Genomic DNA, 144,179 nt, shown 5'->3' with positions numbered 1-144,179 from the left:
TTGATGTGTTTTAGAGTTTCATCATATAAGCATCATAAAAGCAGCATTTCTTATCGTCATTGCAAATATGCATTAGAATTCATGGAACGGAGGAAGGTTCTAAAGAAATACTATCTAGGGGAATTTTAAAATGCTAGCCAAAATTAAATATGTTGTGTTAAATATGTGTTAGCCTAATGAAGTGGTGTTGGTGTGTAGGTCCATTCCCCGGCAGTCTCACAGTTCAGTTCTTTTCCCCCTTAGGATTTAAATCACTTTGTTTCTGCAGCCCTCGTCTCAGCTTCTCTGGCTGTGAATTCACCATTCCTTTCACAAAGAGATACCTGGATACAGCATCTGAATTACCCAATCATTGACACTCAATGCCTCTTTCCAGTAGAAAGGTTCCAGATCGCACAGATTCTACTGGTTGGAGATGCTTTTGAGCGGTTGTTGTTCTCAAAGAAAACAAATATATAAATATTTTGATAGTCCCCTCAAAAGATGAAATTACATAAATAATTGCATCACTTTTGTACTACACAACCTTTCAAATTACAGTGTAATACACTTCAGGCCTATAACAGCAGCACTGAAAGTTATATTACAGTCAGTGCTGCTACTGTTAGAAAACCGTTACATGGGACCCACCTTGATGTTCTGTAACAATCTATAACAAGATCATCACATGTTATTGTGGCTCTTTGATCTAACTCAAAACTGATCTCAACGTAGCCTATATGTCAAATTAAGGAATCGCATTTTCCTTATTTTTATTGCTATAAGGTTTTAAAGTAGACTATCTTTGGAGAGTTTTTTTTCTCTTTGGACTCTTTGTGCCCTCACATCAAAATAATCAACTTCTATTTTGTACATTCCCTACCCATTCTGCTATTGTATCTTATACCATGGCCAGATAATTCTTGGGACTCGGCCATTGGTGAAAGTAGTTGTCTTGCACTGAGTATTTTAGAATCAATTATGTCTATCAAATGCTCCCAACAGTCAGGGGTCTGACAACTAAAAACTGGATTTAAGGGGGCGTTGCTTACCGCTCTGCGCGAACGGACGCATGTGAGATTAGCTCCGTTCTGTTTTGGCCTATAAAGTGAAGAATCTAGCGACTGTGACCAGCACAAAAACCCTCAACTCACCCTCCAGCATGGCTCAAAGCAAGGGGAAGAGGATCCCTGAAAAAAACAACAAAAGTGTGTTTTTCTCCACCCGCAATCAGCCACCCAAGACTCCGAGCACAGGAGAGCAGAATCAAGATGGCGACGACACGCTGCCGCTGCAGGACTCCCCAGGGTGCAGAGACTTGCCGGTCACACAGGATATACTCCAGGCTTGCCTGGGAGAAATGTGTGACAAACTGCTGCACAACCTCAATAAGTCAATTTCAGACCTGAGAAAGGACGTGCAGGAGCTGCATGACAGGACAGCCCGTATGGAAAACCGCATGGGCGAATACGTGGACGCGCATAATGACATGGCTGATCATGTCCATCACCTGGAACAAGCGTTAGAATCCTGCCAACATAAAGTTATGGACCTGGAGGACAGGTCGAGGAGGCAGAACATAAGGGTCAGGGGGATCCCTGAGACAGTGAAGCAGCCTGAAATAGTGGCGTACCTCACGGCTTACTTCAAAACTTTAGCAACAGACCTCCCAGCGGACATCTTGCTCATGGACAGGGCACACTGAGTTGCGAAGCCAAGTTTCCTCCCAGCAGTAGCCCCGAGAGATGTATTGACCCACCTCCATTACTATCACGCCAAGGAAGCACTGATGAAGGCTTCCAGGCACCGAAGAGACCTTCCAGCCCAATACAACACCATCCAACTCTATACTGACCTCTCTGCCCAAACCTTAAAAAAACGAAAGGAATACAAAGAAATAATGGACGCACTCCGGCACCATGAGGTGCCTTACCGCTGGGGTCACCCAGTTCGTCTCTTAATACACAAAAACGGAGTCATGAATGTCATCACCTCCCTAGCAGATGGACGGAAGCTCCTACAGAAGTGGGGCATACAGCCCCAAACCCAGGCGAGAAATGGCAGCGACCCAACACCGAGCAAGCTTCCAACTGAATGGAAAAGAGCCCGCAACTAACATCGGAGTCCTGAGGCCTAGACGGAGGGGTAACGTACTCTGGGACTTAACAAGCAGCTGAAATGGCGTGTGATGCCATATGATAACCGCAACACCCACTAAACTGGATAATGCTTGGGAAACAAAGAACTGGACTGCTTAAGTGCCGGGAGAACGGTCTACTGGTCTCAAGGAAGGTGACTATATTCTAACCACCCCTTACGCTGCCCTTGCAACCCCGGCAGTAATCCCTATATATATAAATCACTCTCACTCACGCCTTGCCCGCGGTAATCACACTGGGGACAAGCGGCACACCACGCACGCCAACCACTGGGACGGTAATGAGGTACAAACTAACCTACGGCTACAACACGTACCCACACCGCACCTTGGCCTGGGCAGATGCGATTGCGGGTGACGCCTGGCGGGGGACAATCAGCTTTGTCATATATTGGTATGCACACTCAGTGGCTGCAGAGAACATCCAGGGGCAGACGCACTGCCGCCCTGGCTAAGCCGATGCGTCCAGGGTAGTCTGGGAGGAGGTATCAAAGGGAAACCAATGTAATTGTAATGTACTGTAATGTGTTGTTAAGATAACTGTAACAATGTATAAGGAATCTTTTCCTAATCCAGCACCTGCAGGAATATGATAGGCCCCCTTACAACAACCCCATCCTTCCATAAGATCCCCGGGGAGACATATAGAGATTGTGGTCTAGGACCGGACTAAACCAACCCCAACTACATACCATAACAATCATGAGCCACCAATATAGCCTCCCACATGCCTCAGATAATTGGACCTGCATGCCACACCGGGCTGTGCCCACCGCCATGTCCTGTGCCTCATAGAGAGTCCTTAATAGGAACCTCAATCCCAGGGAATTACACCGTCTTCCAGCATTATGGGAAGGTATATAGTAGGCACACTGCCTCGGCAGCAAATGGAGAACACCTGAGACTCCCATGCAGCAACCCAAAGAATAGATAGGAGACAATAGATATACTGTAGGGACACAAAGAAGAAAAAGGGGCAATGTATATAATACATATATTTTCCGTATGTTCTTCGATGTTCCTGTTGTATAGTTGTTGCATAATACTCCCAGTTGCGGGTTGCGAGCTCCCCATGTTATATTACTATATTGTAAGCAAGTTGAACTCATAGGGACCACAGCAGGCCAGTGTAACCGCTGCCCACTACCCCACCGCAGGGCCGACAACTGCTGGAAGGGCCACTCCAGGATAACTACTGGTCAAACCGAATTGACAACGGCCAATGCCACCACTGTTAATTGATCAGAATACCCACGTTCTCAATGGTATCGATATTCGGAACCAAGGCCCACGAATGGGCTATAGTTCTTCCACTTTTATTGTTCATACACTCACAGTATGTCCCTACCGAAACCCCCTACCGCACTCCCCATCCCATGTTATCCAGAGAGACAGTTGCGCCCAAGGTGGGCACCCGAAACACCCACCTGAACAATGCACCGATTTCGAGATCCATCAACCGCCACGGGTGGAATGACCACCGAGCAAACTGCTCTTGCCAAAGTCGTTGCCCAACCATGTACAGACAGGGTTACCATAATACCGACTACAGGCCAAACCCACCTCACACATAGATCGCACGAACTGACTCTAGAGACCCAAGACACTGCCCCACAATATGAAAATACAAAGCTATAATGTACGTGGGTTGAATACCCCATATAAGCGGCATTGTCTTTTCAGGGACCTCAAGAGGGACCAGCCTGACGTCATATGTCTCCAGGAAACACATTTTAAACTGCCTCCAACCTTAAAACCGTCCTTATACCCACACCAATTCCATGCCACGTCAGGGAAGAAAACTAAAGGGACGTCAATCTTGATCAATAACGCAGTATCCTTCCAGCATCACCATTCACATATAGACAATGAGGGCAGATACATAATCATAATATGCACAATTAATAACACTAAATACACTATAGCAAATGTGTATGCCCCTAACTCAAACCAAAGAGATTTTCTATACAAAATACTATCCATTTTGCGACCAATACAGGAGGGAATACTGATCCTCTGCGGAGATTTTAATCATATCATAGACCCCACCAGCGACACGACGTCCCAGGCTGCTAGAGCGGTACAGACGAGACAACGTAAAACGTGTGCACCATATCTTAAATTATTAGACGACAACAAACTGTATGATGTATGGAGAGTCCTCCACCCTCAAGAGAAGGACTATACGTACCACTCAACCACACATAACACATACACCAGGATAGATAGATTTCATATGGAAAGCCAACACTTAGACCAGGTTCTGGATTGCTCCATCGGCCAAATTACGTGGTCGGACCATGCCCCGCTCACGCTAACCCTTAAAGACAACTACGACTATAAACATAAAAGCCCATGGAGACTTAATGAATCTCTATTGACAGACATGGCCTTCTCCAGCCAAATAGAAGAAGCCATCACAGAATTTTTCACACTCAATGACACAGGTGATACGTCAGCTTGCACATTATGGCAAGCACACAAAGTGGCGATTAGAGGCCTCTTACTGAAGCGCGCATCACACTTGAAACAAACTAACCAAGCGCAATGGGTGGAATGGAACAAACAACTAATAGACCTCACAAACAAAAATAAACTGCAACCAACAGAAGCAACACAAAAAAATATAACAGAAGTAGCAGACAAAATAAGATTACACACTTTACAACGAGTAGGTTTTAACATACGCAAACTCAAAGCCACATACTACGCACAGGGAAACAAAGCAAGTAAATTACTAGCAGCACGCCTGAAACGAGCTGAAACAAATGCTAAAATACCACACTATAATAAACTCTACAACCTGGCGCAATCCGACCAGGTACTTAACCCAACAGACTGTGATATACAGTCCTACCTGCACAACATCCCCCTACCCACACTCACTCAGGACCAAATCACCTTACTGCAACAACCAGTCGCCCCCGGGGAGGTAGAGGAAGCAATACAAACTCTACCCAAACATAAGGCACTGAGCCCGGACGGCTTCACAAACTTGTATTATAAGAGATTTGCGACCACTCTAGCACCACACTTGGCAACCGTCTTCAACATGGCCACCCAAACAAAATCGCTACCAGAAGATCTATTGCTAGCCCACATCATAACACTACCAAAACCAGGAAAACCCCTGACCCACTGCCCAAAGTTCAGACCAATCTCCCTCCTCAACTCGGATGCTAAACTGTATGCTAAAATTTATGCCGACGACTGGGTTCTCTGCTCCCAACCCTAATTCACAACGACCAAGTGGGATTCGTAGGGGGGAGACAAGGAACTGACAACACCTGGAAAGTTTTAGACCTGATACACAGCATAAGGATAAAGGGAATAAGTAGCCTTCTAGTATCCCTAGATGCGGAGAAGGCCTTTGATAGGCTTAATTGGCGCTTCCTAAAAGCTGTTTTGGAAAAATTCGTCTTTCCCTCCCACTTCACAGATACTGTAGCAGCTCTATATAGCTGCCCCACGGCTAAAGTCATAAACGCAGGATTCTGCTCTGACAAATTTAAAATCTCCAACGGCTCCTGCCAGGGGTGTCCACTATCCCCTCTGCTCTAAGTTTTAGCACTAGAGCCACTGGCTGCCAAGATCAGGGCAGACTCAGCAATCCATGGGGTAACGCTGCACCAGAAACAATATAAATTAAGTCTTTTCGCTGCCGACATATTTCTTACTCTCACCCAACCACACATCTCTCTGCCTAATCTCATGCATCACATCACGGAATATGGACGAGTTTCTTACTACAAACTGAATATCACCAAAACACAGGCACTAAGCCTCAACCTTCCCGAAACACAAAGGGCTACCCTTAAGAGCTCGTTCCCTCTAGACTGGAGAGACGATTACCTCACATTCCTAGGAACCAAAATTACAAAAAAAAACATGTCCCTATATAAGATGAACTACCAGCCATTATTATCAACCTTCAAGACCCTATTAGACTCCTGGGAGGGAAAATATTTGTCTTGGGTGGGGCGAATAGCGGCCATAAAAATGTCACTATTACCCAAACTCCAATACCTTTACAGAACCCTACAGATCCCATTACTGAACGAGTATACCAAATTGCTCACAAAATTGCTAACAAACTTCTCATGGCAGAACAAAAAAACGAGAGTAGCGGCAACCCTGCTACAAAGACCAATCACCCAGGGTGGCTTAGGTCTCTCAGACCTAAAGGCATACCACAAGGCGGCAGCACTGATGTTGGTGCCACAATTTCGACAACACCCCACAGCACCCCAATGGCTGGAAATAGAAAACAGCTGGGCTTGCCCACTAACGCTCCAATCACTTATATGGACTCCTAAATCACATAGGACGGACACCAGTCACCTCCTACCCACGACCCAACATATCCAACATAACTGGGACTCCGCCAAAGGTCTGATGGTGCGGTCCCTACCAATGCCATTAGCAGCCCCACTGACCACATTACAATACGTAATTCCAACCCTGAACACACAACCATGGCTACAAGAAGGAATCCATGAGATAGGGCAGTTATACAATGACAAAGGTTTAAAACTGTTCCCAGACCTACAACGAGAATTTAAACTACCACACAGGCTAGTCTTTGCCTACTTGCAAATGAAATCCTAACTAGCCACAAACAGGCCTAGCATGCTAGCTGATACAGGCACAAGGCCGATGACCGAATTTGAATTAATACGCTCCCATAAAAAGCAACCAAAAAAATTGATCTCTATTTGCTACAAAGCGCTGATCCAGTCACCAGATCAAAGCTGTGAAACCCACATCCAATCTTGGCACAGAGAACTAGGCAAAATTATACCAAAGGCAGCCTGGGCCAAGGCATACTCCTCACACAAAGGGGTCTCGTCATGCGCTTCTCACATAGAGATACAGCGAAAACTGCTATATCGTTGGTACCTAGTACCTACTAGGATACACCAGATATGGCCACAGTCCTCCGACCTCTGTTGGAGATGTGGCCAAAATAGGGGCACCATGTTACACATCTGGTGGACGTGTCCGATTCTCGCACCTTACTGGCAGGAGGTTCACTCTATTATAACTAACATTATCAAGACGCAAATCTCCTTATCGCTAGAACTGTGGATATTGTTCATCCCACCAGACTCACTCACCAAAGACAAGTAGGCAGCAACGTACCATGTCCTTGTCTCTGCAGTTATGTGCATTGCTCGGCGGTGGAAGCAGACAACAGCTCCACCACGAGAAGCCCTCATAAACCAAATTACATTAAACTGGGCCTACGAAAGAGTATATGCACGCCAATATGGCGAACAGAGGCATATGAACCTAGCACACACTAGGTGGACCGACTTCTTAAAGCGGCCCACCGCAACCAGATGGAACTCACAGACCGGCCTGAGTAGCGCGGACTAGTCTCTCTTAACAAGTTCCCCCCCACCCCTATCCTTTCATGTCTAAATCCTTGTTCCCCCTCATAATTAAAAGAGGTACGATGCTTAAAAGTACAGAGACGGTCACATACACGACCTTTGACTACCCGGAGATAGGAAGCCACTACTGTATCGCAATTCGTCACATGCTCCTGGATAGCCCACCATCTCCCGAATTCTGGGGGAAGATGGGAAGAATAGGGACTAATCATTGACCCACTGACTATATACAATAATATGATATGTAATAACGAATTGTAATGTCAAATGTAAACTACACCGAATTGTTACAGTCTATACTTACTGCATTGTACAATAAAAATTGTCAAATTAAAAAAAAAAAATAACTGGATTTAAAAGTGTTCCTATTTAAATGAATTCCATTTGGATATACAGTTTAACATTGACTTCCTTTTTTTTTTATTTTGTTGGGAAAATGTATTTACCCAAGTGGAAGGAAGCAGGTGCATTATGTAGTAACTATTCTATCAGACCAAAAAGTCTGAGAAGGTTTTTGGTCCCTTTAGTTGCTTTTGTGTTTGCTAATATTTTTTTTTTAAAATTAGAATCTAGTCCCTACTCAACAGAGTTATATATTTAATTTAAAAATGTTTGTTTTTTGTAAAAAATAAAAAGGTGTCTCTTGCTTATTCTTTAGATCGAAATTAATAATTAAATGCACACATCACTGTTCTGCAAAATATATCTAAATATCTGATGCATCCCCCGTGACTTTTAAAATTTGACATTGCTACAGTATGAAGAGTTTTTGTCACACAACGTACACCTTTAGTGCATTAATTATACATCTAAACGTAGATGTCCAGGAGTTATAGAATTAGGTTTGTTTTTTTTTTGCATTATTTATAAACCTTCACTTTATAAAATGGAGTTGTATCCTAATTTGATTGAATGACAGCATAATTACTTCTATGCTAGAAAACAACATGTCAACCACTTTAATTAGTTCTAACATATTGCCTCTCAGGAGAACATTTCAAAAGTTTGCTTCAATTACAGTTTGCTGTGTTTTCAAAGCATGTTTTTTTTTTTTCCTGACAAGGTACAGTATGCAAATTGAGGCTTCCTAGTGGCATTATAAAACAGTGTATAGAATAGTTATGTGAACCCGTGTACAAATGTAACAGACTGTGACTTGCAGACAGGGTTATCCACTAAATGATTATTTATGAGAATTGAAAGTAAATTTCAAATGAAAGTCAAAGCTCTGGAGACAGTTACTTGGAGAATGTTTCCTGATTGAACTATTTTGGCCTCAAATTTTAAATTCTCTTTAAATAAACTTTGGGTTTTTGATAATTCTCACTTTAGTCAGTGGCTTTCTTAATGCATGCTTTGATAGCTCATGTATCTCCTATCAGTATGCTCTTCCCAAAGCACTGATTTTATTTGCATTGGTGATATGGACTCTTAGCTGGGAATTATGTAATTCTGAGACCTTTAGGCCAATGTAACTAATCGCGTTGCACAACAAAGTTTACGAAATACAACTTCTCATTCAAAAATGTGAAGTATTTGCATATGACCATAACAAAAGCAAATGTGGGTCCCAGCAGATCTATTGAGTATGGCTTATGTTTATACTAAAGATATTTTGTTAAAAAAAGTGATAACTTGATAAATAAAAAGGGATCAGCAGGTAGCTGAAATAGTGATAAATAAACAATTAACAGAGAAGCCTGTGACTGGGGAAAAACAGAATATATCTGGATCTTTCTCCCTTTCTAGGGGCAAAAACCCTACTTGAACCCAAGATCTCCTCCCTCTTGATTATCTTTACAATACAACACACAATAGCAAGGGATGTTTACAGGACAAAAGTGAATTACTATTTGTCATATAAATGTGATGCCAGTTGTCTTCTGATTTCGAGAAGAATTAGGCAATAAATACAACAACAATAAAATACAACGACAACGGCAAATGCATGGAAAAACCTTCAGCAGAGATGATAGTCTAAAGAATGGAGACTATAACAAGGTCTCGGCATGAAACAAATGCAAGAAAAACAAAATAATTCACCTCTTTCATATTAAATGCACCCCCCTTATTATATATAATTTTATTCAGGGGAAACAGGGCTTTCATTTAACATCAAATATGTAGGTATGGAACATAATTTAATATAACAAGTCTTTTTTAGTAGCCATTTGGTCACAAACACTGGCCAAAGTTAGCGTTAGTATTTGTTTGTGTGTGAAAAATGCAAAAAAACGCCAATTTTGGCAAGTGTTTGTGACTAAGTGGCTACTAAAAAAGACTGGACATACCCCATTTGCAATACCTTGGGTTGTCTACTATTGCAAATAGTATGCCATCATAGGGTTAATTTTCATTCTTGGGCTACCATAGGGTCATAAAGGCAACGTAAGCAATCTGGCGAATTTTAATGTGAAAAAAATGAAACACAAGCCTTATATTTGACGCTGTAATTTTTGAAAACACCATAAAACCTGTACATGAATGGTACTGTTGTACTCGGGAGACTTCGCTGAACACAATATTTGTGTTTCAAGACAGTAAAAAGTATTGCAGCAATAATATAGTCCGTGTAAGTGCTGTTTGTGCGTGAAAAATGCAGACAACGTCACTTTTACTGGCGATATCATCGTTGTAATACATTTTACTGTTTTGAAACACTAATATTTGTGTTCAGCGAAGTCTCCCGAGTAAAACAGTACCCCCCATGTACAGGTTTTATGGTGTCTTGGAAAGTTATAGGATTAAATATAGTGCTAGCAAATTAAATTCCCTATACTTTCGGCATGGGTTGTCAGGCAGGTCCCGCTAATTGTAATTAATTAGGATACCTAATTATGTAAAATTATTACATAAATATATGTGTAGAATTAATATATGTATATATATATACATATGTGTATATATACGTGTATATATATATATATATACATTTTTTAAAATATTTGTATTTATATATAGGTATATATATATATAGTGATATATACGTATATATTTATGCATATAGATATATATATTATTTCGTTCTACGTGTATTTTGATATAAATATATATATATATATATATATATATATATATATATATATATATTAATATCACAATACAGTTAGAACGAAATAAAACACATCTATATATTTTTTTATATTTTATTTTTAATAATTTTTTTAATTTGATTTTTTTACGTATTTACATATTTTTGTTATATTATATATAAATATATATATATAACAATAATTATATATATATTTAATCAGTATCAGTCTACATGTAATTTGATATTAATATATATATATATATAAAATTATATATATTAATATTAAAACACACCTAGACAGTGTATGTGTGTGTGTATGTATATGTGTATATATATATGATCTAAGTATGTATTTTTTTTTTACACTTATTTTAATTATTTTTATTTTATTTCCAGCCAGTCATTACAGTTAGTCATTGTCATTACAGTTAGTCCCCCTGCTGGCATTGCTGCAGCCAGCTATCCCGGCCATGTGATTGTGAGGTCCTCGCAAGGACCTCACTCTCACATGGCCCGGGGGGCTGAAGAGGACGGAGGTGCCGCGGGGGGCTCCCTGGGAGTCCCCCCAACCGCGATCGCCGGCGTGGGAAAAAAACGGAGGGCGTACTATTACACCCTGCGGCGTTTAGAGCCGCTTTAAAAAGGACGTAATAGTATGCCTTCCGGTCTTAAAGGGTTAATATCTGTGAACTATAGATACACTGTATGTTAGTTTAATATGGAGATGATCATTCCAGGCAGAAGATACCACTGGGCAATGTGTTTCTGCACAACTGCAAAGTACGATGTTCCTTCAATGCCGTAACATTCGAAGGCTGCTTTTTATAATGTAAAATGAAATGAATGCTTTCGCATGTGGATTTAGTCTCCTACAGTTCATGATTTGATGATTATATGTTACACAGTTTCATATTTTTCTAGGTTGAAAAAAGACTCGAGTCCATCAAGTTCAGCCCTGAAGCCCATTATTTTATGCTATTTAAACATGTTTACTGGAACTGTAGAGGGGTCATTCCCCCCACACTGCGTGCATAACCTACTCCCATCCTTTAACTTCAGGGCAGAATAAAGTGACTGCTCAGACATTTGGCTGATGTTCCTTGAATTAGTGATACATGACAAACAAGAACTTTTATGGACATCATACCAAGTAGACCTACAGCATTTAAATTATCAAGTAGTTCATAAGAGGATTTTCTTTATAGGTTTAAAACTTATTTTTTTGCTTGGATCTGTCATGCTCTGCAATATGGTAGCTATGCATCATTTTGAAAATTATTAGATTTTAGGTATGGATTCTCCTATGGACGATGGTTGCAGTTGCTGCATGAGTTTGCCATTATATTCTTTATATAACTGTAAAGCATTGTGGAATGCTTTGATACTAGAAAATGCTAATAATAAAGTGACAATCTGTGACTCACACCACTATCCACAGAAAAAAGAAACGGTGGTGCCAGCTCCAGTTTATCTGGTTCAGTGAGAGCATAGAGGCAAGATGTTTCTCATTGTACCATATCATTTTTACCATGTTTTATCTGTTGACTCGATATTTGTAGCTGGGTCCTCTTATAATGTTACTTGTAAACACAGACCTGTATCTGTATGGTTGTTAATTGACTCTAAAGCAGAACTCTTTGTCGTATTGCTTGCAATGTTAGCACTGGCTATGGTTTCTCATAGAAATGCCATAAAGTGAGTCGTCATCACAATGCATTTTATTTTCTGTGCAATTGGTAACAATATTTTGTTACTTGTTGTTAATTGGTTGGTTTTATTATACATATTTGAATTTCAGTTTTGTTTTTTAATATAATCTTTTTATTGCATGTACAGGGAGTGCAGAATTATTAGGCAAGTTGTATTTTTGAGGATTAATTTTATTATTGAACAACAACCATGTTCTCAATGAACCCAAAAAACTCATTAATATCAAAGCTGAATATTTTTGGAAGTAGTTTTTAGTTTGTTTTTAGTTTTAGCTATTTTAGGGGGATATCTGTGTGTGCAGGTGACTATTACTGTGCATAATTATTAGGCAACTTAACAAAAAACAAATATATACCCATTTCAATTATTTATTTTTACCAGTGAAACCAATCTAACATCTCAACATTCACAACTATACATTTCTGACATTCAAAAACAAAACAAAAACAAATCAGTGACCAATATAGCCACCTTTCTTTGCAAGGACACTCAAAAGCCTGCCATCCATGGATTCTGTCAGTGTTTTGATCAACATTGCGTGCAGAAGCAACCACAGCCTCCCAGACACTGTTCAGAGAGGTGTACTGTTTTCCCTCCTTGTAAATCTCACATTTGATGATGGACCACAGGTTTTCAATGGGGTTCAGATCAGGTGAACAAGGAGGCCATGTCATTAGATTTTCTTCTTTTATACCCTTTCTTGTCAGCCACGCTGTGGAGTACTTGGACGCGTGTGATGGAGCATTGTCCTGCATGAAAATCATGTTTTCTTGAAGGATGCAGACTTCTTCCTGTACCACTGCTTGAAGAAGGTGTCTTCCAGAAACTGGCAGTAAGACTGGGAGTTGAGCTTGACTCCATCCTCAACCCGAAAAGGCCCCACAAGCTCATCTTTGATGATACCAGCCCAAACCAGTACTCCACCTCCACCTTGCTGGCGTCTGAGTCGGACTGGAGCTCTCTGCCCTTTACCAACCCAGCCACGGGCCCATCCATCTGGCCCATCAAGACTCACTCTCATTTCATCAGTCCATAAAACCTTAGAAAAATCAGTCTTGAGATATTTCTTGGCCCAGTCTTGACGTTTCAGCTTGTGTGTCTTGTTCAGTGGTGGTCGTCTTTCAGCCTTTCTTACCTTGGCCATGTCTCTGAGTATTGCACACCTTTTGGGCACTCCAGTGATGTTGCAGCTCTGAAATATGGCCAAACTGGTGGCAAGTGGCATCTTGGCAGCTGCACGCTTGACTTTTCTCAGTTCATGGGCAGTTATTTTGCGCCTTGATTTCTCCACACGCTTCTTGCGACCCTGTTGATTATTTTGAATGAAACGCTTGATTGTTCGATGATCACGCTTCAGAAGCTTTGCAATTTTAAGAGTGCTGCATCCCTCTGCAAGATATCTCACTATTTTTGACTTTTCTGAGCCTGTCAAGTCCTTCTTTTGACCCATTTTGCCAAAGGAAAGGAAGTTGCCTAATAATTATGCACACCTGATATAGGGTGTTGATATCATTAGACCACACCCCTTCTCATTACAGAGATGCACATCACCTAATATGCTTAATTGGTAGTAGGCTTTCGAGCCTATACAGCTTGGAGTAAGACAACATGCATAAAGAGGATGATGTGGTCAAAATACTCATTTGCCTAATAATTCTGCACTCCCTGTATTTGGGACTCTGCAATGGAGTATGTAGTATCATTTCAGAATGTGCAGGTGCATTGTAATAATGCTGGTTACATGCTTGTAGTTACACATTTTTGCATTTTAGTGATGCACTCCTTAGATGTAGATGCATTTCTATAAAGCTTTCATTGCCAACGTTGACATTTCAGTAATGCTTGTGTTGTAAGCATTGATATTTCAATAATGATTTCATTGAATACAGTTTACATTTTTAAGCGAAGTTGTCACTTGTAAAAAGTTAGCTATAGATTATGGTTTTGTTTTCTTTTTTTTTTTACATGGCTTGCCAGCTGTCTTGGTATAGCTTATAAAGTAAATTAAAGTGAACCTCTCATGACAGATATAGGTTTGCAGTTTTCTAGCCATCTGCCTTGACTCATGGTACTTTGTTATCGCTCTTCATTCTCAGATTACCAGTTCAAAGCTACTGCTGTAAATCGTTCTGGCTGTTTCTCTCCTCTTTCTGTGGTGCTGCTGCTCTCACACATAGTCTGCCCCTCCTCATACTTCCCATTGAAGGCATTGATTTCTCTTAGGCTAATTTCCTGCAGGAGAGATACCCAGAGGAGAGTTTTCCTGATAACAAAAATGCAACGTACAGACTTATTCTCTCTGTGCTGATCAGCACTGGTTTGGTACAGACTGAACTGTCTGAAAGAAGCGGTAAATGTCTGTTTTTTAATCTCTGATTTTAGAGAAATATCGACATTTGCTAGCAATTCTGCTACCACAATATATAGATTAATTTGGCTTTTCTATCATTTAAGATTAAGTTGTGTTTGTCAGGGATCCTTTCAGCCCTGGGGTTCTGTACATCCCAGGGTATGTATGGGTGTGTGCTTATAATGCATTTCACTGTAAATACCTAAGCCCTTGTGCACATGTATGCATCAAGACAAACTCTTTCTGATAACTCTATTAGAAAAACACAAGGGGGAAGCTAAGAGATGCACAAGGGGTAAGGATGGGATTAAGAGACAAACAATGGGAAATGGGAGTTTAAGTGAAAGACAAGGTAGCTACAAAACATATGAAGCATGAGGGGAGAGCGGTTAAGGGACACACATGGAATAAATGGGAGATTAAAAGCACTGGACTAGTGCATGTGATATATGCATGTTATATACATTTGTATTTTAGTGTTGCTGTCGTTATATTTTAGAATTTAATTAATTTCAAAATCTGTCTCATTTTCACAGTTTTTAAAATCTTATTTGAACACATACACGATGATGACAGGCATAATTTAGCTTCTGTTTATCTGACTCTGCGTCTGTCTTCACATTCTATTAATTTCTATTGTAACCGAATTGCTCAATTCTTACATTGACAAAAAAAGTCATTGATTTCATAGATAATAGTGTTTGTAACTATTAAAATGTTGCCACTACAAGTGAACTTTGTTTAAGCAGAAAGGCTGTGTTGACGCAAAAGGTAAAGCCAGACTTGATTGAAATACACTTATTAAAAAATCCTCAGGGCTGTTTTGGATAGGTATAAATCAAATATTCCCCAAATAAAGCTCTATAGTATGCATTATTTAAACACATGTCTTATTAACTGCTCTCTGGAATGGTGTTGACAGCAGATAAAACTGCATGAGTTAAACAGGTAGAAGCATTTGATGACACACTATGTTAAATTAATCATTGGTATATCAACAGTACCTTCACCCTAAAGAGTTATTCACTAAAGTGTGAATGGTCACAGATTCAAATAAAATTCAAAGGGAATTTTTATTTTAGTCCCAAGTAGCTGAACAGAAGATATAGTTGACTTGAAGAATTCTCCAAAATCAGTCATTTTGCCATACAATTCTAAATTCACTTTCTATGAATCTGAGTAATAAAAATATTTAACTGTATAACCATGGGGTTTTGTTGCTTATTTTGTGTATTTTGTTTCCACTAACTAAATGCATTGAATATATTGTTAATAAAATCATAAGCATGATTTATGAAACCTCTAATTTCTTAGCAACTCTTCTGCGCATTTTTTTTTTGCTTTTAATTAATAGATGTATTTTTTTAGAACTTGCAAATGGTTTATTCCTTTTTATAGAATAAATATCATATTTTTGGGGATTTATCTTCTGAGGAGTTAGAAGTGTGAGATTTACCTACCTGGGAATTAAATCACTAAAGAATTAGTTTTACTGATTAAACATATACATTGACTACTAGGGGAAAAACTATATATATTTTCCAACATGGCAATTCTTCCCTAAATTTCCAAATCTTACGTTTTTGACATGTAGGATATAATATCACTGCATGAAACAGGTCAAATATTTGAGTACCATAGACTCTCTGGTGGGTTTCAAATTTTGCCAAATGGTTTTTGAGCATTTTCTTTTTTTTTTGCTTTTATGTCTTTGGGGCACCGTTGGGATTTTGGACAATGAATTCACTAGTCATAAAACATTGCACAGCGAATGCCGTAGAAATAAGCAGCCATCTGCTTAGTCTGGTATTCTTTTTTTACTGGTATTTACATAATATAACCTAATGCACAACTCAGAAAATCTTTGATATTTGCTTTCTCCTGTTTTATACATTCTGATCTGTTTCTCTGCTCCCTTAAAAGGATTTTTTTGCTGATATTCAAAATGATTAGTTGTATCTACCTTTGTGCACTCATCACATGCAAAGCAATACATCTTTTTTATTTAAAGGGAAACTGTAAACATTATTACTGCTTAATCTCCTTAAATTGGTTATGGTACTTAAAGTCCCCTAACACTAAATAAGGCTCTCTGGCCACCCACAGCCCATCCCCCAATGGAGGTAAGGTTCAAAACAGAGATTATACACTTCCTCCTAGCAATACCAATTCAAACCAGCAATGGGTCCTGCTATAGACTGTAAGTGAAAAGCTTATACTAAGCCAACCACAACTTCCCATTGCTTCTTATGCTATTGCGTCCTCATTAGCAAAAGTAGAACAGAGAGAATGGGTTTGTGAGGACTCCCATTTAGCATTAAAATGTTAAGAATGTTTTAATGTTAAATGGAAGGATGGTGCCAGGGGACTTCAAAAAATAAAACCATTTCAATGAGATTAAGCAATTTTAGTGCCTACAGTGTCCCTCTGACTGCCATTTTGTCAAGTTGTCAAAAAACAAGATTCATGGAAGACCCTTTGAAATCTAGCCTAACGTTATATGTCACTTTTTATTTATGGTCAGTTCATTTCCAGAAGAATAACGTTTGCTGAAATATACTGTTCTGAGATTTACTTTTGAAAAGTGCTGAATTGGTTACCAGATCACTAACAACCGTTGCTTGAAATGATGTAGTATTGTAAAAATGTCTACCCGATTTAAGCTTTGTTGATGGGTATTTAATGGAAACATTCACCATTATTTACATTCATTTTTTCTATTCATATGTTTGATTACCATTATATACACATTCCTCTACCTCAATTCAGTTGTTGATTTGTCTATTTGTGACTGTACCATTTCCCATTTTATCCCATTTTCTTATCAGTCTAATTTTATTGACTCTCTTTTTTCATTCATTACTCCTTTTTCATGTTCCATACTCTTTTTATCTCTGTATATCCACTGAAATGAAAATATATAAATTTACCAAAAAGGTATTTAATACCTGCTTAAAATTGGAGTGGTTAATATATGTAGACTGACAATTCTAGGTGTATAAATAAATGCAGTAGGTTCTAAAGCATTGCTCATTGCTCATGATTTTTAAAAGCTGCCTATTATTACATGACTGGAAATAGAAGACAAAATAACTGAGTGTTGAGAATGAAAAGAGAAACATTTAGCATTGTGAGTTGAAGTTGTTGGATTAGGCTTTGTTTGGTGACCTCTCCTCACTCTCTTTTAACTATTGGTTTTTGTTTTTTTTTAATCCTAATTATTAATTTGTTCAATATGAAATACAATGTTTTTTTCCTAGGTGAGGTGTTTTTAAATGAAACTATTACATTCTGTGAGACTTGAAATTGCTGTTTAGTGGATGAGCGTGTGTGCTGGATCTTGTATGTTGTATGAATTGGCCCCAGCAGCACCCTATAATGAATGCATGTTCAGGTGAGTACAGCCTCTTTGTATATATTTGGGAGTCCAGGCCAACTTCACAGCTTTGCACCCCTCCCTGTCACAGATGCCTCACTTAAGGGCCCTATTAAACTTTGACCTGCAGAGAGTACCAGGAGGAAGCTTTTTCCAAGTGGATTTATCTCATAAGAGCAAGTGTTAGGTGCTAACGTAGGCCTACCAAGAATGCGGTACATTGACGTTGTGGCAGGCTTATGCAATGTATCATCATATACTGTAACTAAACCCCCATTATTTTTGCCTAGGTGAGGTGTTTTTAAATAAAACATTCTGTGAGACTTGCTGTTTAGTGAATGAGTGAGTGCGCTGGATCTTGTATGCTGCATGTGGCATTGTCATGTCCAGTCCTGACCATGTTTGGTGACAGTTCCTTCCAGAAACTATAAATATATTCATGTGCACTGCATTTATAACATTGGCATTCTATGATACCTCAATACACTTCACTTGCTGTGGAGCTCCATAACGCATGCACATTACACATTATGGCAATGGAGCTCTGTGATACATTCATACACATTGAATATTACTTTGGGTTTAATTGAAGTTAAGCACTCAGATACAATTATACACACTGAATATTACTGCGAGTTTTATTTCAGTTGAGCTCTAAGATTAATATAAATACACATATAGAACAATTTGTAATGCACAAAAACATATCTCGCATTGTACAAAAAGCGAATTAGATGTGCTCCTGTAGCAGGTTCATGAGACACATCCGGTGGCTCTTATTTTATGTATTATAGAACGTGTTTGTCACATTAAGATCTCACGTGATCAAGAAGTGAACAGAGTAATGAATTCAGGAGTCTTGTGAATTTTTATTGGCTCTATATTTCTCCTTTCTACTACTAGCTCATACTATCTAAAGTCAATTTAGATTATCTAACATTCGAAAAGTGGAGGTCTTTAATCCATATCCAACAATCAATTAGTTGATATATCCACCAGATTGTTATAAAACAACAGATAGTCTATACGGAAGAATAGGCAAGAACATTCAATCCTTTGCAAATTTAGCTTCCAGATTGAGATCTTCACATAGGATTAACATTGATTTCCTTTTACTCGTCAAGTTAAACACCAGATGCAAACTGCTTTAGCTGTTAAAAAATGTATCAATAAATATCTGAACGTCCATGTCACTGATATTTCACTCCTTCTGATATACATTGCCACTAACAGCGGCTGAGATACAATATTTCTACATAAGTGTTTCTAATTATTTAATATTTTTGGATAAACTTAAAAAAAAAAAAAAAAATTATTAAATATTAAACTATGCCATATAAAAAATACATTGTATTATATCAATGTATTAAAATATTAGCACATTCACTTGAGTAATATTCACTTGTATTCACTTGAAATACCCTGGGATGTCTTCTTTAAGAAATGGTATGGCTTTATGAGGCCTTTGGATTATATAGCCTGGTAAAAAACTTTAAAATGGGACATGGGCACAGCATAAAAATGTAAAGTTTGAAAATAACTGGAATGGCTGTGTCCCAAATGTGCCCCTCCGATGTCCACATATACCTGGCAAAGGTACATACGGAGGTATTGCTGTACTCAGACGACATAGCTGAGCAACATATGAAGTATTATACAGTCGTAGCACACATAAGGTTTGCAAAATATACTGTGCAAACTCACTTTGTGTGTCAAAAAGCCAGAAAAAAAATGCTTATTACCACTACACTTGGTACAAGCTAGCGGAAAAAAATTATCCCACGCTAAGGTTCAAAATATGCCTTTTGAAATACCCTGGGATGTCTACTTTAAGAAATGGTATGCCTTTATGGTGTAGTTGTAATATGTAGCCTTCTCAAGTGCTCCAAAGTGGGACACGGATGCATCAAACCCCTCCATGAAAATTCACACTTAAAAACCTGAACTTGTCACGTCTCTTTTACAGCACTGTAACTTCACAAAATAGTGTCTTGGTCATACATTGGGCATATCGTTTTACTCAGAAGGTGTAACTGAGTATAACTTGGGGATTTTTATGACAGTGTTACATATTAAGTGTAAGAAAAACTCAGCAAAAATGCAACACAAAAATGCAATTTTTACCCCCCCCCCACCACAAACATTGACATAAATTGGTGTAACAATGGTGACAAGTTAAGGCACAATATACACCATATAAGATACCCTGGGGTGTCTGCTTTATCAAATGAAAGCCCTTTGTGGGGTTATTTGAACAGTCACACTGCTAGAATACCCTAAAATGAGATATAGGCCCGTAAAATCCATCTACGAAAATTCTAACTATAGAAACTGAAATAGCCTTGTCTCTTATATGGCACTGTAGCTTTACAGAAAAGTACCAAAGGCAAAGGCAAACAATGGGGGTATCGTTATACTCAGCAGATGTAGCTGAACACAATATGAGGTTCTGTGCAGGAATCGCACACACCAGCTTTACGAAATGCACATTACAAAAACTTTGTTATATGTGTATATGCCAAAATAAAGAAAAAAACACAATTTTACTCCAATATTTAGCAGAGATTGGCGATGAAATGGCTAAGTAAAAAGAGTAACTAACCTTGGGTAAATAGCCTGTGATGTCTACTTTATATAAATATATACTTTTGTGTGGCAATTTTGTTTTCTGTGATGGCTACTAAACCTGCAAGACAGATATACCAAATTCTAAAATTGTTGCAAATTGAAATTTTATTTTAGTCCTTGTATTTTTTGACCTGTAACTTTCAAAATAAGCTGAAATCATATACATATGATGTACTCTATAAATCAAGACACATACATGAATTTATTTTTAATTACTTTTTCTAAGCTGGACATATTATGCACACGCTATTATTGCCAAAACGGTGAAAAAAAAATTATATTCTTTTCACTTTTTTGGCATTTTTATATAATTAATGAGAATGTGTCTATATATATATGTGACATCAAATTAAAGCCCTGTTTGCCCTCTAAAAAAACGATGTATAATATGTGTTGGTGCAATAAATGACGGAAATGCAAATTGCATTTGAATACAAACAGCAGAAAAATGCAGAAATGGCCTTTGTCCTTAAAGGGACACTCCAGGCACCCAGACCACTTCTGCCCATTGGAGTGGTCTGGGTGCCAACTCCCACTACCCTTAACTCTACAACTGTAATTATTGCAGTTTTCATAAACTGCAATAATTACATTGCAGGGTTAACTCCTCCTACTAGACAGCTACTAGAGGGCACTTCCTGATTCATAGCACAGGTTTTCTGTGCTAGAGCATCGCTGGACGTCCTCATGCTGTGTGAGGACCTGCAGCGTCGCTCAATTCCCAAGTGTCGCTCAATTCCCAATAGGAAAGCATTAAAAAGCATTTTCAATGCTTTCCTATGGAGAGCTCTAATGCGCGTGTGCGGCATTGCCGCGCATGCACATAGGGTCTCCTCAGCCGGCAGGCGGGATCAGTCTCCCCCGCCGACTGACGTGATGAAGGGGAGGAGTAGCAGCGACCCGAAACCACCGCCGAGGGACATCGGCGGGGGTCTCAGGTAAGTCACTGAAGGGGTTTTCACCCCTTCAGCAACCGGGGATGGGTGGTGGGAGGGAGAGGGGACCTGCAGTGCCAGGAAAACTGATTGTTTTCTTGGCACTGGAGAGTCCCTTTAAGTGTAAGACAAACTTATGAAGCTGTGTCCTTAAGGGGTTAAATTAATACATACATGTTTATGTTAATGCATACATGTATTATATCTCATGTCTCACATCCTATGAAGGTAATATTTCCCATCATGAACTTGGCATCTTGTTTCTCATTGGCTACTCAGTTTCAATCTGTATTTATCTATACATTTTACAAAAAGCAGGAAATATATATATATATATATATATATATTTTTTTTTAGATGAAATTTCAAAATGTCTTAAAACCAGTTAAATTATCCAACGATCGGTTGCGGTGCCACATGGGAAATTGATGAACTACAACGCGTTGTAATTGTACATCACCACAAAAAAACTCCCAGATATCACTATTATTGCAAAAAAGCATCATGGCACAATGAAGTGTAGCTGTGAAATGTGCTCAGAGAATTATTGGATTGTATGCACAGCATCTAACAAATGATACACCTATGGTGGCTAGCGAAATCTATTGGTGCTACACAAATAAGATGTAATCATAATAATTGCCATTTTTACTGGTTTCTCTTTTCAGCATAATACGATGCTATATTAAAAGAGGAGGGCGTGATTTACAAGCACTGAGCATCTTTGGAAGTAGGAGCGCTGTGTCAGTGTTTCACCTTCAAAACGACAGAGAATGTTAACGTAGTATAAGAGGTACGCAACATGACAGATGCACTTTTATGTATTCCTGTCACAGGAACAGCTTTCTCACAGCAACAATGAGTTTGGAGAGCAAAGCAGTATCTTTTTTTTTTTTTCCCAGCAACAGACGAGAAACAGAATATTAACTCGACACCACTATTATCATTTTGTGTTCGCAAAAGAAAACCGTTTGCTGTAGGCTTACATCAGCTTTCTGCATTGTCTTGTGACTACGCCACGTATGGATGGGGATAAGATAAGAATGCAATTTTGTACCACTCGTGGAATACAGATTAGTCTTGTGTTTCTCTAGCCAGTTAACAATAGCCTGTCAATACAATGTCACTGGGTAATCTCTGAAAGGCCAGCTTGTCTTTACCGTGATACATTGTGGCATTGTTGTTTTATTTAACTTGTAACAGCAGTGTTGCTATACCCTTGTTATATTCAAAGGTTAAATAGAGGTATTGCCAGCTCTAGCTGTCGATGGTACATTAGTAGCAGTTTAAGCTACTTAGGACTGATATCTCATGTAATTAGAGGATGTGTTTATTTAAGTAACACCGAGTACTGATAGGTGTATAATAGCAAACACAAGGCATATAGCCATGCAATCTACATACATTGTCAGCAGACTACACAAACTGCAGAGGTCAATGACTTTCAGCAGGAGAGAAGAATATTGTATTTCCAGTGAATTCCATGTTTTGTTGTATTTTTTATTTGTTTGCCTGATTTCGTTTCCTTGATCCGCGGTAAGTGATGGTAGCTTCAGGTGGATGTCAACAAGTCATCCGCAAAGTTTTCAGCCACACAATTGTAACCGCGACTGGTTCCCTTATTTTCCACTATAATATCTTTAAGCATAGAACTTAGCAGGGCTAACCATACAGATATATTAGCCGTAATTTTACATAGTTAGTATGAGATCCTCTATTTAACATATATAAATAATTGAGAATACAATATAAAATAAGGATTGTCTTGGAAGCAATAAAGTTTTGTCTTTTTAGATATATATTTATTATATAAAAATATAAATATAGACATATAAAATCCATTACAATAATTTATAGCAGAGTTTATAAGATTAAACTAAATGCTTGCAAATATCATTATTAGGTTAACATACCCTCCTGGACATGTCATCTTGTCAGCCTCTCAGTCATTTTAAGATGGAGCAGCATCTGTCTCCCAGTCTCTCCTCTGTCCCTTAACAACTATTTATACCTTAGGTGTCTTCATTTTAGGGTCACCGTAGTTCATATATGAAAAAGTAACACTTCTTTTACTTTATTCATTTTAGGACCTCCCTTAACTTGGCAAAACTACAAGGCCATAAAAACTTAAGGGTGCACACGTCATGGGGAAGTTCCCTAACTTGAGACAAGATGGCATCTTAAAGTCTGAACATCCTTATCTACTTAGGGTTATCACAGTATATTCTGTACTGAAAGAGTCGTAGCGTAGCCTTGAAGCTTGTTTATGCATTATTGTTATTGTATTTCGTCTGGGACAAAATGGCGTAAACATATTATGCACTGAAGGTAATAAGGGGTTATTGCTTAGAGAAACATGTATGAAAAACAATATGTTCCATTGCAATAGCTCTTAAAGACAAAGTACACAGTTTAAGAAATACAGCAGTTCATTCTAAAACTTCTATTATTTGCATTTGCCCATAACTCAATGTCACACAACACACATTGAACTATTTGTACACACATTTTAAAGTGAAAATTGTTAAGATGGGAATCTTATTTGAAGTACTGTGAAAACCAGCAGATAATGTCTACTAATAGAAACATAGAAACATAGAAACATAGAATGTGACGGCAGATAATACTAAACACAGTATCCTCTTCACTTCTTTACAGCATGTTAAAGTTCACTGCCATTTTCTAACACATTCAGAACATAATCTAATTGTTTTATTTCCTTATATTTTAATGTCACATGGATTTGAAGAATAATACCCTATTATTCTGGAAAAATTCAGAAGAGGATTTATTAACCCCTTAACGCCATTACGACATACCATGCCGTCCCGCATTAAATGGGCTTTAAAGCCGTTGCGGCGGCATGGTACGTCGTAACGGCTTTAAGCCCCTGTTGGAGAGGTGTACTCACCTCCGCCGCGATCCTCTTCTGGGGGGCTGCCTGACAGCCCAGGCAGCCCCTCTCCGGCAAATGAGGCCCCCGGGGGCCATGTGATCGCTCTTTGAGATCGCTATGGATCTGCCAGCAGGGGGACTGTATATATGTAACGTCATACAAAGTGTATTTTAATATTAATATAAGTATATATATTAATATTAAAATACACTTAGAATGACGTTACATATATATAATATGTATATATTATATAAATAATAGATGTACATATATATTATATATAAATACGTATAATTAAAATAATAAATAAATAGAATAATAAAATAAATAAATAAAATATTGAAACGAAATTTAATATAAATTATATATGCATATGTAATTTCATTCTAACTGTATTTTATTATTAATATATATATATATCGGTAACAAAATACACTTAGAATGACAATCTATATATATCTATCTATATATAAAATACAAATAACCGCAAATATATATATATATATATACAGATAAATACATAAAATTACATAAAAGATTACATTAGTATACACGTAGAATTTAAATACCTATAAATGCATATATATTAAAATTCTACGTGTATATTTAACCCCTTAAGGACACATGACGTGTGTGACATGTCATGATTCCCTTTTATTCCAGAAGTTTGGTCCTTAAGGGGTTAAATAATCTTTTAACGTAATTATGTGATTTGATTAATTAAAATTTGATTGACATGCCTGACAACACAGGGAGAAAGTGCAGAGAATTTAATTCTCAAGCACTATATTTGACCCTGTAACTCTCCAAGACACCATACAACCTGTACATAGGGGGTACTGTTTTACTCGGGAGACTTCGCTGAACTCAAATATTAGTGTTTTTAAACTGGTAAATTGTATTACAACGATGATATTTTAAGTAAACTTTTTTTGCATTTTTTACAAGCAAACGGCAATTTTATGGTCTATATTATTGTTGTAATATTTTTTTACTGTTTTAAAACACTAATAGTTGTGTTTAGTGAAGTCTCCCATGTACAGGTTTTATGGTGTTTTGGAAAGTTAGAGAGTCACATATAAGGCTTGCATTTCATTTTTTTCACATTGAAATTTGCCAGATTGGTTATGTTGCCTTTGAGAGCGTATGGTAGCCCAGGAATGAGAATTACCCCCATGATGGCATACCATTTGCAAAAGTAGACAACCCGAGGTATTGCAAGTGGGGTATGTCCAGTCTTTCTTAGTAGCCACTTAGTCACAAACACTGGCCAAATATTCGTTTTTTTGCTTTTTTCACACAAAAACAAATATGAACGCTAACTTTGGCCAGTGTTTGTGACTATGTGGCTACTAAAAAAGACTAAACATACCCCACTTTCAATACCTTGGCTTGTCTACTTTTTCAAATGCTATGCCATTATGGGGGTAATTCTCATTCCTGGCTACCACACCGCCTCAAAGGTAACATTACTAATCTGGAAAATTTCAATTTGAAAATGGAATGTTCTATATTTGACCCTGTAACTTTCCAAAACAACATAAAACCTGTTAATGGGGGATACTGTAGTACTCGTGACACATCGCTGATTACAAATATGTGCATTTTTTGCAGTAAAACCTAACAGTATTATGACAATCACAGTTAAAATATCAGACGGAAATGCAAATTTTTAAAAAAAATCTTATTTTCTCACATTTTTTTTAAATTTTATTCATAATAAATTATGTTCCATATATGAATAGTTAATGATAAATTAAAGCCCTGTTTCTCCTGAACAAAATGATATATAATAAGTGTGGGTGCATATAATTTGAAAGAGGGGAACTACGGGTGAACAGACATATAGCGCAAATTCCAGTTTTTGTTTACATTTTGTTTTGATCAGAACGTACACTATTGACTCCGTCCTGAAGGGGTTAAGTTGTAGTTTAGTCTATAATAAAGTAATTGACCAATAGTAAATACTTTTTTTTATATGAGTCTTAATTAGACACTACAATTAATTAGGTCTTGAAATGTGAGAAGTGGCTAATCACTCCACAAATTTCAAAGCTACACATTAATCTGTTTATTTTTTCATTCACTATGTCACTAAAACATTCAATATATGTTTTCTAATTAGTCTTTGAGGGCTAAGAATTTAATAGCATGCTTCATAATACAGGTTATAGGTCTGATTATTGCTTTGTTCTTGATTTCACGTTTGCATAGCTGTTAAATTCAGCATGCGTAAAATGTAAAAAATATATTCACATATGAGGATGTGCCAACATACTTTGTGCACCCAGATGACCTGAAGTGCTAAGTGCCACAAACCTAGTAAAACAAATGTATATACATGTTTTTCAAAGTTTATTAGCAGACACACGCTGAACTGACCTATCAGCATCTATTATTTCATGTGTATCGGAGAATCACGGTGTCAAAGTTAGACATTCCAACACGCAAACAGTGAGGCAAGCTCTGTCTTATATAACACAGAAGTATTACCTGGCCTTAGGGTGGCTTGGTTTAATGTAATAATGTAAGGTTAGAAACAAGCCGAGCTCAGGATAGGAGACAGATGGATAAACAAGTATGCCAAGGGTCAAGAATATCAGAAATCAAAAGGAATATTGTCTGTGCACCAATATACAGGACTTTAGAAACTACCTGGAGATCGTGTTTATTATGTTTAAATGAGTTTCATACTTTTTATTTACATTATCTTAGAAAATAGAACCTTTTTTCCAATTATACACGTTTGCTATACAAAAGAACCCAACCCTTTCTGGTGAATATAAGTGGGAATTTGTCTCACACTCTACTATGACAACTTCACAAGCAGAGATAAAAAGCAATATTTCCAATAACTGGAATAAATTGGTGATGCCTTTTACCAGTGCCATTTATATCTGTTGTATTAAATTTAGTTTGCTCTAACTGTATTTTGTGCTGAAGTTGGAAAAAAAAATGTTATCAGTTTCAACAATTATAGCTATACTTAATTATAACCAAATGGAATGCTTTAAAGAATGTCGATTTTTTTTTTTGAATCAGCACATTTGCTAATTTGCAAATCCTCTGATAATTTCACTCATTTTAATTGTATTGCAAAATCACAGCATTTCAGAAGGATTCTATCAAAATGCTAGGGATCTGCTAATTTAGCCAAAATGTTCACAGATAATAGTTTTAAAATCTTAACTAGAAAAAAAAAAATAATTTCTTTCCTTGTGTTTCATGATACAAATATGTTTAACCCTTTCATATGCAGCTACAGGTTGATATGATTTTTTTTTTTTTAATTATTACTGACAAATTGAGCAATATATTATAAGTAGAACATTTAATGATGCATTTAGCATCAAACTGATCGTGATTTGTCTGAATTTGGGGCGTGTATCAATTCACCTGAATTCTGCAACTCTGGACAAATCATGAAACAAACAACATGGGCAATGGACACGTTGTTTTGTTTGTATCATAACTCAGAGCTCCATCTGTGATACCATAAAAAAGATGATTGAGGGTATAAAACAGGATTGATGGGACAATGTTGATTGTATTCCCAGATCAAGTGGGGAGTAATTAACAGTACGAAAAAAAGGAGGAGCTGTAAAATAATAAAAAAAATATTATATATTTAATAAATATTTAATAAACATATAATATATAAATCTAAAAATATAGATGTTTATTTTTTTACTGCCCCTTACTTTTTCTCCCTATTGGCTACTTCTTCTCACATGATGTGTGAATTATTAAATGGCAAGAAAATGTCCTTATTGGTGTACTGCCAAATATATACATAATATTAATTTTATATTTTCTGGATGATCTGCACTTGAGGGTTAAATAATCCACATGTATGGTGTTTAGTCCTGCAGGAATTACAGAAAATAACAGAGAATAACACTCTAATTTATTCTTTATAATCACAAATGAACTTTTATTGATGGTCACCATTTTAGTTTTTAAAATATATATTTTTTTTAAATAAAATGCCACATGGATAAAACTCAAATCACCTGATTAAATTGTTGTCAGGATTTTTTTTTTTTTGACAAATTGATTCAGAAGAACTGAATTTTTTTTTGGCCATGCACAAATCTAATAACAACAATGTGACATCAATCAACCTCATAGTGATTAATGTTGTTGCAGGAAATATTAAATGAATAGCTCTTTCCACTGAATCCCGCTTTTGGTTAAGTCTTGGGATTTAATTGTTTATGATGTGCCTAAATATTGTCAAACTTGATGAGCATTTTATTTTTTTGAAATGTTTATTCAGTGTGAGCTCGATCACTAGAGGCCTCATTACAAAATCCCCACCTCATTGTATATCCAGAAGTACAACATGTAATCTTGCTTAGCCTAAAAAACAGTGTAGTTTTAATTAAAAAAAAGAAAAATATTCTACTAAAAGGGATATATGACACTTTAAAATAACTAATCCCAATGATGTTTAAAAAAAAAAAAAAAAAAAAATATTAGTGAATAATAATTTATTTTGTATGACTCTTTTTAACAACATTAGCACTCACTGATTATTAAATGGTACTTATAATTAAATGACAGAAAATGTAATATTGAATATCAAAGCTATGGATTGGTTTTGAGATACAAAATATGAGTGTCCTACTGGATTTGGCTTAGTGATGTAAGAAATTAGATATTATATGGAACCTATGATTGAAGATCAAGTGAATGACAAGTTATTGGGAAATATACACTTTTAAGTTGACTTCCATTTTCCTTACCATTATGTGTTAGGAAGCCCCAAATTCCATGAGTGGCATACCACAATTATTTTTAGTGTTTGCTTCTGTTGTATGACTGGTGACTGGGCAGTTGCACCTGTAACCTCTTACATCAACTGTCCGTTTTAACTGCAAAATAACTTTATGACTATACCAGTGGCGTACACACAATCCATGGGACCCCGGTGCGAAACTGATCCCCCTCCCCTCCCTCTCTTCCCCGATCCATGCCCCCCCGACATATACATACAGACACAGACATACATACAGACACACACAGACACACATACAGAGACAAATACACACAGACAGACACACCCCCACCCCGACAGACACATGCATACATACATACACACATACATACATACATACACACACACATACACAGACACACACACATACAGACACAAAGAGACACACAGACATGCAGACACACACACACACATACACACACAGACACACACACACACATAGAGACACACAGACATATAGACACACACATACACACACACCCGACAGACATACTCGTACACACACACACAGACACACACATACACACATACATACAGAGACACACACATAGAGACACTTACATACAGAGACACATACACACACACATACACATATACAAAATGTTTCCTAACGTTTGCAGGAGGGTGACTTTCCCTGGGGTCTAGTGGGGGCTCAGCCTGATGGGAGTCAGAGTTCCCACTCTGACTCCCTCCTCTTTTCTCCTGCATGGCTCACTGATAGCTGGGAGCTTTAACAGCACTGACCGCTCCCCTGGAAATCCATACCCATCGGGTGGCTCTCACAGCATGGGCCACCCGATAGGCCCCTTGAACGTGCAGCCCCATGGCGGTGGATACCTGGTCGCAGGGGTCCGCAGGGCGGCTGGGCCCCCTGGAGTGATAGACCCGGTCGCAGCTGCGACCCCTGCGACCGCGGTATGTACGCCACTGGACAATACATCATATAGTAACTTGGTTAGTAAAATACATAAATAATTATGTTTTTGCTATAAAGTGAAGACAGTTGGCAAAAGAGAGAACTTTCATTTCCACTTATTGGATATTCTTTACATCTGCACATCATATGTTTGATATCTGTGGGATAGCCACTCGAAATGTTAAAGGGACACTATAGTCACCAAAACAACTTCAGTTTAATGAAGCAGGTTTGGTGTAATGATCTACAGTCTCACTGCTCAATTCTTAGCCATTTAGCAGTTAAATCACTTTTGTTTCAGTTCATGCAGCCCTAACCACACATCCCCTGCCTGGGACCCACACAGCCTGCTTGAAAACAAAAATGATTTCAATTTCAGTCAGATGTTATTTACCTTAAAAGTTTTTTTTTAATCTCCTGCTCTGTAAATTGAACTTCAATTACTTACATGAGGCTCCCGCAGGGTCTAGCAAGCTATTAACAGAGCAGGAGATAAGGAATCCTAAATTAAACAGAATTTACAATAAAGACAGTTTAAACATTAGATTTCATTTATATTTACAGGAAGTGTTCAGGCTGTGTAAGTCACATGCAGGGAGGCATTACTAGGGATGTATACGCAAAGTGATTTAACTCCTAAATATTTAATATTTACACCCGATTGGCTGCTGTTAATGCAAGATATTTAAATGTAAATGTCTACAAAAATACATAAAGCTGCCTCCAAATGCAACTGTTCTCTTGCTTGTACATGGTTTTTAGAAACTGACATTAAACATTTGGGGAAATGTCATGATAAATGCAGTAAACTTTAACAAATGAACGAGGGGAGCATGTGAAAGATAAGAGATGTTTCTTAAAATACCTTCTCTCTAACTCTTCTCCATTAGTTATAACCTTTTTATTTCCTGACATTCGTTCTATGATGGGTATCATATCATTAAGAAAGGGATAGAAAGTAGAGGAAGGATGGAGGACCCTGTCAGAAATAATCGTTTTAGTGAAAATGCAAAAAGATTAATATCTAGATTTCCTTACTTTTACCATTCTTTCAGCTTGCGATAAGTGCTTAAAGGAACACTCAAATTGTAACCATTTAGTAGATATACCTGATAGGATAAAATAGTGTAATCAAGCTTATACATATACATTATTTAATATTTTTGGCTTTTAAAATTTTTTTTTTTTAAATATCACTATATAATTATATTAAAATGTTAACTAGTAAATGGGGAAAAAATGCCCCTGGTGCCTCTGGCACTAAAGGTGTACCAGTTCAGGCCTGCTATCATCCATCGGTTTCTTTGCCTAACCAACACCCCTAACTGCTCAACTAAGCCATGAGTTTACTTTTTTTTTGTTAGCAGACTCACCAGCAACCCTTCCAGAAATATAGATATGTTCTATGACACCCGTAGAGTATGGACATCTCCCATGGAATATATAAAGATGAAAAAATAACCCAATAGTTAAATTCAATAAAACACTCACAATTTGGGAATAGACACAAATAATATACACTCACAAGTGAAGAGCTTCCGATTCAGCTCTTAGTAAAGGCATGAAGCGGGATAATACCCGCTCATGGATATTGCTGGAATAGAGTCTTCTTCCATATTTCACAGTGTGGTAAACATATGGTGTAAAACAACCGTCATGGTTGCCATTCCCTGATGGCAGCCCTGCTCACACATTGAGAGTTATAAATTATGCTTTACTTGTTAATAACCATGTGGGATGGGAGACCCAAGCCCTAACTAATGGTTGTAAAATAGGTTAAACTAATTATCCCAAGAAGTCCTTTGTTCTTATCACATGACACAATAATCTTGGGCATTCAATGGGAAAGGCTAGTTCTCCCACATTCTCCTGTGTTAATTAAAGCTTCAAACAAAAGTTGTGTATACATCATCAGACCTAGTGTCTCCTAACACATGTTAAATTGCCATCATTCCCTGGATCTTTCTTAGGGCATACAATGCAGCTTAGACTATAGGTAATGTTCCAAAATAACACGTTACATAAGCCATTCCATTTTGTCATATATCCAAAAATATTAAATTGTGGCCATATAAAGAGACCAGGTTCTAACTGCTGAAAAAGACTAAGGGTCTTTATTATATCATAAATTGTCTATTACACATAGTTTATCAACAACAATTTATATATTTTCCTTTGCTTAACAGGAGAATAACGTTTCTTTACATATATAACAAAGGTATTTAGTGATTTGCAGCACACTCAAAGCAATAGAATGTAAGTGGACTAAATCATCAGGTATACAATGAAGTTTTTATCACTAGAGCACACAGAGTATTTCATGGTAATAACTAAAGAGACAGGTGCTTTGAGCATTTCTGAAAAAGGTCTTTGAAAAGACATATCTGTACTATAGAGCATAAACAGCATTTATGTGATGAACATAATGCGATTCTCATAATATTCTGGAAATAATTTAAAGGTCAATTTCATCAAAAGAATAATATAACTTGTTAAAAAAAATATAAAGATATAATGATCTTTTCAAAATATTAACAATTTACAACGTAAATATACTTTGTCATGTGCTGTCAGAATGACAAAGGTGTGGGTGTTACACTAATCTTACACAGACATGGCTCCCAATGAGCTCCTGCATTGGGAGTGACCCTCACACGTCTCCAAGCAGTGCAATCCTTCCCCATGATGTCATGATGCCCATACTGGCTCAACGGAGCTACAGAGTAAATCTTGCAATAGAGAGAAGTACGATTAAATTCAAGGACTTAACTATTACCATGACGTAAAGTCATGATTTTATTAATGACACGGAGGCGAGTATTATGCTGCACTCTTTCTTTATTTCCCTCAGCAGCAAAGAAAAAAAACTTTATAAACATAACCAATAATAACATTAACAGTCTCAGGTGTATTCTTCCCAGCAACAGGAAACAGCCAATCAGGTTCCACTTCTCCAGCATAATAGGCTCTGTCAACCAATCCTGATCCTCTTTATTTGCAGTCCCGAAGAAGTAAAATTATCCAAACAAACATTGAACCGGTTATAAAGGGAATGTCCCACTCGCTGTGAGGTAGATTAGACTGTAAGAGAGGAAAAATATGGTAATACCTTAGCAGAATACTGGGTGTATGCATAAATCATATGTATCCGAGGTATGGTTTGGTTAGTGTTCTTGCCAAATGGAATATGTAGTTTAACCTATAAATTGGGTGACTGTAAAGGCTTAGATTATCGGAACTAGTGGCTTACATGGTTCCACCGTCGTCGGGTGGGAGGGAGGGATAATACTCGCCTCCGTGTCATTAATAAAATCATGACTTTACGTCATGGTAATAGTAAAATCCTTGAATTTTATTAAGACACGGAGGCTCCTATTGTGCTGGTTTAAAGCTGAGAAACTACTGTTCCTGCGAAGTGGTGTATTGGCTTGAAATAAAAGTCACGGAAGGTAGATTCCGAGGACCAATCGGCTGCTTTTAAAATGTCTTCCAGACGACAACCTATCGAAGAGGCTTTGGAAGCCATCGCTCCCCGTATGGAGTGGGGTGAAAATATGGATGTGTCGATTCCTGCTGTAGCCATAATCCATTTGACCCAGCGAGCCAGGGTCGGGGTAGACACCGGTAGGTGTGGTTTTTGGAAGGATATGAAGAGTTCATGTTTAGTTGGGTCCCGAAATGCCATGGTGCAAAGTTCGTAGGATTGTAGGCATTTAGGATGGGTATGTCACTCTCTTTGTTGAGGTTTTCATCTCCGGGTTATATCGAAAGTGACCCCTTCTGGAATATAGGACCGTGCGGTGACATCTTAGGCCCTGACGTCAGAGACCCTTTTGCAGGATTCGAGGCAGAGGAGCATAGCCAGTTTTGCTGACAATTGTTTCAGAGATAATGTTGCATTATCTGGCCAAGATTCGAGGAAGTTGAGGATAATGGAGACATCCCATAGTACTGAATAGCGTGGCAGCGGGGGTCGTGCGAATCTGATGCCGCGTAGGAGTCGGCATACCAGCAGGTGGCATCCTATCGGTGTTCCCTCGATGCCTTGGTGTACGGCGGAAATGGCCGATCTGTAAAGGTTCACTGTGCGGTATGCTTTGCCGCTTTCAAAGGATGAGGTTAAGAATTGAAGGATCGACGTCAGAGGAGCCGATATGGGATCCAAGTCCCGTTCCATGCATCAATCGCGCCATTTGCTCCAAGCAGATTTATAAGCTCGTCTCGTGCCGGGTGCCCATGCGCTCTCGAGAAGTTGGGAGTTGATTCCGAAATTCCCTCGACTGGGTAGAGTTCCCTGAAACCAGCCATGCTGTGAGGTGAATTAAACCTTGTTGAATCAGGGGATGGGGGGACCCGTCCGAGTCCCGAAGTAGATAGTCGAAGTGTGGGAGGATGCGGGGTATGTCTATCGCCATCTCCAACAGGGAAGGAAACCATGATTTGGCCAGCCATAATGGTGCCACGATCACTACAGTTCCCGTCTGTCGCCGTAGTTGCAGTAGGCAACGGGAAATCAATGCAAATGGAGGAAAAGCGTAGTTCTTTGTGGAGGACTAGTCCTGGGTAAAGGCATCTGTTGACAGTGCCGCTGGGTCCGGTTTCCAACTGAAAAATCTGGGAAGTTGTGTGTTCAAGAGGGAAGCGAACAAGTCCTTGTCCAGAGGGCCCCACAGGGACTGGATGTGTTGGAATCGCTGGAATCCCTGAGATGTCTTGAGCACCAGTCCGCCGTTGTGTTGCAGAGGCCTGGGATGTACTCTGCTGTGACCGAAATGCCTTGTGCCAGGCAAAACTGCCAAAAGTCCCATGCCAAATTCGCCAGGACCTTCGATTTCGTGCCTCCCAAGTGATTTATATACCGGACTGCCGATATATTGTCCATTTTCAGAAGGATGGCACATCGGGCTTGAGTTGGAGAACAACTGCAGATAACAAAGGAACCGGCCAGGAGTTCCAGGCAATTGATGTGAAGTGCTGATTCCACTTCGGACCATCTGCCACCTGTAGATACATTGCCACAGCGTGCCCCCCAACCATGTAAGCTTGCATCGAATTCTATTATTATGTCTGGTGCGGTGCCGAAAATGGCTCGGCCATTCCAGGCTTCCATATGGGAGAGCCACCATTTGAGTTCTGTTTTCGCCTCTTTGTTCAGAGTGATCATGTCCACGTATGAGGTCCCGTCTCTGAAATAGGAGGCTTGTAGGCGCTGTAGCGCTCGGTAGTGCAGAGGGCCTGGGAAGATGGCCTGTATGGAGGCCGCCAAGAGACCAATCATTCTCGCCAATTGTTTTAGGGAGATCTGTGAGGTCGCCAGAGTGCGTCTGATCTCCTTCTTTATGTTGGTTAATTTTGTCGCCGGTAAGTGTAGGGTCTGGAGTGTAGATTCCACGATGAGACCCAAAAACTCTATGTGCTGTGTCAGAGTTAGGATGGATTTTTTAAAATTGATGATGAAACCTAAATTCTGCAATAGAGTCTGAGTCCACGTCAGATGGGTCTCGGTAATTTGCGTGGACTGACCCATGATGAGGATGTCGTCTAGATAGATTATGAGACGAACCCCTCGACTTCGTAGTAGCGCCATCCCGGGCTTCATGAGTTTGGTGAAGCACCATGGGGCTGAGGATAGTCCGAATGGGAGACAGGTGAATCTCCATTTCCTTCCTTGCCATGTGAATTGTAGGAAATCTTGGTGGTGTCGTGCAATTGATATTGTGAGATAGGCGTCCTGTAGGTCTAACTTGACCATCCAGTCCGACGGTTGGAGAAGATCTCTGAGGCAGTGTATGCCTTCCATTTTGAAATGGTTGTAGGCAACGTAAGTGTTGAGTTGTTTCAAGTTGATCACTGGGCGGACGCCGCCGCCTTTCTTGGCAACTAAGAATAGGTTGCTCACATAGCCTGGGGTAGTCATAGGGATCTCTAAGATGGCTCGGGAGGCGTCTTGCTGGGAAAACAGAATTTCCCGTGGTGGGGAGAGTTGTACTGGAAGGTACAGGAACTCTAAGGTATACCCTCTCACCGTGTTTAATATCCAGGCATCTGAGGAGATGTGTGACCATGCATGGAAAAAATGTCGGAGTCTGCCCCCCACTGCCCATAGGGAAGAAGGAAATATGAGAGGACTTACCATAAGGTCGTCTGCTTGGACGGTTGCCTCGTGATCCACGAGCAGTCCATGGCCGCCCACGTTGTGGGAAGAAGGCCGGGGTGTTGCGGTGCTCCGTGAAGGAGGATTGTCCAGTGTAGGAGCCTCGGTTCTGTCGGAATGAAGCCCTGTTAACACGGCTGGACAGACGGCTCCTGGCTCTTCCGGCCCCACCAAAAACCTTAGGGTGGAAAACTTTGCGCATATTCGATTGCGCCTTGTCTAGGGCAGTAAAAGTATGTACAAAAGAGCCCAGCTCTTTGACAAAATTGTCTCCGAACAGGAGACCATGGGCCTGGGTGCCCGGCTCGGTTATAGCCATGTTCACTAATTTTGATTCTATTTTCAGTAAAATCGCTTTGCGACGTTCTGTGGCCATTGCGCAGTTGGCATTGCCAATCAGACAAATTACTCTTTGTATCCAACCACTTATGACGGAACGATCCAACTCCTGGTCGTTTTCGACCATATCAAACAATTTGGTTGCTGGGCCCAGTATATCTAAAATCTTATCCTGGCAGTTGCGCAGGGAGAAATCTAGGCCTTTATTAGGCTTCCAACCTGTCTTGCCCAGGAATTGAATGATTTTCGGGTCCACTGCAGGTGTTCTGCAGGCCTCGTCAGGGATAGTGGGACGTGGGCATTCTGCCCTTAGTTTATTACGCGTTGCCTTATTTAAAGGCTTGCGAATTCTCGATGCTATGTATTTGGCCACATGGGCCGAAGGGGACCATTCCGCCGACCTTGGATGACGCAGGTCATCGGGGTCGAACAGAGGTTCCCCATAAGGGTCTGAGAGTTTGCTTGCATCGTCTGGGGCCTTAAGCTCCATGTCATACGAGTCTGATTGAGGCGTATTGTGCTCTCTGGGGTCATGGTCTTCGACCATGCCATCTGACTCGGGATCTGATGGATCATCCGTATCCATGCAGGTTTCTTCTTCAATCTCGCTGAGATCCGACTCAGAGTCTAGTTGGGCTTTTGCCCTTTTCCATAATCTAGCCGATTTTGCCCGGCTAGTGGCTCTTTTGCGCGGTGTTACATTAGGCGCGCCATCTGTGACAGGTGTATAGCTGTCCATCTTTGAGACTGAAGCGTGTTTAATTTTAGCCATGGCCTTGTGGCCAGTGTGAGGCTGTGTTGGGGTTATAACAGGCAAAGCCTGGGTAACGGTCGGCTGAGCCGATTTCTGTGCTTTAAGCAAAGCATGTGTAAGAGTCTGTGAAATTGACTCAGACATCAGTCCCATGGTCGACGTGAGGGCCTTAGTCATGACATGTGACATAGAGTTGTCAATCAATAACTGCATATCTGCAGCAGGATCAAATTCAGCGGGGATAGCCGCTGCAATATCAGATACCCCTGCTGGTGTTTTAACACTCCCTAAAATGGTGTTATTAGACCCTGAAGGAGTGGGTACATCATTGTTACCAGGCATATTGGGGTGTATTTATTACTGTCACCAATATAAAAGTTGTGATAGAAAGATAAACCTAAATGGAGGGTTGATTAACCCAGAGGAGAGAAAGGGGTAATAGGTCTTTAAGGGAGGAGTACTCACAGAAAAACATATGCATATACGCTAGGAAGGAATAAGGAGCCGTCCGACCGCCACAGTAGCTGAAACCCAACTCCAAGGTCCGGTCGTTGGGGGTGGAGCTGCGTGCTGAGCACGAGAACAAAGAAAATGGCCGCCGCAAGCGGCGGTGATAAGAGGAGAGCCAGGCTGTAAAGCCGGTTAAGCGGTGCTCGCGCAAAATTGTAATCACTGTGATGTGATTACATTTGTGAGCAGCGAGCCGCGAGCCGTGACCGGGGAGCCGGTCGCACGGTTCTGCTCAATGTAGTGGCGGTCGTCCCCGGCGGGAAGGGAAAAAAGGCGCAAAGCGCCGTAACAGGGTATTAGCAGCTCCAGCCGACGTCCCCGAGCCCGGCAAAATTAGGCTGTGAGAGTTATGCTGTGTTAGGGAGACCCAAAAGGGGAAGCAAATAGGAAATCGTAAAGAATATAAATACTAATCCAAAGTCATCAATGGCAATTGAAACCATGTAAAACACAACATATACCATGATGTTATAAAATTAACAATAGCAACATAAATATCATTAATACTAATAATAATATTAATAATAACATTAATAATATGAATAAAATTACTAGCAATACAAATTATTACAATAAACAGTAATCCCACAGTTAAGGAGCCTGAGGGATCAGATATACTTAACTGAGGGAGCAGCAAAGAAAGAGGAACAGGATTGGTTGACAGAACCTATTATGCTGGAGAAGTGGAACCTGATTGGCTGTTTCCTGTTGCTGGGAAGAATACACCTGAGACTGTTAATGTTATTATTGGTTATGTTTATAACGTTTTTTTTCTTTGCTGCTGAGGGAAATAAAGAAAGAGTGCAGCATAATAGGAGCCTCCGTGTCTTAATAAAATTGTGAATTCTTCTGAGACTTGGTGATCTAATCTGAAAAATATAGCTTTTGATAGAAAGTTGATTTAACCCTTTAATATTCCGTCATGATTCCCTTTGATTTCTGATGATGTGTCCTTTTTTAAACTGGTCTGAGTTGAAATCTGAAAGCAAGTACCATTCTCTTATTGTTAAAGGGACACTTCATTGCCCAAATACAAGCAGAATAAAAATCACTGTCTAGAAGATATACCCCTCCAAAAAACATCCATATATTTAATTATGCATTTCTTTCATTGGGGCAAATCTAAAAACAACTTGCAAACGTTGCAGATCTCTTACAATCCCTCTCCTACTAACACCGCCCACACTTTCTGTGGCTGTCCAATCACAGACTTCCCAATGAGAAGTCTTTCCAAGGCAGGTGCTTTGAGCAATTGCTACCTCTACAGTTTAGCTCCACTAAGCTAACGAACCAAGCCAGGAAGTAACAGGACCATTTGTCTGCTTAAAAGCCAGGCGAGGGTGGGGGAGTAGGACAGGGGGTAGTGTCCACAGCATTTGATAGATATTGCTGTATCCTTTGCATGCTCAAATCATTATAGTTTTTGCACACAAAAAATAAATGTTTTGCCGAATGCTGTACCGTAAGCCAACCTCCTTAGCCCACCCCCTCATGCCAGAAAGAAATTCCATATCAGAACTATGTACACTGAGTGAGCTGTTTATAATTCACAACCTGGCTGCAGACAGTTAGAGAAAGTTTAAACAGGTAATGATATCCTTACTATATGTCTACCTTGGTGTCTTCTCCTTCTAATACAAGTTGCGTTGTAGTTCAGATCATTCAGTGCTGTTAGTGGCTGAGCTGTGTACATACCTTTGATAATAAAGTATTTTTCAGGCATGAAGAGCATGGGCTATGCTGCAGCATTCTGCAAAACATGTATTTATTTAATGCAAAAGCGATACAAATTTGAACATGCAAAATACAGCATATAAAGAGTATTAATGAGGCCAAACCTATCGAATGCACTTACGCAGTATTGGTGCCCGAGTGACCCTTTAGTTAAAGCTTGTTGAATTTTTGCAGGACAGTTATCAACCATCACTGTCTGCTCCTGGTGGAAAAGGCATGGACAGGTCAGCAGTCAACATTGAGCTGCAAGTGGTCAAACTCTAACAGGGTTAAGTACAAAAGTGAAAATTCTAAATTAATTTCAAATTTAATACCAAAATAAGTGAATTGAAATTCAGCAATGCTTCCATTTTGGCTTCTGGTTTGGCCTGACATGTTAGTTTTTATCTGAATTCACTGTGAATTCTTGCTTCAGCGAATAACTGTTACAATCAAATATATGAATTTTAAACTGCCAAAAATTTGCCAAAACAAATGTGGCCACCTTCGTACTCCCTAAATGGATGTGTGGTGCAGGACTGGTAAAGTGTGATTTTCTCAGACTTTTGTCTGCTGTGAAGGCAGAGTAAATTGCCCCCCTATTCCCATATAGCAATTAAAGGCCATGCAGATGTTTTGCTACTTCTTTATGCTGCTAGCATCCCCTAAATATTTATGAGCAAGGTTTATCCTCCTTGACTGGACCATTATTTGTACCACTTTATCATGATAACAAAAAATGAGTATTTTCATTGAATACGGGTTGCTGGATTATTTTATGTGTACTTTTACAGTAACTATACGGTTTGTCAGGACAAGGATCCGTGCAGTCTTGGAGCTCGCAATGGTAGTTGTCCACATCTAGAAGGTCTTCTTTTCTTCTCTCAATAAAAAGATGATAGCATTGAAGTGATGAAGTGATTGCGGAGGTTGGATAACTAAAAGCAAAACTTGCTCCTGTGCAGCTAATAGCACAATAACACTGTACAGAAAATGAAAACACATTTTTTTTTTTCTTCTTTTGACTTGGAGTCTTTCTTTGTTTGAAAACATAATATAAGTATAAAGAGAAGATCACAGCACAATCAAAACAACTTTCTATAGGTGGATAAACTCGGTCAGATATACAAAAGATTTCTTATAAGTTCAATATTTGCAGTGTACTTAATAGTATATTATAATAGTACATTGATGTACAAAGTTGGCTCAACGAAACAAAACCTATGGCCAATTGTTGTTAAAAGATAAATAAAATTAATAAATAAATAAACTCAGATCTAGACAAATATATAAGGCAAAAATAAATATACTTAAAGAGAAAAGTGAGAGTAATATCTGCTAACAAAGGACAACAAAAAACCTCAGAAGGAGCATTGCCCACACAATCATTCATTACATTCCTTTAACACACGGGCTACCATGGGATTTACAAAAAATGGCTTCTGGGTTTTTTGGTGTTCTGAAAAATTATCTTGAAACTTCTTTTCCTGGCTGTATGCACAGCTAGAACAGTTCTGAAAACAAATATATATAGTGCTGTTTCTTTTTCTAAAGAGGAACGAAACATAAAAATAATACCCCCCCCTCCGCCAGGCTCTACAGGGTGGAAGGGGTTAAATTTACCTCTTTTTCCAGCGCCCGGTGGGGGACTCCTCCTCTCCTCCTCCTTTCCTCCTCCTTCTTGTCATCGGCTGAATGCGCATGCGCAGCACGAGCCGCGCATGCATTCAGCCAGTCCATAGGAAAGCATTCTCAATGCTTTCCTATGGACGCTGGCGTCTTTTCACTGTGAAAATCACAGCGAGAAGCGCGGAAGCGCCTCTAGCGGCTGTCAGTGAGACAGCCACTAGAGGCTGGATTAACCCTATTATAAACATAGCAGTTTTCTCTGAAACTGCTATGTTTACAGCAAAAAGGGTTAAACCTAGCTGGACCTGGCACCCAGACCACTTAATTAAGCTGAAGTGGTCTGGGTGCCTATAGTGGTCCTTTAACATAAATATCTATATAAAAATGCACACATAGAAAATTTTAGATTGCCAATTATAGAGACGTCTGTGTTATGGCAACATTATGGCTATAGCGTTTCAATGGCAGTTTGAAACAGATGATAAATAAAATCACTGACCCCTCTTAAATCAAATCTGTTTTTTGACCACATATTTATATATATATATATATATTTTTTTTTTTAATTACGTGGACTTTTTTTATTACAATTTTATTTATACATGGGATCAGCCAAGAAGGGGTTGATGAACTATAAATAACCATGCCTGACTTATTCACAATTGATAGATTTATTTTCCAAACCATGAATTATCAGATATCCCCAGAGAATCATATATTTAACTGCAAAATAACTTGGGTGGATGCATAGGTGACTTGGATAATGTTTCCAACTCAGTTACTCTGGCCATAATGTTAAAGCTCTCTGGTAAATTTCTGATAATACACCATTAACACATTATTATATTTTTACTGGTGATATAGGGCTGTGTGAGCACGAACTGTTTCTGCTTAGGGTTTCACCGTCACACATTCATGGCTTCAATCCCTAAAGCCACACCACCACCCAGCTACACCATTGACTATGTATATTAATATGAAAAACAACTTAAATATGTTTATTCATATGATAGTAATGAATACAAATTACATTTAAATTTCTCATTATAAAAATTCAACATTTTTCATTTAAACAATCAAAATCAAATAAATTAAAATAAATAAATAAATATTTCCAAGCTAAATTTTACCCAGAAGTGCAATGGTTGAAAGGTAACATTATTTACATATTATGGCATTTGATCTTCTAATTTTACATACATCACTGCTTATTTTGGAGAAAAAAAAGCCGTAAGCGGCAATTAAAACATTTTTGCAGCTGCATGATTTTTCAAAAATATATATTTATGAAGTTGAACTCTTATTTCTCAAAGGGGAATAAAAAAAATCTTGTCTGTTCATTGCCAAGAATCTTTCCCATGGCATGAAATCACCAAAGCCTGCGGAGTCTGAAAGGTGAAATATTTTTTCTTATATCTGACACATGTAATAATATTCTGTGACCGAGTTTTTTCCCAAAATGAAATAGAGGGATATACGCTTGCCTCTGTAAAAACTCTGTAAAACACTCTTAAATTATTCCAGTTCAAGACTTGAAGCAGTGTTTTTTTAATGGAAAAATTCTATGATAAGTATTTGGTCAAACGACTGTTGCCAAGAGCTCTTCACCACGAAGTAGGTACAGCAAGATTAACCCCTTCACCACTCCACAATCTCTGCAATACACTCAGAGTTCACTCAATGTTTCCTTTCCTCTATGGTTGCTATAATGCAGCTGTGAAGTTTAACCTACAAAGACCATTGTGCTGTTAGGGAGGATGAGCTGTATAAAGAATCATTGCACATTATTATTTTTTCTTCGTAAGGTGCTAGCATACACTGGAGGAAATAGGAAGGTAAGTGGGATTTGATTGGCTAATTTCACAGAGTTTGGTGGGAAGAATTCAAGTACCTCTGGAGCCTAGGAATGGTCTGTATCCAAGAACATACACCCCAAACTAACCCAGGATAAACCTGGAAACACCTGGAGAACTAAGTGTACCTTTGACCTGCAGCAGGCACAGAAAAAGTAACACCATTTTTACGTTAAATGTACTAATAGAGTCCAAGGGATATTTGAGGAAAAGAATATTTTGAACAGGAAATAAAATCCATTCGGTAGGAGAATTTCATTTCTAAATATAGCATTTGGCTAGAATACAATGGAAAAGGCAGTTGCGAATGATGAAGTAGTATCTTTTTGCTAGTTTTTATCAAGGTAATTGCCTTTCTGCTTGCATACATACCAAGTGCCCCAGTACCACCCACACAAATCCAGCAGTAGTTGCATTTATTGTTGTTAATGTCCTTTTATTCCTCCCTAGATGTGACTAATAACTCCCAAAAAAAATCACAGAGCAAATGCTTTCTGTGATTGCTGTAATAGACGCCTTTTCTGCAAAATGTTTATTTTTTTCACTGTTAGGATCACTGCAGTCGGTGCTGCACTGAATATCTAAGGAGCTTAATTCTGTCCAACTGCAAAAAATAAATTGCCCTCAAAACGTCCTGTTGATGAATGCTGATTAAAACATGCATCTCACTTTGACATCAAATTCTGTTAGTACCTGGGGTGAGACATACATTTTTCAATTTATAAATCTGGACAATGTTCCTGAAGTGATAAAACTGCCCGTCTTTTGTATTCTGCAAAAAGGCCTTCAAGCACTTTAAGTTCCTTTGTCATTATTTGTGAGACTATTGCATTCTGTTACTTGTTGTCCTTTAACTGTATTTTGAGTCTAGAAAAGTCCTTGTGCATTTCTGTTCCCTGACAGCCTGTAAGGGTGATTTTTTATTTTTTTTTGTCTTCACTGAATTTGAAATTATATTGTACAGCATGCAAAGGAATAAACAGACAGAGATATTTTTGTAAAAAAATGTTTTGGATTATTTTGGAGCGTATGCACTGATTTTAGACTTGAGATTTCTCTTGTTTTAATTAATACAAAAAAGCAAAAACAAAGCACTCTATTGAATTTACAATATATAGAAAACAAACAAAAAAACAACAACCTTAAAACAAATGGTAGTATGGGAGAACGTATTTTGTCTGATACCAACTCGTCATTGTTTTCATTGTCATACATTGTTTATTTTCCGATCCTTATTGTTAACCCGCATATTGAACCAAACATAAGGGCAAGCAGTCAATACTTTATAATAGAAAATGCAATTTTGTATTCCCTGCCATATGCAACATAATGTGTGATATAGCATGATTGAATGACTCACTGATGGAAGCAACCTGTGAAAGGATGTCTGACTTTATCAATAATGCTAAATGGTGACATATTGTCTAATATAATCTAATAAGGGAAACATCAATATGAGTTTCCAAGGTAAATAAATGAGGAGGGGGTCAATGAATTCTCTTTGTGAGCTATTCTAGGGGGTTAATATTGATTTGTTAGCACATTGTTATGTGATTATGTGACGCATTAGCGTGCAACGCATTAGATGTGTGCATGATTTGCAGCATATGTGCAGAATATATGGTTGCTGTAAATAAAGTATAATGTATAAAAATATGTTGTTTTTGTCTTTTAAAATAAAATACAATCATGTTAAATTTAACTTTGACTATTTTAGTTTTTATGATAATGTAGGATATTACTGTCAAGATTGCTACTATTATCTAGAATGTAAGCACGTTTGAGCATGGCCCTCAACACCCTCTGTACCTGTGCGTCCAACTCGTCTTGTTACTAATACTTTTCTGATAGCCCATCCATTGTACAGCGCTGTGGAATTTGTTGGCTCTTTATAAATAATAATAGCTATTATTCAGCTGTAATAAGCATGAGATGATATTTGAAGGGGATCATCTTGTTCCAGAAATGTCTTTATACTATGTTTACTTATCCTTATATTTCGCAAATAAGTGTTTGTGAGATCTGAAAAAAATTAATATATGGAGAAATTTGCAGTGCTGCATTTATCTCAGTCGTAGAACTGGCTGCCTCCATCATGGCTCAATGTTGATCATTGTTATAAGGTCCGCCCTTTGCACCTGTCAGACACCATAGAGAGCATAGAGTAGGGAATAGAAACATAACTAATGGTCCTGCTTTTGCTTTTGGATTGCAATGTCAATTAAAACATCTTTAATGTGACATGTTAAAAGAGCTAATCTGGCTGTCGCTGGAATCCCGACGCACTCTTCATCTTTCCAGCATTTCTGGGAAGCTCCCACCCTACCTGAGTAGAATGTTTTCCCCAGCTGTCCCCACCTCCTATAACCCCTGATCCAGTACTAGTACAATATTTAGCATGCTGCAATACAAAAATAAAGTGGCTCGATCATCATTTTCCTAGAGAGCACCACAAATTTGGAATAACCTCAGGGACACAGTCAAATCTTCATTCAATCTAAAATCTTTTAAGAGATCTAGGGCAATATACCTCAGCACAGAATGCACCTGTAAAGGTGACTATATTTATTACTTGTTATGTATTAAATTTATATATGTGTGTATGTGTGTGTATATATATATATATATATATATATATATATATATATATATATATATATATATAGTTTGTATATTGTATTTTTTTTAATATTGAACCTTATTGTAACAATGCAATGTTTTGTGGACAGTGGCGTACAAACCAGGGTCGCAGGGGTTGCGGCTGCAACCGGGCCCGGCCCACCAGGGGGCCCGGCCACCCCTGCAACCCGGTATATATGCAACTGGGCCAGCCTCTTCTCCTGGGTAGCCCAGGAGCCGGCCACCTCAGGGCCCCCCGAGGCTGGCCCTGCTGTCACCGGGCGGCCGGTCCTGCTGGCGCGCAAGGGAACACTCTCCCCTCTTCAGCTCCCTCGCGCACCGCACTGATACCGGAGCCGGAAGATGACGTCATCTTCCGGTGCCAGCATCAGTACGTGGCGCACGAGGGAGCACACAGGGGAGAGTGCTCCCTCGCGCTCCCACAGGACCGGCCGCCCGGTGACAGCACTGGACCCCAGGAAATCCCCCAGCTCTCCCAAAGGTAAGGAGGCTGGGGGGATTAAATAAAAAAAAACATGGGTGTGTGTGTGTGTTAGTGTGTGTGCGTATTAGTATGTTAGTGTGTGTGTTAGTGTGTTAGTGTGTGTGTGTGTTAGTTAGTGTGTGTGTTAGTGTTAGTGTTAGTGTGTGTTAGAGTGTGTGTCTGCTAGTGAGTGTCAGTGAGTGTGTCTGTTATTGAGTGTGTGTCTGCTAGTGAGTGTCGGTGAGTGTGTCTGTTATTGAGTGTCAGTTACTGAGTGTGTTTGTGTGTGTCTGTTAGTGAGTGTTTGTCAGTGAGAGTGTATGTTTTGTAAGTGAGTGTGTATGTATGTCTGTCGCTGAGTGTGTCTCTGTCAGTAAATGTGTGTGTCTGTTAACTAGTGTGTATGTGTCTGTTCGTGACAGTGTGTATGTGTGTCTTCAGCACTTATCTTTCTTCAGCGCCGGACTCCCTTGGCGCTGGGGATCCCTCCCCCCTCAGCTCCGAATGCGCATGCGCGGCAAGAGCGGCGCGCGCATTTAAACCGCCCATAGGAAAGCAATACTCAATGCTTTCCTATGGACGTTCAGTGTCTTCTCAATGTGATTTTCACAGTGAGAATTGCGGAAGCTCCTCTAGCGGCTGTCAGTGAGACCGCCACTAAAGGCTGAATTAACCCTCAGTGAAACATAGCAGTTTCTCTGGAACTGCTATGTTTTCAGCTGCAGGGTTAAAACTATAGGGACCTGGCACCCAGACCACGTCATTGAGCTGATGTGATCTGGGTGTCTGTAGTGGTCCTTTAAGTGTGTGCATCTGCATGCACTGGCATACATACCGCGGTCGCAGGGGTCACAGCCCTGCAATCCCTGCGACCAGGTGCCCGCCGCCATGTGTTGCGGCCCCGGCCTGCACATAGTAAGAGGGGGGGGGGCCCACGGACCAATTTTCTCACCTGGGCCCCATGGGTCATGTGTACGCCACTGTTTGTGGACACAGGACATACTTGAAAACGAGAAAAATCTCAATGTATCCATCCTGGTAAAATATTTTATAAATAATAAATATACATTTAAAAGAAAATGGAAAATCAGTGGGCAATAATATTGGGATTTTGTACAATTGTTCACTTTCCTAAGAAGTGTTGGTTCTAATTTAATATTGATGAATGGGGGGGCCTAACCTCAAAAATCCTTTATGATAGTTAGATAGATAGATAGATTGATTTATGTATGTATGCATGCATGTGAGTGTGTATGTGTTTGCGTGTGTATATATATATATATCCTTTAGCATGAGGGCTAATAATACGTGTAGGAGTCCCTAAGACCACAATAATTATATTAACTTTGGATCCTCATCTTTGATTATCTACATCTTTATTGGCAATTTGGAAAAAAATAGCTTGTTCTATGAACCTCCATTACCTACAGGTCATGTGACAGTGCGTCCATGCTCCCCCTGCTCGCTGTAATAGTAACCCAGACTTCACTATAATTATATTGGCCATGGAAAAAACAGGCATAAATTGTTGATCTAACTATAAAAAAAAAGGTAGTGAAGTGGTTAATCTCAGCTAATACTGATTCCGTTGACATTTTATTTTTTACATTAATAATTGCTAAAAAATGTTCTAATTTGAAATTGTAGTACAACACTTATGCTACAATAATAAATATTTAATGTCCATCTCTTACAAGCTGGTGATGTGTTCTGCAGCTAACAGATACAGTGTAGGCTTTGTTACAAAAAAGGCTTGCATTGTCGCTGAGGAAAATGCTGATGATGCTGTGAATACATGCTGGGCTTTAAGACACCTTATGGCGGATTCAGGTGAGCTTTTAAGACATGCTTAGCTTGAAATGATTTAGAAAATCTTGACTCTAGCCTGACCTGACTCAAGTTTTAAATCATGGTGGAAGAAGATTTAATAGGATTGGTACTCAGATTGCATGTAATATGCTGGACAAGTTACAAAATAAATTAACCCATGACAAACCCCATAACAACTACAAAGAAAACAATTTATTCTCAATAATATATTTCTATTTCTTTTAGCAAACCTTTTTTTGTGGCAGTTCATTTTACAGCCAAGTACAAAATACCCCAAAAGCTTTTTTTGTGAGATCCTTAAAAGATATAGTCAAGAAAGTAATTTATAGAATATAACAATATTCTGTATGGATCTATATGACTATTAGTGATAACTGTCCTCCCTCTGCTTTGACACTAATTAAAACTCCAATTATTTAAGTATGTCTGAATATATCACCGAGCTCCACAGAAATAAAACTAAGAGTAATGTGTGGTGTGTGTATGAGTGAATCACAAAGCTCCACAGCAATAAAACTCCCAGTAATGTGTGGTATCTATGATGGAACCTGGAATTAGTATAAATGGGTCGTTCCAGTAACAGGATGCAGCCAAGAATGTCGTGATAAACTGTTGCCACTAATTGCTACGATGCTGAGGGATATAATGGAGATATAATAGATACATTTGTTTTTTTTGCAGGGTGAAAGTCAAAAGTCAAACATGTCTCTGGGGAACATATTGCAAACCAAAGGGATTAACAATACACACTGCAAATCAGAAAATTCACCATGTTTTTATATCTAAATAGCTTATTCAATAAATATGGAGCGGTAATGTTTGTATTTTGCCTGATCTAAGCTACATTTAAACATTTTTAAATCTCAACTAGTTTTGCCTGCATTGTATAATTTAATGAGTAAACTCTAATTTATTAAACATTTATAACCACTTTAATAAAAATATTGATTAATAATCATTCAAAAACTATTGCGTTTGATAAAATACAGACTTTTTAAATGTATTCACAGCTCTTTTTTGTCCACTCTTTCCTTGTTGATGGGCTCCAGCTGGACCCAGGAGAAGGAAAATAATGAAACTCTCTGCCGAGTAGACCTTGCATGGACAACTATGTGATGAATGCCAATAATCTCTACAATTCATGCTGCAGGGCTGTTTCAGTGATGGATAATAAATCCCCCAAAAAATCTATATACTTTTGGTTTGTCAGTATCGTTTTACTGAATATTTTCAATGGACGATATTTGGATGAGCCAAACCACCTCACAGACGACAATCGGACTTCCCAAACAAAATCTCCCACTCTAGATAAATGCATCACAAACACTATGATTGTATGAGACCACGAGGTCTATATAGCCTTTCTGACTATTAAGCATCGGTTTGCTTTTTCTTTTTATCCGCTTGTACAAACACCATTGTCTACACACTCATCCATTAAGAACATTCAAGCTAGGGAAAAAAAACGTTCAAGACCTTCTGGATTTAATATGATCCTCAACAGAAAATGCCTGAATTAGACACAAGAACTATTTACAATGAAAATGTTAATTTCTTAATAGGCAATTAAAATAATTTACAAATATGTGTTGTTTTTAGTTTAGAACTCCAGCTATCATGTAAAGTTTAATGCAATTCTAATTAAACTAAGCATGCTAAACAAACAAATAATTTTCATCTGTTACAGTTAATTAAATGACAAAAAGGGAAAAAATAAGCATAAATAGCTAAATCCAGAGTAGTAAAATCAAGATCCCTATAGTGATTTCAACACTCGTACATATCACTAATGAAAGAAAACAGTTGAGAACAAAAAGGGCTTATTAAAAGGTTTAATTTGCTGTGACAATGGTGTCTGCAGGCTCCTAGTTTCAGCTGTCCCCAATTATTGTGTTATGGTTCTTTTTTTATAAACCCCACACGGTCATAACCTTGCACGAAATACTCTCAGTACAAAGATTATGCCAGTTTGAACTTCCATTTTCTCTTTTCCAAACAAACTCTAAATCTTAGATATTCCACACTACATAAAAAAATTGCATCTCGAATCTGTATGACAACTAGATTTAGAATTTAAAATGTGAAACATATTTTTAGAAGCAACAATGAAACTCGAGTATGTCATTTGGACCAAGCAGAGGGAAGAACATAAACTGATAAAGGTTTGTGTCCTTTTTCATATATGGTAAACACAGTAAGAACAGAGTTATCACTCGACTTGTATAGATCATCTGGCAGTGTGCAGAAAGCGTGCTCATCAAGGTATGCTCACCACATAACAAGCAATGTTTCATTTGTTTTAAAGATACAGGTTATTTACTAATTTGAGGAATCAAGATGAATTAAAAGTGAATTTCAAATTTAAGGTCAAAATAGATGATCTGGAAAAATTCTCTAAGTCAAATGTGCTTCCAATTCAGCAACTTTGCCCCTAAATTTTAAATTCAATTTAAATTCACATTGACTTCCCACTGTAACGAATAATCCTGACAATTTGCACGAGCTTCCCTATTTAGCTGACAAAACCCTTGCTTATAATACAATGTCTTTTTACGGCTGAATGCCACTTTTACCATACTATGGGTTTCTCAATAAGTGCATATATCTTATCTGTTTTAAATACCGATAGAAAAAAACGTTCCTAACTCACTATTTTTGTGGAGGAACTGGACTTTCCCATATTGTGAGAAAATAGATTGTATTGCAGATCCATCACAATCCTTCCCATCCCAAACCCAGGCAAGCATTGGGTTACCATACCTATGTTTTACAATAGCATTGGTCCAGGAATCCATACAGTCTCGCTGCATCATGCATCTTTCCAAATGGATTCTTCCAATTGTAAGGACACTACTTTGAGAATAATATCCTTATTCACAGGGTAAAATGCTGGCTATGTGAGTAACACCAGGTTCCAAAAAACCATGACCACGCAAACACGACTTCCTCTTACATGCCTCTAATTCTTCAGCACTGCGTAGAGCGATTTCATTTCATAAGAACCCATGTTTGTTGACAATTTCGTGAATCAATACAACAGTTAGGATTATTTGCTAATGTGAATTAAAAGTGAATTTTAAGTTTAAGAGTAACTGAATGGAAATCATAGTTGACTTAGAGAATTTGTCCAGTTTGGCTCTTTTGATTTTCAATTTAAATTCACTTTGAATTCTTACTTTAGTGAATAACTGAGTATTTTTAAAAATATATATATTTCAATTTAATTTACTGTTCTGAATGTAAACAAGCATTACCTCTGTATTTACCTTTCATTTTTTTATAGTAATATTTAACATTCTCCATTTTTTCTACCTTAACCTGGGCAGATTAAATCTCCCTGAATTGTGTAAAATATGTCCACCTTCTCAATGATCCCAAATATGAAATATGTAAAATATTTAAATTGCCTTCTGCTATCGGGCAAAAGGGTGATTTATAACAACATAACTTGCTATTAAGGGGTACATTGCTAAATAAGAATCAGTCACCATACAGACCAATAGAATGTTTCTCAACATTTAGTACTTTATACAGAGAATAGTAGCTGTCTTTGCCTAATAGTTTTATAATATATTCATCATTTTTGTTTCTATTTAACCCCTTAAGGACACATGACATGTGTGACATGTCATGATTCCTTTTTATTCCAGAGGTTTTGTCCTTAAGGGGTTAAAGCACCTTCCCTGAGCAATTTATCTTCTCATTCTATTTATTGCCCGGGGTAAATGATGCCTCTCACCAATTTAAGGCATTTAACATCCCTATACTCACAAAACATGAAAAAGCAGAAGCACATTCATAAAATTAAAGTTGTTTAATGGAAATTTGACAAATCCCCTTTCAGATGGAGCCACACAGGGTTATTCATGAAACCATAAATTGTCTAGAATTAGCTTGGCTACTACGAGTTTAAGGCCAAAACAAATGCACTGGAAACATATCTGACTCTGTAAATCTCTCAATTAGTCTCTTTTGACCTAAAATTTACAATTCCTGTCAAATTCAAGACAATTAATGCTTTAGTTTATAACCCTAAATATAGATTAAGGAAGCCATATATTATCATTTAAAAGACCATAATATACATCTTCTATATTTGATTTATATTTCTAATCGTAGCAGATGGCCCTTTGAACTCATACTGGATGGAAGTCACATATTGTTCCATATATTTGAAAACCAAATGTTTTTAATTGTTGCATATTTTATTTTTTTATTAAAAGTGTCTTTTGTCTTTTGTTTTGAAATTACACAGTTTCAAAGATATTTTGTGAAAGAGGGTAATTATACCCTTTTTTGATTTTGTTTTAAGCTTCTGAGGCTTTGTACAAGGTTATGTTGATCAATTACAATAAATGCACAAGGTCAATCCAGGGAGTAATTAACCTTCCATTTTGATAGCACAACTGACAATAGAGCCACGTTGTACACACATAAATAATTTAATAGCGAATATATCTGTAAAATTATGCTGTAGAGACAGACATACTGATAGTCTCTAATTCTTTATAACGCATATTATTTAGATATATGTAGACATGATAGATAGACAGACACTGTATGATGGAAGGGCAATGGATAGACAGACATATATATTTTGGCTACCATCTTATACTGTAGATTTTTAGACTTTTTTAAAGGAAGTATGTAGACGGGCAATGTGAGTCTCAGCCATGGGAGGTGTGGCTAGGGCTGCATAAACAAAGTGATTTAATGCATAAATCGCAGACAATTGAGCAGTGAGACTGCAAGGACACGATCTAAACACCAAAACGGTTTCATTAAACTAAAGATAATATGTACTTAGAAAAAAATGTTACAAAATACTAAGATAAAGTTCTAAAATCTACGAGACCTCTAGGAAACGGAAGAAGAAATTAGATCTGGATCAACAAGAGCCATAACGTCTTTTAAGACGGCTGCCAAAGTAACAAGCTATTCATCAACAGGGCTATATCCTAATATGAGGACTCAAAGTGAATTCTAACTGAATTTGAAATTTAAGGCCATAATTTAAGGCCATTGCAGCTGAACTGAAAGCATGTTTCCGGTCTGACTTTTTTGACCTTAAACTTAAAATTCACTTTAAATTTTCACTTAGTAAATAACCCTGTTAGCATTATTACATAGATATGCATCATAAGCAGGTTAACAAATATAAAAAGCATAGTTAATATAGTGAATTATATGTATTGCAAAGCAGTGGTTATCATAAGGCCATTGTAGCATGTACTTACAGCGTAATATGTCAGAACTTGACAGCTACCAGGTGGCTTGGTGCGATAAGATGCAGTGATGGATAAGCAACACAATTTACAGGATACAAGTATAGTAAATAGGATAATATTATTGGATATCTAAGCAAGCATTCTTGGTCTCCAATCAATAATATACTAGAAATTATATAAATCTGGGGCATCTCCTATAAGAAGTTGCACTATATATTGTTTTGATTGAGAAGGACCAGATAAAAATCACAAGAAAACAGGTTTTATGATATTGAAGTCTAAAGATCTAAACATGTAGTCAATCTCTGCCTTCCTAACGATGTCATAGGTAATCAGAAAGTCGTTTATATTGACTACCAGAAACATTCCTTTCATAATTTGATTACACTGTGTCTGTTTAGACAGAGATGTTCTACCGTGGGTGTCCATGATAAATGGAAATGGAACAATTAGTATTCAAGGCATTCTGATTCTCTGGATAACTTTAGATATTGATATTCCCTACAGAACCGGTATGATTTGCAACTCATGGCCTTAAAAAGATTCTCCAAGTACAGTAACCACTGCAGCTTGTTGTAATGGCTATGACACAACAAAGCTATGAAAGCTGTCCATCCAGTTTCAAGCAGTTTTCAAGAATTGTGTTAAAAAAACAAAAGGTTTCCCAGTGCCCATAGCCCAGATTCTCTGCCGGGAACCTTCAATATTTGTCTGTAATATGTGCACAAAGTAAACAGGGTTTGTATTTAAATCACTGATAAACATTTTGCGGACACAGAATTAACAACCGGCTCCCGGGGGTTAATAGTAAATTGGCTGTAAGAAGAGTTAATGGAAATTTGATGCAGCTGAATCTTGCTTATACAAAGCAAATACATTTGGGCAAATATGGAGGCAATTAAACATCCTGATGTCAACATGCCAGGCAGAGAGTATAAGGTTTGGGTGCAATCGGATCCACTGTATTTTTGTCAAACCATTTTGTCTTTTGGCAACATCAATATGGACTTTATTTATAACTTTCTAATACCTTATTCTCTAACCTAAGCCACAGAGCTCTAGTGAGCATGTTTCTTGGGGCATCTCTCTTAAAAGCAAGATCAAAATGACTCTTGTTTTTATTGTCTTTATATTTTATATACTTACAATAATAAAATATTTTATTTAGCTGTATTCAACGGACCAACCTGAATAAGGCAGCTAATGGACAAATGTTACCTCAGAATTATGTTTTCATATAATAAAATAAATAAAATAATGTATATGTAACAAATGAGGAAAAAAAAAACTAATTCCTACTTATGACGGGATCCTTAAGCCATAAATGTGCTGCTTATGGTCAGACTGTGATTGAAAACAGTTAGTCTCTATGGTTTTTCGCTGTTTCTGTGCTGGGAGTGAAGCACGGTAGACCATAGAGACTAACTGTTTTCAAACACTGTCTGACCCAAAGTGCATGTTTATGGCCTGAAGGATCCTGATATCCACTAAAGGTAGGGATTTGTTTTCTCTACTGTTTTTTACATACACTTAATTAAAAAAAAAATTCTGTTTCCTTTCCAAACTTCTTGAAAGGATTATTATATTAAAACATAGTTTTGAGGTGGCTATTGCCCTTTAGGTAGTCTATAAAACTTGGACTCAAAATCTATGTAGTTTACCAACAAAGGTATGACATTTCCCTTCTTTTTTCCTGTATTTTAACAGCTATCACAGCACTATATTTTACTGATATCAACAAACCCTGAGCTGTGAATTCATCACCCAATTCAAAACAAGAAAATCAGCAGAGGTATTGGCCAGCATCTAAGAAATCTGAACCTGCTAAGACACTGAATAAAAAGAGTGTGTGCTGCTAACCATCCATGTCAATCAAAAGACTGACTGTCGGGGAGGTGGTAGGGACACTTGACGAACACAGCAGGGGATCGGCTTTCCAAGCATCCTGGTAGGTATTTTTCTCTGTTACAGTAAGCATGCAGAGTTAAAATAGAACTGAGCACTGACTTTTGTTTCATGGGTTACCTGTGCATTAGCTGTGCGAAAGTCTGACACATTTTAAATTGATGCCGAACCTTGTTGATGGCTGCTTATTCAACAACTGGAATAAACAATGATGATTAACACGTAATGATGTTTATGGTTTCTATGAATGATTTGTCAGTGTATTTCCTGTCTGAAGGCGGACATTTTTTTTAGATAACAGTGGACAGTAAAGGTAAAGCGTGAATGAACCTTTATTTTCAGAATTATCTTTGAACATGTAAAGTAGCCCATAAACACAACAATAAACATCAACATTTCACTAAATAGAACAAAATACTTCAATAGGTTTCTCATCTTTAGCCAAATATATCATATAATGATTTTTTTTTAAGAAAATGAATCTGAAACTCACTTAATGTAAATGATACATATGTGTTAGAGCAATCATCTAAGGATGAATGCATTCTTGTAAGATGGTTATCAAACTGCATATCATGATATCAATATAACAAAGTCATTGTAACTGCTCTGGCTATGACCTTTTAATAATTTGAAGAAGATGAAATGCATAAGAACTGAACAAGGTCTGTGATGTTAGAATTATTGAACGGCCTTTCAAATACTAATTTGTCTAAATTGTACCAGAAGTATAAATATTCTAACTTCAACTGTTCAACTGCCGACCTAACTAGAACAATGCATAAACAGAAATTATTCTACGTAGAATAAACATAAAAGATTTGCCTGTTGCTATGCTTTAAGTGACCATGTAATTTATGTTTAAAAACAAAACATTTGAATACTATATATGCATGTATATCACTGAAATATTGAGTATTTATTGACAGCAAAGACAAAACTAAACGTAGCATAATTTAAAACATAGAGCTAAGAATGCATGAATGCAGCCGAGCTAAAAAATACAAACAAATTTAAATGAAAATTCCCTTTTATAAAATTGAATTTTTACATGTTTATGTTTATCTTTGCTACTTTTGCGCTCCCTTTGTTCTGTTCTATTTTTTTGCCTTTTGTTAGTTAATTGATGAAAACAGACCTGCTTCCACTAAATGGTAGCTGCATCAGCAGATGTGTGTTTCGTGCAGATGTTTTGTTAACTGAGAGTAGGATTGTCTTTACTAACTTACTTTAGAGCATTATGTTCCTCATTATATAACATAAGGACACATGACTTGTGTGACATGTCATGATTCCCTTTTATTCCAGAAGTTTGGTCCTTAAGGGGTTAAAGTGAAAAATAAAAAATAAATGTATATATTTATTTTTATTTAAGAAAGAAATTCAAAACAATTTATCATATATAGGAGGCCATTTTTAACTGTAACCTTGTGTTTTTCTTCTATGTTGATGAATGGATGGATGGATGGACGGACAGACAGACAGACAGGTGGACAGGCAGACAGATAGATAGTTTAATCATACAGTCATATTATTCCTCTCTGTTGACTAGGTTTTATGTTGAAATGTTTTACTGTTAAATTGTAACAATTTATTAGTGACCCCGTTCAGTAATCTCCTTCTTTAACTATTCTTTTTAATCTTTCTGATCACAGTTTCCTTCTCTGAGCAGTTTTGCAGCCAGAGAAGGGAGATAATAGGTAGATAGGATTTATAGCTGTCAATAGTGGCTGAGAAGTATTGCTTGAACAGCAACTTCTTTAAAAAGCAATTGCTGCATCATTAGGCTGGAGACTCATGTTTCACAAGCAAAATCACACTTCTCAGGAATGGCTTTCTTCACATCTGTAATTGCTATAGAGTGAAGGTGACTGGAGTTTATATACACTCTATATTCTTAATGGTATATTTTGGGCTTTATTATTACGTTGCTACAGATCTTTTACCGTAATATGTAGATTTAGTGTAAAACAGTTTTTTTTTTTTTTTTTTAAAGATATATTCTAAAACGAGTTCAGAAATGCAAAATCTCTATATTTTAAATTAATTTTGTAGCAGAAAATAATAGCTAGATTTATGAAAATAATATTTGCAAACATTGATATATATATATAAACATAGTTAAACATTGTATAACCAATTTAAAAATACATTTCAGGCATACCTTGCACATAAACCAGTTTGTATCTCTTACACATATTTTTTTAAGAGATACCTTTCGTTCTGAGAAAAATACTACACTACTACTAATACCACTGAATAACTGACTAATGAAAACATATATATACGTAGGTATATGTAATGCATTCCATTTTGAGAAAGTCTGTATGACGAAACGCGTTAATGGATATATCATTTTGTATAATAAATATTAAAGTTTTTTGGTTACTAACATAGTTCCAATTATTTTTTACTATTTACCCCTGGCATCAGGGCCGGATTAACATAGGGGCTGATGGAGCTGCAGCTCCAGGCCCAGGCCCATGGAATAGGCCCATTTAAAAAAAAAAAAAAAAAAAAAAATTACTTTTTTTTTTTTTTTTTTACACACTATTCTGAGGTTTGCCACCTGGCTGGTATTTTAATGGCACAGCCGGTATTTGAGGCTGCCTGGCACAGCCGGTATTGCAGTAATACCAGCAATACAAATGCAGGTCATTTTCTTAGTATAAACGGACATTACTCTGCAATGCCAGCACCGGCCAGTAGGGGTCACTGTGTGTGGAGAGAGGCAGGGATAGGAAGTTACAGCATATCCCTGCCTTCTCTACTACTCACTGATCCGTGGGGGAGCAGCTACACAGCACAGAGAGTCCAGACAGCAGCTCTACAGCTCAGGTAAGTGAGGGATAGGGTGAAAGGCTGCAGGGAGACATGGGGACACTGAGACACTAGAGGACACATGGGGACACATACACTAGGGTACACTGGGAGACCTGGGGACACTGAGATACTTGGGGACACTGGAAAACATGGTGACACTGAGACACTAGGGGGCACTGGGAGACATAGGGACGCCGAGACACATGGGGACAGTGTGAGACCTAGGGACATTGGGAGAAGCTGAGACATTGGGACACAGAGATTCTAGGGACACAGTGTCCCCATGTCCCCAGTCAGTGTCCCCATGGCTCTCAGTTTCCCCTAGTCTCCCAGTGTCGGTGTCCCCATATCTCTGTGTCCCTATTGACTCAGAGTCCCTATGTCTCCCAGTGTCCCCATGTCTCCCAGCCAGTGTCCTCAGTGTCCCCATGTCTCCCAGTGTCCACAAGTCTCCCAGTGTCTGTGTCCCCATGTCTCTCAGTGTCCACATGTCTTCCAGTGTCCCCATGTCTCCCATGTCTATGTCCACCAGTGTCCCCATGTCTCCTAGTGTCCCCAAGTGTCTGTCTCCCAGCCAGTGTCCATAGTGTCTCAGTATCCCCTAGTCTCCCAGTGTCCCCTAGTCTCCCACTGTCTGTGTTCCCATGTCTCTGTGTCCCTAGTGTCTTAATTTCCCCCACATGTTTCAGTGTCCCCATGTCTCTGTGTCCCCATGTCTCTGTGTCCCCATGTCTCTGTGTCCCCATGTCTGTATTCACATGTGCCCCCATGTGTCCCCAGGTCTCTGTGTCCCCATGTCTCACTGTGTCCCCTAGTATCCTAGTGACACACTGAGACATGGGGACAATGGGAGAAATGGGGACACAGACACTGGGAGACTAGGGGACTGGGCTACATGGGGACACTGACACTGTGATACATAGGGACACTGAGACACTAGGTGACTTGCGAGACTGGGAGACAGGGAGACACTGGGAGCAATTCCTCTATACAGCAGAATCGAACTGTGAGTAGTTTGTTGGTGATTTTACAGAATTTTCTCTCATGTCACTCCTTGTGATTTACATCATGTGATGTCACGCATAGCTAATTAATTATACAAATGATTAAGGCTGGTATTTTTTTTCCAAGAAAGGTGGAATCCCTAACTACTCTTCACATACTCTTGCTTAAAGGAACACTATAGGGTCAGGAACACAATCATGTATTTCTGACCCTATAATGTAAAAACCACCATCTAGCCCCCCTGGTCCCTTCTTGCCTCCCTAAATATAGTAAAATCTTACTTGTATTCTGTAGTCTGCAACTGACTGTCTGCTGACATCATCAGAAGTGGTGGTCTGAGCAAATTGCAATGCTTCCCTGTAGGATTGGCTGAGACTGTCAACTAGGCAGATCAGGGACAGAGCCAGCACAAGTCAAACATAGCCCTGGCCAATCAGCATCTCCTCATAAAGATAAATTGAATCAATGCATCTCTATGAGGAAAGTTCAGTGTCTGCATGCAGAGGGTGGAGACACTGAATGGTAGTGCTGCACACTAGGCAGTACTGCCCCAGGAAGCACCTCTAGCCGCCATCTAAGGAGTGGCCAGTGGAGTTATTTTCTCTGAAAAGACATTGTTTACTGCAAAAAGCCTAAAGGGAATGATTCTACTTACCAGAACAAATACAATAATCTGTTGTTGTTCTGGTGACTATAGTGTCCCTTTAAGTTTGTTTAAGAGGGATGTATGGCAACAAAACTTGTGTGGACTGGCTGACAATAAAATTAGGTAATTAGGTCATGCAGACTTTGGTTTCTCTAACACTGTGACATGTCCTCTTTCTTCTACACTCACTATATACACCTTTACTCTGTCCCAGACTATATACCAGGAACATCTGCCTGCTAGTAAGATATTAAGGAGGCAAGTGGACGTGTGAGTGCTAGGGGACAGTCCTTAGAAAGCGTGGGGTAGGCGCATCATTTGATGCATTTATGTCAAGCTCTGGGTGCTGCCTTCATAGTATGCCCTTAGTTGGACAGCATTCATGCCAGGCTGGCCTTCCAATTCTTTGGACAGACATGCCCCCTTTTGGCAGGTCTGGTCACGTGATTTGCGTCAGTGGCACACCCTTTTACCCTTCCCTTTCACTTCCTGCTTCACTGGACACTGCTGTTAGGGGTTCTGGATTTACTTGAAAGATGAAAGCATAAATTAGAGAGAGATTAGCATAGAGTATGTGTTTTCATATAGCTGCATCCTTTGAGTTTCCCTCCAACGCCATCTCCATCAGATACATGACGCTTGGGAGGTATGTTTTAGTGTTTTTGGTCGATAAGATTCTGTAATTAGGCCCATCATAATTGTCAGCTCCAGGCCCTCTAGGCTCTTAATCTGGCCCTGCCTGGCATACTATATATATATATATATATATATATATATATATATATATATATATATATATATATATATATATATGTGTGTTTTATAATATAATTTCATCCTTATTTTAATACCACTTCTGCAAGTTCCTGGCAGTCAAAGAAATCCTTAGGTGGGGATTATTCCACCAGCGCTGATACCAAAGAGCAGTTGGACTGCTCTGTACTTGTAAGTACGATTTTATTTCTACCTACAATATACACCCATACAGAGAGCACTATTTGGCTTGTTTCTGTTTTTTTTGAGCTTCTGGATACCACTGAAGAACCGACACTCACCACATATCCCATAAGCGGGGATTATACCGCTGTGTGCGCTTTACCCTAGAGCTGGCCAGAAGCTCTAATAAATTGTGAGTTTGCTACTATTATTCATATTTAACTCCATTTGATACATACCATCTGCACTATCGGTTGTTCTCTCTTTTTATTTTTTATATATTATACCTGAAGACCCTTTTCCTGTTCCTTAGGACGACAGAGAGGACACTTTTTAGGTTGGACTTTTACTATATCATTATTATTTAGACTATTTATTACTTATTCAGCTTGGCGCAGCCCTTCTTCCTTTTCTTTATTCTGTTTTTATCCTGTATTTTAGGGTTTTAGGGGGATCCCCTTTTTGGGGTTGCTGCCTAATAGGTTAATTGGCGCTGTCTTTTTTCTCTTTTTTTATTGATATACGTAGCCTTGTATGGTGTAAAAGAAGATCATCTAAAATTGTTCCATTGGGATTTAACTCTGTAGTGTCTGCGTTAAAGAGGGATAAATTCAGGAATGAAACTAGAAAGAGCAAGTGGAATGCTTTATAATGCATTGATTGTTCCCAAATTTAGGTTTAACTGTGTTGCTTTGCAGAGTGGGTTGATAAATAGTGGTCTAAAGATTGATGTATAATTGAACCCGTTCTTGACGTGGAGACAATTAACTCACTTTGCCGTGTAAATCACTTTACATTGCAAGCATTTTAGTCTTGATAATTAAAATAAAGTCTTTTATTGCATAATTGCCCCCTAGGCTTGGATAGTTTTTGCAACTGAAATGCTTAAACTTTGTTTTCTGCTCGGCTCCCATGAAGATTATTTGACATCCTTATTAGCTTTTGGAAAGTAGAAAAACGTTCTCAATGTTAACATTCGTTCTCAATGTTAAAAAATATATTTTAATATGTAAAGCGTTTCTCTATTCTACAATTTGATAGCACTGTTTGAACAGATAGTGTAGGCTTTAACAGAAGATTCCGGGGTAGACTTTCTGACAATTTACAGAAACAAAAATTGATTTGTGCATTCAATTTTAAATCAATTGTAATTCTTCCAAATTTAGCGCGTTTGGCGGCTGGATCAAATTCTGTAACTCAGAAACACTATATGGATGAATCACGAAACAAACAAACTGGGCAATGGGTGAACAGTTTCATTTGTTTTGTGATTTTAAGGTCCGTCAACAACACAAAAAAAAAGATGATTGATTGTTGGGGACAGTTACTAAATGGTGAGTTTATTCACAGATCAACTCTTTTTTTTTTACTTTTTCCCCTTTTTTTCCCCCTCTATCGGTTACGTCTTCTCACTTGATCTGTGAACATTTGCCTATATATACACAATATTTATATTATAAATATATTTTACAGTACAATATTTGGCCCATTTTTATGCCTTTTTGCTTAATTTGTTCCTGAAACTATTAAATGGGTGAAATTCTTCCAAACCAAAACACCACATGGGCGAATCCCAACTTGACTGACAAAATCATTTGAATATATTTTTGGGGGCGAATTGATTCATCCAATTTTTTATTTTTTTTTGCCACGCGCAAGTCTAGAAAACATGCATTAAACATAAAAAACAGTTTTTTGCTAAATGTCCAAATCACAGAGCTAAGATTGTCATCTTGAAATCTCTCTGTTCTATAGGATCTTTCTCCAGTAAAGTGACTGAATATGGTTACATGTATCGTGCCAAACATGCAATAACAGTCATTTTTCAACTCAATGATTAACAACAGCTTGGCTCAGAACCACCTTTACTATTGCCTGTTTGCTTGTTAAACAATAGATGAACTGGTTTTGTAAGTAAATTACATTGGCATTGGCAAAACAAATTGAAACATGACACCAGGTCTAATTTACTTATAATAAGGTAAATCATTTCACATAATTTGAAGAGAAGAAACTTGTTCCACACACACCTCTTTTACAGATATGATTGAGGACACTTTGATAAAGTTAGAGGTGCAGAATATACACATTTACATGCATTTTATTGATGATTTTAGCATTTGTATAATGGAATATTGTTCATAAAAACATAGCAAATTGTAAGATTGTAAACACATTGAAACCTGGATGAATAGACTAATACTTCCTAAAATTTCAAAGGACAGTTTACGGGACACTTTAACCAATTTCTTTGGCTTAATGGCATAATAAAACGGCAGAAAACCTCAAAAAATAAAAAGTGAATCCCTGAAAGTCCTGCTTTCGTAGCAAACTCAAGAGAATTGTTATTTCACCAGGGCCCATGATGTCAACCACATGTCTTCAATCAAACTCTAGAACACCCAAACATTCAAAGATAGAAATTGTGAGCATGGATGTGTATATGCCTTCAGTGTGGTCTGTAACTTCTCACTTAAGTGGAAGCAACAGCTGGCAAAAGTGCAATAGAACTAGTTCATTTGAAAACTGAATGAGAACCAATTTCACAAGTGATTGGCTTCAAATCATTTCTATGAATGGTTCTTATTGATTTCTTTCATGTGAATAAGAAGCTGCAAGCAGCATAATTTGTGTATACCCAAGCTTCTCATTCACGTGGATGAGCAAATGCTGCACAAGGGTTTACGTGAAATATATTTATTTACCATACACAAGAAATCTCATGACATCTGCTTGGAAGTCAAGTACGCGAGAATCTTAGATACATTTTTATTTGGTTTTCTTTTTTTTTCAAAGAAAATTTGATTATTTTATTTTGCCTGATATTATTATTATTTTGAGTTTTTAATTTGAAAATGATAAAATCCACAACTACATGGAATTACAACTAAAGAGAGCAAAAAAAACACCCAAAAAGTGTGAATTACCAGGAATATATTTTTTTTAATTAAAAGTAAATGCCATATTTTATTGAGCTGGTTTTGTTTTGTCAAATTAGGCCTAAATGTTAAAGTTTACTTTAAGTTCCTGACAAATCACACTTTAGTGAATAGAATATCAGGATTGCATCACCTGAGATCATACAGAGGGATCCACTCCGTTAGGCAATGCTGGGTTTTTAAATAAGACATTTTAATGTTAAGATAGGTTGCCTTAACTCATTTTCAATAAGCAAAGTAAGGAAGCATATCTAATGGATGGCCATGCAGCAGAAACCTATGTGCCTGTTACAATGTTTGAGCCAAAATCTCAGAAGTCTTGTTAATGCTGACATAATCTGTTAAAAAAGCATGTCTGAGGGGATCCTTGAGTCATAAGAGTCAATTGTTATATATATATATATATATATATATATATATATATATATATATATATATATATATATATATATATACTGTATACAACAGCTTTGAAACACAACCTAGGAAAAGATGCAAAGCCAATCAGTGGAAGAGGTTTTCAATCACGATTTTTCGCCACCATAACTTTTTTGTGTTTTGCTTCGCAAGCACTACCAAGCCTCAATAGCAAGCCAGTAACCAACGTCATGCTGATGATTTGCATTAACAATAAAGCAGCTGTCCATGAGTGGTTCACTGGCTTTGCATCTTTTCCTAAATTGTGTTTCAAAGCTGTTTTATACAGAAAACACAGACTCAAAGGAATCCATGTTTAAAATTGAATGAGGCAAAAATGTGATTCTCTGTTAAAACTAATTTGCATATGCCCACCCAGAATCCTTTGCGGTCGTAACATTACTCCACATTTGTAATTTCTGTGGGAAAAGCAAGTCTTATGGCTTGTGCAGATCTATGTTTAACATTGCATTAAACACACACACACACACACGCCTGGATCCTGTGCCATACATCAATGCACTGAGTTGGCATGGTCTAAGTGCAGCAGTCCTGTCATTTTAATCATTCAATGCACACCATGCAGTATTTTAGAAACTGCAATTTTTACATTGCAGGGTTAAATCTCTATCTTATCTTCTAGAGCCACTACAGGCACCCACTCCAGACTGAGTAAAACATGCTCTGGGAATCAAATGCTGCTGATATCAGCATTTGATTGGAAAAGATCATGAGTGACGTCAGCTTGGATGCGAACATTACTGGAGACGGAGCAGACAGTGGCAGCAGAGGACTGGAAATGAGGTGAGTAATCTTACTTAACCCCTTAAGGACACATGACATGTCTGACACGTCATGATTCCCTTTTATTCCAGAAGTTTGGTCCTTAAGGGGTTAAAGTTAGTTTTATTTCAATGCAAAGGGGGGAACCTATCATCCTGAAATAACAATTGTTGTTTCCAGAACTATAGGTACTAGTTTATTGGCTCACTATAGGTTCCTAGCAGTAGGATCTATTTTTGAGTCAACTATCATACCACTATTACATCTCCAAATTAAATAATTGTCATAAACTTAAGATGAATTGTTAATCACTATATTAATAAATTACATTTCGGTTTGCATCCCAAAATGTTATAATGACCTCCAAAATAATTTAATAATTGAAATAAAGAATAAACTGTGTAGACCTACAAATAAATATATATGTTCAAGCTTTTTTAGCTGAACATGGTAAGTTGTTGAGGGCGTTTTCGTATGTTTTGGCTTTATTTGCAGTTTTCTTTAAATTACCAATTGTTTTATTCACAAACTAGCTGACTTTTTATCCAAAAAACTCAGTTGACATAAGTCATATCAAGTGGCATTAAGTTAGCTGTTACAGTTACCTGTCTAGTACTCAAGCTAATATGTGACTATGAAAATAATTCTGTGTTATAGTAGACATAAAACTTAATTATCCTAAGTCCACCTTAAACTGAATCAGATATGACTCTTGATGCATATTGGCTGTTGCAGCAAACGTGCAAAATTCAGAGCCCAGTGTTTTTTTTTTTTAATCAAATACATTTGATGTTTACTGTTGTTTGCTTGCTGTCCTCATTTAGTCTTTATCAAAGTCAGCCAATGAGAGTAAGACCTATAATTGCAGACATTGTGAGTAGACATGGTTGAAAGAGCTAGTCATTTGTTCATGAATGACATGGAATTAATCAAGCCAATCAATGCACAGCAGTTGGAACTGGCCAGCTTGTAATAAATCTTGCATTTTATGAATATTTGACTTATGAATTTATCTGCAAGCCGTCTGCTCATCCAACAATGGACAAATATGTTGCCATTTTTATGTAGCTCAATATATTAGGAACAATCCTCATTACTTTTTTTTCAAGGTAATTTTATAGATGCATTGCCTAATTAATCTGTGAAACTTTTAGCTCTAACATCGATGGTGTCACAAGGCAGCTGTATAAGCTAGTATTAAGCAGTTATGTGTTAACCTTCTTGTCTTATCTAGACATAACATAATTTGCTGGGAATATACACAGCCAGATCATTTCTGGGGATGACCCATAGCATTCCTATGATGTTTTCCTGGCAAATACACCATTTGGTCTGCCAGGCACGGCTTTGCTAGTTTGTAAAATATTTTTTTAGGATGCATGTTGTTGCAATATGCTTGAAGGTATAAAAATGAAGGTCACAACATTTAAAGCATATAATTTAATGGTCATATAAGTAGTACTGCTATAGTACAAATTAAAGCAAACATTTATTAACTGTTTGTTACATAATGTGTGAGAGATAGATTAATGTCTGTTTGGTTGGGGACCAGTTATGACGTTCTCTTGCAGCTACTTCAAATCTTGAAGATCCTCTGTCTTGAAGAAGAAACAAAATAAAAATGATACTCTACTGCTACTTATAATTTGTATGAAGAATTGACTGTTTTGTCACAATATTTAAACTGTTTCCTTATTTCTGGGAGCAAACCCGATCCGTGGAAGTTATGGGTTGATAGAAAAAGAGGTAGAGCAGCTTGCTGTGTTAAATAGTGGTTATAGAATCCCTTAAAAATATCATTAGCTTCCCTATCCATGGGCCATATTATATGAAAACAACTGGGGGTCAGCCATTTAAGTATATTAACCCCTTAACACCATTATGGCGTTCTATGCCGTCCCGCATTAAATGGGCTTTAAAGCCGTTGCGGCGGCAAAGAACGCCGTAACGGGTTTCACCCCCAGGAGCTCGGCGGTACTCACCTCCACCGCGATCCTCTTCGTGAGGACTGCCTGACAGCCCAGGCAGCCCTCCCCCGGCAAATGAGGCCCCCGGGGGCCATGTGATCACTCTCAAAAAGCGATCACATGGCCCCCTATAGCTGGCTGTGAATCTGCCAGCAGGGGGACTGTCTGCAATGTCAGACAGTCCCCCTGCTGGTGGGAAGAATAATAAAAATATTATTATACATGTTAAAATTAAATAAAAGTATTTATATATATGTATATATATATATATATATATATATATATATATATATATATAAATATATATATACATATATATATATATATATATGTGTGTGTAAAGTGATAAGTAATGTATTTTAATGTTAATATAAGCACATATATTAATCTTAAAATACACTTTGAATTATGTTACATATATATAAGATATATATATATATATATATATATATATTGTATATATAATACAACAAGAAATAGTAATGGCAGCACTCACGGTCTTCAGTCTTCAATCATTGATCCTGATGAAAGTCCTGAGAGAGGACTGCAACGTTGATCCTGGAACCTATGTTTTAATTCTTGCAAAATAAAGAAGATATTTTAAACTGAAGACCGTGAGTGCTACCATTACTATTTCTTGTTGGATATTGAAAGTCCCAGGGTGAGCACCCGGCAAGTACCCGTTAAATTTACAGCCTGTGTGCAAGGATTTTCCATTGTTTTGTATATATATATATACGTATAATTACAATAGTAAATAAATAAAATAATAAAATAAATAAAATATTTTAAAAAAAATGTAAATAAATTATATATACATATGCAATCTCATTCTAACTGTATTTTGTTATTAATACATATATATTGGTAACAAAATACACTTAGAATGACATTCTATATATATCTATCTATATATAAAATACAATTAACTGCAAATATTTATATATAGATAAATATATATAATTACATAAATAACTACATAAGTATACACGTAGAATTTAAATATATATACATGTATATATATATAAAAATTCTATGTGTAAATTTACATGCTGATGTAAGAGAATTGAGACTCCAAGGAGGGAGAGCTCAGGATTGTCTGTCTCCATTGGTGGTTAGGCTCCACCCCCCAAGTGTCAGTGTAAACACAAAAGAAAGAAACATATATACATAGTGCATACCATGTATATCCATGAATATAAAATAGGAAATCTACTTTCATGTTTTGGAGCAATATAGGTTGCTCAATACACAAGGCATAGTTGGTTTATATCTCCACCAAGGATACACTCTTAGGATGCAAAAAATTAAAAATAGGTCCAGGATATGAGCTAAAAACCATGAATTCACTATAAAAACAATACAAAGAGACTCCTGGCTTAGTTATTCTGCTGCCTGCCCCACTACTCCAACAAACATTGCAAGCTTTATGTATTAATACATTTTCAGATATCTTGATATAACCCAGTGAAATCTCTAAATGCTGATTAACTATCAAGATAATATCAATTTGACTGATATTCATCTTATTTATTCTATTTGTACTTCAAGAACCTAATACATTATAGAATGCTTTATTTCTGTGGGGGGAGTGCATATTCTGCTGAGGATCCAAACACAGGAGAGGAGCCTGTTTGTATCCATAAAAGGGGATTGTACCGCTCAGATGCACATATTGTGAATTCTACTTCTCAGATGCTCATATTAGAGCTTCTTCGCTCTGAAAAGTGTAAGTGCACTGCTGTATCTCTACTGGTCCATTAACAGAAATTACTTAATTGCATGATCTCTCAAATAATGTCCTAAGTTCTCACTCATACCAAATCTTTAACCTCAGCACTGGAAAAGAAAAGGGGGCACATTTCTAAATGTTATACACTTTTTTATATTTACACCACCTTTCTATTGAATCACTTGTATAATTATCTATAAATCCATTTTCATGTTTTTATATTGGCAATATTTTGAATACTTACGAATCAACAGTTATTGATGTCATGAAAAATAAAATAGTTTTCACTGCCTGAAAAAATATAATTCAAGTTGAAAATATACAATTTGATGCTATTTTGTAGAATACAAAGGAATATTAAATCATGAGAAGATCTTTTCAACCCTAGACTCAATACTGATGTACTGCTGCAGCTGGATCAAAAATGTAATAATATCTAGTCTGCTTGCCCCGTCTGCTTTGTTCTGTTATTTTCCCAGAAGTGAATTAAGCCATTGAAAGGATTTACATTTCTTCAGAGAATTCGTACTAGAGAGAAAGCATACTTTGCAAATGTTTTTTCCAACTCCTAATGATTACTTCTGATAGTGGAATTTTACCCTGGGATATCTGTGTAAATATCAGCTTATAACACTATTGCATGAACAAATTGTAAACGAAAAATAATGCAACTGGCTGGATGTAACTACTATAAAATGAATACTATATCAGTTAAGTTTTACATTTAATTCACAAGCCATTACCACTAAACCACTAACACTAAACATATGTGTGTTTATATAAAGAATTACATTACGATGTTCTAAATATGACCTTAATTTCTTTTGGACATGCATTACCCGAGTTACATAGTTACATAGCTGAAAAGAGACTTGCGTCCATCAAGTTCAACCTTCGTTGTAGTTGTAGTTATTAGTTTTAAAATATCTCTGTGTTCTGTAAAAAGTAGGGAATACAGGCAGAATAAATCCATACTGATATTTGAACTGGAGGTAACGATCTGTGTTCTACGTTGAATGGTAATTCCGGCTTCTAGTTACTAAATGTTTGCCTTATATTTGTTATCAGTAACTTGTTTTTTCTCTTTTTGGTTCATATGCTTTCTTTGGTATTATGCAAAGGTCTGTGTATTTATAACTGCAAAACTGCTCTAAAAATACAAACAAAAGAAGAAAACAGTTCAATCATTCTGAATTAGATTTACGAGAATGACACATTCCTTATCAGACGTCTACCCAAACAACAGTATTTATCTCCAAATCCTGATTGTACCATTCATCATACAGATTGTCTCTCTTGGAATCCTAACAAAAGGCAACAACAATTTAAAGGGCTTATGTACACATTTTATAGATATATAAATTAATTATCCTTATGTAAAAAAAAAGTGAAATAATGTATTCTAAGTACAATCAACACCAAACTATCCCTTATTTCTTCCACTGAAAAATAAATCTGGGTAAATCTTCCTGCATGAGTGATTAAACAAACAACCCTACATACATTTCATCCTGCTATATCGTTGGTAGTAACGACGACTGTAGTTCCTTAGCATGACCACTAGAGTGCTGTCTATAGTGGTATCAGAATGTATATCTAGACTATATGTTTCACAGTACAGGGATACATATCTCTTTGACTCTGCTTCACCAACCTCTGATCTTTTTAGAATTATTAGTCATTTCAAAGCTACAGATGGTAGAGTTTGGCTTAAAGATCTTATTCATTTCATGGATGAAAAGAACTGTAGAAGAGATCCGTGAAAAAATTCTGCATATAAGCAATACACAGTATATTGCTTATGTATTTTTAAATGAATTATCATCATAATTATTTACAGCATTTTCCATTTTCATTCATACTTTGTATAAATGTAAATAAATAAACTGGATGTTGGAAAGTCTTGTACGTCTCTCATAAATTCTTCTTCTGATATTTTTGGGGAGGATTAAATATTATTCTAGAGCATTTAAATGCTGCAGATGTAATAAAGATATAGAATTACAGCCCTGTAATTCAGTGAGGTTCAATTTAGTCATTTTGACTGTGACTTGAGAAAATGACTCCATGAACTCAGTGTGAGAGTTTCACATAGAATCCATGTGGCTACTTTAGATGTTACACATCATTTCTATGACTTGACTTGTCTGTCTTAATAGTATCATTTGAATAGTGTGCCAGATATTTGTATATTACATTATAAGGACGAGATTTAATATCCATATCCATAAAATGAAATAGGCAAAAAGTTTTACTTTTCCTAGTAAGAATTCTTATACAAAACTTGTACAATTTGAATATTTTGGTTAGTTTTTTAAAATCATATTTCAAAAACTTTTTTTTTTACTGCAACATATATTAATAATTGTCACTTTAGGAATCATTATATATTCAATACCATGCACTCATCACCTGTAGACCTTGGTGCACTGTTCCTAGGGCTGGCAAACCCCTAGCCCATATAACAGCAAAGTAGTCCAGGCACTCAAGGTCTTCATACATCAGTAGATTTGTTGAAAAAACATAAAAGATACAGCAATGTTTCGATCCCTAGGGATCTTTATCAAGCTTGGTATTGACCTGAGACTTAAAATTGTGACTTCACTATGAATTTCAAATCGAAGTTAAAGTTTTTTTTAAAAAGTTTAAAAATACTTCAAAGCTTCAATTTAATCCTACATCCTTCCTAACAGTGTTGAGAATCTGGCTAGACCCTTTTGTATCACTGGAAATATGGTAAGCACTTACAATTTTGGGGCCTTGATTTTTTGGTAATGTGATCTTGCATGTGGCTGGGTGTTGAAAAGTCTGCATTGGACATTTGGGAACCCTTACAAAAAAGTATTATTTTTTTAACTTTATTTTTTATAATACAACAGAAAAATAATTGTATACTGATAGAATAACTGAGCATGACAATACATTGTGTTTGATAATTAAGCACACACGTTAGATCATAGTTCCTGCAATACAAAGGCTTAGGATATTAACGTACGCAGCTATAGTGGATGAGAGAAGTACCAGCTGTCTCAGCACAGCTCATTCTCAGTATCTCTGAAAGTTATGCATAAACTGACTTACAAGCTTATATTTTCCTTTTCTTTTGTCTTACTTTCCCTATTGCCTGCTCTCATCCATGTAGTTGCTAACTTTTATTTTTATGTGTACGCATCCCTTTATAATATTGCTATATGGTTTATTAATGTTTTATGCTTTGCACTTAGCCTTGAATATTTCTTAAAACTATTAAAATAAATAAATATATATATATATATATGTATTTAAATTAATACTAATCCTTTTAATGTTCCTTATTTACTACAAGTGCTCAGGATGTCCTGATTTACCACTGATGTCCACAAAAATCAATGACTCAAACATCTTACCTATGCTTGTCCTCCTCCAACGGGATAGTTGAACCCCAAAAAGCCTTGCTGCACAGGGAAAACAAGCATGAAAAGGGAAGGCAGAAGAAAGAAGAGGTAATTACATGGACAGTATATTAAAATAGCAAATGTCTATCTCTCCGTCAGTCCATCCTTCTTTTGTCTGTCTGTTTCTGTCAGCTTACCTATCTGTCTCAATCTAATTCTGTCAATTTATTTATCTCTTTCTCTACTTTTTTATCATGAACGTATTGAACCTGCCTGGTTTCTACTCTGGATAGTTTTTACTACAAGAAAAAGGCAAGTGCAGCGTTTTCCACAGGAATGTTATATAAGGCATAACAAATGTGAATATATATTCTATTGCAGATGATCAGTCAGCTGTGAATTCAGCACCCGCAAGACGGACAGCTCTAATGTATGAATAATATTATGTGGCAGCTGGGACTTCTATTGGAAAACGGAACTATTTGACAGCTGTAATTTTGAAGTGCTCTTGCATGGAATATGTGTTAAACACTTAACAAAAGCATGCTTGACTTGGCTTTGGTTTATTATATGATGAAACATGAAACCAGTCTCTCTGAGATAGATTATTTATGGAGAAAACATATCTAAATTTAGTTTGTGGATGTCAGAAATATATATTTCACCCATAAACACTTTGTTCAAAAAACTACCAGGCATTGAAACAAATATATTAAGGAGACCATGTTTGGTTTTATAAAAATATAAAAGGCATTTAAAGGAAACTTGTCACTATTTTGCTAGATAAAAAATAAAATCATGTTTCTTAATTACTTTAAATAGGAAATAACTTTTGACTTGGTTTTTATTGCTAGCCCAGATAACCCAATAGGCCCAAAGTTGCCTAGAATATTTGTGAACTCCCTTTTTAGTACATGGCTGTTCTGACTGATAGAAGCCTGCTACAAATCTGCATGCCTATTTGACAGGTTTGGAAGCCCAAATGGAATCTAAAATGTTTGATGTACGATTGCATTGCTAGAGACAATATTTGAAGCAAATCCATTTAGATCTTATTAGCTATTCACCAGCCAAAGTACTTGACTAAGAGGAAGATCCAAATTGAATTAAAGTAAAGAGAAACAAGGGGAAAGATGATATTTAATCATATAAAAAGGCTATTACAATGAACATTACTATGAAAGGGTTCACATTATTATTATTGTTATTATTATTAATTAAAAAACTTATTTTTGACTTGCACTAGTAGCAATGTAGTTTGAAAGCACATTAAAATAAATGACATATTTGTGTTAAAATACATATTTTTTAAATGCACAGTATACCTTATTCATTTTAGCACTAGCCATATGTAAAAAAAATCTGTCATTTCCATTGATCCATTTTACTGATCTTCGAAAGCAAATAAGTGTTTTTTAAATGCACACCAGCTGTCAGAAGACACTACGCTCCAGAGTCCAATCTGCCTTTGCACTGTCAAACAGATGTTAATCTCATGGAGATGTTGGCTTGGTGGATCTTTAAATTCAAATGTTAATTACTTTCTAAGGAGAGAAAAGTAAAAGCACTTTATATTTTATGAGATCTTTATTAGCTAAATATCCATTGCAACGTTGCAAAGGATAACTTTTGTTATTTGGTGCAACACAACAAAAAGTCACAATAGTTTCCATATTAGACATAAAATGTAAAGCCAGTGAAACACAGATTCAACTGTACTGTTTTTCATCATTATCATAACGTTAAAAAAAGTCAGAATCATTTGCAATAAGATCTTAATTGTATTATAATACTAGTCTATGAGCACTTTACAGAATAGACCAAACGTTCCAGGTAAACAAATAAAATTAGGATAAGTGCTAGTTAATACAACAAACGATTACCTGCGGCAGTACTCACTGAAAAAGGGAACTCCCTTAGTTACCCTTCAAATAGATAACAAGAAAACACAAAAGAAAGTAACGTGATGTACCTAATGTCTAATATAAAAGTGGAAAACTATGAAAAAAGTCACAAAGACAGTCCCGAATTTTCACTATCTGCCAAATAATTATACTTTATAGTATACTAATTTTGGTACTTGGATGTTTCAGCTGCACATGTCGAAAGACAGAGAGAAAGGAACCAGTAGTGTAGTATGTGCAAAATATTGGTAAAACACACAACAAAAATGTGAGAATCTTACACTCACATGTGGTGGAGCTTGTAACCAGCTCTAAATATAGTAGCATGCAGTAGTACAATCCCCACTTATATATTTCATTCAAAGGCACATTTCGCAGTGTTAAAATATTGGTGTGCAGTAATACATACAAGAGAAGAGAAGATACAATAGTGTAGTATTGCAAATAAAGGTTATTAGAAACAAATACACGTACAAATGTGGAGCTTATAACACTGCATAATTCCCACCTAATGGATGTGTTTGATGATCAGCAGCAAAACAAAAAATGAAAAACAGGAAACAACACAATAGTGTTCTCTGATAGATTGAGTAGATGAAAATTAAATATAAACTATACTTACATATTTTAGAGTAGCTGGGAGTTGAACCACTCAATATTTTCAATGTGGGTGGTATGATCCCTACCAAGGATAAATTGCCCAGGAGTCTTCAATCAGATATTCCACAGGGTACCAGGAACCTGGATTCAAATATGAGGAATATGTTTTCAAATATTGCCCAGGAAAGCTTTTTTTTTTTTTTTGTCAGCATTTTCTTATACTTACTTTTACTCAGCTTCCCTTTGCAATATTTGAAAGAAAAGTCATCATTATCTGAAACCAGATTCCAAGCACCCTGTTGGTCACTTGATCTGTGAATAACATAAACAATTACTGATTGTCGTTTAGCTATCAATCGTCTTTATTTCCCATGAATGATCTTATTTTTTCTCCATTAGCAGAATTCTGAATCACAAATGAAAATGAACACGATTGTTCATTTTTTTTCTTGTGAATTTCAATGGGTTTGTGATTCACTTACATTTCAGCTTGGAGTTTGAAAATGAAGACAATGACCCTAATTTCGATGAATTGAGGTTCAGAATGAAACAAATCTTCAAGTCTAGTAAAAAGGTCTGAGCATCCCTATGTGAATCAGTCACCATGTATTAGTAACAGTATTTTTTATGTTATAAATAAAGTTATATTACAGAAACAAACGCATCCTAAACTAATGCTAAACATAATGTTTAAACTTATTATAAACATATTATTAAAGGACACTAAAGTCACTCAGACCACTTCCACGTGATGGAGTCATTTTAACTATTCCATCTAAAACATTGTTTTGTGAAAACAGTAATGTTAACATAGAAGGGTTGAATGTACCTCTGTCTTGCTAACAGCCACTAAAGGGTGCCTTTGCCTCCTTAGCTGATTTAAACTCACCTATTCAATCAGAGCTTTTGGTTGGTGCAATAAAGCATTTTATAGCATATGCATACCAGTCTCCAAATGCTTCTCTATAGGTAAACATTAGATTGGCTGCAATCAGCAGCCAAGGAGGCAGAGCAACTGCAGTGAGGTAGTAAAGGATAGTAAACCTGGCCTTTTAAACCCTCAAGACCAGGGGGTGTCAACCTATAAATAAGAGAACATTATAGCATTCGGAATACACATTTGCATTCCTAACACTTTAGTGTCAGAGAATATAGAGAATTGTCATAAATAGTACATTTTCAAGCTGGATAAAAGTGATAAGGTGTCCCTCATGGTCTTGTTCTGGGTCCACTTCTATTTAAGATATTTGTAAATGATCTTAAAATAGGCATTGAAAGTCATGTTTTAGCGTTTGCAGTTGACACAAAACTCTGTAAAGTAATAAAATATGAGCAGGATATTGGTTTGTTGCAGAGGGATTTAGATAGATTGGGGGACTGGGCACTTTGTGGTAAAAATGCACTTCAGGGTAAAGAATGCATAAGCAACTTACACCCTAAATGGTAGTGAATTAGGGATAACAACACACGAGATTGTCGACATGTCAATCGGCAGTTGCTAAGGCCAGTAAGGAAGGTATTGTAATGTATAAAAAGGGGCATTAATTCTCGGGATGAGAATATAATTTTGTCTCTTTATAAATCATTGGTAAAACCACAGCTTGAATATGTTGTGCAGTTTTGGCCACCTATTCTAAAGAAGGGTATTATAATACTAACAAACATGCAGAGGTGAGCTACAAAATTGATAACACGAATGAAGCATTTTAGTTATGAAGAAAGGTTAGCATATTTAAATGCCTTTAGATTGGAAAAATGGCAGCTCATAGGGGATATAATAGCATTATACAAATATATTCCGGGCCAAAACAAACTATTGTCTGGAAATCTGTTCGTAAACAGGGCTATACATAGGACACAAGATCACACATTTAGACTAGAAGAAAGGAGACTTAGCGTCTACCAAAAAGATGTGGAATATTCTACCTGAAGAGGTGGTTATATCAGAGTCTATACAGATGTTTTAAAAGCAATTGGATAAATACTTGTAAAAACATATTATACAGGTATGTCATTTTTAATTAGTGGGGTAATAGCTTTTTGACACAAGGAGATATCTGACTGCAATTCTAGGGTAAAGAAGGAATGTTTTCTAATTTGCTGCAAAATAGTTGTTTTGCCTTCTTTTGGATCAACAGGAAAAATAAATGTGAGAAATACTGAACTTGGTGGACACAAGTCTCTTCTCAGCTATGTAACTATGTATCATTTAAAGAAAAATAATATACATGTGTTAAGGTTTTCTTGTTTTCTTGTATTCTCTCTGCCATTCCTAGATTCCAAGTGACTTAGAAAACATTTTTATATCTAGGAGTAAACCCGACACCAATATTTTTCTTACCTGGATATAGTCAGAACATTCCATTAATCAAAAAAATTCAGTGTTTCAAAGTACATTATAAATGGTATACAGTAAAATAAAATCATGCTGATATTTTCAATGTTTAATTTGACTGTGAAGTATATTTTGTGGCTTTTTCTTTATTCCATTTTTTTACATTGCGTTTCTTCCAGTTTAAAACTGATTTAATTTCCACTGACTGCAAAAGATCAGATTCACAATTTATTTAAAAAAAATGTTTTTTTATTTACTTGGCATGTCAATAATTTTAAAAATCCATTTAAGTCTATTTAAAAATCTCTTTAACTGTAGTTTGTATTATTTCATTAGGTTGGTCTTTCAATTTTTGTGAATATATTTTCAACCCATAAAATTATTTCTAAATAATCATATGACTTGTTCATAACTACACTATATGCAACTTAATCTATGTTATAAACTACATCATGTTTGTATATTTTATCTTTTTTGAAGTGCGCTATTATATTTTATGGACATATTTTAATTATTGAAATAAAAATGAAAATCTGTAAAATTAAAATCAGTTACAAAGTGGTTATCAAAAAAGTTACAATAGCATGATATGCTATCCCGCTGTCTCTCCTTCCCTATGGAAATTGTATTTGGCTTGGTTGAGCTTTTCTCAATCCAAAATTAAATGAACAGTTTCAAAGTGGTTTAATTTTCATTTGCAAAATCACATTAAAATTTTGGTGCAGAGTTTAACTTAGGAAATTAAAAGCATGAGGTATAGTTGACTTGTTTCACTGAGAGGGAAGAAGAATCCATTGCCACTATTTTAAATATTAGGACATCATGCAATTCCTATTTTTATGCATGCCTAGTAATTTAAACAATTGCCAAAACCAGAATAAAATCCATAGAAGGATAAACACTAAAAGTAAAAAACAAAATAAATAGGTATACTAGAAACATTGCAGGCATTTAATTTGAATTCACTCTGAATTCTCAGCAATTCACACTTACATGAATAATCCTGACAAAGTTAAGGTAAAGATTACTGTAACTTCATATTTGGCACGAAGCACAAACCTTGATAGTCCGGTTGTGTAATTTCTAAGACAATAGAAAATTGGAGTCTGGGACAATAGGAAAGCATCAATTAATATTCAGGTATTACTTCTACTTTTTAATGCCACCTGATTTAAGTGTCTTGTACTCAGTTTACAGGAATGTGTAACATCTTACCATAAAAATCAGTATAAAAATAACCACATTTAAATGTATTTCTGAATTATTAATGTGGAAAATGTGAATCGTGTTAACAAGGAATCTGTTAAATATAGTTGTAGTCAGTTATTTTGTTTTTTTTTGTATAGAAGAAAATAGGCACTGTCGGTTTTAAAGTAACGCATCAAATATTTTACAAAATTCTAAATACATAAAACTTTTCAGGGTTATTTACTAAAGTGAAAATTGTTGGGATTCCAAATTGAAATCAAAGTGAATTTTAAATATAAGGTCGTAGTAGCCAAAATGGAAGCATAGATGAATTGGAATTTTTTTCCAATTGGACTATTTTGGTATGACATTTGAAATTCACTTTGAATTCCTAACCTTCCGACTTGCAAAGCAAGTGCAAAACCTTGTTTGTTTTCCTTGTGGAGTCACCAAGCTAAGTACACAAACAGGACTGTTTAATTTTACTGGTTTTATTAAATTCAATCGAGTGTATTACCACTGACACTTTCATGCAGGATTTGAAAACTGTGATAAGTAGATTATGTGAATTAGGGATTGGAAATATAAACAGTGGATTGTCGACTGGAAATATAAACAGTTGCTAAAATGTCATGCTTCCTAGAGGAAACAAGCTTAGCAAAATATTTACCAGTTACAAATAAATTGTTGACCTTCTTTGATATAATGAAATATCAAGGTCTCTTGATGAACAGCTATGTTCTCAGATTCTACTTGTCTCACTAATTCACCTCACTCTCAAGATGAAATGTCATTGTAAAGCACATTTATTTAAATATATAAATAAAATACTCACATAAATAAAAAATAGGAAAATGTTCACTTTAATCTGATATGTTTCTAAAAAAAATACTATTTCATCAGACAACTTGGCTGCAGAAGAATGGAAGTGTAAATGTGTTTAAAATTATTTAATTTCCTTTTTTGAATACCCGAATGACTTATACTCAGATAAAAAGCAGAGATCCTGCAACACTGTTGGTTGCAGTTCGGTGTTAAAACCGATCCAAATAATCATAGCACTAACTTTGAATTTGTATTATTATCCTCATTATTATTACAATCAGCACATTGGGGTCTATTTTCTAAGTGTTTTTGATTTTCATGTAACACATTTGCTATGGATGAGAGGCAATGAGTGAATCTTTTTTGGAGTTCCTCATTAATTCTACAAATATTCAGGTTCTGCATTTTATAAATGAGGTCCTGGAAGTAGTCCCTAGTTTTTAAAACATGAATTTAGACCATAGTACATTGTTCTCTTATCTGCTCCCGCCATAGGTAGGCATAGGATAGTGAGACATTATATCAGATTTTAAAATCCTCTATTTGACTAGCATATGTCAAATGAAAATGAGGGTGACTAATGTGTGCAATGAGAAGAAGTACTGAATCTTTGATACACGTGATGGGACACTAGAAGTGGTTGCTTATCATCCTGGTTCCTTAGGACTTAGCCACTACTATACGCCCAGTAAGAATAATAGTTACACTACTATAATGTGTAAACCCTTCAGACCTGGTTGTGTAATAAAAGAAAACATCAATGCAAAATATAAGTAGTGTCGAAAAAAAGTTACTGCCCTGTATTACGTAGACACAACTACAAAACTTGTTGGACTTATATCTGCACCATTATAATGTTGTGTAAATGCTTCTTAACTGGTTGTGTAAAAAAACAAAAAACACTTTTTTTTGATTATTGTATTTTCAAAATAACTGCTATTATTTGGAAATAATGATTTAAAAAAACAGTTACTGTCCCTCATCATACGTGGCATGTGAGAGAAAGCCTGGAAAAGGCAATTGTCCAATGTGTAGCCCTTTATAAAAGCATTTAAATGTCTCTAATTGTTTAAATTGTTTAAATGTTATTGTTATTATTATTCCAGCAAATATTGTCTGTATCATTTTGTAATTAGTTCAAAGCATTATTTTAGGTTGAAATTAATTTTTTATGTTTGCTTGCAGGTTTAGGTAAAAAGTTGTGGAAGACAACTGGAATCCAGAGAAGTTGTAAAAAACAAAAATAAAATAAAAATCCCCCCCCCCCCCCAAAAAAAAAAAATGGTAAAGAAGCAGAACACATATGGAAGATAAAGAAATCCTTCAAGATGTGCTTTTGCACAAGACGTAGATCTTTCACCCAACCTTCAACATAAGGAAAACATCCAAGGGAGCTAACGATTGAGCATTCTGTAGTGAGAAAAGCATCAAGCTGTTTTTGGGGATTTTCATGTCTCCAGCTGTGCACTCATTGTTGCATGAATAGAACACCTAAATTATACAATGTTTGCAGTTTTGCCTTAAGAGGGTAATCGTCTAAAGGACACAAATACAAGAGGTGATTGAAATCTCCCATCAGATGACCTGCTAAAATTACAGTAAGGGTGGTTTGAAACAGGAGAGATGAATTATAGTTTCGTATTTAAGATCTGAATGTATATATAAATGTACCATGATAAAAAGGAATTCTAACATGCATATACTAACAATGCAGCTGCTATAAAGCTTTAAATGTATACAAAATGCACAACACACACACAAAAGAAATGCACAGGTTCAAATCTTAGAAGCATTATAAAAATCACATTTCTAGTAAAAAATAAAAAAGTAAGCATGTTTTTATATCACGAGAAGCCAACAACTATTTTTTTTTACTAAGAAGTAGTCAAGTATTTTTGATGTTGGGTAAATGTTTACTCGATAATAAAAGCTATTCCAAAATAACATTCTGATGTGGCTATTGTTGTATGAATACTCTAGCAGTTATTATATATATTTAACATTGTATATTTACTTTACCTGTAGTAGTACACAACTATTTTTGCAAGTCTCTTATTTCTACTAGTAATGTTGGCACTTTTGTGAATGTAGGTTGTGAAAAGATGGCATCAAAATGTAAACATTATGGCCTGTCTCAAGAGTTGGCTGTTAGCGCTCGCTCTGAATAGCCTATGATTTGCAAAAGCTGAAAGCATGGAAAACCCTAAAAGGGCTTTCCCCATCATTAGAGGTTAATCTGCAGATAGCCCTCCGTGGGTAAAGATGGATCAATGTTCATTGGGCGCATATTTATTTTTTTATTTTTAATGGCTTTTTGGGGGGGATTATGGATTTTAATTTCGCCTTCTTAGGGGTTGAAGAACAGAAGAATTAGAAGAAAAAAGACTTCTGATAATAAATATATAAAATAGATATTCTTCCCCCTCTAGGGTGGTATATTTATTCCTCCTTCTTGGGTCCTCTACCAGCCGCCTAGGTGTTTAATGGTTCTGCACATTAACTTAGCTTTTCCTAGAACTACACTATTCTGGACAGCGATCTCAGATGTCCCACCTGGAATCTGTTGAAGCACTCCCCCAACTTGGGAGTCAAAGCCCCGAGTGCTAATATCACAACTGGAACTACTAGCCCTTTCTTTCCACATCCTTATTAGCTTTTTTGGTGGTAATGGCAATGGCATGTCCATTCCACTAACAAATTAGGGCCCCAATCCACCACCAGTGGGTGGGGGTTGAAGGTCCTCCCATTAATAGCATTATTAGGTCCACTACCCACTGCCTATGGGTGGTAGTTAGTGGATAATGTATTTTTTGACAAGTCCCACAGATAGAGAAAGGTGGGTGGACAGTAATCTTTCCAGCCCCCCTCCTCCCCATTACTTTTTTAAATCCCCAACCAAATGCTCAAGGTGGTGCATAGAGGAAACTATGCCACACTATTATTTCACATGCCCCATCCCTGTTAGATGGGGCCTTTTCTAGTTACTAGACAACATTTGCTTCCCAGCACAAAATTTAAGTCTGTTTGAGGCCTAAATTATAAAATCCATACAATATTAAATTGTATGAACAATAGGGAAAAAATAGATAATATCACATATAAAAGAACTGAGGTTAACTGGAAAAAGGGCTATTCCAGCCCAGACGAGGTTGGAATCTAGCCTGAATGGAAGGAGGTCATGCCCAGCAACTGTTTAAATGTCCTTGTCCAGATTAGAAAGGTTTGAACCATAGGCTTGAAGTTAGCTTTAAGACGGACTTCAATCTGTAAGAGTTTCCGGTTTGTAATACTAATTTGCAGACCATCACTGATTGGCATCATCCACAAAACCCATTATATGAAAAACCCCTCAAAAACCCCAAAATACTGGACAAAGAAGAAAATAACGACTGTCGTTTTGTAGGTTTAGATTTTCTAATGATTTTTTTTGTGAAACATTTAAATCACAATGTCATAAAAAAATAAATCAATATGCCAAACACATATGACAAACAGTAAATCTAAAGTTAGAGAATAAAAGAATAGGCTTATTCTTGTCTCGAGATGCTAGATATAAATAATAGATGTGTTCTAGTGCTAAAAACACCCTTAAATGTATCGTCCGATGAAGATAAATAATAAGCACATCTCTAAATTTAAATCTTGTAGATCTACATTTAGAATATATATTGCTAATAAATTATAAATATCTTATACTAAGTGTAGCTGGAGACATAAAAACAAACTGGAAACGGTAGTTTAAAACCAGCTGGGGGTTGTAGTTCAGAAATCCTCCCACAGACAATATATATACTCATGTTAAATTGAAGTGACATACCACTGTTCATTTCGATCATCGAGATTTGCCATTGAATAACTGAATGACTGTCACTCTGCAACTAGAAGAAATAAGAAAGTGGGAGATGGAAGTTAGGATATGTCAACCAATCTACCAATGTGATTATTTGACATGTCGCAGTTGTTGTAAAGTTTAAGCTAATAGGAAGAACCATTTCTTGCTTTTACAAAAGATGTCATATCGTCTCGATTACAGTTACCAGAAAGGTAGAATGAAGGTGGCTACTTATTCCACCCTAAGCAATGGAGATGACATCTCATATGGTAGAAAAAAAAACACTGTGCTCTACACCTAATAATTTATGAGAACCTATTAGAAAGTTCCATAGATAGGGTGTAGAATAAATAATATGGGCAGATGGATAATTCTTTGGTTGTAAAAAAAAAAAAAAAAGTATAAATAAAAGACAAACATGATCGTTCCAGGCACAAAAGGGCAAATTGTATTTTTGTAAATATTTGATGCTGTTAAGACTTTAATTCCAAGTCTTCCATGCTAACTCACAGGATTCATACTATATAATTTATTGACCAATGTTTACATGTAGATTGCCTTTGGATGTAAAATGAAAGCACAAAGCATTTATCTTCATGTGTAACTAACCCTGATAGAGTTAAATATTTATTTCTACCTCCAGGCATGATGTTGACAACATGACATAGGATCTATCTAACATAAAAATGGCATATTATAATTTGTGAAATGCTTATACGTGTTACTCCTTAATATTTTACATTTTGTGTGTGTTTTATTAAAACATCTCTACATTATTGAAGGTTTTATCTAACCCCATGTCAGGATTGGATTAAGAATCAAGGTCTCTAAATGTCTGATTGTCTGTGTATTGGCCTGTCTGTCATCAGCATTGAGAATTTCATTTAATGTTACTTTTATAATGTTTTAAGTATACCATGAGTGGGAGCGCTCCTATGAACAAATCAAGTTATGAAATATATCAATATTTAATTAGTATACAGTACAAGTAAATTATTAACAGCAAAATCACTATAAAATCATCAAATCATGCACAAAATAATTAATTAATAAGGTCTATTGAATCCCAATGCCACAGGAATAATAATTCTAAAAACAAAATCAACTAATATGTATCAGATAAATGTAGCAAGTATCTGTATGATACATAGAAAGCAGTGATATCTAAGAAGTTGTGATTATGATAGAGGTATTCCTGATCACAATGCCGTAGGGAAAAAAACAACTGGGCTCTGAATACCCTTAAAATAAAGACAAACAAAAAATCCTTAAAAAAAACCAAACAAATAAAACAAATAAAGAAACGAATGATAATCTTAGATAAGAGCTGATAAAAATGTATCAGACTGATGTATCCAGAGTCCACATATACAGTTGCAAGAAAAAGTATGTGAACCCTTTGGAATGATATGGATTTCTGCACAAATTGGTCATAAAATGTGATCTGATCATCATCTAAGTCACAACAATAAACACAGTCTGCTTAAACTAATAACACACAAAGAATTGAATGTTGCCATGTTTTTATTGAACACACCATGTAAACGTTCACAGTGCAGGTGGAAAAAGTATGTGAACCCCTAGACTAATGACATCTCCAAGAGCTAATTGGAGTGAGATGTCAGCCAACTGGAGTCCAATCAATGGGATAAGATTGGAGGTGTTGGTTACAGCTACCCTGCCCTATAAAAACCACACACCAGTTCTGGGTTTGCTTTTCTCAAGAAGCATTGCCTGATGTGAATGATGCCTCGCACAAAAGAGCTCTCAGAAGACCTACGATTAAGAATTGTTGACTTGCATAAAGCTGGAAAGGGTTATAAAAGTATCTCCAAAAGCCTTGCTGTTCATCAGTCCCCGGTAAGACAAATTGTCTATAAATGGAGAAAGTTCAGCACTGCTACTACTCTCCCTAGGAGTGGCTGTCCTGTAAAGATGAATGCAAGAGCACAGCACAAACTGCTCAATGAGGTGAAGAAGAATCCTAGAATGTCAAATTTCAAGCTTATATACCCTCAAAACTTGGATAATTAATGAATAATACATAGACCTCAATAAAAACAGAAATGGATTACTCCAAATTAGTGATGTCCCAAACGGTTCGCTGGCGAATAGTTCCCGGCGAACATAGCGTGTTCGCATTCGCCACGGACGGCGGACATATGCGATGTTCGGTCCGCCCCCTATTCGTCAACATTGAGTAAACTTTGACCCTGTACCTCACAGTCAGCAGACACATTCCAGCCAATCAGCAGCAGGCCCTCCCTCCCAGACCCTCCCACCTCCTAGACAGCACACAAATTTAGATTAATTCTGCAGCTGCATTAATTTTTTTTTTGTGTTTGTGTTTATTATACATTATCCCCCATAGCCAGTAACATGTGTTTATTATACATTATCCCCCCCATAGCCAGTAACATGTGTTTATTATACATTACCCCCCCATAGCCACTAACCTGTGTTTATTATACATTATCCCCCATAGCCAGTAACCTGTGTTTACTATACATTATCCCCCCCATAGCCAGTAACCTGTGTTTATTATACATTATCCCCCATAGCCAGTAACCTGTGTTTATTATACATTATCCCCCATAGCCAGTAACATGTGTTTATTATACATTATCCCTCATAGCCAGTAACATGTGTTTATTATACATTATCCCCCCATAGCCAGTAACCTGTGTTTATTATACATTATCCCCCATAGCCAGTAACCTGTGTTTATTATACATTATCCCCCATAGCCAGTAACCTGTGTTTATTAAACATTATCCTCCCATAGCCAATAACCTGTGTTTATTATACATTATCCCCCCCATAGCCAGTAACCTGTGTTTATTATACATTATCCCCCATAGCCAGTAACCTGTGCTTATTATACATTATCCCCCATAGCCAGTAACCTGTGCTTATTATACATTATCTCCCATAGCCAGTAACATGTGTTTATTATACATAACCCCCCCCATAGCCAGTAACCTGTGTTTATTATACATTACTCCCCATAGCCAGTAACCTGTGTTTATTATACATTATCTCCCATAGCCAGTAACATGTGTTTATTATACATTATCCCCCCCATAGCCAGTAACCTGTGTTTATTATACATTATCCTCCCATAGCCAGTAACCTGTGTTTATTATACATTATCCTCCCATAGCCAGTAACCTGTGTTTATTATACATTATCCCCCCATAGCCAGTAACCTGTGTTTATTATACATTATCCTCCATAGCCAGTAACCTGTGTTTATTACACATTATCCTCCCATAGCCAGTAACCTGTGTTTATTATACATTATCTCTCCCATAGCCAGTAACCTGTGTTTATTATACATTATCCCCCCCATAGCCAGTAACCTGTGTTTATTATACATTATCCCCCATAGCCAGTAACCTGTGTTTATTATACATTATCTACCATAGTCAGTAACCTGTGTTTATTATACATTATCCCTCCCATAGCCAGTAACATGTGTTTCTTATACATTATCCCCCCCGTAGCCAGTAACCTGTGTTTATTATACATTATCCTCCCATAGCCAGTAACCTGTGTTTATTATACATTATCCTCCATAGCCAGTAACCTGTGTTTATTACACATTATCCTCCCATAGCCAGTAACCTGTGTTTATTACACATTATCCTCCCATAGCCAGTAACCTGTGTTTATTATACATTATCCCCCATAGCCAGTAACCTGTGTTTATTATACATTATCCTCCATAGCCAGTAACCTGTGTTTATTATACATTATCCCCCCCATAGCCAGTAACCTGTGTTTATTATACATTATCCTCCATAGCCAGTAACCTGTGTTTATTACACATTATCCTCCCATAGCCAGTAACCTGTGTTTATTATACATTATCCCCCCCATAGCCAGTAACCTGTGTTTATTATACATTATCCCCCATAGCCAGTAACATGTGTTTCTTATACATTATCCCCCCCGTAGCCAGTAACCTGTGTTTATTATACATTATCCTCCCATAGCCAGTAACCTGTGTTTATTATACATTATCCTCCATAGCCAGTAACCTGTGTTTATTACACATTATCCTCCCATAGCCAGTAACCTGTGTTTATTATACATTATCCCTCCCATAGCCAGTAACCTGTGTTTATTATACATTATCCCCCATAGCCAGTAACCTGTGTTTATTATACATTATCTCCCATAGCCAGTAACATGTGTTTATTATACATTACCCCCCCCATAGCCAGTAACCTGTGTTTATTATACATTATCCCCCATAGCCAGTAACATGTGTTTCTTATACATTATCCCCCCCATAGCCAGTAACCTGTGTTTATTATACATTATCCCCCCCCATAGCCAGTAACCTGTGTTTATTATACATTATCCTCCATAGCCAGTAACCTGTGTTTATTACACATTATCCTCCCATAGCCAGTAACCTGTGTTTATTATACATTATCCCTCCCATAGCCAGTAACCTGTGTTTATTATACATTATCCCCCATAGCCAGTAACATGTGTTTCTTATACATTATCCCCCATAGCCAGTAACCTGTGTTTATTATACATTATCCCCCATAGCCAGTAACATGTGTTTCTTATACATTATCCCCCCATAGCCAGTAACCTGTGTTTATTATACATTATCCCCCCCCATAGCCAGTAACCTGTGTTTATTATACATTATCCTCCATAGCCAGTAACCTGTGTTTATTACACATTATCCCTCCCATAGCCAGTAACCTGTGTTTATTATACATTATCCCTCCCATAGCCAGTAACCTGTGTTTATTATACATTATCCCCCATAGCCAGTAACATGTGTTTATTATAAATTATCCCCCCCATAGCCAGTAACCTGTGTTTATTATACATTATGCCCTCATAGCCAGTTACCTGTGTTTATTATACATTATCCCCCATAGCCAGTAACATGTGTTTCTTATACATTATCCCCCCATAACCAGTAACCTGTGTTTATTATACATTATCCTCCATAGCCAGTAACCTGTGTTTATTATACATTATCCCTCCCATAGCCAGTAACCTGTGTTTATTATACATTATCCCCCCCCATAGCCAGTAACCTGTGTTTATTATACATTATCCTCCATAGCCAGTAACCTGTGTTTATTACACATTATCCTCCCATAGCCAGTAACCTGTGTTTATTATACATTATCCCTCCCATAGCCAGTAACCTGTGTTTATTATACATTATCCCCCATAGCCAGTAACATGTGTTTATTATAAATTATCCCCCCATAGCCAGTAACCTGTGTTTATTATACATTATGCCCTCATAGCCAGTTACCTGTGTTTATTATACATTATCCCCCATAGCCAGTAACATGTGTTTCTTATACATTATCCCCCCATAACCAGTAACCTGTGTTTATTATACATTATCCTCCATAGCCAGTAACCTGTGTTTATTATACATTATCCCTCCCATAGCCAGTAACCTGTGTTTATTACACATTATCCTCCCATAGCCAGTAACCTGTGTTTATTATACATTATCCCTCCCATAGCCAGTAACCTGTGTTTATTATACATTATCCTCCCATAGCCAGTAACTTGTGTTTATTATACATTATCCCCCCATAGCCAGTAACCTGTGTTTATTATACATTATCCTCCATAGCCAGTAACCTGTGTTTATTATACATTATCCTCCATAGCCAGTAACCTGTGTTTATTACACATTATCCTCCCATAGCCAGTAACCTGTGTTTATTATACATTATCCCTCCCATAGCCAGTAACCTGTGTTTATTATACATTATCCCCCCATAGCCAGTAACCTGTGTTTATTATACATTATCCCCCAAAGCCAGTAACCTGTGTTTATTATACATTATCTCCCATAGCCAGTAACATGTTTATTATACATTATCCCCCCATAGCCAGTAACCTGTGTTTATTATACATTATCCTCTCATAGCCAGTAACCTGTGTTTATTATACATTATCCTCTCATAGCCAGTAACCTGTGTTTATTATACATTATCCCCCATAGCCAGTAACCTGTGTTTATTATACATTATCTCCCATAGCCAGTAACATGTTTATTATACATTATCCCCCCATAGCCAGTAACCTGTGTTTATTATACATTATCCCCCCATAGCCAGTAACCTGTGTTTATTATACATTATCCCCCCATAGCCAGTAACCTGTGTTTATTATACATTATCCCCCATAGCCAGTAACCTGTGTTTATTATACATTATCCCCCCATAGCCAGTAACCTGTGTTTATTATACATTATCCCCCCATAGCCAGTAACCTGTGTTTATTATACATTATCCCCCCCATAGCCAGTAACCTGTGTTTATTATACATTATCCTCCCATAGCCAGTAACCTGTGTTTATTACACATTATCCTCCCATAGCCAGTAACCTGTGTTTATTATACATTATCTCTCCCATAGCCAGTAACCTGTGTTTATTATACATTATCCCCCATAGCCAGTAACGTGTTTCTTATACATTATCCCCCCCATAGCCAGTAACCTGTGTTTATTATACATTATCCTCCATAGCCAGTAACCTGTGTTTATTACACATTATCCTCCCATAGCCAGTAACCTGTGTTTATTATACATTATCCTCCCATAGCCAGTAACCTGTGTTTATTATACATTATCCCCCCATAGCCAGTAACCTGTGTTTATTATACATTATCCCCCATAGCCAGTAACATGTGTTTCTTATACATTATCCCCCCCATAGCCAGTAACCTGTGTTTATTATACATTATCCTCCATAGCCAGTAACCTGTGTTTATTACACATTATCCTCCCATAGCCAGTAACCTGTGTTTATTATACATTATCCCCCATAGCCAGTAACCTGTGTTTATTATACATTATCCCCCATAGCCAGTAACATGTGTTTCTTATACATTATCCCCCCCATAGCCAGTAACCTGTGTTTATTATACATTATCCTCCATAGCCAGTAACCTGTGTTTATTACACATTATCCTCCCATAGCCAGTAACCTGTGTTTATTATACATTATCCCCCCATAGCCAGTAACCTGTGTTTATTATACATTATCCCCCCATAGCCAGTAACCTGTGTTTATTATACATTATCCCCCCATAGCCAGTAACCTGTGTTTATTATACATTATCCTCCCATAGCCAGTAACCTGTGTTTATTACACATTATCCTCCCATAGCCAGTAACCTGTGTTTATTATACATTATCTCTCCCATAGCCAGTAACCTGTGTTTATTATACATTATCCCCCATAGCCAGTAACATGTGTTTCTTATACATTATCCCCCCCATAGCCAGTAACCTGTGTTTATTATACATTATCCTCCATAGCCAGTAACCTGTGTTTATTACACATTATCCTCCCATAGCCAGTAACCTGTGTTTATTATACATTATCCTCCCATAGCCAGTAACCTGTGTTTATTATACATTATCCCCCCATAGCCAGTAACCTGTGTTTATTATACATTATCCCCCATAGCCAGTAACATGTGTTTCTTATACATTATCCCCCCCATAGCCAGTAACCTGTGTTTATTATACATTATCCTCCATAGCCAGTAACCTGTGTTTATTACACATTATCCTCCCATAGCCAGTAACCTGTGTTTATTATACATTATCCCCCATAGCCAGTAACCTGTGTTTATTATACATTATCCCCCCCATAGCCAGTAACCTGTGTTTATTATACATTATCCTCCCATAGCCAGTAACCTGTGTTTATTACACATTATCCTCCCATAGCCAGTAACCTGTGTTTCTTATACATTATCCCTCATAGCCAGTAACCTGTGTTTATTATACATTATCCCCCCCATAGCCAGTAACCTGTGTTTATTATACATTATCCTCCCATAGCCAGTAACCTGTGTTTATTATACATTATCCCTCCCATAGCCAGTAACCTGTGTTTATTATACATTATTTTACATGGTTTTCTGCAAACCTCCAGTGGACACCATCCCACGTGGATATCCAATATACCCTTAGGACAGTTCATAAGGCTGCGCTGTAACTGTTCCAAATTAAAAACACTTTGAAGAAGAAGCCCTGGAACTGTGCCAATGCTTTCTAGAAAAAAGACTATCCTCCCAATTCCATCCTTTACTCATAAAACTAGGCTAGAAACACTGAGAGGATGTCTCTAGTTAACCCTTCATCAAAAATGGATAGAAGGATTACGACTTCCTCCTGTTCCCCTTCCCTCTCAGAGACACACAATACCATCTTATCCTTGCTATACAGTTGGGAATCTAAATTTATTCTTCAACCGAGTAGATTCAGTATTAGTACTAAGGATGTCCTCCAAAATAAAAGTCCTATCTTTTCAACAGTGTTCCATAAATCTTATTATGATATCATAGGTATTTTACAGAAACCCTGGCCTGTGTTAAATTTAGATCCCTGGTTAAAATTTAGTATTTGCAGTGATCCTATGGTGAGTTTTATGAGAAATAAAAACATAAAAAATATTCTGGCACCATCCAAATTCACACCCTATGAGGGTACAAACTGGAATCCTAACCACAACGTAGGCAACTTTAGATGTGGGGGCACTAGATGAATAACCTGTAATGAGGAACATATGATCCAACAGAGGATTAATTGCAATTCTTCATTTTTAATTTATCTACTCATTTGTACTTGTGGTCTACAGTACGTAGGACAAACCACAAGACCTCTTAAGGCTAAATTTAGGGAACATAGGCTGGCAATATTACACAAAGACAGGAAATCCCCAGTAGCACGCCACTTCCAATTAGCCCATGATAGTGATCCGTCCTGCATATCTATCATGGGCATAGAAATTATATGCAAGATTCCTGATACAGGCAAACAAAAAAAAATATCTCAATATATCTGAACCCATGGATGGGTTTTTAAACTAAACACACTTAAACCATATGGTCTACATGAGGAGATAGACCATATCATTTAACTATGAATAGTACTGTCTATCTATAATCCAGTTGGCTTTTAAATAAAAACTTCCTAATGTGACATATTCCCTACTATAACCACAAGCTATAAGTTTACACATAATTCTAATTTATATATACGGATCAGAAGTATTATTCAATATAAGCTCACTCTCACCTGAAAGCTTCAGACTTGTACTTCATATTTTAGATGACTCACATTTGATGTTTTGAATTTGAGTTTATATTATATTACATATTTATAAAGTGTTATTTTGTCTGGTATAACATTTATTTTTATTTTAAGCTTTATCCTTGAATGTTACATATTCCCAGTTAGTAATCTATATTGTAATGTTGTATGCTCCCTGATCAGTGGACCTGTCATTAGAACACTTGGACAGATCATATTAGATCCCAGGTAAGGCCAGGTACATAGGTGGTTGAGCTTGCTGAGGATTTATTTTATTTTACTATTGATATCCCTGCACGTCGTGGAGCCTTGGCTAAGCATCCTTTTGGACCAGTGGAGGGGGCATCCTACAATTCTACATATTTACTGAGACATTTTACTATTTTCTACCTGAAGGTTTATTTTATTATTATTATGTGTGCGCACTGTGTGTTTTATTCAATTTTTTGGGTCATCACATTCTTTTATATCACACTGTTTAGGGTTGAGTGTCAGATCGAGAGTGTTATATGTTTTATGCTATATGTGGACTCTGGAAACATCAATCTGATACATTTTTTATAAGCTCTTATCTGAGATTAGCATTTGTTTATTTGTGGGGGTTTTTAAGGATTTTTTGTTTGTCTTTATTTTAGTGGTATTTAGTTTTTTTCTACGCCATTGTGCTCGTGAACACCTCTATCATAATCACAACTTCTCAGATATCTCTGCTTTCAAAATATCATACAGATACTTGACACATTTATCTGATACAAATTAGTTGATTTTGTTTTTAGAATTATTATTCCTGTGGCATTGGGATTCGATTGACCTTTTTAATTACTAAATAATTACACTAATTACACAAAATAATTAATTACATACATAGTATTACATAGTTAGATAGCTGAAAAGAGACTTGCGTCCATCAAGTTCAGCCTTCCTCACACCTGTTTTTTGCTGTTGATCCAAAAGGAAAAAAAAAAAAAAAAAAACCCAGTTTGAAGCACAATTTTGCAACAAGCTAGGACAAAAAATTCCTTCTTGACCCCAGAATGGCAGTCAGATTTATCCCTGAATCAAGCAGTTATTACCCTACATTGAAAGATTATATCCTTGAATATTCTGTCTTTGCAATTATTTTGTGTATGATATAATGATTTTATAGTGATTTTGCTGTTATTAATTTACTTGTACTATATACTAATTAAATATTGATATATTTCATAACTTGATATGTCCATAGGAGCGCTCACACACTCCGTATACTTAGATTTCTACCATAGTGAAAACGCTACCCTGTGTGAAGCAGCCCGCTCATACCCGAGTCTTTTCTCATTGTGTGTGTGACCTTACCTACCACTTTTTCTTATTTTTATAATGTTTTACCATACTTTTCCAAAAATATTAGTTTCGTCAAGAGAGGTACGTTGTTTCATATCTTCTCCTGTGGGCAATTAAGTAAGATTTCTTTTTTCTTAGAAGTACGGTAGCAATAATGTTATTTTAGCTAGGGAATTCACATTGTATTGTCTCATAAATCACTCCATATACTTGCAAAAGGGTAATAAGCGCTCTCTTCTCAAGGGTGAGCAGCAGTTCACCAACAAGGTGTTCCCTCTACCTTGTGATAAATGGACAGATAAAATAGAAAGGTGAACAGCGCTAAAGATCAGAAATTGTACATACGTTTAGTAGAAATACTGGCCAGCGGAGTAACTTTAAAAAAAAGGAGAAACAAAGATACAAATAATGGTACAGTATGTATGAACGATATAATTCCACAAGAACAAATGGGTTATATTCACACTCACACTTTGAGGAGCTATATCAGCTCGGTGTTAAGAGCTTGGACGGAATAATCCCCGTCTATGGATTTCTTGAGGTTCCAGATCGTTGGTGAGTTTATAGGTGTAAGTATTCGTTATATGAAAAACAAGAGTAAGAGTTTACTCTTGTTTTTCATATAACGAATACTTACACCTATAAACTCACCAACGATCTGGAACCTCAAGAAATCCATAGACGGGGATTATTCCGTCCAAGCTCTTAACACCGAGCTGATATAGCTCCTCAAAGTGTGAGTGTGAATATAACCCATTTGTTCTTGTGGAATTATATCGTTCATACATACTGTACCATTATTTGTATCTTTGTTTCTCCTTTTTTTTTAAAGTTACTCCGCTGGCCAGTATTTCTACTAAACGTATGTACAATTTCTGATCTTTAGCGCTGTTCACCTTTCTATTTTATCACTCCATATACTTGCAACACTGGTCTCCAATATTCGTGTCCAGCTTTCCCAGCATTAATAGTTTGCATAACACCCACCCAAAGTGTCATACAGTGATAATTATTTTTTTAAAATCTAACATACTCTCCCATGACTGCTATTGGGGTCTACATTGTTTTTTTAGTTAGTTTTTATAAAACCGCAACTCATTGTTTAGTAAATATGATCCTTACATGTGATCGTGATGATATATGGTGATTAAATCAGAAGACTCGATGAAGTTTGAATGTCTGTGTCCTAAATGTTTCTAAGATAATGAGTTCCATAGGGAGTACATGGTATTTGTATTTGCCAAGTTAGCTCAATAGTTCCTTTGATGACAGCAGTCACACAGTAAGTTACAGAGAGTGTGTTTCTCCAGATACTGGCATCATACTACAAAGATCCAACGTAAGACCAACGTTTAAAAACAGGTGAATTATTCCATCCAGTTGCGGTTGCTATAGAGATGATATAGATATAACGTAATTTACTGCTTTAAATTCAAGAGGCTAGTAGGTAAACTCTAAGACACAGATTGTGTTTGTAGAGCTTATTAGAGATTGGCTGCTAACATGAGCTTCCAGGTTGGACACCCGATGGAATTTTTTTGGCTACAAGTATCTACTGACTGTTAGTAAAAAAGTAAAAAAAATAAGAGCTTACAGCTGCTATCTAGCTACCATACTGGAAACAAGTCATAAGAGAGGTCAACATAATGAAAACATCAAGTAAGTAGGTCAACTAACAATTAACAGTATGGATCAGATACAAAAATGTGCTTTGCTACTACGATACTTAGCAAAAAAAATTCTAAAACAGAAGGAACACTTTTTCTCTCAAACAGTAATTCTAAAATACATCTCCGGGTTGCTAAAGTGTAACCAGAGCTTCTGAATTCTAATATGCTTTTTCCTCATCATTAATATTTAGAGATGCTTGGTTTGAATGGGTTTTGGTTTTCCAACTCTGATAGTTATAGTTTAAATCAGAACCAAATAGTGGTATCTTTGTTTTAAAATGCGCGTGTTCTATGTAAAGCGAGACCCAGCCAAGTAATGTATAAATCATGATCTACAGCTTCGGCTTTTAACCTTTAATATACACCTCACTGGTTTTGTTGCTAATATACCATAAATATTTTACTATTTCACACAGAAAGTAAACAATAAAGACTATTTCTGGATACTTTCATGTGGCTGCACAGCTTAAATGACCCGCTTAGCCGCCTCTGAAATATTGCATGAACAAAGTTTATAAATATGTACTGGATTGCCACTAGAGAGTGTGAAGCTTTTAAAAGATGTTTATCTAGCGGATTCAGAAGTGCTCTGGAGTGAATACGAATGTGGTAATGCACACATTCTATTTTCTTCTTAGTCATAATATTCTATTGAGTCAGAAAAACATGAACGCCATAGAACCCCTTTTTTATACATTTGTCGATCCCACTTAAAACCACTCCCCATTTAACAACAATGCATTTTCATTTGAACTGCTAAGACATTCCTGGATGTAAGAAAGAGTTATGTGTCTACATATCTTTAATAATTTAAAATAATAATAATTAAAGAAACACTGTAAGGTCAAAATAAATAAATGTATGTTAGCCTTATTTTAGCCTTAGGGTATTCTTACACTGCAGATTGAAATCTCCCAATTTAAAAAAAAAAAAGAAAGTCATTGATCTTACCTGCCATTTAGCACCAGGACAATCTCTTTGAAACAGCTGCTACACTTTCTCTAAGATCCTCATGATCTCGGCCCAATACAAAGCATCTTATAGAGAAGTATTGGGCTCCTACAGCGCATGCATCCGATGCTTTTCTGACTTGGAAATGTGCAGACTGAATCTCGGCCAGTTCGGTGTCTTGCTGAATTCCCGAATTCTGAGCAGAAATATACCTCGACTTACAGACCAACCGAATTGTGCAATGCTTAACATGTTTTTTGTGGTTGGATTTGGGGTGGTCTATATTCTAATTTCTAGTGGTGCCAAAAAAAAGAGATGATTAATGGGAAAAGAGATGATTAAGGGGAAATTAGATGATTAATGGGAAAAGAGGTGATTAATTGGAAAAGAGGTGATTAATGGCTAGCGGACAGTTACTAAATGTCTATTTTATTTGCATATCAAGTTAGCAATAGAGGGAAGGAGAGGAGAACCAGTAATATATATATATATATATATATATATATACATATATATACATACATATATATATACATATATATATATATATACACATATATATATATATATATATATATATGTTATATATTCAATAAGTATACAGCATATAAATACTGTTTTTGGTTACTGCTCCTCCTCTTTTCTTCTCTATTAGTTACTTTTTCTAACTTGATATGTGAACCAAATGTTTCTATCAATGTACTGCAACATATTTAATAATATAAATATATAATTTTATAATTTATTGACACACATTTACATGTGAATTGCCTTTGGATGTAAGATGAAAGGCCAAAGCATTTATCCTCGTGTGTAACTAACCCTGACAGGGCTAAATATTTATTTCTACCTCCAGGCATGATGTTGACAACTTGACATAGGATCTATCTAACATAAAAATGGCATATTATAATTTGTGAAATGCTTATACGTGTTACTCCTAAATGATTTTTTTTTTAACATTATTGAAGGATTTGTCAAACCCCTTTTCGTGAATGGGTTAAAGATCAAAGTTTCTAAATGTCTGCTTGTCTGTCTATTTGTATATCTACCTGTATGTCATTGGCATTGCTTGTTCTGTAAAATGCTTCCTATATAATGTTTTAGCATTCTGCTAGGATTTAGATTCTGCTAAAATATTAGTTTAAGTAAGAGAGGTGAGTTGCTTTGTGACTTCTCCCATGGGCAATTGGGTAAGAGTGTTTTTTTTCTGGAAGTGTGGACACATTGGCTTCCCTGGTTTCTGTCCACAGGTCTAGCATTGCCTGTTAGGGCAATAATGTTAATTAAGGTAGGGGGTTCTCATTCTATTATCCTATCAATATTCCAGTATACTTACAACACTGCTATTCCAACATTTGAATCCAACTCTCTCTGCACTAACACCCACCCAGAGCACCATACATTGATAATTATTTTTAAAAATATCTAAATTAGAGCTCATTGTTTTGAAAATATGATCGTTATGACATATTCAATAAATATTTAATATATAAATAGAGATTTTTGCTTTTACTTCTTCTCCTTTTCCCCCTGTATTGGTTACTGTTTCTAACATGATATGTGAACCAAATGCTCCTATCAATGTTCTGTAAAATAATATGTTCATTTTTATTTTTTATTCTTTATTTTTGTAGTGAAGGTTTCAAATTACAGGATGCATGAAACACATTAGCTCGCATTTGGTTGAAAAGAGAGATCAATAAGATGCCATAAATGCTGCAAGCTTTCAGATGCAGGACTTGACATCCAGCCCTGCTTCAGGACCAAGATTGATGCCGTGGAGTGACTTGTCTAGGATCAGCAGCAGAGTGGAACACCAAGTGTGGTTAGTGGGATCAGCGGATGCATCAGGCGGTTTGCCAAAAACATAGACCAGCTTTTTGGGTCTCCTATTGTCACGACTAACTATGTGGTCCAGCACGCAGGCACTATGTAAATATATACATAAGTAAGAAAAGGAAAATAACAGGATAGAGCGTAAACCGGACCTTAGAATGGCCGGACTAATACGCTAGAGACAGAGAATGGTCAAAGGGAAAGCCGAGGTCAAGGAAGCCAGAAAATACTCAATACCGATAAAACAAGCCAAGTCAGGGAAACCAGAGATCAGAATAATGAGGGAAACGCCAAGGATCAGGATACCAGGAAATCAGAAACACGGAAATGGCACTCTCGGGAAACCAGGAAACTGAAACCACGACAGGGCAAAGTTCGGGGAAAAGCTAGGGGTTTAAATACCCCTCTCTAGGCTATGATTGGTCAGAGGGCGACCTCTGACCCCAAAACGTGCGTGTGCGTTGACGTCGTGACGTCACGCACACGTTGGTATAACTCTCGGGGGCGGGGCTATCCATAGACGCGACCACGTGGTCGGCGCCATATTGGATTCGGGCGTGATGCCCGGAAGAAGTGACTGCGCGGTTCCCGGCTCGCCGACGAGCAGGTAAGCTCGTGTAGTCGGTACGGTCGTGCCGGTCGGGCACGGCCGTGAGGCTCGGCGGGCCGGTGACCGCAACAGTACCCCCCACTCGAAGACCGCGCACCGGGCGGGAAGGACCCGGCTTAAGAGGAAAGCGGTTGTGAAATGACCGGATAAGACGGGGCGCATGGACCTGGTCAGCAGGAACCCAACAAAGTTCCTCAGGGCCATAACCCTTCCAGTCAACGAGATAGGACAAGACACCTCTGGATAACTTGGAGTCCATGATAGAACGGACTTCATATTCTTCTTGATCACCTACTACCAAGGGCGGAGGAGGAGTGGATAACTTGGTGTAGCGATTGCAAGTAAGGGGCTTGAGCAGAGACACATGGAAAGTATTTGCAATTCTCATATGAGCCGGTAGTGCCAAAGAATAGGTCACTGGATTAATACGTTGGGTAACTCGAAAGGGACCTATGTACCGAGGGGCAAATTTCATGGACGGGACCTTGAGCTTGATATGTTTTGTGGAGAGCCACACCCTGTCACCTGGAAGATAGACAGGATTAGCGCCCCATTTTTTGTCAGCTTGGACCTTTGCTCGTAATGAGGCTTTTTGCAGAGCTGAATGGACAGAATCCCAGGTATCATGAATAGATTCTAAATGGGTGTTCAAAGCAGGAATTTCCGTGTCTGAGAATTCAGAAGGAAAAACAGCGGGGTGAAAACCCTGATTTACAAAGAATGGACTATGATTAGAAGATTCATGAGTGGCGTTGTTCCTGGCGAACTCAGCCATGGGTAAGAGTTCATACCAGTTAGACTGATTGGCATTTATAAAGCAACGTAAATAGGCTTCTAAAGACTGATTCGCCCTCTCTGCTGCTCCATTTGTTTGAGGGTGATATGCTGATGAAAAGGAGAGTTTGATGCCTAATTGTTTACAGAAGGAACGCCAGAATCTAGAGACAAACTGGGTGCCTCTGTCAGATACTATGTTTTTGGGTACACCGTGCAACCGAAAGATTTCTCTCAAGAATATTTGAACTAGATCTTGAGCAGATGGTAATTTTTTAAGTGCCATCTTCGTGAATCTATCAATAACCATAAGGACTGTATTAAACCCGTTTGACTGGGTAGATCCACAATGAAATCCATGGCCAAGTGGGTCCATGGAGCACTAGGTATGGGCAGTGGTTGTAACAGTCCAGGAGGTGACCTAGGAGGAACTTTAGAAACGGCACATATTTGACATGCCCCAACATAATCTTTGATATCGTTTCTAAGAGCAGGCCACCAAAACCTACGGGAGATGGCAGAGAGAGTTTTATGGACTCCAGGATGGCCCGCTGTGAGGTTGTCATGGAACATATCTAATACCTTTTTTCGAAACTGAGGTGACACATACAGTTTGTCCGGAGGTTTTCCCACAGGTGCCTGAGTTTGATCTGCTATTATGGCACAGAAGAGTGGAGAAGACACTTCGGAAACTGTAGTGGCAATGAGGCATTCAGGAGGTATAATAGGATATATCACCTGTTCCGGAACTTCATCTGTCTCAAACTGCCTAGAAAGTGCATCTGCCTTGGTGTTTTTAGTACCAGGCCTGTACGTAATTACGAAATTGAATCGGGAGAGGAACAATGACCACCTAGCCTGACGAGAGGACAATCTCTTAGCGTCCCCAATATAAGCCAAATTCTTATGATCAGTAAAGATCAAAAGTGGCTCTTTGGAACCTTCCAAGAGATGCCTCCATTCCTTAAGAGCAAGTACGATGGCCAAAAGTTCCCTATGTCATAATTCTTCTCTGCAGGTGTGAGTTTGCGAGAGTAAAATCCACAGGGATGTAAAGGCGTATCAGGATTTTCTCTTTGAGACAGAATGGCTCCAACTCCTGTTTCTGACGCATCCACCTCTAGGATAAATTGTTTGGTTGGATCAGGATGGGTCAGGACAGGTGCTGAGGAAAATAAAGATTTTAACCGTTCAAATGCCTCTCTTGCTTCTTTGGGCCAAGATATACAATTTGCTCCTTTTTTGGTTAAATTTGTTATAGGGGCAATCACGGAGGAAAATCCCTTTATAAATTTGCGGTAGTAATTCGCAAAACCTATAAAGCGTTGAGTAGCTTTAAGGCCCTTGGGTAATGGCCACTGTAAGACTGCCTCCAGTTTGCGGGGATCCATCTGGAAACCAGACGGAGATATAACGTATCCAAGGAATTGTATCTCCGTTTGGTCAAACTGGCATTTCTCCAGTTTACAGTAAAGGCCGTTCTGTAACAGGGTTTTCAGTACAATTCTCACATGTTCGTGATGTGTCTCTAGGTCTGGGGAATAGATGAGAATGTCGTCCAAGTACACTAGAACGAACATGTGAAGGTACTCTCTTAGGACATCGTTAATAAAATCCTGGAATACCGCTGGAGCGTTACATAATCCAAACGGCATAACCAGGTATTCGTAATGTCCCATTCTGGTGTTAAATGCGGTCCTCCATTCGTGACCGTCCTTAATTCTGACTAGATTGTAAGCACTTCGGAGATCGAGCTTGGTAAAGACTCGAGCTCCTTTCAATCTGTCAAACAGCTCTGATATAAGGGGAATAGGGTAGGCATTTTTTATGGTAATCCTATTCAAACCCCTATAATCGATACAGGGGCGTAGGTCTCCTTCTTTTTTAGAGACAAAGAAGAACCCAGCCCCGGCTGGTGAGGAGGATCTACGGATATGACCCTTTTTGAGAGCATCCTTTATGTATTCTTCCAAACAAAGATTTTCTTGGGGGGACAAGGCATAAACTCCTCCCTTGGGAGGCATAGTCCCTGGTAATAAATTTATAGTACAGTCATAAGGTCTATGAGGAGGTAACCCTTCTGACTGGACCTTGTTAAATACCTCTTTTAAATCCATATACTGCGGTGGTATTTGTGTGGTCAAGGGAGGTGTAATAGGAACATTAATGGTGCCAATAGGTTGTGGGATTTGCTTCCAGCACACACCTTTGCATCTCTCACCCCAACTAACAATCTCTCCTTCAATCCAATCCAAACGTGGATTGTGTTTCAGGAGCCAAGGGAAACCGAGTATTATCGGACATGTAGGGGAAGATATGATTTGAAAGGTCATTTCTTCAGAGTGGAGAATACCCACTGAGACAGTGATTGGCAGAGTTTCGTGTGTGATGAAAGGCTGGGAAAGAGGCCTTCCATCAATGGCCTCGACTGCTATAGGTTTCTCTTTTTGTCTTAAGGGCAGGAGATGTTTAGCAGAGAACTCTTTGTCTAGGAAATTCTCCGCTGCCCCAGAGTCAATCATAGCCTCACACTGGATAGTAGTCTTTTTAAAAGACAAGGTAACTTTGACAAGGAAACGGTTCTTAGTTGTCAGGGTGGTAGTCCGGTGGCCGGAACCCAGACACAGTGTCCAGGTGGCGGCGCATGGACCGGGACCCATAATGCCTGATGAAGTGGGAGTCTTCAGCGTGGAGGTGGATTAGCAGGGTCTGGTGCAGGGTAACCGCACGCCCCCTGGTGTTGAGCACCAGCGTTTGTGCAGCCACAACCAGAACCCTGATTCAGCTTCTGCGGATCCAAGGAACTAGGAAATAAGCAGACCTCCCAGGAGCTGAATAGGGAGGCTCTGCAGCAAGGGTGTATCCAGTACTAGAAACAAGACAAAGCTAGAACAGGCACCAAACATGAAAACAAGACATAACTAGTAGAACCCAGAACCAGAGAAGGATAGGAAGCTAAACCCAGAACATGACACAATACATAAGGGAACATTAACTAAACATGGGCATGACTGAACAGGACTGAACATGGACAGGTATATACAAACTAAGACACGACAAGATAACATAGGCAAAACAAGAGGAGAAATAACTAAGTACTACATATGGAAATCATGGGGATTTAGTCACACTATATGATCATACATTGCATAAGCCTGCCAACAACGCCAATGTACCCCATATCTGGCAGGTCCTACACTGCCTAATGTATATTAAAACATCCACAGATTCAGAACACATATATAGCACTTACCTGCAAGAAAGGACAGAAGCTTTGAGCTGCTGCCTGCAGGAACTCCAACACATAATGAAAGCTGGAAACATAAGGGTGTGGCAAATAAAACAAACATTTAAAGGAAACCTGGAGACTGGGAAATCCAGGGACGAACTATAGGAATGAACCCAGAAATCCCAGCATAAAGAAAACCAGACATAGAATAGAAAACCAAAAACCAAGAAATATTAAACAAGAAATAGCAAAAGGAGTACTGGATACCAGAAGCCATTACCAGAATGATCCGCAGCCAGGAACGGAACGTGACATTAGTCAATTTAGGGGACATATACATCACACCTAAGGTCGGTCCCCGTACGTGCCTTAGGTGTGCAAGTTTTCCGGCCGAACCGGGCATGACCATCTTTGATGTCCCTTCTTGCCACAATACATACATAGCCCCTCGTTACGTCTGTGTTGTCTCTCTGCCTCAGTGAGGTTAGCGCTACCCAATTGCATGGGTTCAGGTTCTGGAAGAGGTGCTTGGCTACTCACCACTGGGTTAGAGAAACGAGGAGCTATGGACAAATTAGAACGTCGGTTACGTTGCTTGTTTTTCTCTCTCTCTCTGAGCCGGTTATCAATGTCTATCATGTAGGCAATAAACTCATTAAGATTAACCGGAAGGTCTCTAGCTGCGGTCTCATCTTGTATACTCTCAGCTAGACCTTCAGAGAAAGCAGCCACCAGACCGCTATTGGTCCAATCAACCTCAGACGCCAATGTCCTGAACTCTATGGCATAATCGGCTACAGAACGACTGCCTTGCTTTATTCTCATAAGGGCTTTGGCAGCGTTCTTCTCCCTGCCTTTAGGTTCAAACGTGGCCTTAAAAGCTGTGAGAAAGGCACTGTAATCACGGGCTACTGCGTCACCACTTTCCCATAAGGGGTTAGCCCAGGTTAAGGCTTTTCCAGTTAATTGGTTCATCAGATAGCCTATTTTTGATCTATCTGTTGGGAATGAACCTGGGGATGCCTCAAAGTGGTATTCAATTTGGTTTAAAAAAACTCTGAATTCTTTAGAATCACCTCCATAATGAGGGGGAGGTGACAGGGTTATGGACGGTGGTTTATGTGGTACGGGAACCACTACAGGTGGCGGAACCACAGTTGGTACAGGAGGGACCTCTAAATAGGCAGTCCTCTGGAGCAAGGTATGTTTGCATAGTTCTGCAGGATCCATGGCCCTGTCGTAATGTCACGACTAACTATGTGGTCCAGCACGCAGAAACTATGTAAATATATACATAAGTAAGAAAAGGAAAATAACAGGATAGAGCGTAAACCGGACCTTAGAATGGCCGGACTAATACGCTAGAGACAGAGAATGGTCAAAGGGAAAGCCGAGGTCAAGGAAGCCAGAAAATACTCAATACCGATAAAACAAGCCAAGTCAGGGAAACCAGAGATCAGAATAATGAGGGAAACGCCAAACCACGACAGGGCAAAGTTCTGGGAAAAGCTAGGGGTTTAAATACCCCTCTCTAGGCTATGATTGGTCAGAGGGCGACCTCTGACCCCAAAACGTGCGTGTGCGTTGACGTCGTGACGTCACGCACACGTTGGTATAACTCTCGGGGGCGGGGCTATCCATAGACGCGACCACGTGCTCGGCGCCATATTGGATTCGGGCGTGATGCCCAGAAGAAGTGACTGCGCGGTTCCCGGCTCGCCGACGAGCAGGTAAGCTCGTGTAGTCGGTACGGTCGTGCCGGTCGGGCACGGCCGTGAGGCTCGGCGGGCCGGTGACCGCAACACCTATGCTTTCCGCTCTGGGCCTCGGTGTCAATTGTAAGGGCCCTGGACTGGGCCTCAAGAGCCATGTGTGACTCATATATTGTTGCCCATCAAAAGCCCCGAGAGAGGCCACCATCTCCATAGAGTGTAGATTGGGCATAGCCGCTATCTTATATTGTAAGTGAGTTCTCCGACAAAAATAGCTGTGAAAGCTGCTAGTAAGGCCCCAAGTTGGACCAGGATGACCCCCACCGGTACAAAGGGGGGGGGGGAAGCAGGGCCACCACCAAGTAAAATACAGGGTTTGGCTTGTGTTACACAGGCAGTATAGCAGGGCGGCAGCCATCCACCCTGCACACAGCTTGAGTAGGCCTTGGTCCAGGTGATTGAATTTCTCCCCTCAGGAAGCCAAAACATGAGTTTCAGGTCAGGCATCCAGATCAGCACCACTTCTTGGTGCCAGGGGAAAGATGAAACCGTTGTTCTGGGCTCAAAGCTTTGCAAAATGTGGGAGCTGGTCTTCCATGTGACTAGTCAGCATGGCAGTCCGGCCCCACCCCCCTACATAATATGTTTATGTATATATTTTGCAGCACACTGATTGGCCCATATTCACACTTTTTATTTGGCTTGTTCTTCTGATTCCTTTCCTGAATAAACATTCGGCATTACCAAACTGACATCCAACTGAATTTCAGGTGTCACAAAAAAATGATGATGCCAAATGTGAAGACCTGTAAAAAGTGGAATTTCTGAGAAACAGCATTGATTTGCTTAAATATAGTTGGAATCAGGGAGGGGAGGGGGGCAATAAATTACCTAGAGAAAAGCCAAGAAAAGATTGTGACTAATTTCCTTAAATCACTAACAGGATTATTTACTAAACTGAGAACTTAAAGTTAATTTCAAATTAAAGGTCAAAGTTGCCAGCCTGGAAAAATGATCAGCTATGCTTCCATTCTGGCTACTCTGGCCTGAAATTTGAAATACATTGCAAATGCACTTTAAATTCTTACTTTAGTAGAGAACCCTGTTATTTTTTTTCTCTTGGAAACATTACCTTTGTTGTTTAAGGACGTACTCTTGGTATGATGTGCACAATAAGGTAACAGTGATGTATTCCTATGCCAGGACCACCAGGGTTATTCACAAAAGTGAAAATTGTGGGGAATTCCAAGTGAATTTATAGTGAAATTCAAATTAAGGGCTAAAGTAGCTAACTGAAAGAATAACTAAAATGTGGAATTTACTTTGAACTCGTTACAATCCTCACTTTTGCAAATACCCCTGTATGCTGGAAAAGCCAAGCAGAGTTGCATATTTAAAACTCGGGCAAATTCCATTTCTATTGAATTCTAAACCAGTAGGTATTTTTTTTTTTTAATCAAACATCAACAATTGTGCATGTTTTTTTGTCTAACATAACAATTCAAATATAACAATGTCAATGTGTTTTAAAGGAAACCCCTGCTTAGCAAATTGAGTGCTTCTTCAATATGTTACAGAATTAAATTTACTTTGTTATGTGCTATGAAAGAATGATCTCTGACAAGGACTATCTGGGCAAGTAGCATATGGGCGCACACTACAATTATTCTGTTTCTAAAAGATCTGTAATCAATGTTTCATGTCACGATTAATCATAATGTAATCGTAATTCATATATTTCTTTATTTTACTAGGGTATGGGACTACCATTCACAGCCCCAGCTTTCAGCAAAGTCTTATCACTCCTACATAGCATGTCCAAATAGAGGTGTAAAGGGTAGCTTAATGGCTTTGTGGGAGATTTCCTTCTCGATAAATTGCTAAATGACACCAGAGCTGATAAATAAATGTAACTTTCAATGTTGCCAAATAATTGTCTTTTCATTAATTCATTACCAGGTGCATGAAAAAGACTGTGCAGAGGCGTGAGAGCCCTTTGTTGCCGTAATGGAATCTTCTAAACAGTGACATTTTGAAGGAAAAACGAACCTATAATTAAGCAGACATGATACAGTTAATTATAATCACTATGTTTATCTCTGTGTGCTTAAATTCTTTGTGTAACCTCTTCTAATTTTCTTGAACAATTTTCAAGATTCTCCATTGTAATTGAGTTGGCTGTTGATTGAATTGAGAAAAATGCTCGCCCATCAGCATTACTCTAGCAGCTCTGTAATTACAGATAGAACTTTTATCTTTTGTAATTTGAACATTCACAGCTGGTGATGTTTTTCAATATAAAGACACCAGTAGACAAGCCTATTTTTTTGTTCAAGCATCTGCCCACTCGAGTTGCAGTGATATGTGTTGATGGATGGCACATAGTTAAACGTGGCATTTAAAAGTAGGATACTTAGCATCTTAGAATGTTATTGTGGATCTCATGGACTTTGCACATTATTTGAGGATGAGATATTTAGTTGCATTCAAGAAAACAGAGTGCACCACGTAAGAGTTATTTACATCAGGGAGTTATTTGTAAAAGTTTAATACTGGATTCCTCATAAGAATTTTAGGCTATTTTGCCATTTTTGTGAGAAATATAGACAATAACTTTCTGGACGTAATTATTTTTCAATTAACTGTACCGGATCTGGAAAATATTGTGCAAAATTATGCAGTATAAAATTGTATGTCTGGTGGGTTACCTTTAGATAAAAAAATATTATTTTGGAAGTATCAATTTTTTTATTTGAAGGAATGGAAATGTTTCAAACTGGGTTTATCACAGAGTTAATTTCAGATTTATCAATAAGGAAAAAGATATTTTCAGACCCCATTAAGGGACCCCTGCTAGCACTCCCCAGATAGCAAGTAGATAATGAAAGATATATATTTAAATGTTTACTCCAAACAAAAACCCATCTTATGATTAAAGTAACCATTTCTAAAGTTATCTGCCTCCCACAACTTAAATAAATGCTAAAATGTGACCCAGTTCCAACACTGAGGCCATGTTCTCCCTTCAACCCAATTCTCCTGGGCTGACATCTGTCCCCTTCGTCAGGGGATGGAATGGAGGACAGAGGGTGATGTGCCACCAATGACTTCCTGGCTTTGTTCCAGGCTGGCTAATGATGATGCTGGAGGTGGAGTAAAACTCGTCAAGTATTTAATCACTTGAATTAACAAAAACATAGAAAAACAACATAACATAAAACCACACGCAAATGGAATCAAAAGGGGGATAATATTGCACTCACAAACATAAAATAAAAACAGGCACATCAGAAGGTCCAAAGTCCCTTCTACCATATACAGCAGTGGTTTCTCAGCGTAAGTCCCAGTTGGAGTCTTTCCTGGTTGGTGAAATATTGCCAAAAGTCAGCAGGTGTGTAGGTTCTTCTTGGATAGTTGTCAGTCCAGGCTGAAGACGCTTGAATACCGACCAGTTTCGTCAGCAAGACTTTACCTTGACCCCACCTCTTAAACCCCACCAATAATGTTGAATAAAGATCTTACATGTTTCCTGTTTTTTATCATCCAAAATGATTGCCGACCGGTATCATGTTGGTGAGAAAAATAATCTCCATTGAAGTAAAGTGCCCGAGAAACATTCCAGGCAACTTTGCCCACATTCCTTTCTAGATGACCATCTTATGCTCAGATGTAAGATCAAATAAACCATAAAACATATCTTGGAAAGAACACCAAGATGATGGTTATCTAGGATCAACATTGCGACCTAAAAGTCGCGCATGTGCACGGACTTAGTATTCAAACCAAGTCCGTTATTCTGGATCATACCTTAGATAAATACCTTTGCATCATTTTAAAGTGAAACTCTGCACAGAAAGGCTCAAAGCACCTTACCACTTCACATCAGTGAAGTTTTTCTGGTGCTTGGAATAACGCTTTAACTAAATAATTTACAGAACAATCCTACAAACAAAACTAACAAAAATATTTCCTATTTGTATTGTTCATAAACGGTTAATGATCCTTTTAATTACACAAAATGATATTGTCTTTGAGTAAACCCACTGTTTATGCTTGTAGCAGCACAGCATAGACACACTGAAGGCTTGTCAAATGGCTATTACAAATCCAACAGCTCCACCCTGTAAAACATATTTACTGTCACCATAGATTATCCTTTCATTTTAATGTGATATCAGATTTGACAGAATAGTAAAATTTAGGCAATGCAACATAGGATATTTTACTTAAAATGTCTACAACGCAGGGATCTTAAATAAAATACACAATCATTATTTTTGATGTATTAACATATGTATACGTACAGGACATATGAAATCACTTTTATACATTGATATGTGAATCTTTGACACAGCAGTTCTTTTCAATCTGAATTCATAAACTTATTTATTCATTAGAATGACTGTTTGTTTCAACACAAATATGCCCCCCTGTTATGCAGAGAATATTAAAAATGAAATATTTAAATTGGTGTTGACTTGTAATATTCTAATGCCATCTTAAATTTACAGTATTACGCTTATATTACCATCCCAGGAGATACACTTACATTTACCAAATGAGCTGTTGTTTGATGTTTTTCTTTCAAATTTCTTTAACTCCTTTTGCCATTGTATATTATTAAAATCACCTTTGTTTGCCACTTACATTTATTAAAAACCACAAATGAATATTTATACTAATGAGGCACAATAGAAGAAACAGTGAACAAAATGGCACATCATTTTTTCTTGATTGGACTTTAGCTCCCCAGAAATTGAAATAGTGGGTAAATTTGTGTTAAATACATTTCTTAAAAAAACAAGTGAGAAAAGAACACTACAGATTATTTGTGATAAGACTCCACCGGTAAATGCAGGAGATTTTGATTAGTTTGGACATAGATGAAAATAAATTTAAACTATTGATACCAGTTAAATAGATGTTAACTGGTAGGAACAGATAGTCTATGGACAAGTCTATTATATTTTCTGTGACTGACATCTTATTCATACCGGATCTTTAAAGTTTCTCAAATTAAGATGGCATTTTTCAATCTCTTTTGTGTATCTTTTAACAAAAAATAATTAAGATATACTTCATCTTTTGCACTTCAAGATTAACTGCCACTTGCAATGATTTTATTATGGTGTTTCATTTTCACCTATACAAATATGTATTTTTAAGGTCTGAAAAATAAATTGTATGTAAATATCAGCTGATTAGAGCAGTGGTAACTTCATTGCCATGGAATTGGAAAACCAGGTTTGAATCCTGGTCAGACCACTTTAAGTTTGTTTGAACAGGTCCCTCTAAATTCCACTTTGCTTTATAATTATAGAAACTGGATATGTTGGTGCTAATAATAAAAGTAATCTTGCCCCGTTGTGGCCTGTTTCTACCATGGAATATAGGAATTTTTCATTCTCATTTACATAGTGTGCCCTGGCTGTGCCTGGAATCAACTGAATTGTAACTGAACTGTAATTTCTCACTTTAACGAAAACAGTCATCTTTCACACCCACAAAAAATTCCTAAATTGACAATAGTCAAGTGGGAGGTAATTCACATGTTTAAATATTTCCAGTAGAATATAGGAGTCCTTCTTATGAGATTGCAGTATTTTGTTTTCCATCTTTGACTTCTGAGTTGTAGTCCTCATTTGAGGCTGCTCTTCACAAAGGGAAATGTCCCTTGATGTGCATGTGCTTTTTTATTTATTTATTCATCTATTTATTTGGCAATCTCATGAATACCTGCATAAGTATTAATTGCTAAACACTACAACTTCCTGTCACAGCTGATTCGAAGGCACTTTTAAGCATCCATCATTTATACACATTCTGTTAACCTTAACGTTTCAATAAAAGGTCTACTGCATATTAGAACCCGAACGTGAAGCACGAAAAACATATGGCTTATTATGGTATATTTTTCTAAAACTAAATGGTAAGTGATCTATATTTAAAGGAAGAAGGCCAAGTCGATGAATTAACTGTGTTTATGTTACAAAATGTCTAAATGCTGCCTTTATTCATTCACAATACTTATTATTTATAGTAATAATTCATTTTAAAAAATGATTTTATTGACAACCATGTTTGCGGACAAATACAGTACAGAAGTGTGTTCATCTAAGCCACGAGTGCATGTCTTTGTTTTGATTTATTTGTATATTTTTGAAATATTCCAACTGTACTTTAAAAAAAAAAACATTTCTGTAAAAACATTTACATAAATAAATATCGACAATTTTGCACACATCAGTGCATGTGAATATGGTAATACATCAGATATGATTTGTTTTTCTGTAGGTAAACATAGAATGTGAGGGCAGATAAGAACCATTCGGCCCATCTAGTCTGCCCAAAATTTACTAGATGGGTAAATTGAGATTAAAGAAGTTGGGACATTGTAGCATTTAACTCAACCTAAATGCACCCTCTAGGTAAAGAACCTGGATAATGCCTCGTTCTTGCTCAAGCTAGATCTCACAATGACCTCAAGTAACATGTAACCTAAATTCTCACTCACTGGATAATTTTCCTTCTATTAAAATGTTTTTCTCATATAGGTTTAGGCAAGAGTGTGGGCTTATTCACAAAACAATAGTTTTGGTGGGTCACCAGGTGGTTGCGCTGACCCACACATCATGGGCCGCCGGGGACTCGAGAGACAGGCAGGCAGACTGATTGGTGGGGCCCTCAGTCCATGACCAGGAGGGGGCCCAGCTTGCCCTGTATGCCGCCGGGCCCCTCCATCAGTTTGCCTGTGAATGAGCCCAGCACCTCCGGTCTGCAGCAAAGCCGGGTGCATAGCTGCAGACTGTATAATAGAGGTTTTGTGAGCACCCATAGTGTTACCATGGCAACACTCTGTGTGCTTGCGAGACTTCTATCACACGGTCTGCAGCTCTGCACCCTGCGGAGCTGCAGACCGGAGAGATAACCAACCAGACCACCAGGGAGGACACTGGACCACCAGGGAATTAAATATTTACTTAAAATAAAGGTAGGATACAGCCTGCCCTCCACACCTTAACCCATTCTTTCCCTGCGACCCCATTGTAACCCCTTCTCTCCCTGCTCCCTCTCCATTATAATCCCTTCTCTCCCTGCCCCCTCCTCATTGTAACCCCTTCTCTCCCTGCCCCCCTACACCACTGTAACCCCTTCTCTCCCAGCCCCCTCTCCACTGAAACCCCTTCTCTTCCTGCCCCCTCCCCACTGTAACTCCTTCTCTCCCTGCCCTCCCACACTGTAACCCTCTCTAGTCCTGACCCCCACTGTAACCCTCTCTCTCCCTGCCCCCCACTGTATCCCTCTCTCTCCCCCCCACTGTAACCCTTTCTCTCCCTGCCCCCCCACTGTAACCCTTTTGCTCACTGCTGTCCCCCCACCAGGGCCAGATTAACATAGGGGCTGATGGAGCTGCAGCTCCAGGCCCAGGCCCATGAAATAGGCCCATTTAAAAAAAAAAAAAACCTGATTGGTATTATACTGGCACAGCTGGTATTTGAGGCTGCCTGTCCAGTGCCAATATTGCAGTAATACCGGCAATACAAATGCAGGTATTTTTCTCAGTATAAATGGAAATTACTCTGCAATACCAGCACCGGCCAGTAGGGGTCACTGTGTGTGGAGAGAGGCAGGGATAAGAAGTAACAGCATATCCCTTCTCTACTACTTACTGATCCGTGGGGGAGCAGCTACACAGCACAGAGAGTCCAGACAGCAGCTCTACATCTCATGTAAGTGAGGGATGGGGGAAAGGCAGCAGGGAGACATGGGGACACTAAGGGACACTGATAAACTAGGGGACACAGACACTAGGGGATACTGGGAGACCTGGGGACACTGAGACACTTGGGGGCACTGGAAAACACGGGGACACTGAGACATAGGGACATTGGGAGACACAAAGACATTGGGACACAGAGACACTAGGGACACAGTGTTCCCTAGTCTCTTAGTGTCCCCTAGTCTCTTAGTGTCCCATAGTCTCCCAGTGTCTGTGTCCCCGTGTCTCAGTGTCCTCATGGCTCCCAGTTTCCCCATGTCTCCCAGTGTCCCTAGTGACTCAGTGTCTCCATGTCTCCCAGTGTCCCCAAGTGTCTCAGTGTCCCCGGGTCTCTCAGTGACATGAGGACACAGTGAGACATGGGAACACTGGGAGAAATGGGAACACTGAGACACTGGGAGACTAGGGGACTGGGCGACGTGGGGACACTGACACTGTGATACATAGGGACACTGAGACACTGGGTGACTTGCGAGACTGAGACACTGGGAGACAGGGAGACACTGGGTGCAGTCTATCTATACAGCAAAATCAAACTGTGAGTAGTTTGTTGGTGATTTTACAGAATTTTACAGAATGTCACTCCTTGTGATTTACATCATGTGATGTCATGCATAACTAATTAATTATACAAATGATTAAGGCTAGTATTTTTTTTTCCAAGAAAGGTGGCAACCCTAACTACTCTTCACATACACTTGCTTAAAGGAACGCTATAGGGTCAGGAACACAATCATGTATTTCTAACCTTATTATGTTAAAACCACCATTTAGCACCCCTGGTCCCTAAAGGGTCCCCCTGGTCCCTAAATATAGTAAAATCTTACTTGTATTCAAGTCTGCAGCTGCTGGCTCTGTCCCTGTCTGCCTCTGAACTGACTGTCTGCTGACATCACCAGAAGTGGTGGTCTGAGCAAATTACAATTAGGATTGGCTGAGACTGTCAACTGGGCAGATCAGGGGCAGAGCCAGCACAATTCAATCAGCATTTCCTCATGAAGATAAATTGATTCAATGCATCTATATGAGGAAAGTTCTGCATGCAGAGGGTGGAGACACTGAATGACAGTGCTGCACACTAGGCAGTACTGCCCCAGGAGGCACCTCTAGCAGTTATCTAAGAAATGGATACCAGAGTTATTTTCTCTGAAAAGACAGTGTTTACTGCAAAAAACCTGGAGAGAATGATTCTACTCACCAGAACAAATACAATAAGCTGTAGTTGTTCTGGTGACTATAGTGTCCCTTTAAGTTTGGAAGCTTAAGAGGGATGCATGAGAATAAAACCTGTGTGGACTGGCTGACAATAAAATTAGTTTAGATAATGCAGACTTTGGTCTCTCTAACACTGTGGCATGTCCCCTTTCTTCTACACTCACTACATACACATTTTCTCTGTCCCAGACTATATACCAGAAACTTCTGCCTGCTAGTAAGATGATAAGGAGACAAGTGGACATGTGAGTGCTAGGGGACAGTCCTCAGAAAGCTTGGAGTAGGCGCATCATTTGATGCATTTATGTCAAGCTCAGGGTTCCGTCTCCATAGTATGCTCTTATTTGGACAGCCTGCATGATTGGCAGGCAGCCTGACATGCATTCATGCCAGGCTGTCCTTCCAATTCTTTGGACAAACATGCCCCCTTTTTAGGCATGTTCACCCATTATGGCAGGTTTTTGTCTGTGTATTTGCATTTGTGTCAGTGTGTGTCTCTGTATGTGTGTGTGTGGAAGTGTGTGTGGAAGTGTATACACTGCATACAAATGCACACCTGTATTCACACACATACCCCATACAAAACATGCTTACATTCAAACACACATTGTGTATATGTATATTTGTATATACACACATTGCATCCAATACACATGCATTGCAATCAAACACAAACATTACATACAAAAATACCCCTGTATTAAAACATTAAAATTATATACAAACACGCCTTCATTCAAACACCACCACTACACACAAAAGCACACCTGCATTTAAAGTCCAACACTTAATACAAATACACCCCTGCATGCAGATGCAAACACTACACACAAGTATACTACTATATTCTAATGGCAACAGTAAATACAAATACACCCATACATGCACACATATACTTCATATAAAAACATGCTTACATTCAAAAGCTCAAACACTGCTCACAAATACAACCCTGCAATGATGGGTACATCCCCATCTGGCATAGCATTGTTGAAGTTTTCCAGCAGATGGGGATCCACCTTTTGGCCGCACTTGCAAGAGACAGGGGCACAGAAAACATACTTGCACCAGGGCACTCTCTACATTAGTTCCACCACTGGGATACTCAACGTGAGGTGCCTAGATGAAAGAGCGGAACACTGCGCTTCTGATTCTGCCTGAGCCTGTGAGTAAGCAGTTGTATGCCCTTTAAAACTGCCATGATTGCCAATTTTATGCATCTAAAGCCGATTGCCATGAAGTGCCAATTATATGCCTCTAAAGCTGTTGCCATGATGTGCCAATTTTATACATCTAAAACTGAGTGCCATGATGTGTCTAGTTTATGCCTCTAAAGCTGATTGCCATAGTTTGCCATTGCCAATCTTATGCATCTAAAGTTGCCATGCTGTGCCAAGTTTATGCATCTAAAGCTGATTGCCATGGTGTGCCAATTTTCTGCATCTAAAGCTGCCATGATGTTCCCATTGCATGCCTCTAAAGCTGATTGCCATGGTGTGCCAATTGTATTTCTCTAAAAATTATTGCCACACTGTTTCAATTTTATCCTTTTAAAACTGATTGCCATAATGTGCCAATTGTATGCCTCTAAAGCTGATTGCCATGGTGTGCCAATTGTATGCCTCTAAAGCTGATTGCCATGGTGTGACAATTGTATGCCTCTAAAGCTGATTGCCATGGTGTGCCAATTGTATGCCTCTAAAGCTGATTGCCATGGTGTGACAATTGTATGCCTCTAAAGCTGATTGCCATGGTGTGCCAATTGTATGCCTCTAAAGCTGATTGCCATGGTGTGACAATTTTATCCTTTTAAAACTGATTGCCATACTGTTCCAATTTTATCCTTTTAAAACTGATTGCCATAGTGTGCCAATTGTATTCCTCTAAAGCTGATTGCCATAGTGTGCCAATTGTATGCCTCTACAGCTGATTGCCATGGTGCGCCAATTGTATGCCTCTAAAGCTGATTGCCACGGTGTGCCAATTGTATTCCTCTAAAGCTGATTGCCATAGTGTGCCAATTGTATGCCTCTACAGCTGATTGCCATGGTGCGCCAATTGTATGCCTCTAAAGCTGATTGCCATGGTGTGACAATTGTATGCCTCTAAAGCTGATTGCCATGGTGTGACAATTGTATGCCTCTAAAGCTGATTGCCATGGTGTGACAATTTTATCCTTTTAAAACTGATTGCCATAGTGTGCCAATTGTATGCCTCTAAAGCTGATTGCCATAGTGTGCCAATTGTATGCCTCTACAGCTGATTGCCATGGTGCGCCAATTGTATGTCTCTACAGCTGATTGCCATGGTGCGCCAATTGTATGTCTCTAAAACTGATTGCCATGGTGTGGCAATGTCTGCTTATAAAACTGATTTCCATACTGTTCCAATTTTATCCTTTTAAAACTGATTGCCATAGTGTGCCAATTATATGCCTGTAAAGCTGATTGCCATGGTGTTTATTTTTAAAATATGCATTAAAAGCAAATGGATCTTGAAAAATGACCGGCCTATAAAAGTTTGGAAAGCGCTGATCTAGAACATAGTTTGGTCTAAATAAACTTTCTCCAGTACTAGTAAATATAACATTTGTTAAACATGTACAATTAATATAATAATAGCAGTGAAGCATTTGGAAAAAAAAATAGCTTTCTGACTTAAAAATAAAAACCAGCATTCATAAAAAAATATATATAAATTTACTAAAGAATTGAAATTACATTTTGGTACAAAAAACAACAAATGATTGGCAATTTATTTACATCTAAGTGTAATTTTAGCTAGAATAAATATGCTGTAGCACAAATGACTTCGGGAAAGGCTCAGCTTTTGATGCTTCTAATTCTGAGCTTCGATAATGATTGCGTAAGTTAGTCATGTATGTAATTCGCAGCACAATTTTCGACACGTATTTCTTAAATACCAAATTCTCATCAAATTTTGTATGCTTGCCTGCAAGCTGAAATGTCAAAAAGTTAATGACTATTTTTTTGGCATTGGGTTTATTACACAAACACTTTGCCATGGCATTTAAAAAGAAGCCACTTTTAATTGTATTTATTTAGAGGCCAATTGTACTCCAATTCAATCCAAACCTCAGAGTCTTTCATTAAGCCATGACAAGTCTTTGCCAATTTCATATTATATGTAGAAGCAAGAGATTTTCCCAAATGAGTTGACATTTCTGCAGCTGCAGTTTACAATAAAAACCACGTTCTGTGGCATGCAGATGTTTTTTGTTTTTTAACTAGATGCAAATTTGTTTGTGTATTTCTTCAAAGCTATGCTAAACAAATTCACAAGAAAAATACAATATTTATTTGGTCATTTGTCCCAGATTTCTCAGATTTAGGTCAACTCTATTAAATGGGAAGAGAATGTTACAATTTTTTTTTTATATATAAAAACTCTGGTGCCAATATTCTTCTAAATGAAACTTACATTTTCAATTTTCTTGGAAAAGATTAAATCGATTGGAATGTCAACAGTATATTGGTGGCAAGCCAAATCATAGCTCTATTTTCTCAAAAAAGCTCTGAGCTATGGCCAAAGTGGAGGGGTTGAAATTTAAAGGGACATGCATCACTTTGAGATAATCGTCTCATTCATTTGCTTTGAACGAGACAGTGGCCTCACTCTGCAGGCTAAAAAAAAACCTTATAAAATATGATTTTTAAAAAATGTTTTTACCTGCTTCTTCTTTCTTATGCTTTCAACACACGCTTGAGGGGGAAACTAACCAATTAGTGTCCTCTCCCTAGTCGTAAACTACTATAACATAAAAGGCTAGTAGGAGTTTGTCTAAATTGTGTTATTATGGTATAGCGTAAGCCTCCAACCTCAATGCCCCGGTAGTAGGTTCCACAGAAATAAACTAGTATATATATTATACACGAAAACTTGAACTCTGGGATAGCGATAATAAATGCCCGGTGAAGGTCTCACTCCATGGCCTTCTTTTTGCCATCCTGAGGGAGCGGAAATGTCTATATCTGTTATTTTAAGATTATGAATTAAAAGTTACATTTTATACTTGAAAAGGAGGCCTTGGAGTGTGTGGTCACTGTAAGGATGTTTGTATATATATATTTATATATATATAGATTCCAAAATCCCATAGTATTGCAGTATACAATGATACCTTTTATATATATAAATCCCAGAGTATTGCAGTATGCAATGATAACTTTTATATATATAAATCCCAGAGTATTGCAGTATGCAATGATACCTTATATATATATATAAATCCCTGAGTATTGCAGTATACAATGATACCTTTTATATATATATAAATCCCAGAGTATTGCAGTATGCAATGATACCTTATATATATATAAATCCCTGAGTATTGCAGTATACAATGATACCTTTTATATATATATAAATCCCAGAGTATTGCAGTATACAATGATACCTTTTATATATATAAATCCCAGAGTATTGCAGTATGCAATGATACCTTATATATATATAAATCCCTGAGTATTGCAGTATACAATGATACCTTTTATATATATAAATCCCAGAGTATTGCAGTATGCAATGATACCTTTTATATATATATAAATCCCAGAGTATTGCAGTATACAATGATACCTTTTAGATATATATAAATCCCAGAGTATTGCAGTATACAATGATACCTTTTATATATATAAATCCCAGAGTATTGCAGTATACAATGATACCTTTTATATATATATAAATCCCAGAGTATTGCAGTATACAATGATACCTTTTATATATATAAATCCCAGAGTATTGCAGTATACAATGATACCTTTTATATATATAAATCCCAGAGTATTGCAGTATACAATGATACCTTTTATATATATATAAATCCCAGAGTATTGCAGTATGTAATGATACCTTTTATATATATAAATCCCAGAGTATTGCAGTATGTAATGATACCTTTTATATATATAAATCCCAGAGTATTACAGTATGCGATGATACCTTTTATATATATAAATCCCAGAGTATTGCAGTATGTAATGATACCTTTTATATATATAAATCCCAGAGTATTGCTGTATGCAATGATACCTTTTATATATATAAATCCCTGAGTATTGTAGTATACAATGATACCTTTTATATATATAAATCCCTGAGTATTGCAGTATGTAATGATAACTTTTATATATATAAATCCCAGAGTATTGCTGTATGCAATGATACCTTTTATATATATAAATCCCTGAGTATTGTAGTATACAATGATACCTTTTATATATATAAATCCCTGAGTATTGCAGTATGCAATGATACCTTTTATATATATAAATCCCAGAGTATTGCAGTATGCAATGATACCATTTATATATATAAATCCCAGAGTATTGCAGTATGTAATGATACCTTTTATATATATAAATCCCAGAGTATTGCAGTATACAATGATACCTTTTATATATATAAATCCCAGAGTATTGCAGGATACAATGATACCTTTTATATATATAAATCCCAGAGTATTGCAGTTTGTAATGACACCATTTATATATATAAATCCCAGAGTATTGCAGTATACAATGATACCTTTTATATATAGAAATCCCAGAGTATTGCAGTTTGTAATGACACCTTTTATATATATAAATCCCTGAGTATCGCAGTATGCAATGATACCTTTTATATATATAAATCCCAGAGTATTGCTGTATGCAATGATACCTTTTATATATATAAATCCCAGAGTATTGCAGTATGTAATGATACATTTTATATATATAAATCCCTGAGTATAGCAGTATGCAATGATACCTTTTTTATTGGACTAACATAATATTTCAAAGACAAGCTTTCGGGCGTTTCCTCTCTTCTTCAGGTCTGAAGCAATACAGTATTGCCATCATTGCATACTGCAATAATCTGGTGTTTTGGCATCTTGTCTACTGGACTAATACGGCTAATCCAATCTACACAATATATATATATAGATATTGAAAGTATGGTGCAGGATAGGATTTATAATCCTAGGTTGAATAATTAATATATAAGGCAGTTTTTACATATAGGTAAAAGACTTGGGGCGGTTCAAGCTTCTGTTCCTTATTTTTCCAGCTCTTATTATATGCCTTAAAAAAGATACAGGAATATTGGATCTCCCCTCCAACGGAATCTGTCACCACCAGCATAAGTGTCAAGGACACCTTGAGTATAATCGTAAAGTACAACCTCACTATCCCTGCCACTAAATATATTATTATATGACTAATATCAATCCCTAACTACCTCATGAATTGTAGTAATTATTAGTGAGGGTGGAGCTTACTTAAATTTAACTTAATTTTAATTTGTTTGCTTTATCCAGCACTGTTTTGAAAAAAAAGTCTCTTCCCGTGGAAATACGCTTCAAACAATAAACTCTGTATTAAACCTATTATTAACTACTCTTTATTATGTACAGGGGTATTTACATACACATCATTTGGGCTTCTGTACACCCTCGTCCACTCTGCACTTGTCTAAATTATTTTGAGTCCCAGGGACATCTTTCATTTGTCATCCACTCTGATATATGGAGTGGTGATGAGTAGAGGTTTTATTCAGTTCCTCTCTGGTGTTTGTGAGATTCCTGAGGACTCCAAATACAATTCTTATGTTACTATCATAGCTTCCAACATCAGGGCTCCTCTGCATCACTCAAGCAAGGTCTTTGACGCTGCCCCCACCAGTGTTTGTTTGCTCATATCGACTCACAGTCGCATCTAAATGATGCATCCCCAATTTCCTATTCGGTGCATGCTGAGGACATTCCACCTTCCATGCGTCTTTTGGTAAACCTCTATGTAGTGATGTCCTGAACGGGTCGCTGGCGAATAGTTCCTGGCGAACATCGCATGTTCGCGTTCGCCACGGATGGCGAACATATGCGATGTTCGGTCCGCCCCCTATTCGTCAACAGTAAACTTTGACCCTGTACCTCACAGTCAGCAGACACATTCCAGCCAATCAGCAGCAGACCCACCCTCCCAGACCCTCCCACCTCCTAGACAGCATACAATTTAGATTAATTCTGAAGCTGCATTCTTTTTTTGTTTTGTTTTGTTTTTTGTGTGTTTATTATACATTATCTTCCATAGCCAGTAACCTGTGTTTATTATACATTATCCCCCCATAGCTAGTAACCTGTGTTTATTATACATTATCCCCCCATAGCCAGTAACCTGTGTTTATTATACATTATCCCCCCATAGCCAGTAACCTGTGTTTATTATACATTATCCCCCCATAGCCAGTAACCTGTGTTTATTATACATTATCCCCCATAGCCAGTAACCTGTGTTTATTATACATTATCCCCCATTGCCAGTAACCTGTGTTTATTATACATTATCCCCCATAGCCAGTAACCTGTGTTTATTATACATTATCCCCCCATAGCCAGTAACCTGTGTTTATTATACATTATCCCCCCATAGCCAGTAACCTGTGTTTATTATACATTATCCCCCATTGCCAGTAACCTGTGTTTATTATACATTATCCTCCCATAGCCAGTAACCTGTGATTATTATACATTATCCTCCCAAAGCCAGTAACTTATGTTTATTATACATTATCCTCCCATAGCCAGTAACCGGTGTTTATTATACATTACCCCCCCCCCCCAAAGCGTGTAACCTGTGCTTATTATACATTATCTCCCCCATAGATAGTAACCTGTGTTTATTATACATTATCCCCCCATAGCCAGTAACCTGTGTTTATTATACATTATCCCCCCACAACCAGTAACCTGTGTTTATTATACATTATCCCCCCCATAGCCAGTAACCTGTGTTTATTATGCATTATCCCCCATAGTCATTTATCGTTGGACCTAGGCAGCATGATGTCTTAGGCCGGTCCAGAGAGTGAGTGAGTGAGTGAGTGAATAATATATAATATATAATATTTGTCTAAATATACATAGTGATTACCGAGAAAGCGCAGGTAACGTTTTTCTTTTCTTTGGTTTTTACTATATATTGGGGCTGATGTGTGTTGTAGTCCTTGCTGCTTAAGCGCAGGACTTCTCTTTTTGTATTTGTATTTACTTTGTATCACACAGCCTGGTTACAATGCTGCTACCCATCCCATGTGTTCCCTATTAAGGGTTAATAAGTATAGGGGTGTATATAAAAAATACCACTTTCTGTCTCATTGGAGATATCTTTGCCAGAAGCTCAAGGAAGCAGGCTGAAGGGTCAGTGTTAGGACCCGCTTAGGGGGGTCTGCCTTGACGTTGGCAGGCGGGCATTCCCTCCAATGGCCATTGGAGCAACTAAATGACCTCCATTTGTCTAAATATACATAGGGATTAAGGAGAAAGCACAGGTAACGTTTTTCTTTTCTTTGGTTTTTACTATATATTGGGGCTGATGTGTGTTGTAGTCCTTGCTGCTTAAGCGCAGGACTTCTCTTTTTGTAATATAATATATATGTTCAGAAACATATTAGTAATTTATGTAAATCGGGTTCATGCAAAGAGGGTGAAAAGGTATTAAAGAAAAACACACTTATTGCATCAAATTTACAAAGCCAAACTTTTAAAAGCTTTCCTCATTTCTTTCTCGGGATGAGGAATATATCGGTTGTAGACTGAGGATTTCCATCTGCCCAATCTTTTAATAATATGCACTGGAGTGTCAGTGTTGAAGGAGACCGAAGCTGACCCTATTCTAAATGAAAGACCCGAGACATGGATACAACCCAATCTTAAGAGTAGTGTTCTGATGTAGAAGATGAATTTAGCGATAGTCAGAGGGATTCAGTGAGAGTACTGGTGAAATGTGTGTGGCATGACTGAGTGTGGGTAAGTAAGAGTCAAGTATTTTAACTGGGCACTAGTTCTAGGTGGTATAAAGTGGTATAGCGGATGGATGAGTAGTTTGGTTCGTTTTAGAGGTTTGTAGAGAAAGTATATAGTGATCATGATTTTTAGCAATATCCACTATTTTTAACCCCTTAAGGACCAAACTTCTGGAATAAAAGGGAATCATGTCACACATGTCATGTGTTCTTAAGGGGTTAAGGTGGTCTCAAACAAACATAAAATGCTATATAAAATTTGTGGGAATATCGAATAGTCGTGTACAGTAAATCAGAGAGGGCTCAGAATATCGAACCATCGATCGGTATCCAACCTTGTGCAAATGGGGAGTTTGCGGTTGTGCAAATGGACTGTTTGCGGTTGTTTGCGGTGCGTTTAACGGGGGAGTTTGGTCTGTCACTGTGAAGCGGGCATAACCCTTACACTACCTGATCGATACAACATCATACCTGATGTTTTAAAGCACGTTATTCCAAACAATGTAGGAATGTTAGGTGATTTATGCCCTTTATGGATTAAAACCAGACTCTGCATCAACTATGTATTTTTCCATGGGAGTTTTGCCATGGATCCCCCTCCGGCATGCCACAGTCCAGGTGTTAGTCCCCTTGAAACAACTTTTCCATCACTATTGTGGCCAGAAAGAGTCCCTGTGGGTTTTAAAATTCGCTTGCCTTTTGAAGTCTATGGTGGTTCGCCGGGTTTGCCCGTTCGCGAACATTTGCGGAAGTTCGCGTTCGCCGTTCGCGAATGGAAAATTTTATGTTTGCGACATCACTACCTCTATGACATTGTCCAATAGTATTTATGCAACCACTTTTTAAACACTGGTTTTGTCTATGCTAATTGCCAGGTCGGGGGTTCTTGTATAGCCCCATAGTGCATTTATGATTATAACTGATTGAATGGTATGGACTTTAGCTTGCTTCCCAAATATTCTGTTTTTTGTACTCCTGATATTTGGCTTGTTTACCATTTACTCTGTTTCCTCCTACACATTAACTTGTCTATCTCTCTGAACATTCTTACAGTAAACATGGGCACTCTAAGGACTGGTGATACACATGATATAGTTCTCTGTTGTGAAACAGATTTGGGTTCTTTCTATATTGTGACAGTTATGTGTTATTTCCATGCAATGGGTCCTTAGCGGTTGTAAACCAAAGAGTTCACAGGATTATCTAGAGAGAGTAGGTTAAATATTATATGTTTTCAACCATTTTCCCTCAGTTTAGAGCAGCCCGGATCACTCAATAAGTGTAAGATAGAAATCAGAGAGTTTTGTCTGTAGAGGACGTGTGTTGTAAGAAATAATTTGACATCAATTTGTGAGTATCACAGAGGCTTTATTAGGAGGTAAGTATTTTACTTGTTTTAAGAAACCATTGCAGTAGAAAAGGCAGAACAAACAAAATCATAATGAATCATATCAGTTATACTTCTTCATATCACATATTGCTGCCAATAGCATGGAGTCTTTTATTTCTATATCAATAATGTAATCAACTTTTCCAGTATCAGTAAGAGCTGGTAGTTGTGCATTTATTGCTAGGTAAAACATATTTAAAGTACAAAATGTATAAACAGATCAATAGATACATATATTACCTGCAAGATGAAAACTCAAGAAGATAATAGAAAATAGTATTTTTTACAAGCAAATTTCATTTCTGTATCCATCATAATGCCTAGCTGTTGTAAGAAAAAAAGGGTGTATCTTTTATGAGTACCAGAACGATGTTACAGTGATAAGAGATGCTGAATTGTATTCTTATTATTTGCCTGGTTGGCAAATTACCAGGTAGTCTCCATAACCATATCTGGACATCCTGTTTTGGAATCCTTTCAGGTGGATGTAACTATGGGGCTGTCGCTGCACGCATCCTTATTTAGCTATATTGATTATTTTTCCTTCTCTTTTACTTTTTCTTTTCTTGTTTCTTTCTCATGGATGAACTTTATAATTTATTAGGAATTTAATAATGAGAAATGCACTGTTTTTGCACCGGAATATGTATATTTATGAATTTGGTTTTATTTAATTGATTCATTTTACACATAATTTTTTCATTGCGGTTATGGTTGACACTCTTTACATAGAGTATTGTGACACTGAGGTGATAGCTTGATAAAGGCCTCTGTGTAGGCCGAAACGTAGCACTTGTTGTTCCAATAAACCTGCCTTCCTGCAGCAATCCTGAGTGCCTGGATCCAATTTAATTTATCTACTAAACTGGGTTTTGCCAACCTGGCTCTGATAAGCACCTGGATTCCTAAGTGTGAGTGCGGTATACTCCGTTTGCGAATTACTACAGTAATGGAAATATAAACTGCATACTACCATGTATTGTCTGGATCTAAAGAAAGGGGCATTTTAAATCCAGGTTGTATTCAATATGGTGAAGTGTGAATCTATTTTGGAAAGATGGAAAAAGTATTACATTTATCACTTATATGGCCAGCATTAGTGGATAAAAATGCCCTTGTGCTCCCCCCACCTGATCTATCTATTACACTAGGTCTTTTGTATTGGTCAATGGTATTACTGATATCCTTCTTCCATTTTTATCTAGATCGGTCTGTTCATCCCTGAGAGGTGTAGTTGGGTTGCACCACAGAAGTCCCACCAGTTTTTAAATAATGGTGAGGGCTTCCATCGACAATTCTTTTCTGTGTAATTCACATCTGGGGGAAAAAAATCAATTCGGTCATTTGTTTGGTCTGGTCAGTTGGCAGAGAATTTACATATTCACTATTTTCATTATAAAGAGATTTCTATTCTTTATTCAGGTTTGCTGATCGAATGCCATCCATTCCTTCATCATGTCTGCTCTTAACAGGTTAAGCCTAGAGCTGAGAACAGACATTTTAGGGCCCCTTAACAAACGACTCTCTCTATCATGTGCATACAAGCATTCACATGTACTTACAGAGACACACATATCCCCATTCACATATTCCATACATACATCAATGAACATTCCAGGAACAAACAGATATAGATATTCATCCCAGACACACACATGCATTGCCATACACACACATATGCCCACTGAACTACCCATAGATATGCACTGCGGGGAGGTGACCAGATACACTTACTCCAGGTACAATCACTCACTCTCAGACACACTACAACCCTCCTGACTTGAACGAGACTTTTACTAGAGTAATGCCTGTACCCTCCTTATGGTGACCCTGGTAAAGCCACAATTTACTTTTATACCTCTGGTGACTTCTAGATCTCTGTAAATTGCTATTCATGTAGCATTCCTTTCTCACCTGCTTTTCACCTGGATTCCTATTAGAATATTTCTATTTTTGCCAACCAATTGGTCATCTGGGAAAAATTAGTTTTCTGTAAAGCATTGATGATTTCATTTGCTCTATTGTATTTATTTAGATTACATTAACATGCTTATATTAAAATCTTCCATATTAGGTCGCTCCCAGTTAGATACATTCAAACCAGCCACACACGAATTAATACCCTATTGATTACATATTCATTAATAATCTAGGAGATCATTGGCTCTAAATCTACAAGTGAAGGAAACACACTAAACAAATCATGCCTGAGCATATCAAGCAGTGACACATATTCTCTTAGAGTACTCGTGAAAATCTGACTAACAATATTATTATTATTATTATCGCCATTTATATAGCGCTAACAGATTCCGTAGCGCTTTACAATATTATAAGAGGGGGGATTTAACTATAAATAGGACAATTACATGAACGATAGGTTGAAGAGGACCCTGCTCAAATGAGCTTACAGTCTGTAGGAGGTGGGGTATAAAACACATTAGGACAACTTGGAGATTTAAAGTAAATTGTTCCATACCCATGGCTTGGGAGGCATTTAAAATCATAACATCAGCACCACCGTCATAAATTTGTAATACTCACTCAGCTCAAGGTACATTTGTTCTTTTCTTGTACTGTTTATTAAGTTCACATAACTCAGTATGTGTGTATCCTTTAATAATTTAATTCACCTCATTGTGCCATTTTGTCATGCATGATCCTTTGTAAATTCCTTTTCCTCTGCTGAACAATAATAAGATATGCTTTGTATATTGCATTTTCATTTTCACCATTATTATCAAATGCACTATTTTCTACACTCTTTTACATTTCATTTCTACAGACTTTGCTTTTACTTCAAATAATTTTAAATATTATTCATTTGTCCAAACCCATTTTTCCTGTACAGTTTGCAGTATATTTTCCAGTTTAACCCTTTCTTAATTATTTCATATCTTCACAATTCACAATGACCCACCTAGGTTTTTTCCTTTATACTTTTACATAGTAAGTTTTAAACCTTGCATGTGACTGCCTAACTCTTTACAAACAGGTAGAACAGACCAGGGAGCCACAGGCACTATAACCGCTGCAGACTGACCTCCAGGGCATTGTGGATGCCCTGGGACAGGTGAGTACCATTGGCGAATGTGACATGTTAATTGAATGATCCCAGAAATGTGCACTTCACTCAAACGTTAATATGTAATGGTCATGTGACATCTTGCCGACATGCCATTTGTATTAAATATGAGAAAATATTAATATTAAAAATGATTCATTTTAATATTAAAAATAATATTAAAAATATATAACATAAAAAAGAAAATACTTATAAATATACATAGGGATTAAGGAAAAAGCGCAAGTAACATTTTTTTTTCTTTGGTTTTTACAACATAAAAAAGAAAATACTTATGTTTATGAGACTGAATAACTTGCATTACAACCTGTTCTTACAATGCGATTCACTATTTAAAAAAGTACTTTAGAAGATAACCTAAAATACAAATATAGCACGAAGGCTCACACAGAGTTTGCGTGCCTTCACGCAGAAAAAAAAATTAAATAAAAATATATATATATATATAAACCCAAATTATGTTACACTGTAATAGCTTAAACTTGATGTTTAAATGCATTCTGGATTAGGCATTTTTGGTTCTTGCACTAGTTCTTCATTAACAGAAATAGATCCATATGTTCACCAGTCTGCTCTTCTCTCTCAATGTCCAAGCATGAGTGTCCTGCCCCATATGTGTAACTGTCCCTTTTTTCTTCTGAATGCAGAAGTTGTATTTCAAACTCTGATGGTAAACAGGCAGCTTTGTCCCAAAGAAGGAGGGCAGCTTACACCATATCTTCACAGCTTGTCATTTCTGATATTATTAGATTCATATATTCAATATGTTTATTAACCACTCTGCACATTTTCACACTTGCCACATTGGTGTTATAATTGCCTGAATTAAATAATTTTTTGCTTGAACATACACAATCTGTTTTTTCTTTGTTTTGAAAATTTAGTAATTAACTGAACATTGCACAAAGTATGGGTATAGTTTTTAAACTGTAACTGGACCATATATGTTATTAAACATTAGTTTTGTGGCGTGCTATTTTTGTTTACTACTACACCATTTTTAAGTTATCATTTACACTAAATGCCTGACTGCAGCCCACGTGGTTCTGTACATGTACTCAGAAGCATATTTGTAGATGATTGGCATAGCAGTAAATACCAAGAAAGTCAAAACAATATGCTTACAAATGTGTTCCTTTATATTCTATTAACATTTTGGATACCACAATATATGCACGATATTTTACTTACTAAAAATCTGATAGTGGGCAATTGGTTTGGTAATTAGCAAGTGCTACATTTGCTACTAACAGGACGCGACAGGCATGAAAACAACAGCTTTGTATATTTAACAATATAGTGTTCCTTTAAGGTTTTCACATCTCAAAGCAGCAAGGTTGAATGGCTTGGATGTTTTGGCCAATTACATTTCTTTCATTGTCTATTCACAGCTTGTGGGGCCTGAATAATTATGTAACCTTCAAAGCATACTGGTTATAACTATATATGTTAATTAACCTCATCATGAAACCTTGGAAAAACAGTTTTATAGATAAAACTCTCGGTACGTAACACTTACCATTTAGCAGGAACATGTTTGTATTAATATTTTCTTATCCACTACATTAAACATATATGTAGAAAAAAGGAAGAAAAAAAACCCCAAAAGGGATGTCTTATATAAAGACCGCCCAGAGGGTAAATACCCAGTCCAATCTCAACAGTAGTGTAGTTGCCAAAAAAATAAAAAAGCCTTTATTGAAATCTATTAAAAACCTGGGTTATCAGTGATGGACAGAATAATATAGGGAGAAATATGTATGGTAGGAACAGGGCTAGTCAAGAGCCTAATAGCCAAAAGGAACCCTCACAAAAAACGGAGAGGGGATAGAAGGCAATATGTACCCCCATACATAACTCAGGTAACAAAGCAGTAGGAGAGAACAGGGAAAGGGAGAAACACACACTCCCAACCAAACAGTAGTGCTATGCTAATACCCTATCTCCTATCAGCAGCTGATACCCCTGAGGACGGCGTGTGGTCACGCCGAAACGTACGTCGGGTTCTTCTGTGTTTTTAATACTCTTTGAGCACTTTGCTCTGAGCACCTTTTCATTTATGTTTTTCTAGCATGTGTGTGTAACCTGGGGCTTCAGATGTTATGACAGCATTTAGATTAGAACACCCACGAAGGTGTTTTATAGGAGATAGGGTATTAGCATAGCACTACTGTTTGGTTGGGAGTGTGTGTTTCTCCCTTTCCCTGTTCTCTCCTACTGCTTTGTTACCTGAGTTATGTATGGGGGTACATATTGCCTTCTATCCCCTCTCCGTTTTTTGTGAGGGTTCCTTTTGGCTATTAGGCTCTTGACTAGCCCTGTTCCTACCATACATATTTCTCCCTATATTATTCTGTCCATCACTGATAACCCAGGTTTTTAATAGATTTCAATAAAAGCTTTTTTATTGTTTTGGCAACTACACTACTGTTGAGATTGGACTGGGTATTTACCCTCTGGGCGGTCTTTATATAAGACATCCCTTTTGGGTTTTTTTTTTCTTCCTTTTTTCTACAATTTCCAGGGTTACCCCCTTTTAACCAGTCCAGGTGACCTCTATACTCTGGAGGCTCGGCAGTGGGATACGGGAGTGTCTTTTCCTCCCCCCCCCCCCCACTTTCCAGCCTTTTGAGTTTCCTTTTTCTTGTTATTAAACATATATGTATTTGTGGTCTAAAAAAAAAAAATTGTAAATATAGAAATCTAGACAAATTTATTTGAATATTTTCTTGAGTTAAGCACTTGGCTCCTTGTGGATCATTGATAAAGGCAATGGCACTTTAACCTGTCAATAAGCATAGATTATACTACATGGCCGTTGAATGCTTCAATCTGATTGGTTCTAAGGTGTGCATTATTTTCAGGGAGACGCACGGCTAAAGTAGTTCCAGACAGGTATGACTGCATTACAGTTGCGTAAGAAATTAGTCCTACATACAAGAGCATTTAATGACAAAAACTTGACAAAAGTCTTGAAATACATCATCTGAACAATGTTTCAAGGTGTGGAAACTGTAGTATAAGCAGAATAATTGACTCCAGGCCGTTGAATTATTAGAAAAAATAATGCACACCCGAGGTGTAACAGCCACTCCGCTTTGCGTCGTGACCGCATTACCACCTCGGGTGTGCATTATTTTTCTAATAATTCAACGGGCTGTCGTCAATTATTCCTTACGTAATTTGCTAAGTAGTTAATCCACAGTTAAAAGAAAATGGAAGATCACATTAAATAAATGTTTAAATCAATGCTTTCTTCAATGGTTTCGTTTTTAGAGAAGTAGCAGTTCTGTTTAAATCAAAAGAGAAATTAGGGATATTAATAATATCCCTAATATGTTAACTGTAGTTATAAAAACAGATCCTATGCATTTTACTGAAAGTTCTCTAAACTGTAAACATTATTAGATCATTGCTGCTTTTACATAATTAGAAGCATAGACTTGAAAATATATTGTGGGAGTCCTCTTTACTCTATCAAGCGATAATCCCACAAAGACAATCCAGGCATATTAAATAATAGCACTATAGACATTGCCCCTTTCCCCTTAACTTTTCAATGTTAGTTATTGCAATTTCTAAGAAACTGCAACAATTACATTGCAGGGTTAATGCCTCCTCTAGTGTCTGTATTCCAGAGATTTTACTCCGTGGAACGACATTGTACACCCTTGCATTTTGAATAAGGATTTCCAGTATCTAGAAAGCCCACAAACGAAAGCACTGCTTTAATGATTTCCAATGGGGAAGCCCTAATGCGTGCAAGGTGGTCACCGCACATGCGCATTAGAGCCCCCCATCACTGCCGTAGCAGGAGGTAGGATCCAGATTCAGCGCCAAGGGACCTCAGCGCTGGAATCAGATAAGTGAATGGAAGGGTTTTGAACTCTTTCATGACAGGGGTGGGGGGACACCATGGAGGCAGAGGGAAACTATAGTGTTAGGAATACAGTTTTGTATTCCTGCCACTATAGTGTTCCTTTAACATGTATGGGTGCATTAAGTGTTCTTTTAATACTCTGTATGGTCTGCAAGGGGTTAAAAAAGTAGAAAGAAGACAAAACTCCATCCAAAATTCAAAAATTTGCTGATACGGAGGCAAGATAAAAACATAGAAGAAGGCTTGTAATGTTACACATTGCAAGAGAGGTTTTGTGGGTCGTTTTATTAACTTTTTGTACATAATCAACCCTTTCTGTGAGAAAGTTGCGCGCTTTCATTTATATTGCACTCCCTATCGGCCCAAAAAATTGATAAGGGAGATTAAATCATCATCATTATAAAGAAAAAAATAGAAAGCAGAAAACAGGAATTTGGTCAGGTTGCATTCTCGTCACATTCTGAAGAAGCTACACATAGCTTAAAGATTTATAGCAGCTCTGAGATTAATAGACTCACTATCATTCTCTGCCAGGCAACTTGGACCCAAATCAGGAAACTAACAGTTGGATTGTGCCTCTGTTCAGGCTAAGGAAACATAACGGAAAATATAAAAGAAAAATCCAATTTCAATATTTTGTTTTATCACGAAGCATTTTTTTTTGCTCTCAGTGGTTTTATTGTTGTTTTATTTTTTTATGTTTGGAATACAAAAATGATTAGAAATTACTTTAAGCAGTTATCTTTCTTGTATGGATTCTTTAAAGCTGAAAGCACCGAAAGAGAATATACTAAAACACACAATTTGATATACACAAGCTTTGCACGTTCCTTAATGTGCCAGTAAACATAGTGGTGTAATCCTGTTTTTAAATGTCATATCTGTCCCTTTCCTTAATGTCTACATCAAGCACGCAATAACAGTTACAGTTACACACATGCATTCCTAATGCTATAGTGTTCTATTCCCTATTCAGGGCCCCCCTACATTTAATTTTAAAATACATTTAACATATTCTTCCTGGAGGCTTTCTCTTCTTTGTCTTCTCATTCAATTTAGTGCCGGTCGTAGAAAAGCATTGGGGACTAGAAGCTCATGAGCTGGAAGATCCACACTCCTTCGACCAAATGCTCTTCATAGCAAAACTTTTAATCTAGTTCTTCTTTATTATAACCATTAGAGGATGCTCAATGACCTCATGCAATGCATGACGACATCAGATGTTATAGAGCTGAGTCTGACTCGGTCACAGAGCAGAAGCACACTCTAGTTGCCGTCAGGAAGACTGCCACTAGAGATGTGTTTAGCCCTGCAGATTGGCAATGTTTTACATTGCGGGATGAATATGAGAGGGCCACTGCTCCCACACCACTTTATTGAAACTTTTAAACTTCCTTGGTCTGGGCGCCCATAGTGTTCCTTTAAGGTTGCCCTTTCTCCCCACCTATGTTCTTGTATGACCTTGTGTATTATTGCATGCATGTTCATTTACAGGAGAAGATTTGTTGATTGACTTAATGCTAGCAGTTTGGGAGTGATTTATTATGTTGTGACCTCAACTCTTGTTAAATTCCTGCTTTCCCTTTGCCTTTTTTGTCTGAAGAAAGAAAAGAAGACATCAAAATGGTATGTATGAAATTTTATTTTACAGGGTTACTTTATTGCCCCCCTCACTATTACTACGGTGAGGAGGGTAGGTAGGGTATTTTTATTGGGGGGGAGTGACTAGGGGCTTGGGGACCTGTAACTAGTAGTTTTATTCATGAGTAGGGGCATGCGGGAGGATTTAACCTCCCTTTTATCAATATGGGGGTCATAGTGACCTACATACTGATTTATATTTAGTTTGAAATGACAGTGAGCAGCCACTGGCTGTCATTTAAAACTGGATATAAATATTTCTTGTATAAAAGTGTAAAGAGTACGGTAAGAGTATGTGTAAAAAGTAGTTATTTAGATCAGTAGCACAGCCTAATTGTTTTTGCTATAACTATTGGTTATACGTACTCTTACCAAAACTCTCTAACACTTCTATGCAAGATACTGCTTTTTATATTCAAATTTAAAGGACAGTGTGCATTCGGGATTATCATTCGTACGAAACGAAAATTTCACTGGTGCACATGTCTAGTTTAATGCTCTGGAAAGTTTCTGCTCAAATGTGATTTTTCACCCATCGCTAGTCTCAAAATACAAATTTTGCAGAACAAGGTATTTCTATTAATCAATGTAGATTATTTTATCCAACATATGAAATTTGGGCTTAAATCTAGGCCAATCTTGTGTCTACAAGAAGAAGGATCCATTTGTCTGCAATCTTGTGTCTAATCTACTTATACCGACAAATTTTCATCAAATGGAAAGAAGGTGACGTTTTTACAAATGTTTACAATAATTTAATGTAATCTCTTCTCTTTTATTTTGCGTGAACTGACAAACACTTTTTAACTCTTTTCTCATAGTAAAATCGCATTAAAAAATAATAAAAAATAAAAAAATATATAAACAAAGACACTGCCATGCATATAAAAGGTATGAAAATCTTTCTAAAGTTTGACGCAACCAAAGTCAATTTGCAATAAAAGAAAATGCTCTGCAGATCAGTGAGTGATATGACATATTTTTCTAATAAACATTGAATACTCCAGCATTATGAACCACTATCCTAAATGTGACTTCACTGTAACCTGGAATGATATAGTAGAATTGTTTGTGAATATTCAGTGTCCCATGTTATTAAGATTGAATAGCTATTTTATGTACTCTAATAATATTATTTTAAATATATGAACCAACGGCCTATTTTTTTTTTGTTTTATTGCCACATCCTCTCCTGTGTGGTAACTTTGTTCCTATAGATAAATAATTTGTTTGTGAAGGAAAATGGAGATTTAAATATATTGATCTGTCATAAAAGCACCACAGGAGCACAGCTTTAATTTGCTTACATAGATGGTAGAATTCCATCAAGTTTATATATTATTCCCACTACAGTACGGTTATGTTAGCATGCCCTTTTCCCTTGGTTTCTGCAGGTTATTAAGAGGATGGGTTGCATTTGATTTTGAGCATTAAATAATAAATACACCCATTCCATCTACATTTATTAATGGAAATTGTAAAAGGTCTATCAAAGTTTATATTTTGATACGTAATATATTTGTAGGCAATCCTGCAATAATTGCTTTCTGTAAAAGACCTGCATGCTACAAATGTAGCAGGAGGAGAATTGTATCTCTCTCTTTACATATTCCGTAGCTTTCCCTTTCCCTTTTTGTTGTTGTTAAAGAGTTTAGAGCCTGCAGTAAACACCTGCATGTTGTTGTTTTAGTACATGGGCCGTCTCTACCCCATTAAAACTAATGGCAATTGCTTCTGTGTATGGAAACATTGTGATTGGCTTCCATTCATTTCAACATGCAGTGTTTCTCCCATTGATTTTGGGTGAAACACAATTATTGGTTTTGAGCATCCAGGCGAATGCATGTGTGCAGTGTACATCACAAAGTTAGCAACCTCAAAAACCTACAGAAAGGTTACACTGGTATATAAGCGCCTCCTGTTTTATATATTTATATATATATATCTATATTAAAATGGCAGTAAATTGAATAGTCCATTTTTTATTTTTATGTTTTTGCAGCTGGTCAAATATATACATATATATATAAATATAAATATATATATATATATATATATAGATAGGTAGAAAATGATAGCACTCCCAGGACTCCAATTTAAGATTTAACTTTTAATTTATTAGTAAAATAAAAAGATCGACGTTTCAGTCTGCCATTTGCAGACTTTCATCAGGACTAACACATACACAACTGGTGCACACATATATACAGAAATAAAAACCAGCAATCAACTTACCCACCACCGGAATACACTCCCACTCCCTGTCTGTCCGGTTCGAAAAACGCGCGGGTTCCGCCGTCGGTCACGTGTGCGTGCGTGACGTCATCACGTGGCGTCGGCGTCATTACCACGTCACGTGATCGGCCGGAATACAGATTCATGGGGAGATTGTTGCTATGCGACCAGAGTGTCCATAGCAACTAAAATAAACATAAACACTGCTCGAGGGACATTTGCATAATATGTATATAGATTGTAGCCACCACAATCTGCCTAATCCAATCCATTTATCAAAATATATAATATACATTTAGTCATTGGTCAATTATGTACATAAAGTACTAAATATAAAGGCAGAACAGGCTTATCAGTAAATTTAACGACCAAGCAAAGCAGGCATATGAATCAAACCAGAGAGGAACTGGAAAACAAGAAAAATACAGAAAAAATAAAGAAAAATTGCATAATAATAATGATTATAGCTTGCTTGAGCTCAAGAGAAACGTATCAAATGCCCTCCATCTAAATATTGTAGGGTAAATAATGGCACTGACTGTCATACATCAAACGCCTATGTATCCATATCCAATTATATTACAACCCATAGGAAAAAGAGAAAGCCACAGCAAAAGTCAAAGATATATACCAAGTAGAAATTAGAGCAAATAAAGAGTTGTATAGTGGGAGGATATATCTCCCCAAATATATACAACACAATACTCTGTACACAAATATTAGGGGAACGAGCAGTACCCTAGTTAGCAGAGAAGTCAGGGTGTATGCCTATCCCCCAGGGTGGGCATCACTTCCCCCAAATCTGCCTCCACAGGGTGCATAGATGTACAAATAGGTAAAAAAGAACAAATACCATACAAAAAGTACCCAACTGCGTAACTAACCAGTAATCTAGGTTCTAAAGCAGGGTATTTAGACTATACCGAGATCATAAATGTACTGGGTACAGCCTTAGTAGGCAATGACACTAAGGAATAATAGCCGCAGATAGTGCACATTGGTGTACCGGGCCTTACAGAGAACCTCTACATCCTAACACGCTGAGCCATAGAGATGGTACCTGGATCCATTGGATGGGTACCAAACTCCCACCACAGCTAGTGTTAGAGTGAGTATCTCACAGAAAAGCAGACAGTGAATACTTTTCATTTAAGCCGTTGGGGTGGACAGTTTGTAATGTCCTGATCCAGTATAACTCCCTCTGTAATAGCATCTTTTTGCGGTCGCCACCCCTCCTGGGCATGGGAACCTGGTCGATAGCCATCAATTTCATAGATGGGAGAGTATGTCCTAATTCGAGGAAGTGCTTGGCAACCGGTAGCTCGGATTTGTTGTCCCTGTATGCCGTCCTAATGCTTGACCTATGATTCCGTACTCTTTCTCTCAAGGGTAGATCGGTCTTTCCGATATAAGTAAGCCCACACGGGCATACTAGTTTGTAGACCACGAAGTCACTAGTGCACGTTAGACGGTGTTGAATTCGATAACTGGTGCCTGTGTGTGGATGGGTGAAAGTTTTACCTGGGATCATGTGTCCACAGGTTACGCAACCAAGGCAGCGATAGCAACCTAGGTTCTGTGCCGTTTTATCCTTCAGGTAACAGTGTGTAGGGTCAGTTTTTACTAGTAGATCTTTCAGGTTTTTATTTCTTTTGTAACAGATCATTGGTGGTTGTTGGAAAATGGCTGGTAGTGTGACATCATTTCTTAATATTCTCCAGTTGTCATGGATGATGTCCCTGAATTTCGATGATGACGTAGTATATGTAGTGGGGAACACCAGTCTCTTGGGCTGAGTCATGGAAGATGAGATGTCACTGGATGTAAGGCATCTATTGAGGGCTTTCTGTAGCACATAGCCACTGTATCCCCGCTCACGGAATTTGTGCCACATATTCTTGAGTTGTTCTTGAGCGTTGTTAAAATTAGAATTATTTCGCAGCACTCGGAGAAATTGAGAATAAGGTAATGAGTTTTTCAATGCCGTCGGATGGAAACTATTTGCTTGTAATAGCATATTGCGATCCGTGGGTTTGGAGTATAGTGTGTAGGCCAGACTGGAGTCTACACGTGTTACCCTGACATCCAAAAAGTCCACTGAAGATGCATCCACCACCGCCGTGAGTTCTATATTAGGCGTACAAGAGTTGATCTGTGTAATCATCTGTTCCACTTCCACTGGGTCCCCCTTCACTAGCATGAATATGTCATCGATATAGCGGACATATAATAGGATACGATCTTTATAAGGTTCCAAGATGTAGTTAGTCTCAAAGTTGAACATGTAACCATTGGCATACATGGGTGCCATAGCAGCACCCATGGATGTTCCAGCGATTTGTCTGTACCATTCAGATTCAAATCTGAAATAGTTTTGAGATAGGACAATGTCCAGTATTTCCAATGTGAATTCTATTGGAGGACCAGTATAGTATGTGGACGTGGCTAGAATAGATCTCATCGCCTCAATACCTTCTTGGTGCGGTATAACTGTATATAGGCTTTTCACATCGCAAGTCACTAGGACTATGGGTTCAGAGGGTAGGCACATGTCGGACAGCCGCTTAATGAAGCTTGGAGTGTCTTTAATGCATGTTGGGAGATGTTCTATAGTTTCCTTGAATAGATGGTCCAACCATTTGGCCAATGGTTCCAATACGCCCCCTATTGCAGATACAATGGGGCGTCCAGGTGGTGTCTCTCTGTTCTTATGCACTTTGGGCAGTGTATATAGCACTGGAGTTCTAGGTGCTGTTGACTGCAGGTATGAAAATAACTCCATAGAAATGTGATTGGAGTGCAAGCCTCGTAATAAGCAAGTTTCAATCAGATGGATCACCTGTTCCGTAGGGTCATTTGGCAATCTGAGATAGGTCGATTGATCAGAGAGTTGTCCCAAAATTTCGGAGCGGTAATTGGAGTAATTTTGAATGACAATACCGCCACCCTTGTCAGCTGGCCTAATGACGATGGTCTTGTCAGTAGCCAGTGACTTAATTGTTGCTCGATCCTTCTGTGTACAGTTGGAGTGGTGTGGGGGACTTTCCTTCAGATAATCAGATGACTCTTTGTGTACTGAACGCAGAAACGTCTTAATAGAAGCCTGATTGGGCATGGGATCGAACGTACTCTTCTTCCTAAATTGAGCAGACTGAGTAGAGTAGTCAGTGGGTTTAGCCTTGAAAAAATCCTTCAGCCTTAATGAGCGGCCGAATTTGTACAATTCCACCTCCCAATTTAATGGACTTGGTTTAGAGGTGGGGACAAAAGATAGTCCCTTGCTTAATAGGCTCACTTCATCTGTTGATAGAATTCTTGAAGATAAATTAAAGATAGGGGCTACCTCTGCTGGCGGGGGGGTCTGCCTCTTCCCCCAAAAGGTACGCCCTTGCTGCCCACGTCTTGTAATGTGTCTGTGCCTGCCCCTCCGTGTCTGCTCTGATAGCGTGTCCGTATACCCGTGTCCTCTGATGATGATGTCCCTAAAAAAGGTTGTGATGTGCCAGTCGCACCACCATGATGTCGTGTAGATCCTTGTTCACGAGGGTACTCCGATTCGGACGTAGATTCACCAGAGGTTTTATCAATGGTATACTGTCTAGGCTTTCTAATGGGTCTCCGTTTCTTTATAAAGTATGGTTGATCGTTCTTCCCACTCAGCCACCTGTACACTCGGTGCTCCTTATAATCTGTGGTTACTTTGTCTTGTTTTTCTCTTTTGAATCTTACCAGGTCTGTTTTATAATTTTTGATGTTTTCATTTAGCTTTAATAGAGTCGGTGCAGATTCCACTGCTGATAATAGTACCGCTTGTTTGGTTTCCAACTCAGATATCTTTCTTCTGATCTGTATAAGATCCTCCTTCACATCTTCAATAATGATGAGCATTAAGTCTAAAGAGCATTTATTTAAAACGGAGATCCATCTCCTGCACACCTGTGGTTTCAACCTTCCAATAGTGGGGATGTTCCTCACACGAAACCCTCTAGGGATCTGTAACTTCCTATGATATTCGGATAGAAATAGGCCATGCAAGTCTAAATCGACTTCACGTTTTCTCAGGCGTAACAATTCAAAATAAATGTCCCTCAGGGACGTAGTGTTAGGCAGTTCTGTAGTAGATTCCGCCCAGCGAATCCTCTCCGCATCATCTTCACTGTATTGCCATGTTTCTGCTTGGTCAGACAAACCCCCAGCAAGTGAAAAAAAATCTTCCATAGATGAAAAAGAAAAAGCATATGCCGTATATTTCAGTAAATAGTGGTCTAAACCAGAAACTGAATAATATCACAAAATATTTATAGAAAAAATATATAGATATATTCCAGGGTGCATAGAAGGTCAGCTCAAGCCACTGAGCTATAGATACAAAAATAGAAAGTAATCTTGCACTCCATATAGAAAAAATACTTGCCCGGTGCTTGTCAAGCCAAAATGTAGATAGGTAGAAAATGATAGCACTCCCAGGACTCCAATTTAAGATTTAACTTTTAATTTATTAGTAAAATAAAAAGATCGACGTTTCAGTCTGCCATTTGCAGACTTTCATCAGGACTAACACATACACAACTGGTGCACACATATATACAGAAATAAAAACCAGCAATCAACTTACCCACCACCGGAATACACTCCCACTCCCTGTCTGTCCGGTTCGAAAAACGCGCGGGTTCCGCCGTCGGTCACGTGTGCGTGCGTGACGTCATCACGTGGCGTCGGCGTCATTACCACGTCACGTGATCGGCCGGAATACAGATTCATGGGGAGTGTATTCCGGTGGTGGGTAAGTTGATTGCTGGTTTTTATTTCTGTATATATGTGTGCACCAGTTGTGTATGTGTTAGTCCTGATGAAAGTCTGCAAATGGCAGACTGAAACGTCGATCTTTTTATTTTACTAATAAATTAAAAGTTAAATCTTAAATTGGAGTCCTGGGAGTGCTATCATTTTCTACCTATCTACATTTTGGCTTGACAAGCACCAGGCAAGTATTTTTTCTATATGGAGTGCAAGATTACTTTCTATATTTATATATATATATATATATATATATATATATATATATATAGCCAAAATACCAGGGTATTGCATTAAGCAATTATACCTTTTTTTATTCGACTAACATAAGATTTCAAAGACAAGCTTTCGAGAGAAGCAATTCTGATCAATCTTACGTTTAAGTTTTAAGTTTAACACTTAAAATAGCTGATGTTAGAGAAGGGGAGGAAGGGGGGTTAATGGAGTGTCATAAATAGCAGAAGATGTTCCTGAAAGTGAAAGGTGCAGGTTGACTGAGAATAGCCAGAAAAAGTAGATTGACTAATCCAATCTACACTATATATGTTGGAAGGCCATTTGGCCTGAATTTGTGGGAGGAGTTATGATCCTATATAAACCCTACGCCCCCTACTTACCTTTGTTGTGCAGCTGTTTGTCCCCACCCACCTACACCCATCTATATTTACAATTCACCTTTGTGGGCCCTCTTTTTATTACAGGCCTACTCGTACGTTGGTTTCGGCACACCTCAACCAACTTTGCTTCTCCTTCTACATTCCATTACGTATTAGAAATTCTGGGCACAAAAAAAATATATATATATATGTGTGTGTTTATTAAGGCTTTTGCCTGTAGTTGTAGGAGGGGCATGATTTCCCTACTTAAAGGGTCTCCTTACCTTGCTCCACACCATTCTTGTTCTAGTGATTTGCATGTCCCTCCCACCACTCCCACTACTCAATCACAAGCTCTTTGTCTTCTCTTTTTAACCTTGGGTGGGCCCTCTTTATTTTACGGGCCTACCAGCATCGTCGGTTCTGGCACACCTCAACCGACTTTTCCCATTCTGTATTACGCTATTCCTATATTGCTCTTTATCACGCTATACGGCTTTTTTGCCCGCAACACAAATAAAAAATATACAAAGAATAGTGTAGAAAACCACAGTACCGTAAAAGAAGTATATTTACAGCACACAACTATAATATGATATAAAATAGCATTTAAAGTACAATTTGCCTGATCTGGTAGCCATCAACCTACTCCTTTCAATATTGGGGGATAAAAAATACTCCTATTTTACTCCTGGAACCTTTTTCCTGATATTTTTCATTTGATATTTTTCTTCTGATATTTTATTACAATTGTACTGCTGGCTATTTTGTATTTTTCCTACAGTGTTACAGCTGACTGCTTTACATTAGACTGACTTTCTATTTTGTGAGTAACTTCACCACCACACGGGTCACGTGTCAATCTTACTTTGAATGAGAGCAAAGAGAAACATGATAGTGGTTGTTAATAGAGCATTAAACTACATTATATGTAGTTTAATAAGAAAAAAATGACATAATTCAAGAGGCAGTAGGATCCAAGGATTAAAAAACTTGGATAGTCACCTATGGAACTTAAGGGAGGGTCATAAAAATGGCGACTGTTGTGTGAACACTCTGTATTGATTTGGAATGTTGAAAATTCTATTTTTATATTTTGCACTATGGTTGTTTATATATACATATTATATATATATAGACATATAGACATATGATCCAAAAAAGAAAATCAAACGTCACAAGGAATGTCAATTCATTACTATCACAAAGTCAAACAATGCAACAAACATTTATGTAGTGGATGCATACATAATAATCATGTATATGATATAAATATGATATAGATAGCAGATAGGTAATAACAGGCAATTGTGAATAGCCTGACTGTAAATTGATCAATCACATATATTGGAGACAGAAGGGTTAAAAACATTCATATTAATAAGTAAACATGTGATAACATAATAAATCCAATATAACTAACCTAACAATACAGACAAAAATTGTTTATCTTGACTGTTTAATTAAAGAGACACTATAATCACCAAAATAAATTTATCTGAATAAAGCAGTTTTGGTGTATAGATCATGTCCTTGTGGTCTCACAGCTCAATTCTCTGCAATTTAGGAGTTAAATCACTTTTATGTCTGCCCATTCAGTCCTAGTCACACCTCTCCTGGTTAAAAAAATATGTTTTTTATCGCCTGCTCTGTAAATTGAACTTTAATCAAACACAAAAAGCTCCTGTGGGGTCAAGACGGCTATTAACAGAGCAGGAGATAAGCAATTCTAAATGAAACAGACAATGCAATAAAGAAAGTTTAAACATTAGATGTCACTTTGTAGGAAATGTTTAGGAAGGCTGTGTAAGTCACATGCAGGGAGGTGTGACTAGGGCTGTATAAAGAAAACTATTTATCTATTAAATGGCAGAGATTTAAGAAGTCAGCCTGCAGGGGCACGATCTATACACCAAAACTGCTTCAATAAGCTAAAGTTGTTTTGGTGACCATGGTGTCCCTTTAACCACTCTGTATCACAATTGTTCTAGCTATGATATTAAAGTGTTGAAATTGGAGCTGTTATATGGTGTGTTAGATTATTTTTGCGTGTAGTTTGCAGGACTCTGATCAATTCTCTGGTTTAGGGAATAAACCCAATTGTATAAGAGTACAAGACACACACTTTAGCATAGCGTGTATACAGTGTATCCGTACAGAGACATCACACTTTTCTGTTAACTTTGGATTCTTTAACCCCTTAAGAACCAAACTTCTGGAATAAAAGGGAATCATGACATGTCGTGTCCTTAATGGGGTTAATTAAAGGGAAAATTAACAGCAAAATGATCCTAGGTTGAGTATAAAATGATAGGTTCCTTTTGAGATACATGTTATTTTAGCCTGTGTTGGGAGTTGCCAAGCTTCCAACTGATACATACAGACTGCCTAGGTCAGAGACAGTTAATGAAAACTGACTCAATTTTCTGTTAAACTGATATAAGACAGCAAAACTACGCCCCTGTGCGCTCAAGTGAGAGACCGACAGTGACCCACCACTTCTTCTCTGACAGCAGTCATCAATTGCCTGGTGTTTAATGATGACTCTCTATCCCTGATTTTAAATAAAGTAAGCGTCCCTCGCTGTAGGAGCATAGAGAGACTGTCACTAATTTGCCAGACATACAGTGATGCTGACAGTGTACTCTCAGGTCCATTCAGTAATGAACAGATTTGGTAAAAAGATAGACAGGAGTTTTATGGTACGTCAGTTAAATTTTGATAATACTAAGGAAGAAGTAAAACTTAAAACAGAACTGTACTGTGACTTTATTTTACTTGAAATTACTGATATAAAAATGAGGAACATTTTCAGTTGGGTTTCTGCAAATGTACTGGTAACATTCCATTCTGTGCTCAAAATATATATTACAAAATGTGTGTTCGTGAATGTATTTTTGGATATCTTTTATATTTTTTATGTAGAATAAAAATCATACTTCATCAAAATTGATGGGTGTGTCAGTGTAAATGTCATTATTATAAATATCATGCCTAATCGTAAGAGGCCTTCCTGCTGAGACAAGGATGGATTACTTAGATATCTTAGCAGCTTGTCAAATGAAACTGACATCTCTTCCCTGATACACTTTAACATTACATTAGCAGTCCACAAACGTATGAAAAGTATGTGCTGTAATTCAGCATTCTAGAATAGAAATAATATTATATATATATATAGAGAGCAATATTTATTAAACAACTAAGACACAATGACAGCTGTAGAAGCGGAAACCATAGCTTAAAATCCCCATTAATATACAATTATACAATTAGATCATATGTTAAAAAAATAATTAAAATATACAAAAAATAATTATCTACAAAGTTATACAGCTGAAATTGTCCATCTGCAGTGAAAGGCAAAACCTTTACTGACCAAGAGAGGCTCCATAAAACAGGAGCCCTTAATTTAGTTCTTAGGATCTGATCTTATCCTATAACTTATTGTAGATGCAGTTCATCACCAGCTGTCGTTCCACTCCTCACATAAGTTGAATGGAACTGTTAAATGCTCATGTGTGGGTGTATCACAGAAGACAGTCGCCAATGATGTCCATGGTTGTCTCATTTTAAACGAAGAACTAAGCATATATTTGTTTCTTTATTTGCTGATGGAGATGTCAACCTTCTTCTTTAGAGAAATTGGCTGCTGTTTGTGTTTGGTTATCAGGACCACCCAGCATTATATCTAACCTAATGTTTCAGGCCAAGTTGGATCTGGGTATATGTCCATCTTCATGTAGCACGTTGGAAATATTTTTGTAAATTAGGCTGTATGAGTCGGTGTATCATTGCAAAAGGGCAGAGAGGAATAGAAATGGAACTGAAACCAGGAGAATGTAAAAGGCAAAGTATGAGAGCTGTATACAGGATACAGGATCCAAGATGATGATGGGAAATGGGGAAACAATGGAACCTAATTGAATAAAGTAGCCAGTGAAGAAAGACTGCACAAATACAGATGATGAATGTATACTCTCAGAGATGTTACTTGACAAAGACTAAGTGTATGTCTAGTATGTTCATAGTCTGATACTGTGAAAACCCTTGTGTATTGTTGAATGGATTTACCCAGTTTAACTTTTATATATTTACTTAACTTTTACATCATAACAGATTGTACTGCATCAACTACTCTGGACTTTGAAATCTTTTTGTATTTTTCTCTTTTTACCATGAATGCGCGTGAGCCCAGGTAAGGTTTCGATTTAAACAAAATGCACAAAACAGAACACACAAACAATATGTTCAATTCCAAGACTAGTCACAATCATGTAGATGTTTGGAGATCTGGTCAGATCACATAGCTATACCATGTTAAGTCCTCTTTCATGCCATACATTCAGTTTATAGAAAACAAAAGAAAGTATATACACTAAAGGTGAAAGACGTATAACTGGAAGTGATCCCAGGTGTACTTCACAGCCCCCTAAGAAAATATACACATATACCAAGAAGTGGAAACCACCCAGAATACGTCGAAATATATATAAAAATAGAATGACCTGTATTGAGGCGGATCCTACAAATATGTGCTCTGTATAAATAAATTAAATAGCTAACATAGCGTAAAATAGTTTAAATTAGGAATATAAATAAATGTGATATGAGTGCACTCACAAACAGATGAGGGAATCAGGCCTTTCACCCACTCAGGGGTACTAGGAGAAGTCCAGCATCCTTACGGACGAAACGCGTTGGATATTTGTTCTTGTGAACTTTTTTATTTAATATTGTTTAATTTATGTTTTGTTATATTTTAATTACTATCTCGGACTCCCAGTACTACTACTCTGGAACACCACCAAAAGGTCCATAGTATCTGGAGATATGCTGTTTTTTACATCCTAAAGTGTAAGTGCGACCAATAAATGTGTTATATTTTTTTACAAAGTACTTTCACTATATTTGACTCTTTTGCTTTCCATATCTGATTGGAAGAAAACCACATCTAACATCTCATACTCATCATAGTACCCCTGAGTGGGTGAAAGGCCTGATTCCCTCATCTGTTTGTGAGTGCACTCATATCACATTTATTTATA

The sequence above is a fragment of the Pelobates fuscus genome, chromosome 13 (genome assembly GCF_036172605.1).
Source record: "Pelobates fuscus isolate aPelFus1 chromosome 13, aPelFus1.pri, whole genome shotgun sequence".
In the NCBI taxonomy this organism is placed as follows: Eukaryota; Metazoa; Chordata; class Amphibia; order Anura; family Pelobatidae; genus Pelobates; species Pelobates fuscus.
This window is presented reverse-complemented; position numbering follows the sequence as displayed.